The 144,179-nt window shown below is 39.6% G+C and overlaps 3 protein-coding genes and 2 long non-coding RNA genes across 10 annotated transcripts; 2 read left to right on the plus strand and 3 right to left on the minus strand.

Moving 5' to 3' along the window:
- Positions 1-1,609: 1,609 nt before the first annotated feature.
- On the minus strand, positions 1,610-32,083 carry TNNT2 (troponin T2, cardiac type). Of its 3 annotated transcripts, XM_074222350.1 has the most exons (15): positions 31,863-32,083; positions 27,485-27,561; positions 25,270-25,280; positions 25,154-25,168; positions 20,091-20,153; positions 19,707-19,742; positions 16,324-16,357; positions 13,357-13,417; positions 12,722-12,838; positions 9,089-9,166; positions 8,078-8,188; positions 6,214-6,323; positions 5,417-5,507; positions 2,178-2,218; positions 1,610-1,915 (listed from the first exon to the last, which is right to left on the minus strand). In XM_074222350.1, exons 2-15 carry the CDS (start codon positions 27,520-27,522, stop codon positions 1,870-1,872), a joined length of 852 nt encoding a protein of 283 aa, XP_074078451.1. In that variant the 5' UTR covers positions 27,523-27,561; positions 31,863-32,083; the 3' UTR covers positions 1,610-1,869. The 3 variants fall into 3 exon arrangements, with proteins under 3 accessions (XP_074078451.1, XP_074078449.1, XP_074078450.1); XM_074222348.1 differs by lacking the exons at positions 25,154-25,168; positions 25,270-25,280; positions 27,485-27,561; positions 31,863-32,083 and adding an exon at positions 23,288-23,311; XM_074222349.1 differs by lacking the exons at positions 19,707-19,742; positions 25,154-25,168; positions 25,270-25,280; positions 27,485-27,561; positions 31,863-32,083 and adding an exon at positions 23,288-23,307.
- A 1,256-nt stretch (positions 32,084-33,339) lies between these two features.
- LAD1 (ladinin 1) lies at positions 33,340-65,527 on the minus strand. The gene is made up of 10 exons (XM_074222347.1): positions 65,307-65,527; positions 48,972-49,109; positions 46,442-47,534; positions 45,424-45,528; positions 43,073-43,116; positions 39,716-39,788; positions 39,315-39,452; positions 37,513-37,602; positions 37,152-37,226; positions 33,340-35,721 (listed from the first exon to the last, which is right to left on the minus strand). The coding sequence occupies exons 1-10, from the start codon at positions 65,342-65,344 to the stop codon at positions 35,716-35,718; spliced, it is 1,800 nt and encodes a 599-aa protein (XP_074078448.1). The 5' UTR covers positions 65,345-65,527; the 3' UTR covers positions 33,340-35,715.
- On the plus strand, positions 39,144-59,823 carry LOC141512957 (uncharacterized). Of its 2 annotated transcripts, XR_012475648.1 has the most exons (4): positions 39,144-39,584; positions 55,368-55,554; positions 59,399-59,434; positions 59,550-59,823. It is a non-coding gene; the product is annotated as an uncharacterized LOC141512957 (long non-coding RNA). The 2 variants fall into 2 exon arrangements; XR_012475647.1 differs by having other exon boundaries at positions 59,399-59,823.
- An 11,296-nt stretch (positions 65,528-76,823) lies between the features above and the next one.
- TNNI1 (troponin I1, slow skeletal type) lies at positions 76,824-86,120 on the minus strand. The gene is made up of 6 exons (XM_074222351.1): positions 86,016-86,120; positions 84,657-84,788; positions 83,766-83,855; positions 82,169-82,345; positions 81,243-81,353; positions 76,824-77,322 (listed from the first exon to the last, which is right to left on the minus strand). Exons 1-5 carry the CDS (start codon positions 86,022-86,024, stop codon positions 81,246-81,248), a joined length of 516 nt encoding a protein of 171 aa, XP_074078452.1. The 5' UTR covers positions 86,025-86,120; the 3' UTR covers positions 76,824-77,322; positions 81,243-81,245.
- A 716-nt stretch (positions 86,121-86,836) lies between these two features.
- Positions 86,837-91,200, plus strand: LOC141512959 (uncharacterized). Of its 3 annotated transcripts, none has more exons than XR_012475649.1 (4): positions 86,837-87,161; positions 87,265-87,312; positions 87,388-87,502; positions 88,311-91,200. It is a non-coding gene; the product is annotated as an uncharacterized LOC141512959 (long non-coding RNA). The 3 variants fall into 3 exon arrangements; XR_012475651.1 differs by having other exon boundaries at positions 88,352-91,200; XR_012475650.1 differs by having other exon boundaries at positions 87,403-87,502.
- The last annotated feature ends 52,979 nt before the right edge of the window (positions 91,201-144,179 follow it).

The following is a 144,179-nucleotide window of genomic DNA, read 5'->3' on the forward strand; positions in this document are numbered from 1 at the left end:
GTGACTCACAAGAGACTAAACTCATAATCCCCTGCAGCTGAATTTGTTATTCCTTAGGTTTTCTGCCCTGGGTGGGAAGAACATTAGATTAGATCATCTTTCAGGATGGAGAAAACATACTTCATTTTCCCTGAAGCCCTATGTTGCTTATGTGGATGATTTATCTGGGATAAAGGGGGGTAGAGAAGGAAGGAGGGAGCAAGGAAAGGAAGGAAGGAAGGTGTGAAGAAAGGAAGGAAAGAAAAAAGGGAGGGGAAGGATGGAAGGAAAGAAGGAAAGGAAAGGAAAGAAAAGGAGGGAAGGAGAGAAGGAAAGGAAAGGAAAAAAAAGGAGGGAAGGAGAGAGGAAGAAAGGGAAGAAAGGAAGGGAGGGACTAAGAGATGGATGAAAGGAGCAAAGAAGGGTAGATAAAGGGTCTCCAGAAGCAGAGAATCTGTTTTTCTAGACTTTTCCCCCAAGTACCATTTTCCCCTGAATGTCCCTCCAGGACCTCAATCTCAGTAGGTCAATTCCAAAACAAAATTCATACCCCAATGTTACTTTGTACTCAATTCATATATATCTAGTATCTGCTTCTATGTGTTCTCATTGTTATGGAATACAAAGTCTTTGAGAGCAGAGAGTTTTGTTTTTATCTTTGTCACCACAGACCAGAGCATTACCAGATACATAATGTTTTAAAAAGTGTTTAATACGTGCTTTTGGGTTCATTCTTTCCTAAGCTGCCCCCCCTTCCCAGTATCCTCCCTATTTCTGGCAATGGCATCATCATCCTCCCAGTTACACAGGTTTGAGATCTGGATGAAACCTTTCACTCTTCCCTCCCTCTTGGACCTGATATCCAATCAGCTGCTAGCCCTATGGACATTATCACCCCAACATCTGGTGATTCCAGTCTTTCCACTGCAGTTGCCACCAGGCCCTATTTCATTACCTCTTACCTGGACTAACCTAGTAGCCTCTCTGAAAATCATCCCCCGTGTACAACTGCCACATCTCTGCCTGTTGAAATCTTCCTCTGTCTTCAAGAACATGCCTTGATCTTCTTGATCTTCCCAATTGAAGGTGATCTTGGCCTCCAAAATTTATTCAGAACTCTTTGTCTAAATAAACCCTTCTTACTTGGGTCCCTTCATATTCTATCCTGCATCATATTTGCGTGTATATCTTATTTATGACCCTCTATTAGATTGCAAGTTCCTCGATGACAGAGACTGTCATTCTTCATCTTTGTCAACTCTGGACTTAGTATAGTGCTGAGCCTTGCATTTGTTTTTTTTTTTTAATCCACACCTGTGATTTCATCAGTACAGGGAAATACCTGGTGAGGAAATTCTGGCTGGTCACCAACGCAGATCAACAATTGCTTTGCAATTAATAGTCTTAGAAGCTGCTTTGAAACCTGTTATGGTGACCTGTCCAGGGTCCCAGAGTTCATATGAATCAGAGGTAGAATTTGAACCCAGTTCTTTATAAAGTAAGCTTCCTATCCACCTTGCAAATCGTAGCTTTCAAACATTTACTGAATTGAATTGGAGGGTCTATATTGATTTGATTTTTGTGTCAACTGTAGAAAATTCTCTTTTCAAAACAGTAGAAGCAACAAGGATGCTATTTAGACTGTGTTGATTTTTATTACAGGCATTATATGTGTTTATATCTGGGGAAGGGGGAATAGCTAACAATTTGGGTTAGTTCTGTGCATCCAAGTTCAAAGCTCTCTCTGGACTCCAGAGTGGACCAAAGGAACTAGGGACAAAGTAGCGCTGTGATACCACAGAGGAGTAGAGAAACATCTAGCAGATTCATCAGTGAAGAAGCCTGAAGCTCTGAAGGCCCTCCATGCCAAGGAGGTACCCTGACCTTCTTCTATTTCCACCGACCAGTGACTTTGGTCTTCCCTCGAGTCTTGGAGCTGAAAGTAAGAAATCAATACTCAGACATAGAATTGAGTAATTTCAACAGATATGGCATCAGGGAGCAGGTAGAAGAGGGCAACTGATCCTAAGGAAGGGAGGGTGCATCGAGGATATAAGAGGGGAAAGCGGGGAGAATCAGGAACAACTTCATAGAGGAGGAACCAAGACAGAAGAGTGTGCACCAAGAGGGAGTAACAAAGGAATCATTACAGAGCAGATTAGGCTGGAGGGTGGGGAGACAGAAAAGTGGACACTTACACCTTCTGGTTATCATTGATCCTGTTGCGGAGAACATTAATCTGCAAGAGCAAAAAGGATTGGGTGAGGAAAACCTGAGCCCAAAAGTCAGAGTCATGGGACCCAGGAAAGACCAGGAATAGGACAGACCCTTTTTTGAATAGGTAAGAAGTTGAGCCAGAGTGCTCCTTATCATTGTCTTGGTTTCCTTCCTAATTAAAACTCAGCTTCCTCTGACTGACATTCAAGGTCATCTGCAATTTGGTGATATCTTACTTTTTGGACCTAATTTCATATTACTTCCTCAAACACATGCCTTCACCAACCTAATCAATTCTCTGGACCCCAGTCATAATCTTCACTACCCTGTCTCAAAATTTTTGTTTAGTCTGTTTTGAATGTCAGGAAGCATCTGTAATTTCTTTATAATGGGAACTCACTTCCCCAGTGGAGAACTTCAGAGGCTTAGAGAGTTGCTTGAGGATGAATTAAGTGACTTGTCCAAGGTCATACAGCCTAAGTCCACAATTTATTTTGTATACATTTGGTAATTACCCATTCTTCTACACCCCAATGAATAGAAGTTTCTTGAAGTTAGGGACTATTTTATTTAATCTTTATTTTTCCATCCTCTGGAAATACTGTATAAAAAGTTAATAAATACTAGCAGAATTGAACCCAGTGACAACAATAGCTCATGTGTAGATTAGCTTTAAAATTTCTGATGTATTTGACACTGGTTCATTTTGGCAAACTTAAGAGAGGTCATGGATGAGATCCATAAAACTTGAGCCACAATCTGCTTTGTTGGAAGGGATGTCCATATTCCCATATTGGGGCGGGGGGGGGGGGGGAAGGAGAGGTATTTATATACATTCCCTTATATCATATTCACAACAATTCTAATGAGGTAGGTGGGAACATTATACATTATTACCCACATTTTTATAGATGAGGAAAATTAAGTTTAGAGAGGTTGCTTAGATGTCTTGCCCAAGGTCACTCAAAGGCCAAAGTCAAACCTTCCTCTCCTTTACCCATTAAACTTTTACCCCTCTTTCAAATTCTCATTTAAATGCCATCCCCTCCCTTTCCCTCAGACCTACATAGCCCTTGGTTTTGGAACTGGGTAAGACACTTACCATATGATATTGGAAATTATGGCTATCTGAGTTAATGTCTAAAATCCCTACTAGACTTTAAAACCTTAAAGGCAAGGAGCCATAGCTTAAAAGAACTTTGTTTCTCTCTCAATAGAGAGAAACAAAATATTTCATAAACATTTCACAATATATAGTGGGCATTCACTAAGTACTGGATTCCATTCAAACCAGGTTTGAAAGGTAAAATTCTGGAACTATCCTGATGTCCAAGGAAGATTGTCTGTTTTTTGTTTTTGTTTTTCATTTTCACACACCAGAAATACAGGATAACATCAAGCTCAAAAAAAAGGTTCTAATGATGAATCTATAATAGAGTTTACACAGGTAAATATTTGACAACCAACCCTCCATTTAAAAAAATTGTAGGTTGGATACACTTTTAAACTGCATTAAGCTACATTATTTTCTCCATCAATTTATTAAGTCTAGATAAGGGTTGTCCAAAATGCAGCTGTTACAATGGGCTTTTATGAGTCCCACCTGTGGGTTTACTAGATGCTTTAGTAAACGAAGGCTATCTATCACAGAGTTCTCACTAAAATGGCAAATCAAAATATATTGTTTATTGTTTCAATAAAAACTTTTAAAAGTAATGTTGGACATCCCTGTTCTAGACCATCAACAAAATAATAAATGAAGTCCAAATTTTTGGCATTTGTCAATTTTCATTTTGTAAATGCTCACACTGATTTGATTATTTAACAATGAGATCAGCAGTTGGAGCTGCCTCTAGCACATCATTGGCCTTATATTGTTTATTTGATGGGGAAGCTTCTAAATATGTGAACACAAAGTTCTGAAAGAGTAGGGGTTGGGGTGGTGGAGGAAAGAGAAGTAGGTTCTAAAATTGTCTGACTTGGAGAACTCAGATTGACTCAAATGTCTGGGAAACTTCTTGAGATCAACAACACTCTTTGCTAAAGCCTAGTCTTCCCATTCATTCCTGTGAATCTCTAGTTTCTTTCAGAGTTTATCTCAAAGACTGACTTCTACAAAAAATCTTTCTTTATCCTTCAAAGCTACCAGAGATATTTCCTGAAAAAAAATTGAATTGATTTCATATATATATATATATATCTATATCTATATGTGTCTATCTCCTCTGATAAAAATGTAAACTGCTTAGTTTACATGGAGATTACTCCATTTCTGGCTTTGTACCTTAGTCACCTAACATTCTGTCTGGGACACAGTAGATCCCTGTTAATTTTTTGATTGATAGGAACAGTGTAAACAGTCTGACCAGGAGTCAAGGGAAAAGACAGTGACTTAGATTGTAGGTGCTGGAAAGTGATCTGAGAAGTCAACTAGTCTGCCATTTTAGGTAAAAGGAATCAGAGGCCAAAGGGTAGATGAATGGTCCTATGCTGTTTCCTCTTCTTATGAGGATCAGAAATATATTCCTAAGGCCATAGCCAGAAAGAAACTCCAAGTCCTTAGTTGCTTAATAGCAGTGATTCACAACACTTACTCCTTATTTGAGGCATCCCACTTTTTAGCTATTCTGCCTTAATGTGCCAGTTTTGCTGGAAGTTCTGAAATCACATGGCTGTGTATATGTGCCTGTCAGAGTAAGTGAGCCTCATTTGAAGAGGGCAGTGGCTCCTTTACTGAATTCTCTCTGGGTATCACCCAACTTTAGCCCTGGGAATATTTAAGTATTTAATAAAGGCTTTGGCAAGAAAAGAATGACATTAATATGTGCTATTTATATTGTACTTTAGAGTTTGAAAATCCTTTACATACCCTGACCTCACTTGATCCTTATAAAAACCCTGGGAAATTAGAAAGGAAATTTTCTTTATTTTATAAATATTAAAACTGAGATTTAGAGAGGTCAATACAGCTACTGGTAGAGTTGGAATTCAAACACAAATTTCTTGACTTCTGGGTGAGTTCTTTTCATTATATTGCTCTTGTTAGTGAAAGTAAGGTATATACTGTGAAGAAATAGGAGCAATAGATTGAGGTAATTAGGGGTCACTAGGTAGAGAGGCACTGAGGAGTAAGAGAGTGAGGAATGTTGAGAACTCAGGAGATGGATCAAGATAGCAGAAAAGATGACAAGAAAAAAAGGGAGGAATGAGATTTTCTTACTTCATATTTCTGCTGTTTGAATCTCTCCTGTAGATCAAACTTCTCTGCTTCCAGAGTGTAGATCGTTTGCCATAGTTCCTTAGCCTTCTCTCTGTGGTGGAGGAAAGTAGGAGAGAGAAAAACAAGTCAAAGCCATGGAATCACTGAGCCCACTCCCATGGATTTATTCCCAAAGTTCCAGGCCACCCAGAAGATTCTCACCACAATCCTAATCTTAATCTCAGGAACCTCAACCACCTCCATCTCTAGAAACAATGGTAATATTTCCAGTTCATATTAAGGATCCACTGCCTACTGAGGGGGCTCAATGAGCCAAAGAAGGAGGAGCCAACCCTTTGGGTGATAAATCCATCCAGAGATTAAAGAATCTAAGTTTCATGGCTTCTGTTGTTCCTAGGTTTAGTCTAACTCTAAAATATTTCTAGGTATCTATAGGAGTGGGAAAGGGTAATAGAGGAAGGCTCCCAAGAGTCTGTCATAAACAGGTGTTGGTAATCAGTGGTTCCTTCAGGAGGTAGAAGCCGATGGTATTTCTCAGTTTATGGGGTCACCCTGTTCCCTTCACTCAATTTATCTTTACTGGCAGCAGAGGTCAGCATCTTCATTTCAAGGGGTTAATGGACTCCCAAATGAACCCTCAAATTGAACAATCCACATATTAAACTAGTCCACTGGTCAGGCCCAACACGGAACATGCATGGGATGCTGCTGCTCTCTAGTGGCATATTCTGGTACCTCCCTAGCTAAATATGTTCAGCCTTGGACACCCCTTCAAGCCAGGTCTCCATGCCTCTCACCTCAGCTGATCTTCATTCAGGTGGTCAATAGCCAACACCTTCCTCCTCTCCGCCAAGATCTTCTTTTTCTTCTCCCTTTCTGTCTGCCTTTTCCCAGTCTTTCGCTCTGTCTGAAGGGAGAAGGGAGATCAAGGAAGATGTTAGAGAAGGGAGAAACTGTTGTCCCCTGCCCCTTCACTAATTTCTATTCCAGAGAAGGCCTAAGAATTGCAGAAGCTCCCTCACAATTCTCTTCTTGGACCCCAGGCCCTAGCCAATACCTGGAATCCTTGAAGAATTTTAGACTTTCTGTAGTTACTACTGAGGGAGAGCTTTCCTGAGGAAAAGAGAGAGTATATGTGCAGTGCAAAGCATGCTGGATCTGAAATCAGAGGACCTGAGTTTAAGTGCCATCTCTGCCATCTGTGTAGAAATGAGCAAATCACCTAATTTTTCTGGGCCTCCATTTCTTCCTCTGTAAAATGACTTTAGATTATGATTGAGCACTCTTCCATTGCTTAGTTTGTGATTACATTCCAAACACTTCCCTCTTTATTTCATATTTCTCTCTACTCCTGTCCTCTCTTTGCTTCCCTCTCAACACCTCCCCCCACCCCTACCAACTCTGGATCTTTTTCTTTTAATAACCCACTGACATTGAAACCCTTAAATCACAAAACATCAGAACTTAAGGTGACTTCAGAGATTTCCTAACCCAACTTGTACCTAAATGAGGGTCTTCCTCTGTCAAGTGGTTAGCCAGTCCCTGCTTGAATAAGTCTAGGGATGAGAAAGTTATTACCTCCAGAGTAAGGGTCCTCAGGGGTCATTTAAGGCTATAACAGCCTAAAGTATCAATTCTGTACCTGTCTGCCATTATCTTTTTGTGAGTCTTCAACCGAGTCACTTCCTTTTCTAGGGAACTTTCCCAGATTTATGAAGGGACTTCAAATATTGTTACCTACCTGAGCTTGCTAGACCAGGAAACCATGAGAGAAAGACCAAGAGAGAGAAAGACAAACATACAGACAGAGACCCAAGGAAGATGTGGGAGAGGGGAAAGGGGAGAGAAACAGAAAAAGAAACACAAGGAAAGGGAGAGGAGAGGAAAAAGCAGCAAATGTTAACTGTTGTCTGTCTATTATTATATAAGTCTCTGCAGGACAGGAACAGGGATTCTCTTTTCCAGAGAGAATGAATTTAATTATATTTGGGGTATGGGAAACAGGATAGAGTTAACCGTGGAGGTTTTAGCCTTTGAAAATTTGAGAGACAATTTCTCCTGTTGCTTTCATTACGTCATGGAAAACTGATAGCTACCTCTCCCCTTGAACTCATGATTTGGAATATTGGGACAAATTTCAATCCATCAGGGTCTTGGGATAAAGACTTGTGCCAGTCCCTTGGGCCCTTAATCATCACCCTATAGCATTTGTTACTAGATCATATTAAAGAGTGAACAAAAAGTGAGGTTACATTGGGTAGTAATTTAGGGGAGACAGTGCTCTTGCTGGGGTATAATTTGGGGTCCTGTTCAGTGTCTTGAGGTGCCTCTTATGATATATCCTCCCAATATTGGGGGGGTGGGGATCCTTGGAGAGGTATCCCAGGAAATGCCAGAGATAACTTCCAAGGGAATCAGGAAGGCTAGATCCACTGTGGGCTTGAAAGAGAGAGATATCTCTATACTTAGAAGATTTTTCAAGTCTTGAAAAGGTGAGGTTTATAACTAGGAAATGGGAAATTCTTCCTGAGGATCCAACTTAAATCCTGTCTGGTATAATGGAAATTTCTTTCCTCATGGATAGCTGCTGACATATCCTTGTTTATTACTAAAGCCCTACTCAGGGAATGAGTTCCTAGCTCCATGAAATGCTCTTCCTACCTTCTGAATGTAACCACCAAAATGCATCATATTGGAGAGAGCCTTTTTTTTCCGAGCATCATCTTCAGCCTTCCTCCTGTTCTCTTCCTCCTCTCGTCGGGCTTTTTCTTCCTGTGTTGTTGTAGGGTGAAAGGGAATGGAATGAGAAAAGAAGTTATAGAGAGTTGAAGAAGAAACCAGCTGTCATCCTTGGGGAAAACATTTGTCATAGGGTGGAAGGGTAGATGGTTTATAGAAGACTTCAGTTGGTTTGGGGGAGTTCCATTATTATTGAACACCAATACAAATGTTCACATTTATTCTAGTTAAATCACTTGCCCAGTGGCTAGTAAATGACTCAATCCTTCTTCTTCTGACTCCAATACCAGTTCAATCCAATACACAGTATAAAGGGTCATGCTCCCCTACTATGTTTACCACTTATCCATGAAGCATAATCTCCAACCAAATCATTTTTTCCCACACATCCTGATGAAAACGTATGCACATGAACATACATACATATTTGCATATATTTATTACATGTACCTTTTTAGTACCCATTGACTCACTCATTAGAATATGAGCTGTGCAAGGCCATCCCCAGTTTAGGACTTGGTACATAGAAAATCTTCATAAATGCTGGTTGACTGACATATCTAACAGGATGTGGTAGAAATATTGCTTGATGTAGAGTGAGGAGACCTGGGTTCTAGTTTCAGCTCTGCTACTAACTTACTATGTGACCTTGAATAAGTCATTTTGACTGCTAAGACCCTTTTTTAGCTCTATGACCTCTGAGGCTTCATTCTTTTCCCCAAACCTTAATGAATCAGGAATAACCAATTTTCCTTCTATCTAGAGTCTGGATGGAGCTTGGACATTGGAGTTTATGTATTGGGAAGCAAATCTGTTCAGAAACAATGAATTAGGGGTATACCTTCTGTTGTTGCTATGATTGGGCAAAAATAAAATGGGAAGTGCTGATAGGTAGTAGGAATGACATGAATGAGGGGACTATTGGTCACTCACCGCCAACCGGTTCTGACGCTCCTTCTCCCGTTCACTTCGGATACGTTGCTGTTCTGCTCGCTCAGCCCTTCGGTTCTCCTGCAGGGAAAAAAATTATGACTAATGTGGAAAGGTTGGGAGAGAGAAGAAGGAGCCTCTTTTGTCAAGGGTCATCAGGCAAAAAACAAGTATTGGGAAAATATAATAGGAGCAAATCCAACACAGAGCTTTTTTCTGGTCTCACTGTCACTTTCATCTTTCATATCAATTCTTCACCTAAACTGCCTGGCAATTGATCTTCTTTATGATCTTATAAAGTCACTTCTCTACTCAAAAACCCTTAAGGTTCACTATTGCCTACAAAATTCAAAATCCTTACCCTACAATTCAAGTCCTTCCACAAGCTAGAGCCATCTTTCCAGCTTTACTTATATTCTCTTCCATAAACACTCCTTTCCATCCAAGTTAGACAACCTGCTGTCTTTTATTCATGTTAAAAGACACTAGTCTTGATCCCAGAAGACATAGGGTCAAATAGCTCTACTATTGGTATTTTAATATTTATTTGAGTTTGGACACATACTGTATGGACCTCAGTTTCCTTCTTTGTAAAATGAAAGGGGTGAATCAGATGGTATCAGAGGTCCCTTTTAGTTCCAGATCTGTGATCATGTATGTCCCCTCACATTTGATTGCCTTTTCTCATAATATTCTCTAAATCTGGAATGGTTTCTACCCACCATTCATACGTTATGAAACCTTGTCTATCTTTAAAGGAGCATCTTAAATCCCATTTCCTCCATGAAGCCTTCCTAGATTCTCTCAGTAAATAATGATCCCTCCCCACCTTGGACTTTATCTAACACTTGATTTATACTTCTCTTGTGCTCTTCCCATATTCTATTTTGCATGATAATTATTGATAGAACTATAATACCCTTCTTCTGTATTTTGTATGCTGTGAAGTAGATACTTTATCCTACTTAAGCCTGGTATCTTCCTCAGCACAATGTTCTGTATACAACAGATAATAAATGCATGTGGAAGTTATTGAAGCTTTGTTCCACATTCCCAAACTCTTGCTTCATAACTGACTACAGAAATAATTTATTGCTAACCAGAGATAGCCAGATAAACAAAGATAGGGCTATTCCTAGACAAACTTCTATATAGTAAACAATCATAGAAGTGATATCATAGAAAGAATAATAGAGGGGTGGCTAGGTGGCACAGTGAATAGAGCACTGGCCTTGGAGTCAGGAGTACCTGGGTTCAAATCCGACCCCAGACACTTAATAATTACCTAGCCATGTGGCCTTGGGCAAGCCACTTAAACCCCATTCATTGCCTTGAAAAAAATATAAAAAAAAGAATAACAGATTTGATGTTAAGAAGTCTTGAGTTTGAATCCTGCACTGACTCAACACTACCTGAGTAGTAGGTAAAAGACTTGGGCAAAGATTTTTCCTTATCTGTCAAACTAAAGAGTTGTCCTGGATGGCCCCCTGAGAGCTCTTCTTCTCTTCTACATCTAGGAGTCTGAGTGTTTTGATTGCATATGTATAGACAATATTTGGGTATGTGTGAATTAACCAATTTATATGTTATCTTTACAACAGTAGAGAAAAGTAGAGAGTGAGCCTTTGAGTCAAGAAGGCCTGGTTCAGATATTGCTTCCGACACATACTGGTTTGTTTGACCCTGGGCTTAGTTACCTGAGTCCCAAGAAACTCTTTAAGAGAAAAAGGTACAGGTCAATTAGGAGAGGGAATTTCCTCTCAAGGAGTTCGCTGCATCAGTTAAGTCACAGGTATATAAAAACAAAAACAAAGCAAAAAACTATCCTTTATATGTCAGAGATAAGTTATGACTATTCCTTCTGTCAGTCTAGGAAGTTATCCTTTTTTAAGTCAGTAGCTTTTTAATAAAATGCAGTAGAACCCCATTATAATACAGTTCCTTATTACATGGATTCATATATACTGCAGTCAAATAACATCCCCTGAAACATAACAACTACAAGTAAAAAAAGTCTGATATAACAGTTAGCCTGTAAGGCCAGTGTTAGTTCTGTCCCTCAACACCAGCATTATAAAGGGGTTCTTCAGAAAGCCCTTTACTAAGCTTTGGGTGAGGAAGGAGGTAAGCACCAGTAAAAATTGTTGCTCAGTAGTAGTTTATTTCATCATTGTCATCATCATTATAAACAAGAAATATTTACTGCCTACTGTGTGTATGGTGTTGTACTAGGTGCTACAATCTGCTTCATGATACAAAGTTTATAAATACAAGAAAACAATACAAAGTTGAAGCCATTAAAAAGAGCTTACTTCATAACCACTGCTGTGATAGAATGAAAACTGTCATCTGATGGTTTTCTATGAAAGTGATTTAGAAACATCACACAAGCTAAACATTACAGTCAACATTTTACTTGGGGGGAAAACTTCTTTGATGTGCTACTGCTGCTGAAGGATTTTTCTTAGAGTTGCTCCAAGTTTACTTTCTCTCTGCCATAATGTTTAAATACTGTAGGGCATTGTGAGCTGCATCACTGTGAGTACTGCCACAGGAGATCCCAGAACTGTGACAGACCGTGATGGGACTGGTTGAAAGTTCAGCAAGACACTGGTACTGTCCATTCACACTCATTCTATGTCCAAATATGTTATTTCAAAACCTTGTTCCTTTCCAATTTCTCCAAGCATCTGAATGTAATCTGTATTAGGAATACTGAGCAGGATTCTTCTCAGTAAAGTTATTTTCTCCCCAACTGAATTCCTTATAGTATTCCAAGTACACCCAATAGTACTTAGGAAGTTATCCTTGAGGAAGTTCAAGAATTGACTCATTAAGAAAATGAGATTGAGATGGGCAGAAGATGGGGGGGTTGTAAGGGTAGGATACCTAGAAAACAAGGAACAGTAATAGTAATAGCTAATAATTAGAAAGCTCTTTAAGGTTGCAAAGTGCTTGGCTTACTGTGTATTATGGCACTAAATCTAAGTATTAAGTACATTAGACTTAGAATTAGAAAGATGGCCATTCAAATACTGACACCCATCACTAATTAGCAACTAGATGACATATAGACTTGGAACTAGGAAAACCTAGATTCAAATTCCCTCTTAGATGCTAGGTAAATCACTTATGTTTCTCTGTCTGTAAGTCATTTAAATTTCCTCTTCTGTAGAATGGAGATCATAATAACATTTAAACTTTGTCTATCTCAGTTTTCCCATACATACTATGGTCATAGTAATAGCATTTACCTCAAAGAATTGTTATGAGGAGCAAAGGAGATGACATATAATATATTTTAATCATATATATATATATATATATAACATATATATGGTACCTTGACATTCTCTATGTAAATGTTATCTCCCATGATTAGTCACAAAAGTCCACTAATCTATTAAATCAGCTTCCTCTGCCATCAAAAGGCAATAGTAATACTTAAGCTTCACAGAATTGCCCTGAGGAAAGTGTTTTTAAACCATAAACATGACTTGTTATTACAATACTGGTTTGTAGGCTGTTAGGGTAAGTTCCCCAAACTTAAACACATTACCCAGAGAAACAAGCCTCCAGCCTCCAAGTCCAGTCTTACAGAGCTTCCTGATCAAATGACTAGAATTTTTTACTTACAATCCTATCTTTCAGTGAAATGAGCTCTTCTTCTTCCTTCTTTCGATTTTCAAAGTGAGCTTCAATCAGAGTTTGTAATTCATTCAGGTCCTTCTCCATGCGCTTCCGGTGGATGTCCTGCCAGAGAGAGGAGTATATGCTTATAGAGAATTTGGAGGTCATCAAAATCCAGTCCCTCACTTTGAAAATTGTGAAAATGAGATCGATAGACATAAAAATGACTTGTTCCTGGTCACACAACTGGTATTTGAGAGAGGATTTGATCTCAGATCTTCCTGATTCTATTTCCAGAACTCTCTACACTTTACCTAATCTCTCACAAGGTCTCTAGCCCTAAATTAGGATTCCCAATCTGGAATAGGGACAGAACAGTGGTGAGGAGTGAGACATCTCTGAAATGAATAGTCAGGCATGATGGGGCCAATGGAGGGACCTTACTTTTTCCAGAACAGTCACAAGCACATGTTGTAAAGAATTCCTAATACTATACAGTAGTCTGGGCATGGCCTGTCTGTTCTGGAGGGTAGAAGATCATCTCACTCAAATTGACTCCAACCCATATGGAGTTCCTTTCTTCCCCATGGAGAAGAGTTCTCTTGACTTTGAGACCTGCTCTCTGCAAACTCAGTACTTACATCAAAATCCACTCTCTCTCCATCAGGGATCTTTGGTGGTATCAAGTTGGGCATGAATAGCCTAGAAAGAAGAGGGAGATGGTGTTAGTGAAGATCATCTTCATCTGAATAAAGGACCATCTAGTCCAATTTTCCTATTTTACAAATGAGGAAACTGAACCCAGAAAAAGGGAATGGTCAGATTGTCTGAAGTCCCAGGAAATAAGGAGCAAAGCTCTTTTATAGAATACAAGAGTAATCCAGCAACATAGATGGCCTATTTCCTTTCCCTAAATCCCAGACCTCCGCTACTGTCAATTCTCAGTTAACCTAAGGAGAGTTATCTGGGTTTTAGCTTCAAGACATTTCCCTGCTTGTTTAGAGGATGGGGCAGTGAGATCAGGGGAATGCAAGCCCATAGGTGCTCATAGGCTCCTAGAGTTTAATGATGTTTATCCTTCATTTCTTCAAAGAAGATCATGACATCAGGAAGATGATGCCATGACAAGCACATGAATTGGATTTGAGTGAGGGGAGCTGTGCTAAGAGACCAACTTTACTTTCTTCTCCAGAGCCCTCTGGGTCCAGTGGTCAAAGAAGAATCAAGATGACTGGGGATGGTCTTGGATGTAAGGCAATCAAGATTAAGTGACTTGTCCAAGGTTATACAGCTAATGAGAATCAAGTGTCTGAGACTGGATTCAAACTCCTGTCCTCCTGTCTCCAAGGCCAGTGTTCTATCCACTGCACCACCTAGTTGTCACCTAGTTTAATAAAAGCTTGTTGACTGACCTCACATCCCTCTGGTCTAAATCCCTTCATTTTTCCAGAGTTCTTTGTGATCAGCTCGACTGAAGTAGAGAATGGGGGCAGTGGGAGGACAGCAGTATTAGAAGCAAAGTGTAGGGAAGAGGTTAGGGTTCTCTTCAGGTTTCAATCAACCAATCAGTATTAAATATTTATTAAGTACCCACTATATTGCAGGCATTGTGGAAAGGGTTGAGTTTACAAAAAGAGGTAAAGACAGTCTTGCTTACAAGGAGCTCCAAAATCAGTGGAGGAGACAATAAGCAAATATATGTATATATATATATATATATATGTATATATATATATGCATATATATATAGTAAACTATAAACAAGTTGTTAAATAGGAAATAATTAACAAAGGGAAAGCACAGAGTTCAAAGTGGATGAAGGTTTCTTATAGGAAGTGGGTTTTTAGTTGGTATCAAGGTTTATGTTCTTGCAGCACAGCAGATAGTACTAGACCTGGAATCAGAAAGACCTGAGTTCAAATTCAGCCTCAGACATTTACTTATTGTGGAACCCTGGGCAAGTCATTTAGCCCTGTCTACTTCAGTTTCCTCATCTGCAAAATGAACTGGAGAAGGTAATGACAAACCAGAATAGCATCTTTCCAAGGATGCCCCAAATAGGATCATGAATAGTGAGACAGAACTGAAAAAAATGACTGAACAACAAATGTTCTTCCCATACCTCATTACTCCCACAAATGGAAAGAGTCATAAGGTCATTAGCTAATAGAGTCAGAGGCCATCTAGTCTGACCCATTCATTTTACAGGTGAAGAAACCAAGCTGAATTCAAAGAAAGATGCAGCATTGTAGATTTGCTGAAGGAAAAAAAGGTGTTACATAGACATAAAGAAGGCAGAACAACATGGGGGAAAGAGCTCTAGATTTCAAGTCAGAAAATGTGAATTGAGATCCTAGCTCTGCTACTTACTAGCTGAGTCAATTTTAGCTCATCCATTTATTTATCTGAGCCTCGGTTTCTTCATCTGTGACATGAAAGGGTTGAACTAGAATCTAATCTCTCTAAGATTCTTTCCAGCTCTAAAACACAGTGAACCTATACCCAGATAGGAATGAAAATTGTAATTAGGACTAATCTCTATTCATTTTTAGAAAGTTTCATTGAACTGGAAAGAAACTTGAGGAACTTTTGAGACTGGCTGTACTGGATGTTTTTTCCCATTCATTTCTCTTTTCTCCAATCCATCTCTAAACAGTGTCTGAAGATGGGTCTGCAGAGTGGCACCCTAGAGAATCTTTTAAAGATTAAGGTCTCCTTGTTAAGGTCTCACTTAACCAAGGCTAATAAAAAACTCCTGATTGCATATGCTTTATCTTCTCACTATGAAGTGTCCAAATTTCTCCCTTCTGCCACTACAAGTGTCTCTCTTAGAGGTTCCTGTGAAACAGGTTGATATAGCCTGGAAAAAATACTGTTTGGAATGTTCATTTCCTTGAGCCAGAGATTTCACTTCTAGGAATATGCCCAAAGGTGTTCATTGATAAAAGAGAAAAGCTTCATCTACTCCAAACAATTTTACTTTTTGTGGCAGCAAAGAACTGGGAACAAAGTAAATGTTCAGTGATGGATGAATGACTTGAATAAATTTTGGTGAATGCAATGGAGTATTGTGGTATTGTAAGAAATGGAAAATGCAAAGAAATGTGAAAAGACTTACAGTCAAAAACAAAGCAGTACACCCAATGACTACAATGAAGTAAATGGAAAGAACAACCACCGCAAAACAAAATGAATGTTGCAAAATTGCAAAACATGAGTTTGGTCCCAAAGAAGAGATTGAGGAGACATGTTCTCCTTTGCAGAGAGGTATTTGTGGGGGAGGCTGATTATAAAAGGATGCATTAATCTGTATTGCTCATTTTTTCCTTTTAAAAGTTCTTTGATATTTGAGATGATTTTATGGAAGGAGGAGAAGGATAGAGGGGAATAATAGGAGATAAAAATCTATTTAAAAAATATTAGTTGAGCTCTACCTAACTGCCCCCTTTCCCCTACTCCATCCTCAGTTGCATATCTTTTCCTTCCTCCTACTTTCTGGCCCTCCTTACTTCACAGTACAGTCACAATTAATTACCCTTTCTCCATTCTAATCTTTGGGGCCAGATCTCCTATTTTGTGTCACTCAATCAAAAGAATTTCATACTCACTTCGGCTTGGGTTTAGATTCCTCCACCGGACCATCTAGAGAAGAGAGAGAAAAACACTTATGAGTCAGAAGAACTGGATTCTAGTTCTGGTTTGCATTTGATCCTACTTGTATGATCTTTTGAAAACTGCTTAAATTGAGACAAGCTGAGTGTTATCAACTGTGATAACTTAACCTAGTGGCAGCATCTCTCTGGGTCTCAATTGATTTCTGTGTAAAATGAAGAATTTTGGCCAAATTATGTTTCCTTTCATCTTTAACTCTAAAATCCCTAACATTTAACAAACAGGAGGCACTGCCAACCAATCCTTTTTTTTTAGTGATGAGCGCTCAATGTTGAGTCTCCCATTAACCTCAGCAGTTAGACATTCCACTCACCAGCAGAGGGCACTTAGGGAAGATGCCAAACTCTGGGGCTCTCAAAAAGGAGGTAAACTCCTAACTCCTCTCCTGGTTCTCCTTCTTTTATGGATGGCAATGCTTATCCTATTGGTATCTGCATATGGCCTGTATGCTCTTATCCAATTTGGTTCAGCTACCACCCACTGGGAGAACTCTGCCCTCCTGCCTTTGAGCCATATAGGAATTGAACTCTAATCGCATGAATCCTGTATAATGGAGTCAGCCACATAAATATGGTTTAATTGTATATGATTTTTACTTACAACTATAGAATCAAAGAATCAAATCAAAATATAATTGAAAAATATATTAGGAGTAAAATCAAAATACATTAGAGAACAGCTACACCTTCTCCAGACCCTTTGTGACCTTTTTTGGCAAAGATCATGAAGGGATTTGCTATTTCTTTATCTACCTCATTTGATAGATGAGGAAACAGGGTGAAATGACTTTCCCAGGGTCACACTAGCTAGTAAGTATGTAAGGTTCAAATTTGAATGCACATTTCCAGCTTCAGTTTCCTCAGCTGTAAGATGGGGATTAAAGCACCTTCCTCACATAACGATTATGAAGTTAAAATTCTGTCATATTTGCAAAGGATTTTGCAAACCCTAAAAGCAGTATTTAAATGCAAGCTTCTTTAAATTTATCTCAAACCCAAAGGTTCCTTGATAAAATTCAGCTGCTTATATGAGTGTATATATATATATGAGTATATAAGTATACTATATATAAATATAATCCTTGCTATAGTTTTAAGAAAAGAGAGTTCCTCAGCTACTCCCTAATCACTAAGGATTTCAATTCCTTTTATCTTTTTCTCCTCTGATCAATGGAAACTTACCTAATGGGGAAAGTGAGTCTGAGTTCCCTTATGAAACACTGTAGGTAGATTGGGATTGAAGGTTCAGAGGATGATGTGAGCTAAAAGAAACCTCAGAGAGCAGCTAACCCATGGAGTTCTTAATCTTTCTATCATCAACTATCAACCTCTTAGGCAATTGGGGGAAGCTGAGTCTCCCCTTCTCAGAATAATGCTTTTTAGATAATTGAAAGAAATGCCAAATTTTATATAGAGATTACTGAAAATATTTTTTTTCCTATCCAAGTTCATAGAACCCCTGAAATTTATCTATGGACCTGTTGAGGGAGGGGTGGTGGTCTGTGGACCCTGTATTAAGAATTTCTGATTGACCAAGAAAATTCCAAAATACTCATGATGGAAAATGTGATCCACATCCAGAGATAGAACTGATGGAGTGTGAATGCAGATTAAAGCAAACTTTGTTTTATTTCTTCTGTTACAACATGACTAATGTGGAAATATGTTTTACATGATTACACATGCATAATTTATATCAGATTGCTAGTTATCTTGGGGAAGGGAGGAGGAGAGGGAAGGAGGAAGAAAAATTTGGAACTCGAAATCTTTCCAAAAATATATGTTGAAAATTGTTCTTACATGTAATTGGGAAAAATAAAATATTATTAAATTAAAAAATAAGAACTCCTGATCTAGTTCAACTCCTTCATATATAAATGGGGAAAGTGAGGTTTAGAGAAATAAAATTACTTGCTCAAGGTCCTTAAGCTAGTCAGTAGCAAAATCAGAACTTGAGCTAGGAATCTTCTGGCTCATAATCTAGTGTCTTTCCTCTTGTGTAATGTTATGCATTTGATTCCCAAACTCACAAGCAGATATAGCATGCCTCCACCACATGACTTCCTACCTCCGCCTCTGGATAGGAGAGATCTTTGAAAAATAGTCTCCCAAAACTGCTACCCCAGAATTCCTCCCTTCCCACATCACTCAATCCTCTCAGTTTACTCCCTCTGGACTCTATGCAGGTCCACAAGAATGAGTCATCTAAAGCTAGGGCAGCTGCTAGTGGTGTTTCAAGTCCATAGTAAGCCTCTGGCCTCCCTTTCTTCCAAACTATCATTAACACCTTTTTTTTTTTTAAACTAACCCATTCATTGTATATGTGCAAGAACCATAACCAACTAGCATTCATTTTCCTGTAGATTATATACAATGAGAGTCAGAGACTTCTCCCAATCTAAGGAATATAAAGTAATTTAAATGATTTAGTTTAAAGGAACATGAATCCAGAAAAATATTCTGTCTTCCCACATCTCTTCAGTCCCACCCATCCCTACCCTCATCCAAATCATCTTGTATATCAAAGTTATATAACAGTGTCTTTTTTCATTATCTGCTCTTTTGGGTTATCCATTGGATTGTCCATTACCCAGTAGTATCTTAGAAAGTCAAGGCTTCTGTGTACTACTGAGGATTCATGTTTTCTTCTGCATGCATCTCCATCCTTCCATTCTTCTTTTATCCTCAGCCAAATGACCAAATGCTGGCAACAGTTCAGGATTCCATTGGTTTAATTGCTATTAAATGATATCGAGGCCAACTAGATAACACAGTGTTTAGAGTCTGGGTCTGGAGTCAGGAAGATCTGAGTTCCAGTCCAGGATCAGACTAGCTGTTTGACCCTGATCAAATACTTAACCCTGTTTGCCTCAGTTTCCTCATCTGTAAAATGATCTAGAGAAGGATATGGTAATCCAGTCCAGTATCTTTGTCAAGAAAACCTCAAATGGAATCACAAGGAATCAGACATGACTAAAAACAATAAACAATAACAAAGGTGAGATCTCCAATAATGTATTTAAAGAACTACATGGAGTCTTTTTATCTATCCCAGATTCAGTTTATCTATGTGTAATCTGGGTAAATTGTCAGGGATTTGGAAGGTGCATATGTTTAGATTTCAACATCCAAACCATGTGACTGCCAGGGATCATCCTATCTATCTATCTGGTATAGTTCATTTTTCCTCCTCCTCATTTCACTCATCCCATTTGAAGTCTAGGACATCTCCAGCAGAAGGAGAAACATGAGCAAACCTTCCCTTCTCTTCTTTCCTCAGCTATTAGAAACCTCCTCTCCCCAATTCTCCCCATTATTACCTTCCACTTCTTTAGCTTCTTCTTGCTCCCCTGTTTCTAAAGAACAAAAGAAGAGGCAGGTAAAGAGTACAGTCCTGAACTCCAAGAGCGCCCACATAATTAGAGATCTGCCCTTGCTACTCTGTCTATCACAGAAAAAGATCTATCCTTTTCTCTGGATAATCTCAAACTGCGGTAGGCTCTGAATGAGAGACAGAAGGAATAGTTCTATTTACTATGATCCTATGATCACATTGTGATGGAATTCTCTTTGAAGAAAAACTAAGAAGAGAATCTTCAAAACTAGTCAGACTACTTAAAAAAAACCTTTGTAGGGTTATCTAGGTATCTTTCACTTTCCTCATATTGGCTATCAATTCCACCTACCCCATCCCTCTGTCCTACCTTCAATACTGGTCTCCTCAACTGCTGGCTCAGCCTCCTCTTCTTCAGCAGCTGGCTCTTGTTCTAGATAATGGGAAAAGGGCAGTGAATAACTGGAGTTTCTACCTTCCTTGATGACACCGATCCTAGAATAGACAATTAGGACTAAGGATAGACAAAGGATCTTGGAAGTAGACTCAGAGAGGCACATATTGTAGTTATAATCAAGATAAAGATAGAAATTGGAGAACCTGTTCTGATTTCAAAAAAAAAGCTACTCATCTTCACCTAAGCCTCATAACCAGGAAATAATCAGGAATTTGAGAAGGAGTAATTGTACAACGATTTTCATTTCATTCATTATGGTCAGCTACAGACACCACAATTTGGGAGGTGGGTGTGAGGCATTAATGAACTATAGCAGAGAAGATAATCCAAAGGGAGCTGTCACAGTGGTGAGGAGAAAGCTACATAAAGATCTATCAAAGGAATAGCAGATATGTAACGAGAAAGGGAGAGAAAAGGAAGGGAAGTGAAAGGAAGGTAAGAGAAAGGAAGATAAAAGAAGGGGAAAGGAAGGGGAAGGGAAAGGGAAGCAAAGAGAAGACAAGGAGAAGGGAGGAGAGGGAAAGGGAAGGGAGGGGAGTGAAGGGAAGGGAAGGAAGGGAGAGAAAGAGAGAGGAAGGAAGAGAAAGGGAGAGAAAAAGGAAAGGGAAAGGAAAGATCAAGAGAAGAGAAGATGGAAAACAAGAGGATGGAAAAGAAAAGAAGGGAAGGGAAAGGAAAGATTATGAGAAGAGAAGGGGAGGGAAATGAAAGGAAGGTTAGGGAATGGAAAGAGAAGGCTTAAGAATAAATGATTGCTATCTTCAAACATTTGAAGAGTTATAAAATAGAAAAGGGATTTGACTTGGTCTGTGTGATCCTAGTTTTTCCTTTCTTAGAGTCTATTGAAACATTTATTGAAAAACTTCCCAACAATTGGACTTATATTGAGCTATCTTGATGGGCACTGGATTTTCAATTACTGTAGGTTTTTAAAATGATAATAGATGACTCCTTGTCAAAGACTTTGAGAGGAGATTTATTTCAAGTGTGATTTGGCTAGATCCAATGCAACTCTATAAAATATTTATTGGGGGTGGCTAGGCGGCACAGTGGATAGAGCACTGGACATGGAGTCAGGAGTACCTGAGTTCAAATCCAGCCTCAAACACTTAATAATTACCTAGCTGTGTGGCCTTGGGCAAGCCACTAAACCCCATTGCCTTGCAAAAACTAAAAAAATAAAATTAAGCTTCAACTATTTTTAAGGCACTGTACTAGGCATGAGGATTTAATATCAAAATGAAACATTCCCAGCCTTCAGGGAGCTTGCATTCTAATGATGTTGCTTCAGACTCTGAGATTCCATGATTCTAGAATGGTGGGGATAGAAGATGGAATCTGATCTTCTTAAGTTGGGGAATGGAAGTGTGACTTGGCATCCACTAAGACTTTTCTAAAAGGATACAAAAAGTGGAACAGGGAGGTCTAGTAGACCATGGTAGAATGTTGCATCCAGACTTATGTTGCTCTGATAAGAAGCCAGTGGAGAGAGATGATTCCTACCTTCTCCAATAAATTGGATTAGATAGGGTCAGTCGGTCATATTTCAAAAAGGTAAGGGAGCTGCAATTAATCTGATCCCCCCCCCCGCCCCGCCATCTTCAGTGGCAGCAAAAAGAATATTACCAGTAGAATGCAAGATCCTTGAGAGCAGGACTTTCTTTTTTGTCTTACTATCCCTAAGGACTTGTGCAGGCCTTGAACAAAGTAGCTAATTAACAATTGTTTGTGGTATTGGATTAATAAATCCTCTGAATTCTTGTTATGAAAGATCTATCCATTGACCTGATATGACCTGAAACTATGTCCACTCTTAGGATAGGTGGGTGGGAATATCCGGAGGAAAGAGGAGTTGTTCCATCCTTGTCCATTTCCTGCATGAAATTTTTACTGTCTTTGAAAGTAAATTCTTAATTCTAGAGATACTTGTTCTATAGAGCAACCATAGTGAGGTTGTGAGTCTACACTATATCACTATTCAACTAACCAGAAAGTTGGTCAAATATTTCTGTTTTCAACCATCTATTTGTATTAAAATAATCCATTCACCTTAGAGTAGACAGGTGAAAGACAATGTACCATCTAGAGAAGGACTCCTAAAATCTCAGTAAATCTATAGTCATATCACCAGTATGGAGAGCTCAGACCTTCAATCTGTTCATTTTAGGTGACTCTTGTCCACATACTCCTATAAATATGCCACCAGAATCTTCCAACTTGCTAAGGGTCTTCCTCTAGGTTTCTTGCCATTGTATGGATAGCAATAGAGTATTTTATTTGAGGTGTCTATCAGTTATCTCTCTCTGATGCCATCCTCTAATGCTACTCATTCTCCTCAGTTTGTAATACAGCACAATATCATGGATACATACTTATAAGTTGCTGATTGGGAAAGCAATGGCAGCTGCATTGGGTAGAAAGGAAAGTCTTGGTGACTGAAAAAGACTGGTTAGAAGACTAAGACACAACATTAGAACTATAAAGGGTCTTAAATGCATTTAATCCAAAAACCTCATTTTACAGGTGAGGAAACTGAGGCCAAAGGAAGTGAAGTGAAGTGACTACAGTCAAACTGCTAGTTAGTGGTAGAGGTGGGACTAGAACCAAAGCCTCTTGACTTCCAATCTGATATTGTTTGCAATGTAGCATTCTGAGACGATGAGCTGGTATTTTTAGGAGCTCCTAGCTTCTCTGACTTTCCCTGGAGATGGACCTCTCTGACTTTCTCCCATGGCAGAAGAGGAAGGCAAACTTCTCTAATAGAATGTCTACCTCCAGAAGTGTTGACTTCTTAGATCTTGTAGATTGATGAAGAAGGTGGGGAAGTGATGCTGCCAAGAGGTGAAGAGGTGGGGAGACCCCAACTATCTAAGTCTCCAAGACTTAGGGCCAAATAAAAAAAATAATAGACATGAAGAAGGCAGAAATCTAAGGTCATTATGAGAGACCAAGGAAGAATTGACAGAAAAAATACAGAGACAGAACGACATGAACAACTCCTCTCTTCCCCATTGTAGGTAACATATATAGTTATCTCCCCACCATAAAAGTCTGGAATATATTATTGTGGCAAGCTGTAGGAAGTGTAGTAAAATGAAATATTGTACTACCGTCCTCTTCCTCTATCCAATCTTCCTCTTCTGAGGCGCAGGGAGTGGCAGCAGAGAAGGGGAAAAGTGAGAAAGGTTAGTTTGGCAGCAGAAAGCCAAGGATAATAGCGGACATTGTTCCCTTATCTTCCATTATCTTCTCTATCTGGCAGAAACTCAAACTCCCAATTGTCCCACCCCATTTCAGGAATAAACATTAGTAGAGCTAAAGAAAATTTGTGAGGTCACATAAGACACAGTTTATGTGGTAGAGTGGAAAGAGCCTTGAACTTGAAATCAGGAGACCTGGTATTCAATCAGTCATATGGACAGGGATGAATAATTTTGTAACATAGCATTGTAGCTGCCTAGAAAGAACCCATTAAATCACACAGCTCTTTGATGCCTCTTTGAGCTCAGGACGCCACCAAACAGGAAAGCATTAAAGCCAAATCTCAGTAGAGACACATGTATCCCAAAGCCAAGAGACCTAAGCCCCACCCAAGACCCTGTTGTAAAAAGTTGGCACATCTCCCAGGAACCAAGCCCCAAGTGTGACCCACCTTACATAGATATTCTCTGGAATGCCAGTGAAGGTCTAGGTCCAGCTATGGTGATGCAAGAAATACCTCAAACAGCTTCCAAAGCATTTGGTGGTCTTCAAAATAACCCTCTCACTCTTGCCCGCCTCTTCTCCCCTCCTATCATCTTTCCCCTGCTCTCCCCAATTTGGTTTCTCCCATAAGTAGAGATATATATTATCCCAAAGGCCATTTGGCCTGTGAAGTAGCCTGTACAAGGGAATAGATTACACATTTGGCAAGGAAGAACACTTGCTAATTCTCACCTCTGACCCACTCCTAATGTCATCATACCGGAGATGACCAAACCCTGAAAAATCCTCTCTCTATAGAAAACTCATTTCCTGACTTTAAAAGCTACGTGTAGTGACTTGACCAGAAAATTAGGTTGGCCTTTTACAAGAAAAGTTGTCTGACTTGGTTTATGAGCACCATAGAAATTTTTTTTTTCAGATATTTTAATGTCTTGGTATTTGGAGGATGTGGTGGAGCAAGGGCATTTTATCTCTTTAGGATTTCTATCATTTTAGCATTTTAAGGTAACTGAAACTCTAAGTCCGGTTAATGAGATGTGAGCACATACATATACAAGGTCTATATCTTGTAGTTACAATTTTTTTCTTCTTGTTTTTCTCCCATTATAATATGAACTCCCTGAGGGTTAAGATCAGGAGTTTGCCCTTCTTTGTTTTTCCTGCACTGGTACATTGCTTTGGAAGACAGTTAAGTACTTAATTAATACTTGCTGACTATTAACTCACTGAGGAAATTGTAAAAAAGAATCGTTAATGTCAAGGAAAGGAAATGGAAAAATGACAAGGAGAAATGGGCAGTTTCTTTAAACATGAGGAGAGGTTGAAACATTTTAGCTAGGCCCCTCGGGGAAGACTGTGATATAAGATATGGTAGAGGGAATTTCCTCTATCTATTCCAGTATCATTGAAATCATAGGTCTACTCCCTATTCCCTATACATGGGAGAAGAGGGTCTGGCTTCAGGAAGCTCTGAGTTCAAATGTAACATGAGATACTAACCATGTTAAACCTGAGTAAGTCACTTTATCTCATCTGTAAAATGAAGATAATAATAGTATCTATCTCTCAGGGTTGCTGTGAGAATCAAATAGGTAATAATTCTTTTTGTATAATACTGGTTTATTATTATAAGAATGATTATTATTATTATGTTTATTATTATTATAAGAAAGATGATCAATTTGGGTTTTTTGATTGAAATCTATATGATGGGGAAAGTCAGAATGGAGAATATCCCCATTTTATACACTGAAATGATCCTAGACACTTACCTTCCTCAGCCTCTTCTAAGTGAAGGAGGAAGAGAGAAGAGAAAAAAAGAAGAGATGAGTGAGTTTCAAGACAAAACTTCTTCAGAGCCAAATGGTGACAAATCTTCTGCTCTTACCTTCCTGCTCCCTGAAAAGAAAAATGAAATGCTGAACTAGGTTGATGAACTATGATGAACTAAGTTAATCTTTCAAAACCTTTTATTCCTACCTACCTGCATACTTGCTCAACCACACACATGACACAGGTACACACAAAAAGCATATGAGTGTATGACACAAACCCGCCCTGCCTGAGCTTTCCAGGTGATTGACTTTATTCTTTATTTTTCTGCTGTCAAATCCAAACTCCTTGATTTGCCATTCAAGCCCCTCCACAATCTTGTTTCAACCTGTCATTACAATGTAATCTCCCTCTACTTCCCTAAGTACATTCTCTCCCCTAGCTACACTGCTCCTAAGAATGCTTTCCTTACCCCCCAACTTGGTGTCATTCTATTCATCTCTATCTATTTCTTCTGCCTATAATAATTATAATATTTATCCTATAGTAATCCTATAGTATTTATGACTCAGTTTCCTCAACTCAATTATAGCACCTACCTCTCAGGTTTGTTATGTGGATAAAATGAGCCAATATTTGTAAGGTACTTTATAAAGTTATAATATACATGCCAGCAGTTATTATTATTGTTGTCACTATTATAATTATTAATATCAATATTATAGTTTGTAGGTGTTTAGTAAGTTTCTGATTAATTTGTCATGACTTTTGAAAATAAGTTAAGGAAGTTAACAATAATATCGCAATGGTTCAGTGATCTTTGACTGAGCTTACATGCCAATATTCTAATCAAATTACAAGTCATTGATCCACCTGCATAAAAGTTCACAGAATATTAGAGCAGGGACTGTCTTTTGCCTTTATTTGCATCCTCAATGATTAGCATAGTACTTGGACCATAATAGACACTTCGTACATCTTCATTGATTGATTGACTGACCTTAAATATTAAGGAATAATAACAGGCTAGTGACATGTCCCAGAACCATGTCTATCTGAACTTAATTTACAAAAAGATAAATTTGATCATAATATTGATAACACATTGATACAAAACTTTTGGGTTTACAAAGTGTTTTCCTGTTGAAGAGGAAATCTTGTGATTTTATCTGAATGAGGATCTCCTAGTGAGGAAACTCACTTCCCCTGAGAGATTCTGCTATCTAGGTGGTACAATACACAGAGCCCTGGGCCTGGCACGAGGAAGATCTGAGTTCAAATCCAATCTGAGTTCTAATCTAACCATACTAACCATGTGACCTTGAGTAAGTCACTTAACCTCAGTTTCCTCAGCTGAAAAATGAAGATGATAATAGCACCTATTTCCCAGGGTTGCTGTAAGAATTAATTATATAATAATACTTTTGTACAGCATTTGTTTATTATTATAAATATTATTATATTATAATCACATAGTCACTTTTATGTGGATGGATAAATATGTACATTATACATAAAATCTTTTATCATTATAACATATTACATATTATTTTACATATTCTACATTATTCATTAAATAATGTTTTGTTTATGTTTTTATTAATAATATTAATATTATTAAGTAATATAAATAAGAACATTACATTATTCTTACTATTATTAGTAGTACCTTTTTCTTAGGATTGTTGTGAAGATTAAATGAGATAATATTTGTAAACTGTTTAACAAAATGCCTAGTATATAGTAGATACTAAATAAATGCTTATTACCTTTCCTCCCCTTGATGCAGATCAGGTATCCTCTATAATTTATTGTCCCTGAGAATTGTCTGGGCACTGAGGTAAGGTCTAAGTCAGATTACTTTTCATTAAACTAAGTCATTTCTTGATAAGCAGGTTTTAGAAGCTAAATTGGTATTCTGGGCTCTTTTGAGATGGCATTATCTATGTAACCTAGGGTGACCCATTTAACCTTTCTTTCTAAGACTGTTTCTCAACAGAATCCCCTCACCAGTTGACTTGGTTCCTTCCATCATTCACTAGTCTCTTACACAGGTAGAATGCTTGTATTCTTTTCTCCTCACCCTAACTAACCCTGCCATAATTCTGAAATCTGGTCCTGTTGAACTTCCAAATCCAGTCCTAAGATAAAGATTGTGATCTGAACTCCTCATAGATAATGCTGAAAAATTAAGAGTCAATTCTAGGTAACCCTCTCAAGGGACCGTGGAGATGAGAATGGCCACCCCCAAGGGGCAGATAACCAGGGCCTGGGAATGAAAAAGACAGAGAACACAGAAAACTAGGGAGAGGAGGGAGACTGACACTTACTCTTCATATTCTTCCACAACTTCTTCAGTGTCCGACATGGTGTCTGCTCCCCCTCCAAAGAGAAAGTAAGTCAATAGCTGGAAAAGAGTCAAACACAATCCATCCTCCTTTCTCATCTCTGTGAGGACTGCAATGATGGATAGGTCTTGGGAAGAGGCAGGGGTTCTCTTGGGAGCTTCACATGGGGGCATCTCATGATATCTCAGGCTCTGTCCATTGCACTCTCCATGTCAGACACCTCTGGGAGTCCTGCCCTTTAACAAACTTCTCTCATGTGGTAGGAGTCAAATGAATCTAGGTGCTAGTCCTGGTTCCTCCAATAATTTGCTGTATATGTGTAGTGTGTGTGTGTGTGTGTGTGTGTGTGTGTGTGTGTGTATGCTTTTGTTTAAGGACTGTAGTCAAAGAAACTGGTTTCAGACTCACTACTTGTATAGTATATACTGGACCTCAGTTTTCCTCTCTATAAAATGAGAGGTTTGAATTAGATGAATGAATTCATGAATGAATGAAGAAACTATGTTATGGAAATGCTTATTTTATTTCTTAAGTTCAATAAATTTAAACATTTTTAAAAAGAAAAAAAGTCACAGTGTGTAGTTTGTCTCCTCATTGATAAACAAACAAACAGAAATATAAAGTCCAAAAAAAATTAATGAATGAGGAAGTGTTTATTAAGCAGGTGCCAGTACCAGGCACTGTGCTAAACCTTGATGATACAAATACAGAGAAGATCTGGTCCTGCCCTCAAGGAGCTTACATTCATTTGGAAGAAGATACCACATAAAAAAAACTGCTAGGTAGCTAGTTAGGGGTAACTTTACAAGAGAAATCATAAGGATGGTGAGCAGAGTCATAAGGCAATTGGTTGACATACTCTTTCCAAGAATAATGGGTAAATAAACACTAATAATCTTAGTCTGATCAAAGCAACATTTTTTTTTTAGGTTTTTGCAAGGCAAAGGGGGATAAGTGGCTTGCCTAAGGCCACACAGCTAGGTAATTATTAAGTGTCTGAGGCCGAATTTGAACTCAGGTACTCCTGACTCCATGGCTAGTGCTCTATCCACTGCACCACCTAGCTGCCCCTCAAAGCAACATTTCAAGAGTTTCCTGAGCTCGTGTCCCTCAGAACAAACAGTAGATGTCATTTCTCTCTCTCTGGCTAAATAATGCAGTGAATAATATGTACTAGTACTAAAACTGGAGTAAGGAAGATTTGAACTGAAATCTAGTCTTAGAAACTTATTATCTGTGTGAACCTGGATTCACTTAATCTCTATCTGCCTCAATTTCTCTAACTGTAAAATAGGATTCAAAAAGCAGTTTCCTTCCTTCCTTCCTTCCTTCCTTCCTTCCTTCCTTCCTTTCTCTTTCTTCTTTTCTTGCTTTCCTCTCTCTCTCTCTCTCCTCTTTTTTTCTATCTCTTTCTGTCTAGAAATCATATATGGAATAATGACATATTGAAATTTGACCCAAGTCCGTGGGTGATCATGAAGAACTATCCAAAACCATTGATTTAGGATGTCCCTTTTCATGGTAGTCTCATTTGCTCCAAAGTGGTTCCAAGAAATACTGATTCAAAATGGGCCACTTGACTGGGTGATACTTGATGAGGGTTCCCTGCTGTGTGTGTGACATGCCTATGTATGAAGAAGACTGGAGTTCATTGGGCTCTGAGGAGGTTCTGGTCCCTAATTTAAACTGATCCTACCCTCAAAAAGACTAGTCTTGAGAATTTAATGAGCCAATTATCTGTATATCTCTAGTCATTTGGGACCCTTCTGAAATGTTCTCTTAAGTCAACAGCCTGCTCACCCCACCCCCCACATGCCATCATGTTCCCTCAGCTTTGTCTGACTGTATCCCCCATAAAGGCTTTAAACGTGAGGGCTGTGGAAAAGATAAGAGTAAGTCAGGTCCTGCTTCATGTACCCTGGCACCACCATCCATCTCCGGAAATAGCAGGCAGGATATGAAGTGGGTGATGGGGTTCTGACAGTCCTAACATCACAGCCAAGCTAATCTCTTACTGAGGGACAAGATTTAAGGGAGGGGAGTAGGACTAGTAGTCCTCAGGAGCAGGGAGTCTGACTCCCTGTTGGATTAGATAAGGACCTAATAAAGACAAACCATGACTAGTTCAGATCTCTTCTATTCCCAACACTCAAGTCACCATTTGTTTTTTTTGGAGATTTCTCCTGTGACTGCTAAAAGGCCACCCCAAACTGAAGTCCTCTCATCAGTCACTAAGCATTTATTAAGAGTCTACTATGTATAGGGGCGGCTAGGTGGTGCAGTGGATAAAGCACGGGCCCTGGAGTCAGGAGTACCTGGGTTCAAATCCGGTCTCAAACACTTAATAATTATCTAGCTGTGTGGCCTTGGGCAAGCCACTTAACCCCATCTGCCTTGCAAAAACCTAAAAAAAGAAAGAGTCTACTATGTGCCAAGGAAGCAATGACTATAATTGCCACCACTATCCATCAGATTATCATAGATGATGAACCATTTGGGTAACATTTTGAGGTTTATGAAGTCCTTCTTCACAACTCTGAAAGGTCAGTAGCTAAAGAATCATGATCTCCATTTTACAGACAGAAACTGAGATGTGCCCATAGTTACTCAGCTTGTTAATTGTCAGAGCTGAGATAGGAATCCAGCTTTGCTGGACACTTTCTTCTACCACGTATAGGCAGCAAATGTCTTTCTTGGGAGATGTGGGCACAATAAATTAGTATTAATGCCAAAATTAGAACTCATTCCTTGGAACTCTTAATCCAATGCTTCCCCCACTACTCAAAGCAGCTTCCAAGGTTCTTTCCAATTCTGATATACCATGTTAAGTTCCATTTTTTAAAATTTCTCTTAAGAAAATTTTTGGCAAGGACAGTCCATTGGGGCATGATTAAAGGGAGTTCATTTGAAAGAGGTTGAGAGAGGGATCCAAATGTAGCCAAGAAACACTATTTAGGTGACCTTGGGCAAGTATTTTTCTGTATCTGAACAGAGAAATGGCCCTTTGAGAGAGGCAATAGACAGGTAGTCTATGCAAGATAGCATAAGTTCCCAGAAAGCATGGAAGGTGAAGAAATCTTGAGTTGTTAAGATCTCCAGCTAGGTAGGTGGCTAGTTGGTGCAATGGTTGGAGTGTTATACCTTAAACACTTACTAGTTGTGGGACCCTGGGCACATCACTTAACCTTGCTTGCCTCAGTTTCCTCATTTAGAGGCTGGAGAAGGAAAAGGCAGACCAGACCAGTCCAATACACAAGAAGAGTTCAAATGGACTCATGAAGAGTCAGTTGAAATGACTGAACAACAACAAAGAATAGTCTACCCAGAGAAGCATAAATAGCTTGGCCCTACTTATAGTGTCTGCCTTATGGTAAGTACTTCATAAATACTTGTTGACTGAGTGGCAAAAGTAAGCAGAAGTTGACCACTTTCCTGAGATGTTATGGAGGGAATTCCTGTATCAGGTAAGGGATTTAATAAGAATTGATACAGTTCAGCCCTCTGAGGGCTCTGTAGACACTAATATTCAGAATCCCCTACACTCCCTAAAATGTTTCATCAACCCTCTAGGAGGACTCTGAAGTGGTGGGGGAAACTATTTATCTAAACTAATAACTAGAAAATAGTGGAGAGGAAGGGAGGGTCTATTACCACAGTGTAGATATCAGGAAATACTTGTGGGGACAACTGGATTTGGATCACTCCTCTAACACTTCTTATTGAAAGGTCTCCCTAGCCTGTCACCTCAACCACTAAGCTCATGCCTTTAATATACTTTCAGTATAGAAGGGTCCAAGCCAGAGGACAAATATAAAGTCAATACAATCTCCTCAAACTATCAGTATGAATGGAAGCTTCAGAGGTCATACTTTCAACTTTTTTGCCAGTGGATCTTTCTTGAGTCATTGTGACATTTTCCATATCCCCAGAAAGAGATTTAGTATACAGGAGTAGAGATGAGAAATCTCAGACTTTAGTCTCATGCTGAGATTTAGGCTTTTAGAATTAGAATTTCTCCCCAGCCATCCCTCCATCTCCCATTCCCCCACAGAACCTAAAAAGATCTAGGTATATCCTTGCCTAAAGGTACGGGAATAGACCTAGTGAGTTCTGGTGGTCCCTGCCAAATCCTAAAATGAGTTCTCAACCCTCCTTTTGGAGTGTTGGTTTGTGGTTTCTCACCCAAATAGGGCAACATTGACTCTAGTAAGTTACCCAGATCCACCACTCAAATTTCCCCAAACCAGGTCCCAGCCAGACCCAAAGCCTTTCTCTGGGCAAAGGTGTGAAGCATTTCCCTCCTTTCCTCTCATCCCTGCTTCTGCCTTTCCCTTTCTAGAGGCTCAGGCTGGAGGCTTACCTTGGGTCCGGCTCAACAGAGATCCTGGTTAGTGTCTGCTCGATGGGAACTAGCTGTAGGCAGGGGGAGAGGACAAGGTTTTAAGTGGGTGAGCGTGAGAGACCCTGGTCTCAGGAGCCAAGTCCCGCAGTCAAAGGAATGTGTCGACACAGGCCGAGGGGAGGGGGGGGTGGTTGGCTGCTATTTTGGCAGGTGCTTGTGGACAAGGCTGGAGGAATTTGTCCCCCACGCCTTATATGCCCAAGCTATTGTCCAGCTGCTGAGACAGGCTATTTTAAACTAGGGCAGATATGGGGGGACCTTGAAGGGAGGTGGGTGGAGGGGAGAGGGATATGACATAAGCCAGCTGTCTTTCTTGAGAAGTCTGATAAGCAGATGCTGGGGGCTGGGGCCCCAGAAATTGGGAGAGCTAGGAAGGGAACAGGGGAGTGGGCATGGATAGATTTCAACCTTCCTTAAATCTCAACTACTGCCCCTGCAGTCTGGGACATGTCTGGCCCAGGCATCTGTCCTTTGGTGGTGGTGGGGGGAGTGTGTACAAGGTGACATTCCTGAGTTCTGTATCATACTTGAAATGCTATTATGTCATCTGGTCTTCTCAGCTCCCCATGACTGGCTGTGTGACCTTGAGCACTCCACTTATTTTCTGAGCCTCAACTTATAGAGCTGACTAATGGATGAACTGGAAAGATCCCCGGAGATCATCTTTCTTGACATCTCCTTCATTGACAAAGGAGGCAACTGAGTTTCTCTGTCTGTACAGCAGGATTATGTGGTCTGATTCTTCTCTTGGTATCTGGGAGGTAGTGGGAAGGAATGGAATGCTCAGAGAAAAGAAGAGTGGGTGGGGAGTGGCCCCTGATAAAAGGGATTGCAGTTTGGACACAGGGAAGAATTTTTGACTACTTGAAGCAGTTGCACCACAGGCAGAACAGACAGCTGGGGTGGGAAGGGTTGGAGCACCTGTTCCCCCAAGATCTCTACAAAGAAAGCTACACAGGATTGTGGCTGTCAAAAAACCTTGATGGGGCTGAACAAGAACTCTTGTGGAGAGAGGCAAGGACAGGTGGGTGAGACAGGATCTTTAGAATGAGGGACTGCTGGAGCACAGTTTTCCTCTCCATCCTGGCTCATCTCCATCACTGATCCAGAATTAAAATTTCTCCCCATCCATCCCTCCATCTTCCATTCCCCCACAGAACCTGAAAAGATCTCAGTATATTCCTGCCTAAGGTAGTCCGAATGAGTCCTGGTGGTCCCTGCCAAATCCTAAAATTAGTTCTCAACCCTTCTTTTGGAGCATTGGTTTGTGGTTTCTCACCCAAATATGGCTACATTGACTCTAGTATGTCACCCAGATCCACAACTCAAATTTCCCCAAATAAAATAAATCAAATGATTCCAAATTGCATCCCAGACCCTATGCTGCTCTACTATTGGTATTGAAGGTACCTCACTCAAAGGAATCAGGGATATATATTGTGGAGTCAGAAATAACTTTATTTCAGCACTGGAAAGATGCTCTACAAGGAAGTCTGGGAGGACTGGAAGAAGGAACTGGGCAGTTTCCATCAAGGTCTGCCAGGTGAAGAATAAGTGAAGGATCTGGGAAAATAATCTAGAAAGGACTCATGAGACCAGCTCAAGCTTGGAGCTTACTTTGAAGGCTGCCTCCTCCATGAAGGCTTCCCTGAACTTCCTGCTAGAAGAGACCTCTCTCCTCTCAGCTTGTAACGCTTTGTATTCTTTTCTGCATTTATATTTTTCCAGTTTTCATTATATGATGCCTCATCTCCTCCTCCACTCTAGAAGAAAAGATCCTAGAAAGGAGGAGCAGAACTTAACTGTCTTTGTAAGTGTTCTCATGATGTATTCAATGCTCTAAGATTACCTATGGGGGCCCTAGAAGTCAGTTAGAGAGAAGGACCTTCATCAATCACACTGCAATATGGAATGTCAGAATGTTGAGTTTGGGCAAGTCATTATCTCTTTTCCTTTTCTATAGAATAAGGGAATTCGACCAGTTGACTTCTCAGGTCTTGACTAGACACTGTCCTCTGGCTGCATCCAGACTTGGGGTGGACAGGGTTCAGATGTCCCCTACTAATCCAGGTCAATTCTAAGAGTAAAACAAGGAAAAAAACATCCAGCCAAACAAATCTAAATCCCTCTAAGTCTAAATAAACTCCCTTTCTCCCACACCCAAGACTGTCCTGGCATACAATGGACTCTAAAGAAATATCTGGGGATAAAGTGAATGATTGAAGGTGGCTCAGTTCTGCCCCTGCTTGGCACCATCTCTGTCACACAAGGGGTGTGCAATAAATGTTTATTGACTGCTTCCTCCTGGGCTCTAAGCTGCTCCCAGAAGTCACACGGGACCATGGCCAGCTATGGAACCCAGCATGAGTACCTGTACTAGACTTGCCAATCTACACTCTCTCAAAGCATCCAAGAGTTATTAATTAACCCTTGATTTTCCATAGAGAGAAAGGAACATGAGCCTGACTATACTAAAACAATAGGGAATTCCCAAATTGATGCCAAAGCATCTGGAAGTTGTTGGGAGATTTGAAGAAGCTAGAAATCAGCAGTTGAAATGAAACTTCTAAATGCTTTTGCAGTCCCTGAGCAAACAGGGGTTAATGGATCAGGTGAATAGGAGTTGGTTGGTTGGCAGTGAATCCCCTCTCTGGAGAATTCACAAAGTGAACAAGCATTACAAAGGTCAGAGAGAGAGCTGGAAGAACATGTGTCCTGAGTGGGCTGGGGCGACTTGACAGGGTAACTCTGGCCTCTAAGTTCTCTCACAGCAGGCAATGGAAGCAAAAGAGCCCAGCCTACAATTGACTAAAGAGGGAACCAGAAATGGACAGTAATTTCAAGGAGAGCTACCACATCTGGTTTCATCTTCTTAGTTAAAAGCTTTGGTCCTGATTTAAAACCAAATTCCCCTGGGAGGGAGAAGAGTTGAAGTTGCTCTCAGACCCTTATACTTTTCACATGAATGTATTTATCAGGTCCTTTTCTGAAAGCAGATTTTGGCAGGGGAGATTAGGGAAAGAGCAAGAGGAGAGTGGACAGCTGTAGGGATGTTTAGGGGCTTGCCTTGAAGGTGGGGAAGAAACCAAAGAATAGGCATCTGGTTTATATCAAAGTCAAAATTCCCTCCCTCACTATTTGGACCTGAATAGATAAGAGTGGACAGGATGACTGATCTTGGCAACCAGTGAGGGAAAGGGGGAATATAGGTAGGGAGATAAATCAGAGGCAGATAAAACTGCTTGCAGAGATGAGAAGCAATACCAGGGACCAAGATCTTCCAAAAGGATAGCTCTGCTGGCACATTAATGATGAGCCAGACCTAAAGGAATCTTTTTAGACAGGACTTGAAAGATGCTACAACTCATCATCAGGGTTGTTCTAGCTTTCTCTAGTCCCCCTCTCCCCCTCCTAGAGCCTTCCACAAGGATGAGCAGGATTGTTTTTCTTTTCCTTGCTAGGTTAGAGATGGCTTGAGTGGGGTGATAAGGTGTTTGGTCCCTGCTCAATGTTCCCAAAGGTGACGGAGCACCTATAGTAGAATGTAAAGATGTCAATATGTTTCTGGACCCAAAGGCTTTAGCAAAGAAGGAGCTGGGTGAGGTTCACCTGAAGTACCAGCTCTCTCTCTTTTCACCCCTTTTGGCAGTGATATTTCTCTCAGGTAATCTTGGGAGATCCAGTGATTGAGGCCCGTCAGTTCTGAGATTCTGGGGCTAGAAAGGAAGCTTTTCAGAGAAGTGAAGACAGCATTTCCCAAGGTCTGGCCTGAAGGCTATGGATCCAGCCCTTCCCATCTGAGCACGTCCTGTCATAGCTGTGGGAACAAAAGTTTTAGCATATTAGAAATGAAAAGGGGAGGTTCAGAAGAAAAATCAGTTGGTCCTATTGTAGTGTGTGTGTGTGTGTGTGTGTGTGTGTGTGTATGTGTGTGTGTGTAACATGAACTTCAAGGCTGGGAGGAGGTGCCTACTCCAACCCCAGTTCAATACCCTAAGACTCAGTGACCTAGAATAAAAATGTCTGCTGGGAAAATGTGAAAGGAATTGTAGGACTCCAACTGAGACTGGGAACACTGAGGAACTCAACCAAGCATTTCTCTATGCTGACCCAATCACCTGCATATAGCAAGAGTAGAAAGATTTCTGGACTTTATATATTATACTATATTATATGCAAATAATCATAATGGGAGGAAGTAGTGGTAATAATAACTTACATTTTTAAAGTGTTTTAAAGTTCACAAAGTTCTATGCATATATATGCTCAATTAATAATGTTTGTCCTTTTCTTTCTTTTTTTTTAGGTTTTTGCAAGGCAATGGGGTTAAGTGGCTTACCTAAGGTCATATGGCTTGGTAATTATTAAATGTCTGAGGCCAAATTTGAACTCAGGTCCTCCTGACTCCAGGACCAATGCTCTATCCACTGTGCCACCTGTTCTTCATTTTTGAAGAAATCCATGACATCAGGGAGGTGTTACCATGACAAGCACATGGACTGGATTTGAGTAAGGGGATACTGTGCTAAGTCACCAGCCTCACTTTCTCCTCCAGAGACATCTGGATCCAGTGGCCAAATATGAAACAGGAGATGGCCCTGGATGTGAGACAATCAGGGTTAAGTGACTGGCTCAAGCTCACACAGTTAGTAAGAGTCAAGTGTCTGAGGTTGTATTCAAACTCTTGTTCTCCTGACTCCAAGGCCAGTGCTCTGTCCACTGCGCCACCTAGCTGCCCTATATATCCTCAATTAATCCTTACAACAACCCTGGGAAGTATTTTACTGGTGAGGAAAATGAAGCAGAGAACAATTAAGTGATTTGCCCAGGGTCACACAAATTGTAAGCATCTAAGCAAAATAATAATCAGGATGTCCTGACTCCAGTACAGGCCTTTCTCCATTTTCCCCTTGGCAGCTCTACTATACTTAGACATACATGTATATACATATACATATATGTGTGTGTGTGTACGCGTGCATGTGTGTGTATATGTGTATGTGTATATGTATATGTATATGTAAAATATTTGCGTGTATACACACACACACACACACACACACACACACACACACACACAGAGGTGTACCTCCCCTCTATTATTTCACTCCTGAGAAAGGGAAAGGTGGTAGGACTAGGTAGGCACCCAGGTACCCAGGTAAGGGTGAAATCTCCAACTAAAGTCACTAAAGTCAGTGAGACCCTGAATTCAAGTGGTCCTAGGAATACTTTCTGTGTCCCCCTCACCTGAGTATCTGTGGGAGAAGTGGCTTGCTTTCCCCACGAGGTCCTTTTGGTAGATGTTGCCTCCTTCCTTATGTCCTGTTGAGAGAATAGTGACAGTGTGAAGGAGAATTCTTCTGGACCGGGTCCAGGTTCTGTATTCCTAGTGTATGTTGGGGCTTCAAGTGTATCAGACCCAACCTTGTGCTACTCGTTCTGATCTTATTGGGGATAACCCCACCTCTTTAGTCTAAAGCCATCCCACTCACCCCAATGTATTCTGAAGCTTTGTTTCAGCTGTCTCTGAATGAATTCTAATAGAAAACTCCAGTGACCTTTGCTTGGGTCACTCCATATTGTGGGCAAACAGGGAGGAGTCCATTACCTGGGAGTCCTGGTCTTCTTCAGTGTCCTGGGTTCTTTTGATCCACAAATTAAGCCGTGAGGTCACTACACCTGAGAGTCTTAGATCCTCCTAGAGAAATGGGGGAGAGGGAGGAAAAAGGGGAAAGAGGGAGGAAGGAAGGAAGCGTAAGAGAGAATGTTAGTTCTAAATCACAGGGCAACAAGAGTGAGAAATTTAGGGATACTGGAGACAATATATCCAGATACTTTCAAAAGGAAGCCAGATCGCTACAGAATCTTCCTCCTGAGCATCTTAACCGGGGCTCTCACTTTCCTCCTTGCTCTGGCCTAGGCCACACTTGTATATCTAAGAAAAGAAAGAATGACTACTTGAGGTAAAGAAAAACTTTCTCCCATCTCAGATCTCACCTAGTACTTGGTTTTACCCTCCAATAAGCGTGTGTGATACCATATATTAAAACTATTTGTGTCACCACTAGACTATAAGATTCATGAGTCCATGAGCCAATGTCTTATGTTTGGATTTTGCCCCAGTACCCAAGATAGGTGTTTAATTTCTGACTTTTGATACACTTGACAGCTCCTTTTTGTCTCTAGGGTCATATTCAAATTACCATTTGACATTTAAAGGCCTCAACCTACCTTAAGGGGCTTATTGTCATCTATTCTTCCCTTTCATATACTCTATGACTTAATCAGATCAGCCTCCTTGGTGTTTCTCATATATAATCTCAGAAGCAAAGTATTAAGAGTGAGGAAGTCTAAGAAAGTCTTCTTATAGAACTTTAGTTGAGACTTGGAGAAAGTCAGAAGGTGGAGGTGAGGAGGCAGAGCATTCCAGGCATGGGGAACAGACAGTGAAAACAAAATTGGATGAACATTCACAGAACTGACCCATCAATAGCTACAGAGCAGACAGATAATGCAGATGGATAAATAGGAGAACAGAGTTGGATTGACTCTGAAAATTTAGGCAAAGCTTTTAATATCTTCCAAGTTCCTCTCTGAGACAAAGGTCTATCTTTTTTTAATACTGTTATTCTTTCTCTGCCTAAGTAACTGAGAGTCTTGGAGTGGCACAGTCTCAGAAAAATAAAATTCACTCAAATGTCAATGAAAAGGCATATGGTGGGAATGAGTAGACTCCAATAAGAGATGCAGCTTAAAGAAGAAAGTGGGATAGTCAGGCTCATAGGAGCTCAATTGTAAATGGAATTCAACTTCTTCATATAATGGATGAAGAAACTGAGGACCACAGAGGTTAAGTGACTCACCTGGGGTTTGTTTCACAGTCTAGAAATGAGAATTCAAACCCAGAATTTCTTGAGTCACAGTCCAATTCTCTATCCACTATAGTAAACACTTAATAAATGATTGATCGCTGCCTGTACAATGTAGCACGAGTGAGATGTAACCTGCCCCTACCCTCCAATTTATTCAAAAAATGTTTCTGCTAGGACCAGCCATGGTGTTGACAGGGCTTTAGGTGTTGGGTCAGGAATGGTGTGTCTGGTTAATGTCTGAAGGATGCCTATAAATATAGACCTAAGATAACTATAGTTTGTATATCAATAATAAGAACATATGATCTGATAAAGAATATTTCTTATGCAAAGCCTTGTTAAAAATGTACTCCCCATATCCCTTTACTCTTCCTACTTTGGAATCAAGATTGTTTTGGAATAGGTAGGAGATTGGGTCACAACAGGCATACCACCCCACTTCTGGAGTTGTAGAAGGAAAATATTTCTTCCCCTGCCTCCCCATACCAGGAAAGAGCCTGGATAAAGGAGAAATCCAGGCAGCATGAACCTTTCTTACCTTTCTATTCGGTGTTGGTTCAACTCTGTTATTCCTGACCTGTTCCTTTTCAAAAAGGTTCCTCTTGCTGGCCACCCCAACAGGAGTCACAAAGAATTCAGTCCGGGAAGAGCCTGGAGTCTTGACAGATTCTGATCTCTGAGAACAAAACAGAAGCCACTCAGTCATCTTGGAGCTAGGGTGGAGTTGGAGATAGATCAAAGGAGAGGAAGGAATGGGAAGAAGGGAAAAGAAGATGAGCTCTGTAAATTCCAGGGACTTTGACATAAGGTATAACCCCTTTACTCCTCCAGTGTTTTTTGTCCACCCCTATACCTGGATTTCTCCTGGGCCCTTTCACCAGTTCTAGAATAGGGCCCTTTCCTTTTCCCACGTATCTGGGTCTGTTTCTGCCTACTCACCTGTATAGCTGTGTGGTATCTCTCCAACTTCTCCCCTAACTTGATTGTGTTGCTTGGAAGCCTCACGCTGGCACTGGGAAGAAGGAGGAGGAGGAAGAAGAGAAAAGAAAATGAGGAGAGTGTAACAGCAGAGAGAGTTGGTTAGAAGCCCTACCAAGGGGGTGGCTAGGTGGTGCAGTGTATAAAGCACCGGCCCTGGAGTCAGGAGTACCTGGGTTCAAATCCGGTCTCAGATACTTAATAATTACCTAGCTGTGTGGTCTTGGGCAAACCACTTAACCCCATTTGCCTTGCAAAAACCTAAAAAAAAAAAGAAAGAAAAAAAAAAGAAGCCCTACCAGGACCAAGTCTCTGTCCTGAATTCCTAGGAATGAGAGATAGGTGTTGGGGTTCTGCATCAACTAATCTCTCCCCTGTACCTCCCCAAAGAACTGGAACTGTTACGAGGGCAATTGTACATTCAGTCTGCCACCTGGTGCCAGAGATGGGCACTTCAGAGATTCTGTTGATTTATTCTCCCCACCTGGATCTGGAGATGGTATCTGGCTCAGTTTCTCCTGGTTGGTTCTCCCTCTGCCCAAGCAAATCTACTCTGAGAATAATGACTACACAAGAAAAAACATTGAGAACAAGGGACATTCTTGAGGTGGGAGCCCTCACCCACCCAGAGCAAAGCTAACTGTGCTCAGTAGACTGTAGAGGAACCTGTTCTATTTGTACTTTAGGAGTGTAAGAGAGGGAGGGATAAAGGGAACAATTTCTCTCTAGCTTTTTCCTTAATGTATGTGCTCATCAGATTGGAAAATCCTTGAAAGTGGGGACTGCATTTTCAGCCTCAGACAGGGAGCTTCCTAAGGAAAGAACTGGGAATTGTCTAAGAACAAAGGATCATGTTCCTCCTTATTTTGCACCTATAACTTTCCGTTTCTTAATTTGTGATATAAACAGTTCTCAGAGTGGCAGGGTCACTGACACTGATCTGTCCTCATCCCAAATCCCATAGCTTCTCGGAATACTTCTCCTTGGGGAGAAGGATGGAAGCTAGAAATGAATAAGCCTTAGGCAGAACTCGGGTATCCTTCTAAGGATCCTTCCTTAACTGTCTCTAAGGCACTGTACACCTTTCAACTTCCTATCCCAGTTATGTTCAAAGTCGTCTTTTAGAAAAGTCATCTCCTATTCTTATTTCTGTCTGGTCCTCAAAATTTCCTGTTAGGTTGACCTTCTTACTGACCAAATTTATGGCTCTTTCATTCTTGTCCAATTCATCAGCCCTAGGGACTGCTGGGCAACCAGCATACATTCCTCAATCACAGCCCTTCAAGTCATTACTTGTCAAACCCTTCACTAAAGAAAGGAGCAAAGATTCTATTCCAGATGGGACAGGAGAGGTTCTCAGTGAAAAACATCAAGGAATATAAATGGCAATAAACTCTGAGAATTCATTGGTTCAAGGGGAGCGTGGGCTGCCACAGGCATATGAATAGACTAGTTTTCCTTATTCACAGATCAGTGATTGCGTCACTCCTCTGCTCAAAAACCATTAATGACTCCAACCTTCCAATGGAAATGAGAAGTTATCCAGTATGCAGGAAAGAGAACCATGAAGTCTAAAGTCTTGGGTTTAGAGTCTAAAGATTGGGTTTGAACTCTGACTCTAACAAGTCAACTTAATTCCTCTTATCCTTGGTTTTCATGTAAAATGAAGATGACAGGAATGGCATTTCACATGACCCAGAATTGTGAGGAAGTTTTGTTGTGTTCCATGGAGTGCTTTATATATGGACTATTATTAAAATGAGCCACTAGGTGGTGCCATGGTACTTATAGGAGTCAAGAAGGTTATCTTTCTGAGTTCAAATCCAACTTCAGACACTAGCTGTAATGACTCTGGGCAAGTCACTTTAACCCAGTTGGCCCCAGTTTCCTCATCTGTAAAATGAGCTGGAGAAGTAATTGGCAAATCACTCCATCATCTTTGCCAAGAAAACCCCAAATGAGTCATGAAGAGTTGGACATGAATGAATAATAAAATTACTGTAAACAAAGCCCAGATTTCTTTTTTTCAAGGGTTTCTATAAGGTGGCACCACTTTCCTATCTTCTTTTATACTATTTACCTACATGCTCCAGTTATAAACCAAAGGTCCCTCAAAGTTTGGCACAGTCCCAAATTCATATTTGTTCTCTATTTCTAGAATGTCATTTTCATTCCTACTTATTTTTGAAGTCCAGCTCAAATGGAACCTTTGAATCCCCTCCTCCAAAGTCAGTAATGATTATAGGATCAAATATATAGAGACCATCTGACTGAAACTAAAACCAAATGAGGTTAAGTGAGTATAAGCCTGTGAGGGCAGGCTCATGTCTTGATTAGTCTTTGTATCTTCTTTAACATCTAGCACAGGGTTCTTATAATGTCAGGGATTTAATAAATGCTTATTGACATTACTGAAGTTGACTAAAAAAAATTCCAATGATTTCATTAGTAAGAAAATGAGAGAGAGAGGGTCTAAGAAATATACTTTTCAGACAATTCTGAGAGATCTATTATGAAAAATGCCAATCACATTTAGGGAAAAAAAGCTATGGAGGTTAAATGTAGAGCCAAGCATAATATGCTCACTTCTGAAAATTTCTTTTGTTTTTTCTTTTTTTCTCTTGATTTTCCCCCCTTAGTTCCAATTCCTCTTTTACAATGTGACTGATATGGAAATATGTTAAATACAATTGTGCATGTACAATCTGTATCATATTGTTCACTATCATGGAAGGAGGGAGGGAAGGGAAAGGTGGTAGAAAAATGTGGATGTAGAAAAATATTTGTGCATATAATTGGAAAAAACAAATTTTTTAAAAAGAAATATATTTTTCCTTCAATGTGACATCAAAGAGAACAAGCAGAGCCTGCTCCCTGCATATCCACAAGTCTGAATAAACCACTGCTCAGATCCAGGGAGGTTATGCTAATACTGCTATGTCCAATAGTATTAACAAGGAACCAAAATTTTCCTCTTTTCCATTATCTTTATTCTATGTTCCTATCTGGGTTGCCCTCACCCTTCTCAAATCCTATTCAATTTTCAAGTTTGTGTTTTATTCAGTTTGTGTTCTACTCCTTTGCATAGAGTCCTTCCAGAGTATTCCAGCCTGACATCTTGCCTTCTGTGACTTTCTTTAAGGCTCCAGAATTTTTTCTTTCATTACTGTGAGTTTCATCTCTCTAGATTAACTGTAAAGTCTCTGAGTATACAGACCACATCCTGGACTTCTCCCATAATCCCCTAGGAAGTTAGACACAGACTAAGTGTTTAGTAGATATAAAAGAGAGGGGGGCAGACCCTCCCAAAACCCTTACCTACGGGTAAATGTTGACTCTGGGTTTTCTTTCTTGGTGCTCATCTGGAAAGAGAAAGAAAAAATGTTAGTGAAGGAGCCTACAGAAGACTCACCTTATGGGGTGTGAGTCTCAAATCTTTCCATCACTATTAACCTAACTCTTATTTCCATACTTATGCATATCACCTCTTTGTTGGAAAGAAAGAAAAACCTGGTCAAATGTTCGCAAAACTCAGTGGAAGAAGAAGTTTTCATTGCTTATTCCTGAATACTGGTCCAATGAGAGAAAGTGAGGCTTATAGCCTTGGTTTATTATGGAGCTCAGGTGGTGCTGGAAAAAGAATACTACAGCCCTTACTTCTTATCTTCAGGGTAACAGGTGGGAGCTCTATGTATGCTGATGGTGGTGGTGGAAGAATTCTATGGTACAGTTTATAAGGTGGGAATGATCAGTGATTTATAAGACATCTGAAAACCATAGATTATAAGATGGAATTTATTATTAATTATAACTAAATAATCAATGATAGATTGAGTTATTAAGCATGATTATAAATTATAAAATACTTTACTAAACAAAATTATTAATAATGATAATACTTGATACTCATTTGCTGCTCTAAAGTTTACAAAGCACATTACATAATCTCAGGACAGTCCTTCAATAGACTGGTGAGGTAGGTACCATAGGTCCAATTTTATAGATATGAAAACTGAGACTTAGAGAAGTCAAGTGATTTTCTCATGATTGCCCACTCGGTAGATAGGATTTGAACCTGGGTCCCATTCTAGGTTTAACTGGCTTTGTACTGCCATGCACTGTCTCATAAAGTACAAGTTGGGAAATATATGATAATATGCATGAAATAATATGATAATGTTTATATAGTATGGAGGAGAGGGAGTCATGGCTTAGAAATTATATGATTGTTATGATCCAGGTTGAGAATTCTGTTATGTAGTGAGAGTGGGTATTGTGTGGTAGGACCCTCAAGGAATTATGGCTCCTAAAATCATAGGATCATAGATTTAGAGTTGAAAGGAATCTTAAAAGAGATCCAAATCAACTTCCTTCATTTCATAGAAGAGGAAACTGAAACTTTGTCCAGTAGCTTACCAAGGTTAAAATAGACAAATGAGTGTCAGAGATAGGCTTGAGTTCAGTATTCTACTATACCAAAAGACCTGGTGTAGGTGAGTTATTTTGCATACAATGGGAATTTTTGATAGATACATAGAACTTGTTCATCCTTTGTTTTTAAAGAGGACCAATGACATCACAGGGTGATGTCTTGATCTGTCCATGAATTGGATTTAAGTGAGATACAGTTGCACAAAGTTGTCAGCTTCATTCTTTTCTTTCAGACTTATCAAAGTCCACTGGCAAGATACAAATCAAGATCAGGTTGACTTAGTGGATGACCTTAATGTCTTCAATGTTTGACCAAGCCTACTCCAGGGCATTGGAACACATTGTTCCCATTCACCCATTTCAACATGCAAGTCTTCACATGACTCTAGATTTAGAGGCCATTTAGCCCAGCCTCCTTTATTTTAGTTTTTTTTTTTTTTTTGCAAGGCAAATGGGGTTACGTGGCTTGCCCAAGGCCACACAGCTAGGTAATTATTAAGTGTCTGATAATGGATTTGAACCCAGGTACTCCTGACTCCAGGGCCAGTGCTCTATGCACTGCACCACCTAGCCGCCCCGCCTCCTTTATTTTATAGATGAGCAAACTGAAACCTAGAAAAACAAAGTGATTTCTAGATTGGGAGATCTGTAATGTGAGAAGATATGAGATGGGGGCAGGATAGGTGGCAAGAGGTGATAGTTGTATGATAAAGGATAAAATAGGAATAGCCCCATGGCCACCACTTGCAAATATGTAATCTGTTTAACATCTCTAGACTTCCCCATCAAGTGTGGCTGACTGTGTTAGAAAATTCTGTACCTATCATTTTGGCCATATAGGATCTCCAGGGAACAACTGATTGCTCATTTCTATTTATCTTATATTTTTTTTTTTTAGTTTTTTCAAGGCAAATGGGGTTAAGTGGCTTGCCCAAGGCCACACAGCTAGGTAATTATTAAGTGTCTGATACTGGATTTGAACCCAGGTACTCTTGACTCCAGGGCCAGTGCTCTATGCATTGCACCACCTAGCCGCCCCTATTTATCTTATTTTTAAAGGAATTCCAGTCCTTCCAGCATTCATTTGTCTATATGTCAACTCTGCCATCCAGGAAGGTCTTCTTTGACTCTAATCTAGCTGCCCCATGTTCTTAAAAGTATCCATTTTATCCCATGTTGTCTGTCGTGCATATGGAGAAAAGTGATATAGAGACCTTCCTCTCTTCCCTGACTCTTACCCGAAAGGAGATGGTCCGGGGGCTGGAGCGTTTGAGGGAACTGCTGTAGGTGATCTGGTTTGGAGAGGTCAATTCCGTTTCTGCCTCTTTCCTTGGGATCTTCACCTGGAGGAGAGAACAGCAGATTTGCCTGGTCCTGGAGCACTATGGGACACCAACCCAGGGTCACAGTTCTTTGGAGTCTTATGTGTGAGGTAGAGGGACAAACACTTAGCTGAATCCCTGTCTGGTGAGGAAAATAAAAAGCTGAAAGGAAATCTGTAAATTATTCCTCTTGTATTTCCTAGTTATGTGGTAAAATGAGAAGTTTTTTAGGGAGAATAATGGAGTAGAGGTGGGAGGTCTGTTGGCAGAGGGTGCTTATGCTCTCACATTCAGTCCAATAGTCCTTCAGGAGGGCAATGAGGCATTGTGGGAAGACAAGCCTCAAGAGCATGGATAAATTCCAATAATATTAGACCATTAGAAAGAACTTTAGGTGAAGATGCTCCTGGGTCATAGGACAAGGCTTTAGGTAGCAGGGCAATGGAATGGAATTAATGTAGAAAGATTTGAGAAAAGGAGAGGTAGATCCTGTTCTACAGTCAGATCCCCCTCTGAATTGTTTCGTGACCCTTCAACATTGGGATGCTCTTGGACCACAAGGATCCTGTAGTTCTCAAATTGACTTACTTTAAAATGTAAATTAAAATGTATTTTATTGTATTTTTATTTATTTGATTTAATATTTCCAAATTTACATTTTCATTTCATACAGGGGCTGAACCCAGTGTGTTTAATATCTCTGCTCTAAGAAACATGGAGTGGAGAAAGTTCTCTAAGACCAGACCCAATAAGTAATGCTTAAAAGGTCTTCAAAGGATTCCAAAGACCTCTGAGGGAGGTTGAATGGATGAATGAATGAAAGAGAATTTATTTAGCACTTACTGTGCATAAAATACAGTAATACTGGTTGAAGAGGAAGTGGAGGTTGAGATGGAGGGTGGAGAATGGATACAAAGTCAGAGTTATTACCCACCTGAAGGGTGATGGGCTGGAAGCGAGTAGCCACTGGCTGAGGTTCTGACTTCCTCTCCTCTCCAGGTCCCTCTGAAGAGGGAGACTTCACTGAGGTCTCCCTTATTTTTTGCTCTTTCTTTTCTAGCACATCTCTTTCAGAGTCCTTCTGGTCTTGAGTCTGAACTGGGGGCTGCTCCAAATCCAGCTTCCTTGAGATCATTACTTTTTCCCGAACTGACCCCTTCTCTGAGGTCAATGCTTTCTCCTGAACTGATGTCCTCTCAAAAGCCAATGCCCTCTCCCGAGTTGATAACTTCTTTGGGGTTAAGGATTCCTCAGAGACTGACCCTTTTTCTGAAAGTAATGCCTTCTCTGGGCCTGATGTCTTCACTGAAGTTAATGCCTTCTCCACAGTTAACACCTTCTTTGGAGTCAATGCTTCCTTGGGGACCAATGTCTTTTCTGAGAATGATGCTTTCTCAAAAGCAGATATCTTCTCTGAAGTTAATTTTTTCTCTGGAGCTGTCTGATCCTGGACTAGTGTCTTCCCTGAAGTTAATTTTTTCTCTGAAGCTGTCTGATCTTGGACTGCTGTCTTCTCTGAAGTTAATTTTTTCTCTGGAACTGTCTGATCCTGGGTTGGTGTCTTCTCTGAAGTTCTTTTGCTCCCTGAAGCTGTCTGATCCTGGTCTGGTGTCTTCTCTGAAGTTCTTTTTCTCTCTGGAGCTGTTTGGTCCTGGGGCTGTATCCTTTCTGGGACTGATATGGTCTTTTGGTCCAATGTCTTCACATCCTTTGTCTCTCCTCCCTCTGAAGTCTTCTCCTCTCTGGCCCAAGGTCCCCTCTGTTTCTGGCTCAATTTTCGTCTGGGTGGAGGAACCACATCTTTCTGGGGCACTGGGGGTTCCTGGGTGACTGACCCTGCATTGTGACTATCTTTTTTCTTCTCTTCATCTAGTTGTTCCTTGATGGAGGACTGGGAAGCCTCTAGGGCTTGCCTCCGCAGTCTCCGTTCCTGCCTAGTTCTCAGAACTTCCTGGAAAGTCTCATCTTCTTCCTCTTTGATGGAGGAATGACGCTTGGGAGCCTCAGTTTCCTCTAGACTTGGAAGCCTATAAGAGAGAAGATGGGGATATTACAGACAACTAGATCCTCTTGTTCCCTCTACAAGAATTTTGAACTCTTACCTATGTTCCTTTGTACTCTTATTCCTAGAAACCTCATGCTCTGCTTCACTACTAAGCTGGATCCTTTGCTGCTTCTAAAGAACAATTTGGATGTCCCCCTCTTACTTCCTTGATCACCCAGATTGTTAGTTTTCTTTTTGCCACAATCACCTCAAATTACTTTGTATGTAACTCAGTAGATATTTTGTATATCTCATCTGTTCACATATTTCTCCCTAGTCGATTATAAGTTCTTTGAGGGTAGAACTGGGTTTTTTTCTCTCCTTTGTAACCCAAAAGGCTTTTTTAGTTGTTTGCTGCATAGGAGGCATTCAGTAAATCCTTGAATTTAATAAAGTAGTTAGATGAGACTTATATGGGGGTGAAATTTAAATTATCCCTTGGAAAACTGACAATTGTAGCCTTATCACTGGAAGGGGCATAGGAGAGTACACAATTCCTGTTTTTATGAGATTGTAAAACTAAGGATAGACTAGTAAATTGACATTTTCAAAATCACGCAGTGATGTAGCCAGGCAGAGCTCCTGATCCTTATCCTTGTAGTCTATCCACTACGCTAAGTTTTTGTTGTTTTGGTTCATTTTTAGTTGTGTCCAACTCTTTGTGATCCCATTTGGGGTTTTCTTGGCACAAATACTGGAGTAGTTTCCCATTTCCTTTTCCAAGAAACTGAGGCAAATAAGATTAAGTGTCTTGTTCAGGATCACACAATTAATAAATGTCTGAGGTCAAATTTGATCTCAGGAAGATGAATCTTCCTGATTCCAAGTGGCACTCAACTCACTGTGCCAATTAACTGCCCCATCACTGAGAAACCCTTCAACTTTACTCTTAATTTTCAATTGTGGAAGAGAAAGCAGTTTGTACTAGAATGAGAAGAAGGTTTGTGAAGAGCCTTGGGACACATTTTTTATCACAATAGCCTCTCTTCCCTCTCTAGCTCATAGATTCTTTTTTTCCCCCCTTGAGGAAATCAGGATTAAGTGACTTGCCCAAAGTCACAGAGCTAGTAAGAGTCAAATGTCTGAGGTCAAATCTGAACTCAGTTCCTCTTGACTTCAAGGTCAGTGTTCTATCCACTGAACCATCTAGTTGTGCCTGGGTCACAGTTTCTTAACCTCATAAAGGCTGGAAGGGACCTTAGAGGTCACCTTTTTTAAGATGAAAAAAGTGAGGAGCAGAAAGGTCAATTGTCTTAGATCACATAGTGATCTAAGTAACTATCAAGAGAGGGATTTGAACCCAGTCTTCAGACTCCAGAAACAGTCATCTTTTCACCAATTCAGAGGGAAATGGACTCCTTGCTTTCCTCCTCCTCTCCTCCACCCAACTCCATCCATGTAAACAAAGACACATACAAACCTCTCCACTGCAGCCTGAGTTCCATTGTGGGTGACCTTGGGGGCTTCATCATCTGTGGTTGAGCTTAGACTTCGTTGCCGCCGACGTCTTTCTCGTTCCTGCTCCTCCTCATCCTCCAGTGTTCTTTGCCTTGCCAAGCTGCAATTGGGAAGAATAAATCTAAGATGAAAGAGACCTCGGACTACATGAGATGCTGGGGCTCTAAGTTTTCAGGGTAGCCCTATGGGAAACCCAGTAATAACTAATTGACATAAAGCAATCCAATGTTTGCAAAAATACTCTAAGTCCATTTTCTCATTTCATCTACAGTCAGACAGGGACTTCTAGTCCAACCCCTGATTTGACTGATCAGAAAACTGAGGTCTAGAAAGGTTAAAGATCTTGTCAAGACAAAAAGCATAGTGATAAAAGCAGAATTTTATCCCACATTCTTTGACTCCAAAGTCAAGGATTTTTACATGAGCTTCCCAGTGATCCTAAAAGGCAAATGTTTTTTCATTTTACATTTGAAGAATTTGAGAATAGAGAATCTAAGTGAGGCGCTCAGAGTCATATAGTTTGTAAGTGTCTAAGGAAGAAATCAGACATAGGTTTTCCTGGCCCCAAATCTGGTATTAGGTCCACTCTCCCCATCATCTTTCAAATAATCTGTGACTTTATTTTTGACTCTAAGGCTACTAAAGAAAGATAAAATGCTCTCTTGGCTTCTGTAGGCATTTCTACCCATGAGAGATCAACATTGCAGGAGCAGTAAGGGGATTTAGGTTAGACTTTACACAAAGAGAACCTCACTGTTGAACATTTAATAATCGACTTCTCTGTAAATCATGGAATCCCAGAATCCTGGAATGAGAAGAAGCCTCAGAGATCATCCAGGTCAAATGTTATGCATGGAGGAAGCTACTCACTAACAACCCAGAGAAATAATCCTCAAGTCTCTGTCTGAAGCCTCTGACAAAGAGGAAACCACTAAGTCCCAAGGTGGCAGCCCATTCCAATGTTGACAACTCTCACCATCAGGGTCTTTTATTTTCTCAGTCTTCTTTACTCATAAATTTCTGTTACTCTGGAAATTGTACCCTCCTGGAATAAGGAGGACAAGCCTAATCCTTCTTCCTTATGGTAATCTTTCCAAAGTTTGAAGGCACCTAGCAGGTCCCACGCTTACCCTTGCACCAATCTTCTCTTCTCTAGCCTAACCCCCCAGATCCCTGTAAATGGTTAAGAATTATTCATTAGGGTGGAGTGATGTGATAGGTATAAAGAAGTCATTTAATACTGTTTCTACTTCTCTAGTACTTTTCAGATTACAAAGCACTTACCCTACAATAATTATAGTACCACATAAGGAAAATAGTGCAAATATTATAATCCCAAATTTATAAATGAAGGAACTAAATTTCTGGAAACTTAAATATTACCTAGCACCACACAACTTTTAAGTAGCAGAGCTGAGATTCAGCTTGTCAAAAAGCATTTAGCGTTTATCATGTGCCAGTCACTGTGCTAAGAACTAGAGATAACAAAGAAAGGCAAAAACTTGGTGACTGTCCTCAAAGACCTTATGTTCTAATGTTGGAGACAATTTTTGCTATTGAATCCCTTCATGACCCCCAGATACTGGAGCAGCTTGCCATTTCCTTTTCCAGCTTATCTTAAAGATGAGAAAACTGAGGCAAACGGTTAAATGCCTTGCTTATGGTCAAACAGCTACTAAATGCCTGAGACTGGATTTAAATTCATGAAGATGAGTTTTCCTGATTCCAAGCCCAGTGTGCCATCTAGCTGCCCCAGAGGAGACAATATGAAAGACACATATATAAGAGAGCACTAGCAGCTTGTTCTTCTGACTCTAGCCCCAGGCTTTTTCTTTTCTCTTTTCTTTTCCATTTTTAAAACTCCTTTGTACCTCTCTAATCAACTTTCTTTTTACCATGTGATTTTACAATAATCCTTTCTAATATAGGAAATAATAATGGGGATGAATGGGCCTTGATGTGGAGGAATTTCCTCTGGAGGAAAGTCTCTTTCAGGAGAGACTATGCAATTCCCCAGGGAAAATCTTCACTAGAATATTGTCTAGTATCCTGTATTTATGTAGTTACTTTTTTAAAAAAAATAATGTCTAGGAGTTTATATTCATTCAGATGAAATTTAATCTTATTAGAATCACCCTCTTGTTAGAGCCTATAAAGTTCGTTTTGAATCCTGACTTGGTCATTCATCATGTTATCTTTTTGTCATCAAAAAATTAGACAAGCGCACCATATATATCTTTATCCAAGTTATTAATAAAAATGTCAAATAGTCCTGAACCAAGAAACACCCCACAGATGACTCCAAGACACCGACCCATTGTTGATTCCTTATTGAATCCTGTCACTAAAGATTTACTACATTGTAACCCAGAATACTATATCTTGTACTAAGAATTTTTTGTTGAAATCTAAGTATACTCAACTTAGAGAATTTCCCTCATTTACCAGTCCAATAACCCTATTCCCCCAAAAGGAGAAATTAGTTTAGTCTGAAAAGGCCTTTTTAAAATTTTTTGGTTTGTTGGTTTTATAGGTTTTTAAATTTATTAGTTTCAGTGATTACTATTTCCTCTTTTATTTAAAAAATTTTATTTTCATTCTGAACTTAAATGTCAAATAAAATGGGTATTTCCAAGAACAAAATAGAACAGAAAAAAAGAGGATTGTACATAAAAACCACAGCTTGAACTTAGATAAAGTTCAACTCTCTAATTGTCAAAATGCCTTGTGGGCATTTATTTTCATCTCTTGTCTGTATATACATATACATATATATATATATGTATATATATACATATATATATATATATATATATGTATATATTAGTTTTTGCAAGGCTTTGGGGTTAAGTGGCTTGCCCAAGACCACGCAGCCTTGCTACCCCATGTCTGTATGTTTTTTAAAGATACTTCATCAATCCTTTTTCTTCTTTTTTTGTTCCTTCAATCTTTTCTTGCTATCCTTCTTACTCCTCATCCTTCCACTCCTTCCTACTCTTACTATATGAAAGAAAAACAAGCCTTCAAAACAATATGAGTGATCAAGCAAAACAAATCCCCAAATTGACCCTGTCTGAAAATGTATATCACATTCCATAGCATTCTTTCATTTTATTTTTTCTCAATAACATGTAAAAGCAATTTTTAACATTTGTTTTTTTTTAAATTTTGTTCCAAATTCTCTCTCCTCCTCTCTCCCCTCCTTGGGAAGGTAAGCAATTTGCTATAGATTATATATACGCAGTCATGCAAAACATATTTCCATATTAGTTCTATTGCAAAAGAAAACAGACAAAAAAAAGAAAAATGAAGAAAGTTTTTAAAAAGTATGCTTTGGGTGTGGCTAGGTGGCACAGTGGATAGAGCACTGGCCCTGGAGTCAGGAGTATCTGAGTTCAAATCTGGCCTCAGACACTTAATAATTACCTAGCTGTGTGACCTTGGGCAAGCCATTTAACCCCATTGCCTTGCAAAAAACTAAAAAAAAAGTCTGCTTTGATCTGAATTCAGATTCCATCAGATTTTTTTTCTCTGCAGGTAGACTACTGTACTCTTTATCATAAATCCTTCAGAATTGTCTTGGATCATCATATTGCTGAAAATAGGTAAATCATTTACAGTTGATAATTGTATATCTCTTACTGTGTACACTGTTCTCTTGGTTCTGCTCACTTCACTTTGCATCATCTCATAAAAGTCTTCCCAACTTTTTTCTGAAAGCATCCTGCTCATCATTTCTTATAAAACAAAAGTATTTCATCACAATCTTATACCATAATTTGTTCTCTGTATCTTGAGTCTATCTTGATCAAGAGGTAGGTGTCATCATCCCTGGAATAATAGATTAGTCATTGCAATAATCTGAGTTCTCAAGTCATCAAAATTGTTTGTCTTTATAATACTGATATTATACAAATACTTCTGATTCAGCTCCCATTACTCTGCATCTAATGACAAAATTTTTCTCAAGTTTCTCTAAAATTTCATATTATCACTTCCTAAAGCACAATAATATTTTATTGTATTCACATAACAATCTCATTTTTAACCACTCCCCAAATGAGGATCACTCCCTTAAGCTGCCAGCTAAATAAACTGCTATAAGTAATTTTGTATATATAGGTCCTTGGGGGTGGGGGAGAGGGAGGCCATTGGAATTGGCACTTGGGAGTGGTAATTTTTTGGTAGGGAGCAGGAATTAGATTACAAGGGGTTGTAGATATTATGATAAAAACAACAAAAGAAATTTTTTTCCAGAAATTAAAGGAAGAAGGAAATAGAATAGAACAATAGCAATAATACTCTAGAAGGACTAAAGGGAAGTCAAAAGGCTAGAAAGACCTGAACATATTTGCAGACAGGAAGGAATCAATTCAGGAAAGACTGAAAGGACATGGAGGGAGAGGGAAGATGGTGGGAGCAAGGTGCTAGAGAAACCAAGAGGAATTTGAGAGAAGGGGACATAGTAATACAGAAGAAATTTAAGGAATGAAGAATTAGAGACTAAGGAAACTCTCAGAAAGATGGCATAAATCTTTTTTTCTTTTTGAATTTCCTTTTTTATCATGAACTTTATGATCTTCAATGCACATGAACATTTCAATATTCAAAGAACTAAAAAATATCTTCAATAACCTCTTGTTGCCTAAATTCTCTTATCTATAAAATGGGGGTGATGATATTATCTACTTCCTAGGGTTATTGTGAGGATAAAATAAAAGTATGTAAGCAAAGAGCTTTGCAAACCATTTAGCATAATACAAATAAAAGCTATTAAATTTAATTATATATTATAGTTTATTATTTAATGTACATTAAATTTAACACAATTGTAACAAAGTCACATTGCATGTTCCACTTTCTGTGTATTTTAAGAATATTTTGTTTCCTTCCTTTCATTCTCTCTTTCCTTCTTTCTTTTTCTTTCTCTCTCTTTCCCTCTCTCCTTTTTTCTTTTTCTCTTTCTTTTTCTCTCTTTCTTCTTTCTTTTCTCTCTTTTTCTCTTTCTTTCTATCTTTTTTCTCTTTCTATCTCTTTTCTCTTTCTATCTCTTTTTCTCTCTTTCTCTTTCTTTCTATCTTTTCTCTTCCTTTCTATCTCTTTCTCTTTCTCTTTTTCTCTTTCTTTCTCTCTGTCTTTCTCTCTTTCTCTCTTTCTATCTCTTTTCTCTTTCTTTCTCTCTATCTCTCTTTTTCTCTTTCTTTCTATCTCTTTTTCTCTTTCTATTTCACTTTCTCTTTTTCTTTTTCTTTCTATCTTCCTCTCTTTTTCTCTCTCTCTTTCTCTTTCTTTCTCTTTTTTCTCTCTTTCTCCTTCTCTCTCTTTTTCTCTTTCTCTTTCTTTCCCTCTTTCTTTCCCTCTCTCTTTCTATCTCTTTCTTTCTCTCTCTGTCTTTCCTTCTCTGTCTTTCCTTCTCTCTCTCTTTCCTTCTCTTTCTTTCTTTCTTTCTTTCTTTCTTTCTTTCTTTCTTTCTTTCTTTCTTCAATTTCAGTGAAATAAAAGGTTAGGTTGTCTGTTGCAGATAGCTGTGTATTAAGGAAGGAGAGCAGTAATGGGGAATAAGAAATGAGAAGAAAAGGTTTAGAAGAGCCCCTGTGGGCCTTGAGCTAAGGAACTGAGAATGGAATAGTAGAAGCCTGCCCAATACCTGTAAGGTTCCAGCTAAGATCGTATGCCATGAATTAATAATGGGTGAAGGCCAGTGCTTTTCCACTGCCACCTACGGCCTCTGCTGTAGAGGAAGAGGAGAAAGCCAAACACAAATAACCTTATCTTGTGCTGCTCTCATTGCCAAGAAAGGTTGCAGGAGACCAGAGGAGTAAGAGGTCACTGAAGGCTGAGCAGGCTCAAGGGAGATTTGGAGGCCATAACATGGAAGGAGGGACTGAATGGGGGCTGGGACTTAGAGAAACAAAGATGGGAGCAGAAGGATGAAGAGAGGACTCTGGAGAAATCAAATTGTGGACAAAGGTTAAGGGACACAACTTTCTTTTATATTCATATTGGAGATAAGGCTTGCAAAAGGTAAGTGAAATTATGGATGGCTTTCCCCTAAGCCAGTGACCTTAGCTCTCCCAACAACCCCACTCCAATGTGTCCCATGAGTCTGACTTGGGAGTGGTGAGGGAGACTTCCTTCCCTCTTGGGTATTTAAAGCATATGCTAATACCTTTCTCCTGCTGCCTTCTCTCTAACTAGGTCTATTCCTTTTCTCTCTCCTGTTCCTTAGTCAAGATGCTTACATTTCCACTGCCATTTCCTGTGTTGCCACCATCTCTTGTGTTCTCCTAATTGTGTTCTCCTAATTGCCACTAACCTTGTTCCTAAAAAATATGAAAATAAATCACATTTCTTTCAGCTGAAGCACCTATAAAGTGCATTTAAGAAGCTTGTGATTTGTTCTAATGGGTGTGTATCCCACCTGCCTGAGAGAAGTGGTGAACTCAAGGCCCAATGTGAGACCAACGTTGTCAGTCATGGTTGACCTGTGGATTTGTTTTGTCTGACTGCTTATTTGGTACAACAGGGGGCTCTAAAAAAATTAGGTAAGTATTGGTGTGGGAAAGAGGATAGAGATAGTATTACAAAAAAAGAAGAAAAGTGATTGAAGTTTAGAGGGTTTTTTTAATTCACAGAAAAGAAAAACTAGCAGGGCAGCTTTGAAATTATGTTTATTGTATCTTTTAAAACATATATTTATATAAATATTAATATTTAATATTACATTATATTTATATAAAACATACAATACAATTAACTATTAATACAATATTTAATAAAAATATAAAATATATTTAAAAACTTTATGATAGAGATAATTTCTCATGCATTCTTTTGTATATGGAAAGGGATTATGTTTTAGGACCCTTTTAAATTAGAAAACAAAAAAATAAAAGCTATAAGCAAAAAATAGAAATAAAATAATCCTGAAAGTGTATCTTTTGTAAAGTGAAGAATCTTATTCAAATTCAAGCTATAGGGTTGGGATCAGAGGGAGAGAAAATGAGTCAGACAGAGACAGTTAAATGGACAGAGTAGAGTTCTTCAGGGAGTAGAGTTCTAATTTACTTTTAGTAGTCAGTCAATCAGATTCCCTTTCTACACTTCAGTTTCTTCCTTTGGAAAAGGAAGGTTGGCCTAGGGGACCACTAAGGACCCTCCCTCAGAAGCATCTGCTGTGGATCAGAAAGCCATACTTGAGCTCAGGAAGACAGGTTCAAATCCCATTTCACATACTTACTGACAATGTCAATCTGGACAAGACATTTAACCTCTTACAGCTTCAGTTTCTTCATTTATAAAAATGAGGATTGAAATAACACCCAGATAAAATGAGATAATATTAAAAGCACTTTTCATATTTTACATTAATATAAGTACTACTACTAATAATTGTTATTAATAATTATTATTAATAATATAACAATATTAGCTTAAACAACTACATAAGGGGTAGCAATTAATGATACAGATGAGGAAACTGAGCCTGAGAAAGGTTAAGTGACTCTCCCAGAATCTCAAGCTAAGTATTTGAGGCAGAATTCGAAACTTGGGACTTCCTGACTCCAAGTCCAGATCTCTGACCAACTGTGCCACCTAGTTGCCATCCTCCTCCTCCTCCTCATCAACATCAAGCTCTTACATACTATGATAGGAATGCTAGACTCTTCTGCAGCAAACCACATATTGTTTGCCAAGCAATGGGGGTACAAAAACAAAAATTAAATTAGTCCTTGCTTACATCTTATCTGGGCATTCTTTATAAATATATACCCCCCCTCCCGTTTGCTTAAGTCAGCATACACCCAGCTTCCTAAGGACTCAGACCAAATCTGCAGACCTTTTAAAGCTTCCTGTCTTATCTGCATCACAATTCCATAATAATATAGGGAAGTCAGAGCATCCCAGGTCATCTAGAGGCCTTTGTGTCCCTCTTCCTACCCTGAAACAAAAAGGTTCGATCTAAACCCATGTCATGGAATCTGCCTTCAAAGTTCTCCCAGTATCCCAGAAGTATATGCTTCAACTCTCTCCTTGGAGCATAACTCTGTTCTTCTCCCTCTTTCCTTCCTCTGACAGCCAAGAAAAGGTTTCATAAATCAAGCCTCAGTCCTCCCCACCACAACTGGAATCCATCTCTTCTTGTCCACTTCAGTAGTTAGACATAGTTGTCCTCATCTCATCCCCATAAAAGACTCTATTTGAAGAGTCCTTCAGGGTATGCCAAGGACTTTCTTTCCTATTACCTCTCACTACTTCCTTACTTCAATTGTGCAAGATAAGCAGTTATTTACTTTGGGCTCTGACCTGTGATAGAATTGGTGTGGGGAGTTCCTGGTGAGGAAATTACGCATTATAAAATATATGTCCCACTTTGCAACCCTTAAAGCACTAAAGAAATGCTATTTTTATTATCTCAGATGATATGGCCACCCTGCTAAGTGTCAGAGGAAGGACTTGAACTCAGATCTCCCTGATTTTTAGAGGCAGACTCTGTCCACTTTGTCAAGTGGCCCTTGCAGTTAAGCAGTACACATATTAACATTCCCATTTTATAGATAAGAAAACTGAGGGTCAGGGAAATTGTGATATGCTGAGCTAGTGCCTGTGTCTGAACTTAGAAACCAAGTGGTCTGTCTCCTAGTTCAGAATCCTTTTTATTACACCAAACTGTCTTTCTTCTTTGGTCAAACCACCTCTTTCTATATCCCAGAAGATAGGAATTAAGTAAGGTTCTGCTATGCCCTGTTGTTGAGTCGTTTTTTTCAATTGTGTCTGCCTCTCTGTGACCCCATTTGGGATTTCCTTGGCAAAGATACCGAAGTGGTTGTCATTTCCTTTTCCTACTCTTTTTACAGATGAGGAAACTGAGTCAAACAGGGGTAAATGACTTGCCCAAGGTCATAGCTTTGGGTACTAGACCCTGGTAGCAGGGATTTATGAGCTATGGCCTCCTCCCTTAGACCATTAGTTCCTATTAAGCCAAGGACCAGATCAATCTATCTCTTTCTGCACAAAGCTAACTCAGGACCAAATGTTCAGTAGAAACATTCCTCTGATGAGGTTTTGGGCTATCCTCCAAAAATCTGAAAGATTATCAGTGCATCTTTCAAAACCAAACTAGAACTTGTGAATTAATACATAGCTGGGGAAAAACTGATCCATTACCCATCTTCTTTTCTCCAGACTAAGTAACTCTTAGCTTCCTGGACTTGTCCTCTGAGGCTTCTTTCTCAACAACCAAGTGCCTTTCTCTGATCAACTCCTGCTAAGAGGGGTATTTCCTAGGCCAGAGGTCGGTCAGTGCTCATTCTAGGAAGGACACTGAAAAACTGGAAAGAAGAGATGGAGAGTGAGAAAACCAGAGAATACACTATGTAAAGATGGGATTTTAGGAACTAGTGATATTTAACATGGAGAGGAGAAGTCTTGGAAAGACATGATACCTATCTTCTAAGGACAAGACAAGAATGGAAAGGTAGGGGTGGGGGGAAGAATTAAATTGCATCTGCTTGGCTCCAGAGTGGGGAACTAAGCAATGAATGGAAGGAGACAGAAGGCAGAGTTTTGGTTCCAAGTAAGGAAAATCTTCCTAAAAATTGACAGTGATCAAGAGTGTACAATACTGGTGGCAACTAGGTGGTGCAGTGGATAGAGTACTGGCCCTAGAGTCAGGAATACCTGGGTTCAAATCCAGCCTCAGAAAAAAAAAAGAGTGACAATACTGGAGGGGATTTCTATTTGAGTTTCAGTAGATCTAGATGACCTCTGAGGTTCCTTTTAACTCAGATTCTGAAGTGAGACTTCCCCTCTAGAACAGAGCTAGTTATGTCAAGGCAAAACCATAGCAGTGATCAGGAAATCACCTTTCTCCAAACAGAGTCGGAATCAAGTCTTCAAGGCTCCTAGGCCCTATCCTCCCTATCTGAAGGAGCTTATTTATTCCTCTTTACCAGAGCCTTATATGGTGCTAACATCTTATTGATCAGAGCCTAAGAATGAATCACTCTGCCAAGCTAGTCATAGTCATCCAGATCCATGGCATCTGCACCTCTGGTTCCTATATCCTTAGTCTTTGGTTTCATTGCCCATTCAGGGCATTTGCAGCCTCAAAAATACTGTTCTCTCCTATAAGAATATAAACACCTTCATAAAAAAGTGAAAAGGTCCTTCATGTACAAAAACATTTATAGCAGTTCTTTTTATGGTGGCAAAAACTGGAAACTGAGGGAAAGGAGGAAAGGAAAAAAATTGGAACTCAAAATTTTTTAAAAGGAATGCTAAAAATTGTATTTATTTATAACTGGCAAAAAATAATTTAAAATTAATTAATTAAAAATGAGCACCTAGAGGATAGGAAGAGCTTTGAACTTTTATTTGTATTTCTAGCATTTAACCCAAAGTTTGGCAGTACTTAAGTTCTTGGTAAGTATGTAATATGTTGTTGTCATTGTTGTCTTCATATTTAATTTATCCATTCCTCCCTGCTATGTCCAGCTCTGAAATCATTGACTCCCTTTTTCTTCTCTCTCCTTCTTAGCAAGATACCAATCCCAGGGAAAAATGTGAAGCAAAGATGCAAATTGTTATAGACCTCCAAATAAAAGAAAATGGCTCAAACTCTAACACCTTTAGAAGACATGTTTCTTTTGGTTTGGAGAATGTCAAAGTTATAGTTGGAGGTAGGTTTGGGGAATCTGGAGGTGGTATCTACCTTAGCAGATCAGATATCAGGAGGGATTGCCAAATGTTGATGACTATGAAACCCCAGAGGGAAAAAATGATGCTGATTTTCTTAAATGACAAGAGTTTCCCCTGACATAATTCTGTAGAATAACTATCTTATATTCAGACAGGCAAAGGCTGGGATGATCACTTAATGTCTGTGAGTCTCCTGGCCTAGAAAAGACCTGAATTTTTAATGAGGAAATGAGGAAAACAACTTCAAACAAACAACAAAACCAAAATTTAATAGTAAGAGGCACAGTGAATAGAAAGCTGACCTCAAAGTTGATAAGAATCACATTCAAGTCTAGCATGGCTGTGTGACCTTAGACAAGTCACTTAGTTTTTCAATACTATCAAGCAACTCATAAGACTTTCATTTGCTTCTGAAATGGCAGACGTTTCTCACCCAAATTCCCTATACCAATGAAATCACACATTTGATATTAAAAAAATAAGAAAAGATTCCTACCTTTGTCTCACCTGTTGACATAAACTGCTTTCCCATTGACTCCCTCCCAATAATTGGTTTCCTCTTTTGGTTTTCCCTTTAATTCTTCCTGAAAGTGCTCAAAGCAAAGCTACCCCTCTGAAAGCTGAGTGATAGGAAAGAAAGCAAGGAAAAAATGAGGATGTTTCCTTCTCTTAGGCACTGTCAGCAAAGAGGATTTCACTCCCTTCCTGTAACTATTAAGTCTACTCCTATCTCATTAGGAAGCTCTTCCTGGGGTCCATTCTGTTGGTGGTACTAGAGCAGAAAAACCATCACCCTGAGTGGTGAAAGGAAGGAAGGGAACCCAGAACTATTTAGCCCAATAGACCCTCATTCACCCCACCAAAATTTTTTTAAATTTTTTTTACAGATGAGAAAAATGAATCTTGTAAAGGCTAAGTAAGCCACCCAAGATCACAGAGTTTTAAAATAAGACCTGTGATAATAGATTCTGAGCTGGAAGGTCCTTAGAAAACATATAGTTCAAGTCTAACTTACAGATGAGTAAACAGGCTCAAAGGAGTTAAATGACTTCTCAGGATAACCATGGCTAGTAAGTATCAGAGATGGTACTCAGATCTCCCTCCTTTTTCCATTATGATGCTTTGAGGTATCCTCCAAAAATGTGGAAGATTCTCAGTGCATCTGACAATTCACTGCCTCCTTTTAGGATCATAGGATTTAGAGAGAACTTGATCCTTAGAGATTTTCTAAGGGGTTGGATAAGAAAAATTTCAGCTTTCCCCAGCTGTATACATAGGTTCCTCCAAATGTGGCAAGGAACATTATTCTATCATTAGGGTAATTTTTTAAAGTTGAAAAAGAAATCAACCAATTTACTGCATGGGGGCAAAACACATGGGCAGGCAGTTGTTCTGGGGAAAAGCACTGATCATGGTAGTCCAGACCTGGGTTCTCATCCCTGCTCTAACTGGGATATAACCTTGGATGGGACACAAAACTTAGAGAGAAAAGGAACATTTGAGATTATCTGAGAGAGTTGGCAGGTTCTGCTTCTATCATTTGCTATGTATGTGACTGCAGTATGTCACCCTATCTCTCTGTGTCTCATTTACATCAAGTGGAGATATTGGATGAGATGATTTCCAAGTTTTATTCATCTGGCTTCATAGATAGAGTCCTAAACTTGGAGTCAAAAAGACTTGAGTTCATGTTTCATCTGAGACATTTATTAGAACTGGGACCTTGGGCAAATCACTTAACTTCCATTTGCCTCAATTTCCTCCATTGTAAAATGGGAATAATAATAGCACCTACTACCCAGGTTTGTTTTGAGGAACAGGTTTGCTTTGCAAACCTCAGAGCATTATATAAATGTTATTATAGCTATTTTTATTATTATCATTATTATTATTATTATTATTTATTATATAAAGTCACTTAAGGCTATAAGACTACCTCTAATAGGAATGAAGAAGCAGGAGACCAGACACATCTGGTTGGCAAATTAAGAGGGTTGGGCAGGGCGCAGTCTGGGAAATACATCTAAAACTTGAGCTCCCCCATCACAATGTTCAGGCAAATGATTAACCCAAGACCTGGACTGCTCTGTGCCAGCCTTTCTCAGTTCCCCTTATTACCCCCCATGAAACAGCCTTGGTGTCTCCTGCCAAGGTGAGAAGGAAAGGAGGAGCAGAAATGGAGCAATAGGACAGCAGAGGGAGCAGCAAACAGGAACAGAGAGAAAATGTCCCCTACATCCACAGCCAGGCCTCGATGGACTGTGAGGCTGGGCTATCTTCCCAGAAATCAACTTCCCACTCCCTCCCAACACCTTCCTGCTCAATCTAATCCCAAGGAGTCTTTTTTTGAGACCATTCCCACAGGGTCCTGCTTAGACTGCCCAGGAGATGGCATAAAATAGTGATAAGAATATTAAGTTGGGTATGGGGGGGGGGGGTAGGGGAGAGTCAGAAGACCTGGGTTTGAATCCTGGCTTTACTACTTACTACCTGTATAAACTTGGGGAAGTCATTTAATGTTTATGGGTCTGTTTTCTCATCTTTAAAAAAGATCTCTAATTCAATTAAAAAACATTATAAAGGCCTTCTCTAGCTCTAAAATCCATTATCTTATTAGTAATTAACATCTGAAGATGCAGCTAAGACCTTCACACAGCTCCAGGTTGGTTCCCCTTGTTCTTTCCCAAATAGACTTGAGCTATGGCCACACTTGCCCCACCCTCAGTCCAGCCCCACCCAGAAGAGAACTGGGAGCCCTGGAGAACAAGAGGCTCAGGTTACGGTGATGGGTGACTCACAGATGCTTCCCACTACTTGTTTTTAACTACAACAAGAAGCTTCTTTCTGCTCTGGTGTCTCATTGGGGTGACAATGGTCCCCCAGAGGGGACTGGCTCCAGGATGGGACTTAATTCCTTAGGGCAGGCAAGATGGAGTCATAGGGAAGGGATTCTTGAACATTAACCACATACTGGGGCATGAATTTTCATTGAAGTAAATGAGAAATCTGAGAATGAATGTGAGCCTCAGCATTATTTTTAAATTTCCCCATAATTGGGGGGTAAAACACATGCATAGAATATATGTAGTAGAAAAATAATTGGCCTCAGAGTCCAGGCACCTGAATTCTTGTCAGTTCTGCTACTAACTATGACCTTTGAACAAGTGACTTAACTTCTCTGGACCTCAGTTTCCTCATCTGCAAAATAAAAAGTTACACTAAATAACTTTTAAGGAAATATTAAAAATTCAAATCATTTTAAGTCTTAGATCATCAATTTCCTCAACTGTAAAATATATATATATTGCCAACATCTGAGTTTGATGAGTAGAAAATAATTTATATCTTAAAGTGTTTATACATAAATGGAAGTTCTTAGTGTTTTTATAAATATATTCACACATATAACCTAGAAAAGTGGATGGGCCATTGAACTGGAAGTCAGGAGAACTGGGTGCTAGTCCTGAAAGTCTCATTAATTAGTTGTGTGAGCTTGGATAAATCCCTTAACTTCTCTTGGTCTTGGGTTCTTTATTTGGAGAATGAAAAGCTTGCACTAAATGATCTCCAAGGATCCACTTTTATTTCAACCTTCTAGAATTTCATATACACACACATACATATATATATGTATATGTATGTATGCATACATGCATGCACTGGGTCACTCCTCTCACATATATAAATATGGAGGCAGGTATGGAGAGAGAGAGAGAGAGAGAGAGAGAGAGAGAGAGAGAGAGAGAGAGAGAGAGAGAGAGAGAGAACTGTATGCTGACATACACAGAGTCCAAGGCCATGGTCTCACTGGCCACGCCCTGAGCTCAGCCCTTTCCTAGGGCATCTCCACCAGCCCTAGCAGACAGTACCCCTTTTCCAAAGAACTGGCTTCCCTCCCTACCAGGGTTAGACTGGGAACTCCTGCTCTCCCATTCTCTAGAACCCACCAAGCAGCACCCTCTGCATTAGACATTAACAGTTTTTGAGAGTTGGGGTGGTGGTGGTAATGAAATTGACCTTCAGTCACCTGAGGTATTTGATTACCTTTAAATTAGGGGTACTAATCTAGTCTTATCTATATTATTTGGGGGAAAGGTCCTGACCTTTCTGCACCTTGATCACTCCTTCACCAAGACCTTGTAATATGAGATTGGAGAGAAAAATGGGATATAATGATAAATATCTGGAAGAAATGAAAAAAAAATCAGACAACTGAGGAAGGAAGCTAACAACTTAACAGTCACCCCTATCATCTTCATTGATTGATTTGAACCTACACTGCTCACCCCTACCCCCAACATGCACATTAACTTCTATAACTCTGGCTGTAGTACCAGAATCTAGAGGACCCCCCCCCTCCATCTATGATCCTTTATCACTGTGTGACCTTGGGCAAGTCATTTACAATATGTCAGCCTTAGCTTTGTTAGTCAAAGACCAGCTTTGAATTTGGAAGGAGAATATAGATTGAATTAAAGGTTCTGTATAGACTTTAACTATAGAGAAAGTTAGGAAATCTAGTGCCCATGCTCTTTCTGGTTGGAAATCCAACTGAGTTCACTCTGACCCTGGCATGACTTTCATAATCAAATGGTCAAGGTTCTTAGTTCTCTTGCCCTTTCCCCAGTTAGAATAAAGTCTAATTCAGAGTATGGATAAGCTTCCAACCATGTGGTAAAATTAAGTTCTCTTCAGGAGAGGAAAACATCTATTTCCTAACACACACACACACACACACACACACACACACACACACACACAAACACACAAAGAGAGAGAGAGAGTGATTCTTTCCTCTTGGTTATCAGTTGACCTAACATGGTCCTTATCTGCCTGAATTTAAAAAATTTTCATAACATCGCTGTATTCTATCTAGGAAATGTGAAAATAAATGGGGTTTTATTCCGGTAATGAAGTACCAACCTGACGCAATCAGAGGCCATGAAATAAAAGTATCAGAGACCTCCCTCCCTTTGCAGATGTCCCTCTTACTTGCATCCTAATTAGAAAACATTCAGATCACTATGCTGGAGGAAGGTGAGGTTGGCTCAGCCTCCTGTAGCCCCTGGCCCCAGGGACCCTAACCATAACGGAGGAGAGATAGGCTACTTGGAAAAAACCCACAGTCTTGTCTGGAAGTCTTAAAGTTTGGGGGAATCCCAGTTCTGCTTCCCAGATGTGAATCTGCAAAGACTAGGAAGGAAGAAGCTACAGGGGCTGGGTTGGAATGTTACGCGGCTTAGAGCAAATCGCTTTACATTTCGTCTCTTTAAAATGAGGGTTTGGATAAGATCTCTTAAAATCTTTCCAGCACTGCCGTTCTAGGATTTTTCTACTGACTCCCCAGGCAGGACAACACAGGATCCCGGGGAGAGGAGATACCTGACCCAGTCTGCGGGATCCACCAAAGAATGAGGGAATCTCTTGTACAATTTCTAATTCTCCATCCTGAACTGTTGTCAAGAGAAAGGCATAAATAAGAGGAGACAAAGTGCTGGGGGCTTCTTCTACACCCTGAAAACCTTGGCCTTTCAGGGAGCTGGGAATCCCTGCCCCACTCTCCCTCAGATCCCTCTGTCTCCCCAGTTCCACTCACCTTGACAGAGCCGACCAGTTCTTTCTCTTAACAGACATCGTCCCAGAGGGGCTGGGGTGCTTCGTCCCACCAGCAGCACCCTCTTCCTCCTCTTTGGCTCCAACCTCCTCCTCCAAGGATCCACTCAGTGCTTCTTCCCCTCACCTGCCCCTGAGTCCCTCCTCCTTGCACCAGCCTTGAGCCCAGGTGAATCACATGGTGCCTTATCTCCCCCCTCCCTCCCGCGCTCAGACACCCCCTCTCCCTGGCACTCAGGACGCCGGCCCTCGGGTCACACCTCCCGGGGAGTGGACTCCCTGCACAGAGCGGCTCTGGGCTCCTTTGGCCAGGGGAGCTGTCCTCGGCTCTTGGGCTCCCGCCTCGGGAGGTTCCCAGCCAGCGACGGGGCTGAGAGACGCAGGGGACCGAGCCGGGGCTGGTTGGCTGCCCCGGGCGAGGGAGGGCGACTTCCTGCTCAGAACCAGTCCGACCAGCTGGGGCTCAGAGCTGCCTCCCCCTGCAGGTGGAGCGGGCTAATGGGGGGTGCCAGGGGAGCGGGCTGGGGGACGAGTAACCCGAGGATCGGGGGCAAGTTGATCTCAGCCGCTGAGCTCGGCTGCCGGTAAAGCCACTTAGCCCAGAGAAACCCAAGAGCAGGAAGCGAAGCGGAAAAGGTAGAGTGGGTACCGTAATGTCATGTCTAAAGCACGCAGCAGCACCCCCCTTCCCCGACACACCCTACTCCCTGGCTTTCGAACCCTTTCATTGAACGGGGCATGCAAACAGCTTCCACAGCCTCCATCTAGCTGCGACTTTGCCTTGCCAGCTAGAATGCATATAAGCCCCCCCACCTAGAGAGTACGGGATCCCTAAAATCTTTGTTTTCTACTCTAAGTGAGATTGACTGAAAATGACAAGCGCTCTAAAGCAAGCATGGAAATGGGAGTCGGCAAGAATTGTATGAAGGAGCACACACCTTCCTCTCATAAGGGAAGAGGTAACTGGGTCAGAAATTTAAAACAGATATTTGAGTCTGGGATCCTGCAGTGAGAATAGGATCACAGAATGAATGTTAGAGCTAAAAGGAGCCTTACGAGATTATCTTGTTCTGGAATGGCTGAACAAGTTATGGTACATGAGGGAATACTATTGTTCTATCTGAAACTATGAGTGTTTGGACTTTAAAGAAGCATGGAAAGAATTACACAAACCGATGCTGAGTGAAGGAAGAAGAACCAAGAGAACACTGTACACATTAACAAGCAACACTATGACTTGATCAACTATGATGAATGCAGCTCCTCTCAGCAGTTCAGAGAGCTAGGACAAGCCTGGGAGATCTGTTAAAGACAATGTCATCCACAACCAGAGGGAAAAGAAGAAAGGGAAAAAAACCCACAGAATCTAAATGGATACTATGTTCACTTTTTAAAAACTTCTCTTATATGCTTTTCCTTCCTATCTCATGGTTTTTCTTTTCCCTTACTCCTAATTCCTCTTACACAAATGACTAATATGTAAATATGTTCAAAGAAATGTACATGTACAACATTTATCAGACTGTTTACTGCCAAAGGGAGGGAAGGGAGGATGGTAGAAAAAAATGTGTACCTTATAAATTTGTAAACAGATGAATATTGAAAAACTAAAAAAATTATCTATTCCAACCCAATACTCATAGTACAGGAAGTGACTCCCTTGAACCCAGGCCTTCTGACTCCAAATTCAGCCATCTTTTTGAGCAATCTATGCCATCTCTATCACTATCCATCTTCTAATCGGCATCTATATGCCTGTGACAGTATTTGGGGTCTGGTGAGGTGTCACTTATTTTTTGCTCCAAGGCAGCCTCAATATGTGGTAAAAGATTGTCTGAAGACTGAGAGGCAAGGGAGTATGATCTTCCCTTAATGACTCAGATTCAGCTAATACTGAGGAACTTCCTGTCCTCCCAGGAGGGAAGTAGCAAAAAGAGAAGCAGCACTGGATCAGTGAGACATCACTTTGCCTCTCTGGATCTCAGTTTCTTCATCCACAAAATGAGCGAGTTGGAGCTGGAATAGAAATTTCCATCCTGGTTTTAGTATTCTATGATTCTGTGAAAAAAAAAATGGATTAAGTTCCAAAATAAGAAGGTGAATAGGGAGGTAGGAATAACTATGCTATATATTGTGATCCAATTACCAACAATCAATCAATCCACAAGAATTAATTATGACTCTATTATGTGCCAAGCACTATTCTAGAAGCTAGCCCAGCTAAGAGCTCAAAACACAAAGATAAAAGTGAGACAATCTGTCCACAAAAAGGTTTTGAGTCCTACATACCATTACCCATTGGTTGGGTCCTTTGCACATCAAGTTACATAGATCTAGAAACTCTTGTATAAGACAGTTATTGACACAAATACAGATTGACTTCTAAATAAACTTTGCACACATGCAGCACTGGCTTCACCACCTTCTCCAAGGACTAACCAAAATCCCAGCTCCTTCAAGAAATTAAAGGCTTACATGAACTGATGCATGGTGAAATGAACAGAACCAGGAGAACATTGTACACAGTAATAGCAATAATGTCTGATGATCAAATGTAAATTATTTAACTGTTCTGTCATACAATGACCCAAAACAATTCTGAAGGTCATATGTGGAAATATACAATATACTTCCAGAGAAAGAACTAATGGAGTGTGAAAGCAGATTGAAGCATGTTCTTTTAAAAAAAAAACTTTATTTTTCTTTGATTTTTTTGATCTGTGTTTTCTTTTGAACTATGACTAGTATGGAGATATATTTTGCATGATTTCACATGTATAATCTATATAAAATGGCTAGCCTTCTCAAGTTGGGGAAGGGGAGGGAGGGGAAAAAGATAATTTGGAAAGTAAATTAAAAAAACCAAATATCAAAGACATTTACATATAATTGAGAAAAAGAAAAAAATAAAAATAAAAAAAAAACTCTGTGCTGTTAGGAGTGACTCACTTCCTTGCTCTGGGGCTTTTACTGTCTTTTCTGTCAAAGGAAAGGGTCAGATTAGGTCAGTAATTCCCAGCTTTTTTTTAAAGCATAGGACCATTTTATTAATGGTAAAAAATTTCATAGCAATCCTTGCCTATCATCATGATAGTAACCTTCTATCTGCAGTTGTAGATTGAGATGGTACATGATAAGAAAAATGCTACTATGAGATTAGTTTTATTTTATTCATCAAATCAATCACTACCTAAATTTGAAAATAGATATATAAATGAGAAATTTTGTTTATTTAGAGTAACATGCAATAGGCTAGACAGGGGAGCTCAATTTTCTAGGTTGATTATATATTACTATTCTCCCACAATTACACCATTACAATGAAACTGTCTTACTTGCTTTTTCTGATACATGTGATTCCTTCTTCTGCCTTTTCCTTTGCACATGGAATGCTCTTCCTTCCCCACCTCCATCTCTCAGGATCTCTGCCTTCATTTTAAGATTAGCTAAATGCAAACTCCTCCCTTAAGTCCTTCCTGACTCCCCCTCACTGATAGTGCCTCCCCGTTTAGCTCCTTAAGTTGAACTTTTTTTTTTTGTCTTTGCATCTCTAGCACCTGGGACAGTGCCAGAAACATAGTAGATGCTTAGTAAATATTTGTTGATTACTTAGTTACCTAAAAGGCAATTTATTTTTACCTGAATGTAATGACATGGGGCAGCTGGGTAGCACAGTGGCTAGAGCACTGGCCTTGGAGTCAGGAGGACAGGAATTTGAATTCAGCTTCAGACACTTGACAACTAGCTGTGTGATCTTGGGCAAGTCACTTAACCCTGATAGCCTTGTATCCAAGGTCATCTCCAGTCCCTAAAAAAAAGCCTAATAAATAAACTAACAAACAAACAAATAAATAAAGTGCTTATTTTGTTCAAAACCAAGTGTTAGACCCTGGGATAACACATTGTGTCTGACTTTGATTGATCAGACCAGGAAGAGCTTAGAAGGTTCTACCACAGGTCAGGCACAAATAGTCTATATGAATATTTGGAATGGAAAGCCTAGGCATACACATAGAAAAGTGAAGTAATCCCTGATCTCAAGGAGCTCATTTTCTAATATGGTTTGGAGATAGAACTAGAGGGACTCAGCAGCAAAACAGACAGAAAGGCCTAAGGTTCCTTAGGAAAGAGTAGTCAGGTAGATGATGATGAATCTTCTTTAGTATTATTTCAGTTCCCTCTAGAAAGAAGGGACTCCTGAGATCTCATCTCTTTTTCACCGATTACTCTACTGGATGTGAGACCAAATGGGAGATTCCTATAATGGTCAAATGGGGTGGCATTTATTACTGGGGATTTCCAAGTCAAATCCAGGGACTTTTGAGACCTTCAAGATAATCTGGGGTCATCTTCCCTTTGTTATCCATGTTTTAAAGAGTCATAGAGGGTATATTTGACAGCAAGAAGGATTTGAGTCAGACTCAGGGGCCATATTCCCTTCATACTGACTCCACTTAGTCCATTGTTCTGATCTTCTCCTTTCTATTCCCTCCCACCAGTCTCTAGGATGCTGAGTCTGAAGAGATGAGCTTTCACTTTATGTTGCCCAGAGTGATTGACCTCCATATCATTTGGCAGCCAAAGTCACACTGTGTTGCTGCTCCTTCTTCTTCCCCAGTACCACTTTTTATATTGTCTTCCCCCATTAAAATGTAAGCTGCTTGAGGGTAGAAACTTACTTGTCATATTTGAATTTCTACTGCTTAGTCCAGTGCTTAGAATATGTGCCCAATAAAAGTTCCAAGTTTATCTATCATTTATCTATCTCTATCTATCTATCTATCTATCTATCTATCTATCTATCTATCATCTACCTGACTAGTTATATGTTCCTCTATGTTTATCTGCCTTGGTGTTTATAATGACCGATTTATCTATCTCTATTTGTATATCTGACTGAGCTGAGATTCTGTTGCTCTATGAGATCCTGGATTCTGAATTCCCTACCCCTGCCTCCCTGGCAAGGGAAGTTTTCTTTTCTCCTGGGTCTTCCAGGAAGTAAGCTAGAATGGAGAACTAGGAAGATCTCACCAAATGTCATATCCAAACTAAACGAAAACACACATACACACACATATACATCTATAAATTTTGTCCACACATCAACTTAACAACATATCCATACACACATATGTGTACATATACTTGTGTGTGTATATATGTATAGAAAGAGTGATATATATATGTGTGTGTGTGTATAGTATTTTATATATGTGTATAGTCACAAAACACAGATTGAATTTATACTAGCACAGTCAATTCTCTATCATATAAGTAACCAGACTTGACTATATTAACAAGTGATAGAAAGACTTTAGTGGTTGGAAAAGACATGGCTCTTACCTGCTGGATTGAGTGTTACCTAGACTCCCAAGCTCAAACTGGTCTCAAATCTATTTCCTCTCCCAAATCTTGTGGGTGTGGCCAACCTGGAGCTACATATAAATATACACAAAGATGCTTATAGATATCGTTCTCAGTGGCACTGTGTTAGAGGTCTGACCCTACATTGTTGAAGTCAAGGGGGAAGGTCCGTGTTGTCTGGAGTAGGCTGGTAGGGGAAACCAGTTCATATAACCCATGCCAGGTAGGGATGCTGCATAAGTACCAAGGCTGGATATTCTGGACAACTTGTTTAAGAGTCCAACTATCTCCCTGGGAGAATAGAGGTGAGCTCTGCAACCTACATCCCACTTTCCTTGTCATAAGTCTTCAATTCGTCATCACAATGAAGTTAAAAAAATCAGACTGGACTGGCACTCAAAAGAGCAAAGTTTCAGATTTCACTATGCTATTAATTTAATGTCTTTGGTCAAATCACTTACATTCTTTGAGTCTCGATTTCCTCAACCCCTCAAGGAGTTGTACAAGATGCTCTCTACAGTTTCCTTACAGTTGTAAAATTATATGGGTCTTAGAATATTCCTTGCCACCCCCACCTTCTCAAAGGGAGTCTAATGATTAAGAGTGCTTTGGAATCGTCTGTAGAAAAGTGCTTTGCTGGGGGTGGGAGGGGAAGCTGCTCCATGAACTGGTCCCCGGGCCTCTGCATTCTGATCATTCACCTGGAACAAGGTTGACCCTCAGGCTGACCTGAACAGAGAGCCATGCAGGGAATCTAGCTCCCTTCCTGGGGGGCCATCAGAGCTAATGTTTAACTTCCCACTCCCTCATCTGGCTCAGCACTTTAGCCCCAGTTTCCGGAGTACAACCCTACCCAGCCCTGCCCTATACACATTAAACTACCCGAGGTGAGACTCCCCCAGATGACAGTGGCATATAGATCTATATAAGAGGTTGACTCTGTGCAGGAAGGTAAAGAGGCAGTTTATCATCCAAACCCTAGACATTCTTCCTAAGGGTTTAGCTTCTGGGGCTATATTCGCTCAGTCATTCTTGAGGTGACTGAATTACTTTGGCTCTGCCAATGAAAAGCACTATAAGCATGCTCCACCCTCCAGCAAAGATGGTGCTCTATCTGGGGAGTCTTGAACAACACAAGAGTGAGTTCCCTGAGCAGCCTCCACCCAAATTCCACTTCAAAGTCCCAAGAGTAAGGACACAAACTAGATTCATTCACACAATGTCCTTTGTAGTTTTTGCTTTTCTCCTAGGGTACAGAAGTGTTTCCTAACCTCATATCCTTTCCCTCCTTTCTTCCTCACTCCTCAGGAGGTTCATGGGGCAGTAGAATGAGTGATGAATTTGGAATCAACTATTCCTTAGTTTGAATCATGGTTCTTCCACTTAGCACTGGGTATACTTGGGCAAATCAACCCTCCCAGGGAAATTCTCTTAAGTCCTTCTACAAACTCTAGATCTGTGGTTCTTCTGTGCTTTGTCTAGGAAAGCTATTGATTGAAATCTGGGCCCTGCTGTTCATGCCCATGTTTACTCATGGGAAGACATTTCTTGACAGGAAGGAGCCTTGTATTCATGTTCATAATACCCAAGTGGAGGCTTAGTGACTGTATTAATGAGAAGTGTGTAAAAGAGAACAGCTATGCATTCAGAGGTCATCCAGTCCAGGCCCCTGTCTCCACTCAGGGTTCCTTATATGCTATATCCTAAAAATATCAATCCTATCCCTAAGGAATCTTGGATAGCAATTCTATTTTTTCCCTCTCTCTCTCATCATTTCCAGAGCTTTAGAAATTCCTTTTTAGTAGAGTGCAATTTATTTGAAGATAGAAGATATTTTAATTTTGCCTATTATCTCCAGCATCTAACAGAGTTCCTGATCCACTTTAAGCACATCATAAATAGGTGTCGAGTAACTGTCACTTGGATTGCTCTCAATGAATCTAAAACCCATCAGATTATCTTTCTTCTTCCTCAGAGGATATTCAGCAGCATATTCAATTTTACAATTACCTCTTACTTGCTAGTCATTATCCTAACTGCTAGGGATACAAAAAAACAAAACAGGAAAAGTAGTCTCTGTCCTCAAAGAGCTTACATTCAACTAACAGATTCAATACAATCCTTCCTGGGAGACAAAAGTTAGAGCAGGTGACCTCTCCAATACCTTTCGATGGGGCCCTGCTGGTTGAGATTCTCAGAGGGTTAGGCTGAAAGAGCTGTTTCCATCTGTCTGTTTGAGTTGGCTTCTTCTTCAGTACCTCCCTGCCTCCCACAGCCCAAGGCCTGGGGCCCTGTGTTTACCAGGTGTTTGCCTTAACTCCAACCCATGGGTTGGCCTCACAGCCTTTGTATGGTAGGGTGGAGGCTTCAATCTGCCAGGGTCTCCCGATTAATGGACGAGACTGGCAAGGCTGAGATTTGGCTTTTGTGTCTGGGGCTGGGCCCTATAAAAAAGGGCAGGACCTAGGGAAAAAGCAAAGGTAGGATAGGAGAGGGCTATTCCTTGGGTCCAGGCCAACAGGGTGGGTCTAAGTGGGGAGGGGTGGGTTTCTGTGGCTAGTTGGGCATAGGGCCCAAACCCCATCCTCCGTAGGGTTTGCCAAGCTCAACAGGTTTTCCAGCTTCTTCCTCTGTGTATGCATGCATGTTTATGTGTATGTGTGTGAGAGACAGAGGGACAGAAACAAAGAATGATGCAGAGAGATAAGCAGAGAAGGTGAGAAAGAGAGGGGAGGAAAAAAGGAGAGAGGAGAGAATAGAAAGAAAGAGGAGAGAGGCAGACCAACAGACAGACAAAGTTGCTTAGCCATTTCACCAATATTAAGAGAGTAGGATACAATCATCTAGGCCCATCCTTAGGGGCCAGGCCATGGTGGAAAGTGAGCAGGGACTCTGGTCTACTCATCCCTCCACCACTGAACAAGGAAGGCTTGTCCTCCAGGCCCAGGGGTACATACTCCACCTGGTTCTGTTCAGCCAAAAGCCTTCACAGGAGTTCACAGACTTAGCTGCCTTGGGTGGTAGGTTCTGCCCTGAGGAGGCTGGGCCCTGCCCTTTGTACCATCATTCTCTCTGGCACTAATAACTAATAATGCTCTAGGGAGAAGAGAGGGCAGAGCTAGGGCCCATATGTTTTGAATTTCAGAAGAGTGTTTGAGAAGTCAGACCAATTCAGGTTGTATAGTCCCTCATGGCCACTATTGTCTATGGAACCTGGGGATGATCAATGAGTTTCAGATAGCAGATGCAGATCAAGAAATAACCAGTTCCAACTTGGGTCAGTGTCAAGACTTGTCACATCCTACCTGGGCTTCACCTGAGGCTTATAACCTTTGTTCCTTCCAATCAGTTGTCATTTGTTACTCCTTGTCGATTCATTCCTGACATGGGGAAGAGGTCCCAGCTAACTAGCTTGCCTGGATTACTTGGATTAAAGGGGTTTGCTTAGGTGACAGCAGGATGGTGGGAAGATCTTTACCCATAGGTGGAATCTCCAAACTTTGTCCATAGGTGGAATCTCAGAGCTATTGAGAATAGTCAATGTAAATAGTCAAGGCTGGGACTCAGGAGTTTAGAACAGGAAATAGAATATGAAGATGAAAGAGTAAGGGACAGAGAAAAGGTGTAGATGAAAGCACCAGCTATGAAGATTGAAGAAAGGTGGGTTAAAAAAAAAAGAAACAAAGTCCAATATTCAGAGTGGGAATTATACTTTGCATTGTTGTGATTATGATACGAGCCATCTGGTGGTATTAATGAGAACTGCAATGTCTCCCATTGACTAAACAAAGTCTCAGATACTCAGGTTTACAGAATTAATAAGGACTTCATAAGTCATCTAATGAATTTATCCCTGAATAAGAATATCCTTCAAAATATTCAGTGACAAGTGAGCATCCAGCCACTACTTGAAGAGAAATAACCCATTGAGGTAGCTCATTAAACTTTGGGACAGCTCAAATTGTTCAGAGATTTTTCCACAGGTAGAGATTAAATCGATTTCTTCACACCTGCTATCCATTAGAATTTACAAGGGAATTCAATGTAAAAAAAATTCAAGTTACAAAAATCTGTTGAGTTAGTATTTCCATGACATTCTGATTCCATAAAGAGAGGTATACCTAAATTAGTCCAAACCAATCTGTGCTTTGGTTCAGATTAGGTGGGAAGCAGTCAGGTCCAATTATTCTCCCTGGAAGGATGGAGGTTGATGGTGGCAGAAGGTTGGCATCAAGCAGGGGGAAAAAGACATGGAGCCTCACTGGAGTGTAAAAAGGAAAACCATTACATATAGACAATTCTAAATATTAAGCAATTTTTCCTAAGACTTAGCCAATATCCATCTCTCTGCAATTGCCACCCATTATTTCTAGTACTGTGGTCTTGGGTCAAGTGGATCATGTCTAATACTTCTTCCACAAGACAGGAGCAGAGAATAGGATCAGAATAAAAGACATCAAGGCCAGATATGTCCTGGATCTTGTTCAGTGGTCTCTCATCAAAGTTCCATCCTCCAAATATGACCTCAAAGTAGGACTGCCCACAAAGAAATAAAAGTTATACCTGAACAGCCCAGAACCACTAGAGGCAGCTCAGAATCTGCATTGAATTTTCTCATTTCTGAAGGAGAAGACAAAGAAAAGGAGAAGACAAAAGAGGGGATAGAAGGACTTTGGTAGATTTTCAGGATCTCCAGACCTGGGGGAAAGGGGCAATCGGTCAGTTTATGGGACAGGTATGCAGTTATAAGGAAGAAGCATGCCACCTGCATACCACCAGTTCTAGAATATCACCTCTCATCATACTCCTAGTATATTTAGTCACTGGGCAGAGTTTCTAGGATCAGGAATACAATTAATAGTTTGATATTATAGGGCGATATTCTGTGTAGTATCACTAGGGAGCTAAGTATGATGTAGTATTACAGACAATACTGTGGAGAGGAGAGGGGAGGGGAGGGGAGGGAGTCCAGAAATCTGACTTCCAATGCCCCCTTGGACTTTTAATTGCTTTTTAACCTTAGGCAATTCACCACACCACTCTTAGTTCCTTCTCCACAAAATGAGGTTAATAATAGTCATCCTACCATGCAGGATTATAGTAGGTCAAGTGATCTGTAAACATACAAGTCAGTCAATCTCCATGGCTCTCAGATTTCTCATCTATAAAATGATAGGGAGCAGATGATCATCGAAACTCAGGGTTCCAAAGACCTGGGAGGCCATCCAAACCAACCCACTCTTGAACCATCATGCCCTCAGCAACATGCCTAAAAAAGGATCCTTCAGACTTTTTGTGAAGACCTCTAGGAAAGGGGAAACCATTGCTCTCATTCTACTGTTTGGCAGTTATAAATGATAAGTGATTTTCCCTAATATTTAGCCCGGACTGACTCTACAATTGTCACTTGTTGTTTCTAGTAGTTTCTAGGCCAAGTGGAACAAGTTTCATCTTGTAGAAGAACCACAAGTTAGCTTCAAATAATTGAAAACAGTTATCGTGTGCCAACTTCAGATCATTACCAGCTCCTTCAACCAATCAACATATTCAATCTCACCACCATGATTGTCATCCTCTACTTATCAATGGGTTTTTTCTAAAATGTGGTACCTAGATCTAAACCTTTACTCCAGATTATTCCTGGTGTTATTGTCCCTATTTAGCAGATGGGGAAACTGAAGCTTGCAGAGGTCACATAGATTCCTAGAAGCAGAGAAGAGCCCAGAAATTATGATTCTTAATCCTTTCTCTATAGGAAAGGTTCTACACTACTTCTTATCTAATCCAGCAGATTCTGTGGGGGACATGCTATGGAGATAGAAATGTCAAACAATCTTCTCTTCATCCCAGGTTTCCAAGTCACTGTATCATAAGTACCTTGTAACTGAAAGACCCTCTATAGAATCAAATAATTCTCCAGGCTTCATTCCTAAAAAATGTAATGTGTTAATGATGGTGATGATGAGAGAGGACCTCAGAACTAAGTGCTGTTTCAGTGAAGATTCCCCTCCAGGCCATAAATCACAAGCCCCTCCACTCCTGGGAAGAAGGTGGAAAGAGATGGCCCTCCCCCAGGGGCCCACCAAATTTCTCCCCACTTCAGTTCAAAGACTACTAGAGTCCCCAAAATGATCAATAAACTGCAACATTTAATAGACAGCATACAACTCACTCAGGTCACACCTCATATACATAAAAGAAGGGAAAGAAAGACATAGTGGGGAAGGTTACAGGATCTACACCAGCTCTTCTGTGGCAAGGTGAGTGCTTTGAGACCTGAGAGTAGGTGAGAGTGAGGGACAAACGACTCAGGATGTTCCAGTGCCTTAAAATGAGCTAAGGAGATACACTTAGCTAGATGTAGTCTGGACCAATGGTTTTTACTTCCTGGCTCCTGGGACATTTCTATTTTCCTCCTTCTTTTGGTGTTCAGTTTCCAGTTCTGGAGCAGGGCTGTGTTGAAGAGTTGAGAGCAACAGAGATAGGACGAGGCTGTGGAGGTCCCTTGTCACAGATCCAGGTGACAGCTCTAAGGATAGTGGGGACTTGGTGGGGATGTGGAAGGGGCAAGGTGAAGAGGGTGAGATGGAGAGTTACAGGTGACAAGGAGATCCTTCAAAGCTTGTGAAAGCAACCTATGAAGACAAAGAGATAGAACATAGTCATTTCTTTTTTTTTTTACCATTTTATAATTTATTCAAAACATGTTCTGACTTGAAGAATTCCAAAAGTTTATACATATTATTGCTGTAAAATTTGAAGACAGTTATAAATAACAATAGTAATGAATCAGAATCATTTGCCCTTCATCTAAGAATATGTGGTAACCTTAATACTCCATTTGGCTTTTTTTAAAACTAGTTGATCATTCCAAAACTATGTCACATTGCAATTATAGTATGGACAGTAAATACCTCATTTAACCTGAATCATTGGAAAACACAATATTCTTTATAAGTGAAATTATTTTAATATTTTCCAATAAAAATCTTTTAAAAAAAATTCATGTCACTCTCCACAGTGGCCTAATCAAAATGATATAGGTTCACAAAATAGTCATTACTTTATAGTCACATCTCTAATACTTTAGGAGAACTGACCTCTTTTGTAATTCATCACAAAAATCAGTTACTACTTGTGCTGACAGAATGATGCTACTGGGTTTACCAAAATATATAGTTTTTTATCCTCAAGTCTAATCTCTGCTATCAATTGTTATTTATTCAATTCTTATTCTTCTATTATGTTGTGTTCTCTTATATACAATTAGCTATACAAGTGCCCCCTCAGTCAGATGCCCAGTAGTTGAAGAGGCTGGGAGACTGAATCAAGAGAGTTTTTATTATGCTTTTTCAGATGTCTGTGGAAACCTAAGCTAGATCTCTCATTATGCCCATGTGATATGTATAGATGATTCTACTATTATTAGGATACCTTGTTGGGGAAGAAGCTACATCTATGATTTCATTATTATGGTGAACTCTTATTATGAAAATTCTCTCATAGTCATTTCTTGATTGTGAATGATCCATGACTTGAAAAAAGTCAATCTATGATTAAGAGTGCTATGGTGTATATGTGGGGAAGGCAAACTAATTTTCAAAGAATCATAATATCTAAGATTTGGAAGGGAACACAGACATCATCAAGTCATCATTCAGCCTGTACATGAAGACCTCACATTGTCTCCTAAGGTGACTTATTTGGGGGTAGGGAGAAGGCAGATGTAATTGAGAAAAAAAGGGGAGATTTGGAGTTAGAGTCTAGAATTCTGTCACTTATTATCAGTGTGATCTTGGGCAAGTCATTTATCTGTCTTTAGGCTTCAATTTCCTCATCTGGAAAAATTAGGAGATCAGACTAAATAAGGACCCTTCCAGATCTAAATCTATAATCCTAATAGAAATTATTTCTTTTAACTGCCACTCTGTAATTTCTACACAAATTACACTGGTACCCTACACTTACTGTAACATCCTTTAAAATCCTGTGACAATAATAACAATAACAATAAGAAGTCATATAGTACTTTAAAGTTTGTAAATCTTTTAATAGGCACATATTATCTAATGTATTTCACACACTCACCCCTGCCAACCTCACCCACCTTTCTGCTCTCATCATTTGTTGCCCCTTAGTATGGCCCTTGGGTTCCAACCAGTCACCATTCTTGTCTCAATTGGTTTCTAAACTTTTTGAGAACAGGAACTAGACCTTATTCAGCTCAGTTTCCGATGTGCAAAGTTCAACATACACAGTTTAAATTGTATCCAACAGAATTTGCTACTTCCTGACTTGGCTTTTGCTGTCTCCTAAAAACCCTTCTCTAATTCACTTCCTGCATGATGGTTTTAAATTCTCTTCTTTTCCTCTAAGAAATTGTTCCTTGCTCACCCCACCCAAATGGTCACTCCCTTCCTTCATGTTCCTTCAGCATTCTGTCATGTCCAAGATGCATGTAGCATGATTACACACAGAGATAAAAGCTTTTCCCCTTGGCCCAGAAGGCAGAACAAGAAAGAGTAAAAGTTACTAGCAAAATCACCTTAACTATTAGCTTCACTGAACTGTAGAATTTGTTTCTGGAAGGGGACTTGCAATTCAACTAGCTTTCCCCCTCATTTTACAGTCGAAAAAACTGAGGCCCAGTGAGCAGAAGTGACCTACCTCAAATCCTACCAGTGGGGCAGTGGATAATAATTTGGATCCAAAAATTGGAAAGAACTGAGTTCAAATCCAGCCTTACCAGTTGTGTGATTCTGGGCAAGTCACTTAATTTCTATTTGCTTCAGTTTCCTCTACTAGAAAATGGGAATAATAATAATAATAATAATAATAATAATCATCATCATCATCATCATCATCATCATAGCACCTACCTCCTACAATTGCAGTGAGGATTAAAATGAGGCAATTTTTTGTAAATCACTTAATATAATATAATTAATATAAATAAATAAATTTATTAATTTTTAAATTATTAATATTAATAAGTGCTTGTTTCTCTTTGTTCCCAAGTCTTAACTTCAGTATCCAAAGGGGCATTGGGTTGTCTCAGGAGGCAGTGGGTTCCCCATCACCTGAAGTCTTTGGGCACTGAATAACTGTTAGGATATTGCAGAGGGGATTCATTATCCTATTTTAGACTGGATTTTATGACCTTGGGGTCCCTCCCAACTCAAAATTTGTAATTCTATGAGAGTTTCAATCCTTCACTCATTCACGAGGTTATTTTATATTTTCATTAAGTAGCTTCTTGTGCTTGTAATGTATCTTCCCAGTTTGTCTCTAAGTTACTGGAGAACAATCACTTCATTTTATAGTGTTCATTCCATTTGATGGGATTGGTGCTGATAGCACAGATGTGCCCATCCATCAACAAATGAAAATTTATTTAGGATAAGTGAAGTTATGAAAGAATATCACCAAATCCTGAATTTGCTGCTTTAGATCATTCATAGCCTGACTCTTCTCTAATAGCAAATTATTGTTGTTCAGTCATATCTGACTTGCCTTGACCCCCTTAGGGTTTTCTTGGCAAAGATACTAAAATGACTTTCTTCTCCAGTGGATTAAAACAAACAGGTTTAAGTGACTTGCCCAGGGTCACACAGCTAGTACGTGTCTGAGTTTGGATTTGAACTTAGGTCTTCTTGATTCCTCCTGTCACTCTCTCCATTGAGCCACCTAACTGTCTCCAGGAAAACAGAGGTTGAGTGACTTTTCCAGGGTCATACAACTTGTAAGTCTCTGAGGTCAGTTGTGAACTCAGCTCTTCTGACTCTAGGTCTAGCACTCTTTCCACTACCATCTAGCTGCCTATCCACAGGTGAGGAAATTGTTACAAGTGAAATGATGTGTTCACATTCTGTGAAGAAGTCCAATTTCCATTGCTTGGCATCACACTTTATCCATAGTTCAGTCTACTTCCCCCTTCAACCTTCCCTCTCTCCCCCCACATCATTATTTGTGCCCATCTTCTCGAACCTAACTAACTCCAGCCCCATATCTTCTTAACTAGCGAGTGAAATCTTCATGAGGTTTGACAACATTATCAGAATTTCTGGTCCCCAGAAACCATATAATTACAATTTTCTCTTGAGCCCAACTAGCACAGAGGGCCCTAGACTACCTTAAGTAGCCAGACTTCTCTCTTAAGACTCAATCCCCTCCTCCTTCCTTATTATATAGAACTGAGATTGTTAGAAGTGAATGGAATTTAAGAAACTATATAATCCAAGATCCTCATTTTATAAGATTTAAAGAAACTTGTCCAAGATCTCACAACTTAGAAGTCAACATCCATGCCTTCTCCATTCAAATCAATATTCTTTCTGCTCAGCCAGGTCTCCTCCAAATTGCCCTAAACTGATCTAAGCTGCTCTAAGCTACGCAAATCCCAACATTTCTTGTGTTTCTCATCTAAGTCATAGACTTAGTCCCACATAAGACTAACAGAAATGAAAGATGAAAAGGAAGGTTCCAAAGAACATGAGTGAAGGTGAGTGTTCCAAAGGTTCCAAAGAACATGAGTGAAGCCAGAGTGATCTGGTACCTTTCACTGGGTGGTTGGAGACTTGGCTGCATCAAACATCTTCTTCCGACCCTCCATACCAGACATGGCCTCAACGTTCTTACGCCAGTCACCCACCTCCACGGGTCGTTCCTGTAAGGCAGACATAGGCCAGAGTTGTAAGAGAATTCAGCCATCACCAGTCAGACTCCTCATTCAGGGAGTAAAAGGAAAAGAGAGAAGGGAAAAATAAATCAACTTCTTCAAAAAATACAAAGTTTCCCATCCTGTTTCCTTTTCCTTTATCTCCAAGGCTAGGAAGGCTATGGTTGCAAAGGAAATTGAAGAAAATACTGAAACTGAAGAAATACTGAGGTTCAAGTATAGAGGCACTGGTTAGACCCTATGGGAAGAAAGAAGCAGTGTAGTGGGGGGAGATTCTCAGTAGTTATCAGATGACCAACTATACCATCTATCCTTATTTCAGTTCCAAGATTACATTATTTCAGAGTTAAGTGCCCCAGTGGTAGGGTGAGGTCTCACTCTTATCTTCCATAGTCTACTTCCCTCCGTTCTAGGTCAAATCATTCATTCATCCAGGCTTATTTTAGTGTTTTCTAATCAGCATCATATTCTAGTTTCTTCTGGTGGGGCACCATTGTCTCATCACCACCAAACTAGAAATTTCTCAAAGGCAAAAACAACTTCCTCTCAATCCTAGCCCTAACCAAGCAAGTAATAGAGAGATTTCATAGGATGGTAAGGTTTGGTGATAACCTACCCCCCCAAAACCTACCAAAGGTCTACACTTTTCCTTTATAAAGACATAAAGGAATTATCAGACTCTAATCTGAGCCACTTGAATAGTCCTTCTACCTAACAGGAGATTTGGAATTACTTCTATGGTTGCAAGGGGAAGTAACTGGTGGTTAGGGAAGGGGTGGGTTTGAGGAGAGAAGAGGCCCCACCTTCTCTGTGTCCTCCTTTTTCACGGACTTGAGGTTGGCCCGCAGGTCCATGGACACCTTGTGTTTTGAGCCCAGCAGTGCCCGGAGCATGGCATCTGCTGAGACACGGACCCGTCGCAGGGGTGGTCGTTTGAACTTTCCCCGAAGATCAAGCACTTTCAGCTTCAAATCCTTGATCTGGCAAGAGTGATGGAGAGAGTAGCTCATTAAGAGGGGGAAAATCTTAGGAGGACTCTTCTACCTATAGAGCTTTAGGTGTAATAATAATGTTTGTCCCTCATTTTCAAAGAAGACTACTACATCAGGGAGATGATGCCATGACAAGCACATGAATTGAATTTGAATGGGGGGTTGCTGTGCTGTCACCAGTCTCACTTTCTCCTCCTCCTCATCTGAGTCCAGTGACCAGATATGAATCAGGACTCCTGGAGACGGCCCTAGATGTGGAGTAATCAAAGTTAAGTAACTTGCCCCAAGTTGTACAACTGGCAAGAATCAAATGTCTGAGGCTAAATTCGAACTTCCATCCTCCTGACTCCAAGGTTAGTGCTCTATCCACTGTGCCACCTAGGGCCCCAAAGTTTTAGGTGTTGAGTCAAAAGGAACCTCTACCCCTACTCCCCAAGCTGATGATGACTTGTTATTTGTGATACAGGGGATCCAACTCATGTGGTGGTTAAACTTACGTGGCCTTTGACATCTTTTCTAATTCTGCTTCCTACTAATTCTGCACCCTAACTAACCCTTGAGCCAGTTCTCTCAGGACAAAAGAGATAAATACTTTGCAAAATCTACCTATCTATTCATCTGACCCCAGTTGGCAAGCCTAATGCTCAACCTGTAAATCCAAGGAAGGCAGCCCTTGAAGGGTTGCCTCATCTCTACCTTTAGCAAGGATGGTACCATTATGAAGACCTTTTGGGGGAATAGTCAGGTGAACCAGGGGATCAAAGCTGGAAATGATTTGATGGGCAACATGGTACAATGGAGAAATCCCTGGACCCATGTGAAGAAGACCTCTGTTCAAATCCTGACTCCAATACTTGCTTAGCTTTGTTTGCCTTTAGAGGCAAATGACAACTTTTCTGAGCTTCCATTCATTATTAATAAAATGGAGATTTGTCTGTGGACACAAAACTAAGCAAACAGCACTCCAAAACCAGGTCTTTACCCCAAGACCAATGCTGCAAATGCTCCCTACTATTCAAAAGGCAAACTCAGAAATATCTCAATTCTGAATAGGATAGTAGCCAACTAAGGCACTTGACTGTGAAGGGTCATGCTCTAGACAGAGTCCCTGACCTTCCTATCTCTTATCATAATGACAGGACACTAGATTTGGAGTCAGGAGAACAATGATAGATCTAATAGATACTGAGTATGTTGGCCACGAATCACCTTTCTGAACTTCAGGGTCTTCTTGCATAAAGTGAATCTAAAAAAAATTAATATATGTACTACCTATTTCCCAGGATTTTTGCAAGGAAAGTAATTTTTAAACCTTAAAGTTCTATGAACCATTATTATGCATCCACAGAGTTACAACTTTCCTCCATGTTCTTGCTCAGCACTCCCCTCAGTCTGTAGAAATCCTCACCTCCCGGGTGTTGTGGTTGCATTTGGCTTCAATGTCATACCTCTCCTCATCCACAACCTCTACCTTAGCATGTAGTTCCCTGCACAGGTCCTGAGAGAAATAAAAATTGAGAGAAGCAATGAAATTAGTCAATGGGCCCTATCAGACTTCATCTTTTGCCTTGGTTCCTTCCCCCTCCCTCCCAATCAAATTATGTTTTCCAGAAAGAAGTTAATAAACTTATTTACACTAAGGTACATATAGTTAATGAGGCTTAAAGTCTGCTCCTTCCTAAGGGCATTTGAATCTTAAATAAGGCTGTGAGTCTTAAATCAAAGGGATGAATTTTTAACAGTAGTATTTCAGGCAGGTTAGCTAGAGATAGAAGAAACTTACCTAGAGTCTAATATGAAATCACAGAACTGCAAGATGAATTCCAAATGGAGCAGCTTCTGAACAATAAATTGCTTCCTTCTTGCCCATTCACCCTCCAAACAATTCTCTACCCACTAGCCACCCATTACATTATGCACAATCCATCCTCTCTTCATTCCTATGCCTGGAATGGCCTTACTCTAATTTTTCTACTTATTAAATTCTTATCCATCCTTTGGTACTCAGCTGCTGTAAAAGCTCGGCTCCTCCATGCCCCTCTCTTGGTGATAATTTCTTCCTCTGACCTCTTCTAATGCTTTGCTGTACTCCCCACCAACATCCTCATCATGTTATATTATATATTCTAGTTGGAGTAGAATAGAGTCTTTCCTACACCGCCATTGTAAGTTCTCTTAAAGTGGTCTTATCTAAACTTTGCCTCTTTGCAGATGCCTCGCCCAGAGCTCTGCACATAGCAAAGGCTTAATAGATGTCTATTATTAACAAATGTCTCTGGCCTGTCTCCCGGAAACTCACCTGCAGGGCACTGAGGGACAGTCCTCGGGTCTGGAGTGTAGGAATCCTTTCAGCCAGGTATCTGGCCTTCTCAGCCTCCTTCTCCTCATGCTCTTGTTCCCAACATTCCTTGGCTTTGGCCAGCATCAAACTCTAGAGGGGCACAGGGATGTCAAGGGAAATCCAGTTCCCTTTTGGTCTGCTAGCTCTTCTCATTCTCCCCTTGGTTTCCTCCCCCAGAGTTGGTCGTAACTGTAAGACCTGTTGGCATTCACACCAGGTCACTTAGACAGACAGATACTTTTTATGTGTCTGAACATGTTGTGTGCATTTCTATACACAGGACAGAATGGGTGCTATTAGCTTCAAGAGATATATGTGGGAAAGATTCTTCCAAGATATTTATAAACACACAAATAGATTGAACAGGTCACAATCAAGGGTGATCTGTGCACCTAAATCACTACCAAACCTCCTCCTTCCCTACTTTTAACTCTACCTCTTTCAGGTTCTCAGAATTTTAGACCAATGTATACCTGCCTCTCACCATCAGTGATGCCTCCTCCATCCCAGGAACAAATCAAAATACCTCTTAGACACCTAGGATGAATAGTTTGCCCACCTTTTGTGCACTGGTATATTATGAGGGTGAGAGAGAGAGGATAGATTCTGAGTGAGCCAGTCTACTAACCATCTCTTGAATCCTAAGATAAGTCATGGAAACTTTCTTCAGACACATTCATCTTTTCTACTAGCCCACTTGTGCTTCCAGGGAACTCCCTTAGGGGAGGGACAGTCTCTCCATCATACAGGGATCTTCTTGAGGGAAGGAGACTATTCTGTTCCTATTAAACTAAGGGATCTTTAGGGGGAAGGATCACTTTCCCCCATATGAGCTCCCCTATAGTATGGGAAGTTCCTTGAAGGCAAGAACTGCTTCCACCTCATCTTGGAAAATTTTCAGGGACAGGGACTATATTTCTTCCATCAGACTGGAAGTTTACCAAAGGCAGTTACTATTTCTTCTCCATCAGATTGGGAATTCTTACTGGGAAAGATCACATCTTTCCTTTTTCTGGATTCTATCACAGTTCCTGGTACAAAGTTCTGTGCACTTGAGGATGCCAATCAATGCTGTTAGTTGATGGACTAATTGATTTATTAACTGACTAGGCCACTGAGCTTGGAAGCGAATAATTTAGAATAGTGGAGAAATTGCACAATTGCAGAATATGAGAACAGGAAAAATTAGGGTCTCTCAAATCCCAAAGTAATGGTACCAGGTATGCCATATCCCTTCTATTTATTGCCGAGGACTGATTTCCTTCCTTACTTCTTTCATTTTGGAAGAATCCAAGGAAACTTCGGGTTCAGACTCACCTTGAGCATGAGTTTGCGGGAAGCAGTAATCTTGGATTTTCTCTGAGAGGGAAAACAGAAAAATGAGAGAGGCAGATGATGTAAATATTGCAGCCTAAAATTCTGAAATGGGATGAGGGTTGGAGGGAAATTTGCCTATTGATACCCAGAATCTTCCCTTAAAAAGCTCCTCTGTTAGAGAAAAAAAAAGCTCCTTTGCTAGGAAAAGATCAACTTTTTTAATATATCAAATTTTATATTTAATGAAATTCACTTAGAAGGCAAGAGTCCAGACTGTATTGTTGATTTAGCTGTGTGACCCATGGCATATCACTTGTGCTCACATTCCTGGGTCTTGGTTTCCCCCATTTATAAAATGAAAATAATCTTTCTTACCTATCTCACAGGGTTGTTGTAAAGACAAAATAAAATATGGAATATGAAATGGCCTTAAAATACATATGGTGTCATGGTAATGCAAGTTATTATAATGATGAATGATACTAGTAATAGTCAAATGTCACTTATATAGTATAATTTAGGAATGAGATGAGTCCCATAATTTATTTTTCCTTATAACTGAAAATTGTCCTTCTAAAGGACATGAATTTAATTTTATTTTCACCATTTGGGATTAAAATCTTTCTAAAACATAAAAGCAACTCTTTTGGTTTCTTAAACAGAACTTTTAAACACAATTTTCATTTTTCCTCTCTTTATAAATATCAGTGACCATGGTGAGACCAGATACCCTTGGGGGCCATTGAGGTGGGTGGGACTATTTGACCCTACATTAACAGTCACAGGCTTCTGTGTTATTTGACTTTTGTTTCCTGCTTTTTATAATTTTCCTGTCTCCTCCCTCCATGTGAGTCTGTCTGCTGTCACGTCTTGTTATTATCAGCATTCATCCTGCCCTCTTTCTCTAATTGAAACTTCTAATCTGTTATAGAGCAGGAAACCAGATAAAGAAATACATTAGAATTATATCTAAAATAAAAGTAAATATATTCTGAGTAAGAGGGTCTCCTTTGAGTAAAATAAATAAGTTTTAATGTATGGACTTGGTGACATAAATCGCAATTGGATTTTATGGAATGAGCCCTGGACTTGATATCAGAGGAAATCAGCTCGAATCCTGACTTTGCTATTTACAATTTGACCTTGGTAAGTTACTTCCCACTCTGGGACTCAGTTTCCTCTTCTGTAAAAGGGGGGTAGACCTTAGATGACTTCTTCCAGTTTTAGATTTTATGATCTGTTTTGGCAGCTCAAAGACCCAATGTTGCTCGTTTCCTGGCTCCCACTTATATTCCAGGTGAGTTTGCCAGATAAGTGACTTGTTACAATAAAAAAAAGCCACAGCTAAATTATCCCCTGTGAATTCTCCAAGATTGTTTTATTTCAGATTGTGATACCATATGTAAAGACTTGGAAAGAGCAGGGGGCAACTATATTGAGAGCCATTTCTTTGAATTTGTCATATTTCTTCAAAAGGATTTTCCCAAGTAAGTTGTGTATACCTTATTTTCCCTATTTATTCCCTGAATTATTGATTATTCCAAACTATTTGTTTTCTGTTAAGAAATGTTAGGGAAAGGGGTGTCTAGGTGGCACAGTGGATAGAGCACCGGCCCTGGAGTCACGAGTACCTGAGTTCAAATGTGGCCTCAGACACTTAATAATTACCTAACTGTGTGGCCTTGAGCAAGCCACTTAACCCCATTGCCTTGCAAAAACTAAAAAAAAATGTTAGGGAAAGAAAGGATAGTGTTACTTGGGTCTGAAGTTGATTGAAACCCCAAAAGAATCCAAGAGAGAAGGGCTACCAGGTAACTTTCCAAAGTAGCCCCAAAGAATGAGCCTGGGTTCTGTCTGGCAATGCAGACTCCTTACTGTTCCAGAGAATTTTCTTACTTAGCATGACACCTATATCTGTAGACCGATTCCTTTCATCATCTATCAATGTCATCTCAGGGAAAGTAGCCTTTTTAAAATAAGAGAATCTGCAAAACAGGACAAAAATCTATAGTCCCTCAATCATCCTTCAAGACATCCTCAGACAATTTTGAATTATTTGTCAATGATCCCTTCTCTTAGTACAACTACTACAACTCTTCCAATCTTACTAAGCTCTCTGATATAGCCCTGAGCCTTAGGGCTGTGAGGGGCCCAAAGTCTCCCCCCAAAACCCCCGTGAATTCACAGTGATTAAGAGTTCATATTATCTCGGTCAAACTGAACAGAATAAGACTTTCCCATGTTATATAAAGTATTCTCCTAAGCCTTAATCATCACTAATTTTCTCTGGTCTAGGGTGGAAGGACCCATTATCCTTCTCCAATGTTTTCTCATAGAGGACACTGCTCTGGGTTCACCTGTACAAGATCATGGAGATCACTTCAGGATCTGACTCGCTCTGGAGGACATGTGATCACTTGCTGGAGAGTGCTGAGGGAAAGGACAGTAAGGCTTGATCCCCAAATTTGTTTTTTTTTTTCCCTGTCCCTAGCCTCTTTCTCAGTGACATCACAGAAAATGCCATCAATCTCCATGGTCCTGTTTTTGGAATCTTTACTCCCCAGGGATCAAGTCTGGGGATGACATTGCCAGCCACACTCATTTGTTCTCCTAGTCCTGACCCACCTGTGCAAACTACGAGCTCTTTGGGAACAAGGACTAAGTCTCCCTTCCAGTCAGAGAGTTCCTCATAGGCAGAGACTATTTTTCTCCCATCTGACTGGGAGCTCCTTAGAGACAGGGCTATGTTTCTCCATCAGATTGGGAGTTCCCCAAGGTTAAGAACAACTTCTCCCACATTGCACTGAGAACTCTTAGAGGGACAAGACAACATCAATCTCCTCCTCCTCCATCTTGATCCTATAGCAATGCCCTTTACAGAACTCTAAAAACTAAAGGAGGCTAAATGGTGTTGCTGACTGACTCATTGACTTATTTGGCCATCAAGCTGGGAGCTGGCAAGTCTAAGAGAGACAGACACGTTGTGGGGGACAGGAAAGAATAGGGGCCACCTCAAATGCCCACCCCACCTTCCCCAGGCTGAAGATATCTTACCTCCCTTCAAGCATCCATTCCAGGAAAACCAAGAAGAGAAAAGATCAGAACACAGAGTGAATATGAAGCATAAACATATATATATATATATATATATATATATACATATATATATATATACTATAACTCAGGTATGCAGAATCACTGGGGGGGAAACTACCTGAGAGAATTAATAGCTGGTCTAAAAAAACTGGCAGTGGGTGTGCTGTGGGAGGAAGGTAGGGACAGGAAAAGAAGCAAATTAAAATGGAATAAAAAGGGATACTTCATTCTATAAACCACTGCTCTCATTGCTTGGACTTTTCAGAATTTTCATTTTTTGTAGGAGATTTTTCTCAACTTTGATGTAAGACCCTGGTCAAGTAATTTCTAGAAAAATTTTCAATTGTGACAGTTACATTTTGGGAAGGACATTGAATATTCAAGAGAATCCAGAAGAGAGCAACCAGATTGAGGAAGTGTCTTAAGTTTATTCCAGATAAGAATTGTTTGAAGGAACTGAGTACATTTCACCTGAACTAAGGAGAAAATTTTTTTTTTGGGGGGGGGAGAACTTGGTGGCTTATCTTCAAGTATTTTGAAAGATTGCCAAGTGAAAGGGGTCAGGACTTCAGAAGTCAGAATTAGGAGCAATGCATAGACATTACAAATAAACAAATTTGGACTTGATGGTGTTTGAGTCATAGTTTGCTACAACAGTACACCTTGAGGATCCCTTCTTCTCCTCCCTATTGAAGGTCTCCAAGATAAGACTGGGGGACCATTTATGGAGAAGATTTTAGAAGGTACATTCTAAGTATTTGTTGACTTGACTTATGCTCCGAAAATGACAAAAGTGCTGGGAAAGTGGAAGGCTGATTATTAATGGAAGCTGTTTTCTCCTAGCAGCTGACCTGAGGAATTTGGAGCAGACTCAGATTAAAGGGTTTGGTTTTCCTAACGGATGCAGAGCCCCTCCCAAGAAAGCAACTTGTTCTAAATGACAGACTGGACTGTATCTTGAGTCCAAGACCTCACCCTCTGCTTTCTTCCCCCCCACCACCACACAGCCACCTTCTCAAACACACCCATCCACCTACCCACACATACATCCATCCACACTCCCATACCCACACCCATCCACCTCCACACACATCCCCCATACACTGAACCACCTCCTCACTGATATATACACCCTTTCCCAGGGGAAGAAAGAACAGAGATCAGAATTACTTACGGTTCAGGCATGATGTCAAGGAAGGCAACACCTATAATCAACATAGGATCATTAGTAAGGAGAAATCATAGATCTGGAGTTTGGGGAGGGCAGGGATTATGACAACCTTAGAGACCATTTAATCCAACCCCATCACTTTACAGATGAGAAAACTAAGTCACAGAGAAGAAATGACTTGACCAAGGTCATATGTGTGTCAGAGGTAGGATTTTAACCTGGGTCCTCTAGCTTCAGTATTAGTGGTTCCCCACCCCTGAACTAACACTCCTATCCAGCAGCTTGGCTGGCTACCTAAGCAGAGTTGGCTTCTTCATCTCAAGGACAAGAGAGAAAATGCAGAGAGGAATTAGAATGCACTGATATGAGACTTGAGCGAAAGGGTATCAGTAAGCAAATTCCTCTGGGAAGGCTCCCTGGAGAAGGAGAGTTTTAGCTAAGATTGGCAAGAAGGAAGGACATCTTCATTTCTGGGTAGAGAAACTGAGCAACTGGTAAGACAGTATGGTAAGAAGAATCCCAGGAAACCACTGAACCTCTCTCCTTCCCCTTCTGAAATTGTTACTCCTGGACAAGCTAATAAGTCCATAAATGGGTACAATGATGCCAGAAAGCACAAGGTACCTGGCAGGGAAGAAGAGGAGAGCCCTGGACCTCTTTTAGGGCTACATTAACCCAGGCTTCTCAAAAATCTCAATGATGTCTTGGACCTGGGGGATGAGATGGAGAGAGAGGAATGGGGAAATGATGATAAAAGTAAGCTCTGGGTGATGGACATGTGTGAACAAGAAGAGTGGTGATGCCTTGACCATGTTGTCTGGGGCCTGAAGGGAAATGCATTAATTGGGAGTTGGGAAATGGCTTGTGCAAGGGAAGAAGTGTGTAATCTAAAGAGAATTGAGCTTAGAGTCAGAAGGACAATTTAAGGGCAGTATCTTTGACCTTGACTTTGCCTTTCGGGGTCTCAGTTTTCTTATCCATGAAGGGAAATGTAAGGTCTAAGAAAGCTTCCAGTTTCTTCTGCTTCTAAAAATGCTAGGATCTGTGAAGATGCAGAATTGGGGGGGGCAGATAATATATGTGTGGAGATGAAGGTACCCAATTAGAATGCAAAATCTGATTTATACCTTGACAAAGTGAAATATCACATAAGGGAAAGATTGGACTTGGAATCATTGGGTCTGGGTTTGAATCTGACTCTGACACCAATTAATTATCTAACTTTGAAAAAGAACCTGTTTCCTCCTCTGCAAAATGATGAGTTTGAGTTAGTTGATCTCTGAGATCTCCTCCACTTCTGGCACCCTATGATCATATGGACCTGCATGAGGTACTAGAGAATCTGAAGGAGAGTCCTTGAAATTCAGAATTAACAATTACCTCACTCCATTCCCTCTCTCCATTTCTCTGCCTTCTCTCTGTCCTTCATAAAATATTTTCCTCTGATTCCCCCCAAAGGGGGATGTTTTAGTTAATATTCATGCTGCCTAACCTTAGGATTTTTCTCAGGAAGACTTTTAAAGCCCTGTCTTTGCCCTTGCTACTGTCCCTGGGGAAGGCTAAGGTTTTGACCCCCTTGTCTCAGCTGTTTTCCTGTTACTCAGAAGAAGAGAGGCTGAGCCAACCCCAAGACCTGGGAGATAGCTTATAAATTCCTGAAATGCTTGACTGAAATTCGATCTTTTATGACTGGTTACTTAATCTGCTATTCTCACATATCCCAAAATTCTGGGCAAGTCCAGAAAGAAATAGGAACTAGTTGAGGCCCACAAGATCCACTCCCTAGATCAGTTTATCAATATTTGTCATGCTCTCATAATTTTAGTCTCCAGAAGTCAGTTCTCAGAAAGACAATTTTTCTATCTACTTGCCTGAGATAGGTCAATATTTCAGTAGGCATATGCTAATGTTTAATGGACATTAAATATCCCTATGAACCTTCCTGGTTACAAAATTTGAACTCCCCTTCACCCATCCAGAGCATGTCTCTTAAACCCTCTTATTGAGCTCCTGGGACCCCTTCCCTCAAACAAGTCACTGATAACTACCCTATTAAAAAAATCTGGGCTCAGGCACCCCCACTCTGCAGAAAGGGCCTCTCAGCTGCTGACAGGTTTGGACTTGATGTGACCATGTGGCACTGTCTTTTGAATATAAGTGAGGGTTTGTACTCAAGATAAAGAAGATAAACGTGAATGGGGTGGGGAGCACCAAGGATTTCAGCATCTGGGATCCCATGTTCCCAACCTCAGATGAGTTAAAAAGTCCCTCAGGAAATGCAAGACTTATGGAGAGAGAGAGAGAGAGAGAGAGAGAGAGAGAGAGAGAGAGAGAGGAATTGCAAAAACATTTTCAAGTTAACTTCATAAAAAAGTGTTAGAGAAAGATTTTTCAAAATAGCACATCAGATTAAAATTTAGTCAAAGAGACTTAAGTGTGTATACATGTATATGTGTCTTGTGTTCAAGAAACTATACTTCTGGGGGCAGCTAGGTGGCGCAATAGAGCACCAGCCCTGGAGTCAGGAGTACCTGAGTTCAAATTTGACTTCAGACGCTTAATAATTACCTAGCTGTGTGGCCTTGGGCAAGCCACTTAACCCCATTGCCTCATAAAAACTTAAAGAAAGAAAAAGAAAGAAAGAAAGAGAGAGAGAGAGAGAGAGAGAGAGAGAGAGAGAGAGAGAGAGAGAGAGAAGGAAAAGGAAGGAAGGAAGGAAGGAAGGAAGGAAGGAAGGAAGGAAGGAAGGAAGGAAGGAAGGAAGGAAGGAAGGAAGGAAGGAAGGAAGGAAGGAAGGAAGAAAAGAAAGAAAGCAACTAATCTCTTCTCATGAGTTTTAACAAAAAGGGATATTAAATCCTATCTTAATTTTATTTCTACTTTTTCTACTTCTATCTTCTCTCCTATCACTCTAGCTCCTTACTCCCCATCCCCCAGACCGACCATGCTGACCCCAGACTCTGTGTCCCCAGCTCAAGTCATCCTCTCCTGATGGAAAGGCCAATTAGCAAGTATTCCTGTGCTTATCACTCTGAGTTCTGGGTCACCTCTCCTCTTCTATAACTGTCAATAAGAAACTCTTATCTTTTCCCCTCTCTAGAGTTGAACTGCCTGGATATCACATTCCAGTTCCATTTGTCATTTCAGTTAAAAACAACAACCAGCCTCCATTGTTCCTAAAGACTTCAGACACCTTCATCCACCTATAGAGAGAAGCTCACACTCATATTACCTTGGATGTATTGACTCATGCCCCCAAACTTGAGCAACATTGAATGAAGCTCTCAATGCTCTCCAGTCAACCCTGCCCGCCCTCCCTTACCCCTGCCCCTTTAGCTACTATTTATCCATCCCCTATTGCCAATAATGGTGAATTTGATCGGGAGCAGAGGCATGTGAATTTCATGCTATTTGGGGTAACAGTCATTCCCTAGCTTGTCCTATAAGCTCCTTTCCCCAGGTCCACAGATAATAAATTTGTTTTTTTGTCTTCCCTCCAGACCCCATTAAAAAAAAAAGGAGCAAGAAAAATTTCCTAGTGATGTCTTTGGGATTCTCAGTTCCTTCTCCCATTCCTATTTCCAGGGCTCTCAAATTCTAGTCTCCACAAATTTTCCTGTCTTCTCCACTTTTGTTCCCTTGCAATCAGCTTATGCTTTGGAAGAGTTTGCAGTCATTGAAACCCATATCCTCACAGTCCAGAGATGGAGGTAACCCAGCTTGAAAAAGACTCATCTACTCCCAGCTTACAGATACAACTTTCTCCTCTGACAACTACTTTGGAGAAAATGATATTCCTTCATCAAGGAGAAATTTTCTGGGTTTTCAGGTAGTATGTTATACTGCCAAACCCTAAATGAATGGGCACAAAATGTTGCCTTCTTCTTTCCTAATCTTTTTGGGGTCTTGGTATACGCTTTAACCCTTGCTGTTGTCTTAGCTAGAATCAAATCCCAGCTAGCTCAGGATTCACTTTCCAAGATCAGGAGCCAGGCCTGTGACACTTACCTACAATAGTCCTAGCAGAGTTGAGATGGTCTGTGTCTGTTGGAGGGCTGCAGACTGCAAGGGGCTGATGGCTGGTGGAGACTATGAAATCTATGGTCCACAGCAACTGGTCAGTAAAAATAGAACAAGCTCAGCTACTCTTCTGAGCACCCCCACCCTCTCTCCACCCCCTAGACTATAGGCATACACTATAGATACAGATAAATTCCAGGCAAAAACACTCCTCATGTTATTTGTTCATACATACCTTCAGTTCACACATGTACAATCATGCACACACACATACATACACACACAAACTCACACACAGATATTTTGAGGACACAGTCCATCAACTAATGTGAAACCATCCTTTGTCAAAAGAAGGTTGAAGGCTATGGAGGACGAGGAGAAATGAAGGACGGGGCAGGATCTGTGCAAGTGAATGATCAGAAAAGAGTGGAAGGCAGATCTGGAGGTGTGTGTGGGGGGGGGTGTGCATATGATTGTGTGTGTTCATGTTCTGTGAGGCAGGGAATAGGTTTTTAAGGGGAAGCAGTGTGCTGCTGCTAAGCTATGGATTTATTCTTCAGCTTTTTGTCCTTAAGAGCAGACATGAAAATAAGCTCTCAAAGCCCATGAGATCAGGGACTAAATGAAGTCAGACAAAGGGCCTAGAAGGAATTGGACTGAAATCCTCCAAGATATATGGCCAGCTTTGCCTCTTCTTACTAAGTTTCCCTGACTCTAGTGTTTAGAAGAGAACCTGGCTGTATCTGGGATGAGGGCGAGGCTTGAGTTTTTACGGAGCTGATGCTGAAGAAGCAAAGAGGCATGGAGGTGGGATGGGGAGTCACACTCAATTACTGGACAAACATTTAAGAGTTTATGATATTCACTGGAATGAGCAATGGGGATGGTATAAAATGGGTAAATGCTGCTTTTCTTGGTTGATCGGTCTGAAGGTCTAGAGATGCTGTAAAACCCTAGAAAGGTGGGTTTCCAGGAACCCAGTTCACTGAATTCAGAGCAAGCTACATATGAGGGTCCCCTTTACCTCTTTGTTTCTAGCTGGATCACAGATGGGACTCTGACATGGCATGAACTTCGTGGACTGCACCTGTTCTTGGGGTATTTTTAGGAGAGAGTTTTTGAACACATAATACTAGCCCTATAGTCAGGGTAAGACAATGCCTGCTATGTTAATCCCCAAAGTTATTATAGTTAAGTTGCTAGGCTCAGGCTGGGCATGGGGCTGGAATCCCTATGATGGGGGCAGAGGGAACAGTTGGTGATGGACAGGGGGACTGAGCTCAACCTTTTTCATCCAGTATCCCCTTTAGAATTTTCTTTGGTTTTCATTGTCTCTTTTCCCACATCCTTACAAGGTACTTGAGAGAGGACAGGTATGTATTCCAAATCAGGCGTCAAATGCAAGGCAACCAATTCACAACACAGTGATTGAATACAACCTGAATGAGATTAAAATGTAATTGGGAAATATTTAAGAACATAAATAAAAATAAATGAGCAGAATAAGAACACAGTACACATTAACAGCAACATTGTATGACGATCAACTATGATGGACTTGCTCTTCTCAGCAGTACAATAATCAAAGGCAATTCTAAAGGATTTGTGATGGAAAATACTGTCCACATCCAGAAAAGGAACTATGGAGTCTGAATGCAGACCAGGCTTACTATTTTTGATTTTTTTTAAATTTGTTTTATGGAATTTTTCTCCCATAGTTTCCCCCCTTTTCATTCTGATTCTTCTTTCACAAGATGATTGATATAGAAATATGTTTAGCATAGTTATATTTGTTTAACCTATGTTAGATTATATCTGTCTAGAGGAAGGTGGAGGAAAGAGAGAGGGAGAATGGAAGAGAAATGTAGAACTCAAAACCTTACAACAAAAAGGATTAGAAGTCAATTAGATGGCATAGTGAATAGAGTACTGCTCCTGGAGTTGGGAGGACCTGAGTTTAAATGAAGCCTCAGAAACTTTATACTTACTAGCTCTGTAACCTCGGACAAGTCATTTAACCCCATTGTGTTGCCAGAAAAAAAAAGATGGTTGAAAACTATTTTTCCATTTAGTTGGAAAAATAATAACTTTATTTAAATAAAAATACAATAAAACATAGATAATATTACACTTTAAAATTAAATCAATAGGGATCTTTAGGGATAGATTAGTGACCCACTAATTTGGGTTTAATATCACTGGTATTGTGCTAAACCCCAGAGATATAAAGATAAAAATTAACTAATCCCTACCCTCAAAGAGTTTCCATTCTAGGTAGATAAGGAAGTTTAAGGATAGCTCAGGCCCCTGTAATGATTGTAGTTTCCTCATAGATAGGAATGAGGTCTATAAAGTCCACAGGAGCTTAATCAGAATCTTAGTGTTCTCAATCTTTTGGTTCATTACTTAATTAAATCATTTTTTCCATGGTAGAAAAACTAGTTGATTTTGTGAACCCTAATTCTTTTACTTTCTCTTCAAAGGTACCAATCAATATTTATTAAGTACCTAATAATCAAAAAGTATTTATTGAGTGCCTAATGCATTAGGCATTAAGACTACAATTACAGACATGAGATAATTCTGCCCTCAAGAAACTCATATTCTTCCAGGAGATAAATGTTCACAGTAGATATTCATATAGGAGATATATCAAAAATACAAGGTCATTGTGTTGAAGGCCTGTATCAGAAGCAAGAGAATGCTTCAGCAGTCCCCAAACCTCCCTTATCCCATTGTGGGATAAGGAATGGGCATAGAGTTAAAGGACATGGCTTTGATTCCTAGTTTGAATGCAGTTGAGTCCCATTTAGTGCAAGTGATGAATCATGGGATGTGGCTCCATTATTTAAATTCACAATACATTATTTCCATTGGGCTGGAATGAAAGACTCTATTTTGCATAATTATAACTTCAAAGAGGATGAATTTGAATACATGGAACCACTTCATGAGATTCATTATTTGAACTAATCAAGACCCAGTTGTGTGTCCTTGGAAACTACTTCTTTTCCTTGAACCTCAGTCTTCTCTGTAAAAGAAAAGGATTTAGATGATCTCCAAAGATCTATACATGAAGAACTACATTCACTCTTGCACTTCTTGCTATAGTCCCTCCCTCTTTTTTTGAAGCACAATAGTATGTTTGGGTTGGCTCCCTGTTTATCTCCTACCCATCCCCACATAGTTTTGTTTCTTCACTGAGAATAGTAGTAGTTGCTTGGCATGTATCCGGAGGCACTCTTTTTTCAGGCTTCTCTTCTTGCAGTTGCTTTACCCCCATAAAGCTGTCATCCCTCTTCTTCACATATCCTGCTCTTGCTACAGCCACCTTTATTTTCTGGCCCCAGGGCAGGGACTACACATTTCTGGAGCTGTCATGTCTGCTATGTCAATTGGATTCTTCAGAGCTGACCTCTTGTTTGTCTCTTTTCTCTTCAATTCAAATCAAATTAATTCAATTTAAGAAGTGCTTTATTAGGAAATTTATTTACAAAGTTCCTTCTACAGAGAACACAGGGATGGAAAAAAAAAACAAAAAATGAGATAATCCCTGTCCTCAAGGAGTTTACAATCTATTAAAGGGAATGAGTCAGTTAAGTTACTCAGTGGAACATCACTTAACCTCATTGGGATTCTGTTTCAAGGATTGGCTTTCAAGGTTCTGTCTAGCCCTAAATCTATAATCCTATGATCCTTCCTTAGAGCCCATTAATACTATCTAGTCAGAAGCAAGATCTAATTATTTGAGCCAATGAAAGCATCCTAAGATCTTGGAATCATAGATTTAGAGTTTGAAGGGGTTTTAGAGACTAACTGGAGCTTCTCCCTATCCTTCATTTTATAGGTGAGGAACAGAGACCCAGAGATATTAAGTAACTTGCCCAAAATTACACAGTTAGAATATATCTAAGGTGGGATTTAAACTTGTCTTTCTGACATCAAATCTGGCACCCCATTTAATTCTAGCTTTACTTTTAATCTAAACTCCAAGTTGAACCAGAACAGACAGTTTTTGTTTCTCACTTCATTTTATTTATTTATTTTTTCATACATACATACATATTCTTAATTAGTTTTATTTTTAATATTAATTTTTGCATTTGGAAATCCAGAAGAGACTGCCTCAAGCCTCACCCCAACCCACTGAGAAGAGAAAAAACATGATATCCATTTTACATGTGAAATCAAGAAAACATACTTCCAGGGGCAGCTAGGTGGTACAGTGGATAGAGCATCAGCCCTGGAGGAAGGAGTACCTGGGTTCAAATCCAACCTCAGACGCTTAATAATTACCTAGCTGTGTGGCCTTGGGCAAGCCACTTAACCTCATTTGCCTTGCAATAAATAAATAAACAAACAAATAAATAAATAAGTGAGTAAATAAATAAATAAACTTCCATATTAGTCATATTGCAAAAAAGTAAAGAAAGAAAAAGTGGCCAAAAATATGTTTTTTAACATGTACTCAAAGTTCATCATTTCTGTCTCTGGAGGTAGATGTCATTTTTCATCATGAGTCCTTTGGGATTGTGATAGATCATTGTCATGATTAGAATGGATAAGTTTTTCATATTTGATCATTGGTTCAATATTGCAGTTACTGTGTACAATGTTTTCCTGTTTCTACACACTTCACTTTACATCAGTTCATATTCAGGCTTTTCTGAATCCATCTCCTTCATCATTTCTTATAGAACAATAGAAATCTATTCAATCATATAACACACATTATAAAGCCATTCACTAAGTAATGGGCATTCCATAAATTTCCAATTCTTTGTTGGGTTAAATTGGGAATTACACTCTCAGAATGGGAGAAGATGGTAACTGGAGACTAAATGAGGTACTAAGGTTTACATAAATAGTATGTACCAGAGGATGTGACTCAAATCCATGTCTTCCTCACTCTAAGGCCAACTCTCTACTATTATCTCTTAGGGTCTCATACTGTGGGGAACTGGCCATCATTATCAAGTCTAGTGAAAGCAGCAATTGAAGAAATACCAGGAGAAACTAGAGGGTGTAGGACTAATCACCCAGAACCCAACTGAATAGAGAAAACTGAGCTACTTCTTTGTCTAATCTGATAACATTACAGGCCATCCTAGACCTAGCTTCATGCTGGCCCTGGCTTGGACCTTGATACGAACTCTGGTCTTGACCCTGATCTTGCTTCAGAAACATCCTCCTCCATTGGTGCTATTACCTTTGCTCTTGGTCTTCAGAGTTTTTCTGACTTCCTCACTTTGATTCTGACTCTGACCTACATAGGAAATTCTGGGCTACAACTTTCATTTTTCTCCTTCTTTCCCTCCACAAAATAAGATGATTTCAATCAGCACCATGGACATGGTTCAGTTATACATCCTGAAAGACTATCAACCCTTCCTTCTGGATATTCTCTCTCTCTCTCTCTCTCTCTCTCTCTCTCTCTCTCTCTCTCTCTCTCTCTCTCTCTCTCTCTCTCTCTCTCTCTCCCCTCCCCCCCGTGTCTGTCTCTGAGAGTCTTCCTGCCTCTGTATCTTCAGCCATTCCCTAGGTTCTTCTCCCATCTCTCTAACTGCCCCTTCTAGATCTCAAGGATATTGCCCTAAGCCCATCTCTCTTTTTTTTTCTCCTTTCTCTTTTTTTTTTGCTTTTTAAACTTCTTTTATTGCCATAAACTCAAATATCACATTCATGGAGTTGACTCACACACCTATATCTCAATTTAATTCAATTCAGCAAATGTCTATCTATTAGGCATCTACTATGTACCACATTTGGTGCTAGGTCCCAGGGCTACAGAGAGAAGGAAATAGTTCTTGGCCTCAAGGAGCTTAGCTAGAGGAAACAAGTATATAAGACTAAATCTACTCAAAGTAAATGTACAATAATTTGGGGCAGATCATAAAAAAGGTAGCACAACTATCATTATTTCCATTTTACAGATAAGAAAACTGAAACTTGGAAAGCTTATATGTCTCCATTATCTGAACCTTAGTTCTGATATTCCATAAAGCATACCCCTAAATTCCCCCCAAACTGAGATCTTTCCCCCTAAGCCTCTTTCTACTTCTGATTTTACTATTTACATCACCTAATTTTGAAGTTAAAAATCTTGGAATTATATTTGACTATGCTGTTGTTCTTTAGTTATTTTTCAGTTATATTTGAGTCTTTGCAACTCCAATTGGGGTTTTCTTGGCAAAGATACTGAATGGCTTATCATTTTTCTTCTTTCTTGGAAACTGAGGCAAATAGGCTTAAGTGATTTGCCTAGGGTCACACAACTAGTAAGTATCTGGGGTCACATTTGAATTCAGATCTTCCTGACTCTATGTCCAGAGCTCTATCCATTGTACCACCTAGCTGCCCCATGTTTGACTATCCTATCTCCCTTACCTCCCAAATCCAATCATTTAATAATAATAGGTACTTATTATCTCATCTGATCTTTACAACAATTTAAAATATTCCCTAATTTTACAGTTAAGGAAACCAAGTCTCAAAGAGGTTGAGTCATTTGCCCAAGATCATATAAACATTAAGTATCAGATCAAGGCTCAAACCTAGTTCTTCCACCAAGTCATGGTACATTCTTGAGCCCTTTTGTTTTTGCCATCAGTAACATCCCCCCTCTTTTTTATTTTCACATACATGCCCTTCTTATCACCCACCTAAACAACTGAAATAGCCTCTTAATCAAGCCTCCTGTAGAACCAACCTTTCTTCATTTCACTGATTACATGTTTCTTAAGCATAGATCAAGTCTCATCATTCCGCCTCCCTAAGTCTGTGATGATTTCTGAGCAGAGAAGGCCCTAGACAAAGTTCTGCACAAGCTGCCCCCCTCAAAGGCTAACCTTTTCTCCCCCCCTTTCCATGTCATATACTCTACATTCTGGTCAAGATAGATTAATTACTGTCTACGAAGCTCCAGTTCTTTCTAACTCTGTACTTTTGCTCACAGTGTTTCCTATGTCAGAAATGCCCTCCATCTGTCATTTGAATTCTCATTCATCTTTTAAGCTACCTCTTCCAGAAAATCTTCCCTGACTCCTCTTATCTTTAGCAATCTTTTCCCATATCATTTTATTTTAGTAATGCACTTATTTGGACAGCTAGGTAGTACAGTAGATTGAGCACAGGCCCTGGATTCAGGAGGAACTGAGTTCAAACCCAGCCTCAGACACTTAATAATAACCTAGCTTGTGACTTTGGGCAAGTCACTTAACCCCACTGCCTTGCAAAAAATGACAAAAAAAAGTTTACAGGTTTTGTAACCCCAGGTAAATCTTCAAAGTCTTCATCTGTAAAATGAACTAGAGGAGGCAATAGCAAACCATTCCAATATCTTTGCCAAGAAAACCCCAAATAGGGTTACAAAGAGTCAGACACAACTGAATAGCATCAAATACTGGGATTATTTCATTTAAGAATTATTGATGTGTATGTGACAGAATTATCTAGATCTTGTAGCTTCCCCCAACCCTAGCATCATTTGTATTTAATAAATTGATCAAATTAGAATATATTTATATATCTATATATATTCAAAGTATCTTTGCTAGGCACTGGGGGATACACATTCAAAAGAAAAACAGCCTCTGCCCTAAAGGAGGGTACATTCTGTTGGAGAAAACATATGTAAATGAATATGAAGGTGACTGGCAAATGGTCCTCTAGTCTTCAAAGCATGAATAACCTTTGTTGTTGGTTTGGTTATAGAAATTTATACATCCCACATACTAGATAAAAGCAAGATAACTTTGAAAGCAGGGGAATTAGGAGATGAGGGGACAAATGGGAGATCAGAAAGGCAATATTTAAAGGAAAAGAGGGATTTTAAGATTCTCTGGTGAGGATAGAGGGCTTCATAATCGATTGATTGTATTCTAGACCTAGAGGCAATCAGTGCAGAGATACAGGGATGAAGAGTTGAGAATGAAAAGTAAGGAAAAACGAAAAGGTCAGTTTGGTTACTTCATGGAAGAGTGATGAAAAGGATGGAAAGGTACATTGCTGCCAGGTTGTAAAAGGCTGCATAATAACTGTTTGTTAACTTGAAGTGCCCAATGGTGGGACTTAACCTTCTCTGAATCATGGAACTAGTCTTTGACCCCTTCCAGCTCTGGACTCTTGCATTCTATACTACTAGAGAGAGAGAGAGAGAGAGAGAGAGAGAGAGAGAGAGAGAGTAATATAGACATACTGTAAAAATTTATTGATAAAGATATATCTGTGTGTACGTTTGTATATATGTATATGTATATATTTTATGTCTATGCATATATGCACACACATATATACCCAGAGATCATAGAACCAGAGCATTATATCTGGCAACCCCTTCATTTTACAGATAAGGAAACAGAGGTAAAAGAAGAGGACAATTTTGTCCCAAAGTCACACTAGTAGGAACTGGTAGATCAAGGATTCAAGCTGAGATCTCTTGCCTCCAGGTCCAATATGGGATTCTTCCTTTTTTGTCATTGTCCAGAGCTGGCACAATTTGAAAATGGATCTGGAAAAATCAAGGGAAAAAACAACAATGAAAGAAGAACAAGAAAGGAAAAGGTTATAGATGAGAGACAAAAGGAGAAAAGCAGGAAACAAAAAGGAGGACTTGGGGACTCAAGGATCTCCTGCCTACAATTTCCCTGATTTCAACCAACACCTTTGTCCCCTCTCCATAGCTTTCATGAGGCCAAAGGGATGGGAGGAGGGAAGTCTTTAAACAGATGCAGTTAAACCTTTATAAGGCCAGGGTCCAGAGGAGACAGGGCCCCAAGCATCTGGCTTGCTGACAGCTGTCAGCCTGTGCCTCCTCAGGGATTGTTTTTGGAGCACAGAGTATCCAAAATTAGCAGGTGACAACTCCAGGCTGTGGTCAACTTCCCCAACATTCCCCAGCCCCATTGCTACCCAACCCCCCCCCCCACCATGGAGTAGTGGGGGTTGGGGTAGAGGGATGTAACAGTAAGCAGACAAAAGGCTCTGCTTCTCCAAGTTCCATCAGTTGTTCTAGGATCAAGTTTCTTTCCCTGCTGACTTTCTGAGCTGAGGCTGGGGGGTGGGGGTGGGGGTGGGAATAGGAGTAGGGGTTTGGGGGGAGAGAGGGAGGAGGTTAGGGCTCAGTGGATAGAAAAGGAACAAAGAAAGAATAGATCATTTGCCCAGTAACATCTATACCACTGTTAACTCTTTAAGATGCCAAGGCTTTCCTGATTCTGCCCGATTACCCCTTGCCCAAAATGGATGAACAAATGAAAATTGTCATTTATTCACTATATATGTATATCTATATTTGTTTAATATAAACACACTTATACATACACACATTGAATCATATATATGTCTGTGTTTCTAGGTGTATGTGTGTATATATGATCCAAAGTTCTGTTACTGAAATAATAATTGAGAAACTAATAATTAAATAACTAATTGAAAAACTAATAATTTAAAATTATAATTGAATAATTAATATTGAAGTTTGAAATACTACTAATAATTAAAAACTAATTGAGGTTAAAGAATAACAATTAAGGAAGTTCATATTCTCCCTTAAAACAGAGAAAGGAGGATTTTGTAGGATGGACTATTGTATCCTTTATTAGATGTGGCCACTATCAGATGTTTTTGCTTAATTATTTTTTTTTGCAAGGCAAATGGGGTTAAGTGGCTTGCCCAAGGCCACACAGCTAGGTCATTATTAAGTGTCTGAGGTCAGATTTGAACTCAGGTACTCCTGACTCCAGGGCTGGTGCTTTATCCACTGCGCCGCCTAGCCACCCCCAATTATTTTTCTTTTTTTTACAAAGGAAAAATCATTCTGGTAGTGGGGAATATGACTTATGTAGAAAAAAGGAATCAATAAAAAACATGTATTTTGTTTTCATTTTATTTTTTGTCTGAGCAGAAGAATTCTTTGGAAGTCCAACATAGAAATTTATTTCACCAAACAGAATGGCAACTTGTCTATAACTCACAGTCTTAGATAGTTGGGGGTAGAGAAGATGAGAAATTAAGTAGTTTGAGCAGGTTCACACAGGTAGAATGTGTCAGACATGGGTCTTGAACTCATATTTTCTTGATGACAATGCTGAAACTCTATTCCCTTCTTCAGACTTACCTTTTTACTTTTCTCAGCACTTCCTCACTTAAAGTCAATTTATTTGCAAGTCTTGGCATAGCCTTCCTGATGTCATGGTCCTCTTTGAGAATGAAGGACAACAACCTTTTAATCTAGAAATGTGCCAAGACAAATACACTGTTCAGTGTCCTTAGGACCTAAATGCTGTACATATCAACAGGAAAATTTACAGTCCAGGCTATTTCTGTTCAGCTAAATTTACAAGACTCAATTAATGAAAAGATGATATGGACGTGATCTTTAAGCCAAACCTTATAAATAACTATTTAAAGACATCAAAAGGTCTGTTACTTCACCAGTGAGTGCTTCCTCTGCTATCAGGTCTCTTTCCTGGGTTGCTGCACTACTTCTCAATTCTTCCCACCCTGAAATCTTTCTGAAGTAAGTCAGACCTATCCTTGTACAATTAGCATACAACCCAGAACCAGGCTGTATGTCTTGCCTTCCAGCTCAGTAAGGAATCTACCAGTACTTATGTTCTCCTAGCCTAGCCTCAAAAAGTCACAAATGGAAGCAAATGGAGTAAGACTTAAGAGGAGGAACCATATAAGCTTTTTATTATACTGGCCTGTGTCCTTGTGTTGTAGCCCCAGTAGAATTGAAATTCTTTGAGGGTAGGGATGGTTTCAATGTTGTTCTGTTTTCTTAGTACCTAACACAATCCCTAGGACATAGTGGGTGCTTAATGGATACTTGCTTGATTAACTTGTGATTTTGAGCAAAATTATAATGGCCATCACCTTCCATTTGACATTGACTCATGGTGTTTGAGGAATTACTGGTTTCATTGACATGGAAAGGTAAAATCTGATCCTCTTTTTTTGACTCATGAGTGTCCGATGGAGGAGATAAGACAAGGGCAAGAAAACTACATTTGGACAAAGGATGTCACAATGTCTAATGTGAGGCTAATCAGAGAGGCTCTCTCTGATCCTTCCAGTTACTCTCACTTTGAAAGACTGCTGCAGTGGCTTGAAGTGAGAGAGGGTTCTGCATTAGAAAGTGCTAGCATCTGGAATAGTTTGTTAGATTTATAGATAAAGGAAAATTTTAGGACCAAAGAAAATATAGACTGCATGACAAAATGTAAAATAATAATTTTGTTACATAAGATTGAAAAATTTTTGCACAAACAAAACCAATGCAACCAAAATTATAAAGAGAGCAGAAAATGGGAAGGGAAGAATTGCTAGAAGTATCATTGATAAAGGTCTCAATTTTCAAATATGTATAGAGAAAAGTCAAATTCTTAAAAATACAAGTCATTCTCCTATTGATAAATGATCATAAGATATGAATAGACAGTTTTCAAAGAAATCAAACATACTCCATCATTCCAGAAGGTAAAATTATACTCTAATCATTATTGATTAGAGAAATGCAAATTAAAACCTCACACCTAACAGATTGGCTAATATAACATAAAAGGAAAATGTGGGATGTTGGAGGAGAATTACTGTTGGTGGTTGTGAACATATCTATTCATTCTGGAGAGCAATTTGGAACTATGCCTCCCTTTTGATTCAGCAATATCACTGCTAGGACTATATCCCAAAGACATGTAAAAAAAGGGAAAAGGACCTATTTTCACAAAATTATTTATAGAAACTCTTTTTGTGGTGGCATTAACTGGGGAGTGGCTAAACAAGTTGTAGTATATGATTGTATATGTGAATGGCAAGCAGAGTAATTTCAGAAAAACCTGGAAAGACTTGGTGAACTAAACAAAACTAAGAGAATGTTGTTCATAGTATTGCCAATATTGTTCAGTGACGAACTGGAATGACTTAGCTGTCCTCAGCAGTACAATGATCCAAGACAATTCCAGAGGACTAATAATGAAGCATACTATCTATATCCAAAGAAAGAACTTATATTGATGGAATATATTCTAAAGCATGTACTTTTTCACTTACAAATTTTTTCTTTTATTCAGATCTTCTTGTACAAAATGGCTAATATGGAAATGTTTTATATAGTTGCATGTCTCTTTATCTGATTGTTTACTATTTCAAGAAGGGAGAGGGAAAGAGTTGGAGGAAGGAATAGAATTCAAAACTTTAAAATGTTAAAAAAAACTGGGGAGGTGAAGAAGTGCCAGCATCCCAGGATTTATCTCCTCTGACCATGCTGGCCACCTGTCATCTTTTTCACTGACATAAGTTGGATCTTCAAGTTGGTTATTCTTGGTTGAAGTTGGGGACACTTGGAAGGTAACATGCTCCATCATTCCAGAAGGTAAAATATCCATGTAATTTTAGAGGTCTAGAGAAAAGGAACACAATGTGCATTAACCTACCCCTTCCCACACACATTCCTACAATTGTTTTAATCCATTTTAACTCCCCAAACATTTAATTAGCACTTAACATGTGGAAGGAAGTGTGCTGAATTCTGAGCTAATTTGCAGAGCATATTTACTAAATAACATTATGCATTGGATAGTACAAGTATTAAGCCCATTTCACAGTCAAGAAACTGAGGAACAGAAAAGTACAATGACTTGCTTATGACCACAGAGCTAGTGAGTGGCAGAGTTGGACTTTGAACCCACATTTTTTGGGCACTAAGACTAAAGCCTTTCCCCCTTTATTAATCATCTCCCAACATCTGGGATGGTCTTGAGTGGGGGGAAAAATAAATCACAGGATCTTAGGCTTTGGGACTAGACAGGTCCTTAAAAAATATCTAGTCCAATTGCTTCATTTTACAGATGAGGAAATCAAGGCAGTGTTACACAAGTAATTATTAGCATAGCCTGGATTTGAACCTGGTCTTATAAACTCAAATCCAGTAACCCTATTTTATATCTCATTGTTCCAAGGGAACCATACAACAGAAAGTTAGGGGTGGAAAGTAGAAGGAGCCCAATCTGTTTTACCTTAAAGAGGGCAGAGGGAGCAACAAATTCATGACCTAACTGTATCCACAGGGGCCTTAGGTTTTTTCCTAGAAAAGAGTGGATTAGCTAAGTCACTGCTAAGTAAAACCACCTTCCTGCTCCACCCCAAAGTGCTTCTGCAAGATGCCTGATTTGAGTACCCTAGGGGTGGTTCTGGGGAGCACTAGGGTGTGAGGTACTTGATAGGATTTCTTCTGAAACATTCTTCTGGAATGCTTAATGGAAAAGCTTTTTTTTTCAGTTACCCCAAGGGTGGGGCTAAGGATTAGGGGTAGGGGGGTCATTTGAACTAGTCTTAGATATGGCCTTGCCAGGACCCGTAAGGGAGTCAGACTCCAGGTAAGCAAATAGTGAACAAAGTACCACACCCCTCCTTGGGGTAGGATGGAAGATGAGCCATCCTTCAAGGTCCAGTGAAAGCAGGAAAGGTGGGTTATGTGATTCATAGAAGATGAGGGTACCCAAGGCAACAAGGGCAAAATTGATGACTGTCAGGCAATATTGCTAGGTGTCTCCTTATGTTTCACCTTTCCTGAGGAGCTAGCTTACCCTTGCCTTCAGCATCAAATTTGAGCTTTCTTTGCTCTTGTCTCCACCCTTCACCCTTTCCCATCTTAAGCTTCAGATTTCCTCCCGTTCTCTCTCCCTCCTGCTGGCCCTGCCCAAACCTGTAACTTAAGCCATCCCTTGGTTTCCCCTTCTCCCCCACCCCATCCCAAGGTAGCTCCTCCTCTGACACTAAGACCGGAAGGTTCAGCCTGACCTGACCCTCCTTAAAACTCTCCATCTCCCAGGTGCATCTCCTTCCCCCACCCACTTACTAGGGTGAAGCCTTCTGGTTGGGGCATGGGGGTGGGGAGGCCAGGACCTCCTTGCAGCTTCCTGCTACTGCTGTGTTGGCAGCTTGTTCTTCTCAGATGGTGAGCCAAGGGTCTAGAGACCATGTCTTGGCATGTTACTTATTGTATGGGCCTTTCAACAAACCCAGGTAATAAGTAGGTAATGTTGGGGCTGACCGTGTGGGACTCAGGAGTGTGTGGGCTGGGGTGTGGATTGGGAGAGTAACGAGTCAGGAAGTAGACCCCACCCTTGAAACCAAAGTTCTTACAAGTATACCTTGTATGTACAGACCTTCATTGGTGGGAATTGGGATAGTAGGTCATGGGAGATCTATTTCAATAAGGCAGGCTGCTTTCTAGCCTCCTCAATTATATACTGGATCCACCCTCTGTCCCAAATACCATTTATCACTATCATTTGACTTCTCCAGGCTTATTTCCTTTTGCTCTTCTTTATGATTACAAAATGTCACTTTACCTCCTTGGGCCTCAGTTTCCCTAATTGTAGGGAGTTGTACTTGATCTCTAATCTAAGGTCCCTTCAACTAAAAAGTCTATAATTCTATGAATTCTTCTGATTTCCCATCTTCGGGTCATTTCTCATTCTGTTTCTCCTACTTAGATGTTTTCCCTCACTCTTCTCTCTTTATCTGAATTATAATAACTATCCTAGACCCAGTTTACAGCCTACCTCCTCCATGAAGTCTTCCTTGAGCACATTCTAGCCCACAGGGATCTCTCCCTTCCCTGTACTCCTATACCATTCTACCCTTTGAGCCATAGTACGATAGAGTGAGAATAGTATTATTTGAGGTCTTCAAATCAAGATTCTGTGAGCACTGACAAGTCACAACTTTTTAGGGTCTCAGTTTTCTCATCTATAGAATGGCGAGTCCAGATTAGGTTCTATAGCATTTTTTTTTCATTTTATTTACTTAAGGCAATGGGGTTGTGACTTGCCCAATATCACACAGCTAGGTAATTATTAAATGTCTGAGGTTGGATTTGAACTCAGGTCCTCCTGACTACGGGGCTGGGTGGTACAGCTGCCCCCATTCTAAGAACTCTAAGTGCATTATCTTGTTTGATCCTCACAGTAATCCTGGAAGGGAAGTGCTACAGGTTTTATTATCTTCATTTAACCCAGATGAGAAGGCTCAGAAAAATTAAATAATTAGAAATCATAGCTCTCAGACTAGATTCCCCAGTGCTTATTGTTGGAGTCAGGAAAAGATAGGTTTAAATCTGGTCTCAGACACTTATTAGTTATAAGACCCTGGTCAAGTCACTGCAACTCTGTCCACCTCAATTTCCTCATCTGAAAATAAGGATAATACCCATATCCCAGGATTGCTGTGAGGATCAAATGAGGTACTATTTATAAAGTGCTTTTGCAAACTTTAAAGCACTATGGAAATGCTACCAATTATCGTTATTAGCTATTAAATCTTAGAGTTCATCTAGTTCATTCTATCCCCCCACCCCATTTTACAGATGAGAAAAATGAAGGGTTAGTTGACTTGTCCAAGATCATAAAGGTAGAAATTATCAGAGCTGGAATTCAAACTTAAGCCCAGCTAGCATGTTTTTCTGACTTTCAGCATGCTGCCTTGTCTCTAAAGTCCTTTCCAAATATAAATCCCAGCATCACCTTGATTTCACATGATCTGCCTTACATTTTTAGCTAATTTTCACATGTATGCATGCTATTTTCCAATGATTAGATTATAAACTAAGTACCAGCTTTCTTCACAGCTTAGCTTGAGGTTCCATGTCCTATAGAAAGACTTCCCTCATCATCCTCACTGTTAGAGCTGCTTCTTTCTTCCTCAAATTATCTTGTATTGACTTATCTATTTACATGTCCTATCTCCAAGTAAATTGTTGAGTGCCTAGGGGTATTTTTATTGTTGTGGTTTGTTTTTCCCTTTATATAACCAGGGCCTAGTAGAATGCCTTATATATTTATTTGTCCAGTTCTGTTAATTTTGGTAACACTCTCCCCCCAGGTCCCCATCTACCAATGCATGTGGTTAACTACTCAGTAACTTACCATTTTATGGAGTTTCCTCGGACATAGAGAGATTAAATGACTTGTCCAGAGTCATACCAAAAGCTTGTGCCTGATACCAAGGCTGATTCCAATAGTTCCCTATTCACAAATCCATGCTACCACTCCACCTATCAGACACTGAAGACATGTTTGTTGAGTTGTGTCTTCAACATATTTCTATGTTTCCTTGTGCTTTGTAGTGTCCGTGCCAAAACAACAAGATGTAAAGGAAAGAGAATTGATGGTGGCATTCAGGGATCCGTGGTCATGCCCTGCTTCTGATGTTTCCCATTGTGCAAACAAGAGCCTCAGTTTCTTTTTCCGTAAAAAGAGGAGGCTTCTCAAGATGATCCCGAGGTCTTTTCCTGCTTTTAATCAATGATCTCTATGAGCTTATAGTTTTTGATAGTGTCTAACAAAACACTATGGTGTGAGAAAAGCAAGGGAGAGGGCATAGGTAATAGAGTGGATAGAGCCCTGGTCCTGGGGTCAGGATGATCTGAATTCAAATTCAGCCTCAGACCATTGCTTGTTGTGTGACCCTGGGCAAGTCACTTAAATTCAATTGTCTTGCCAAGAAAAAAAGAAGGAAAGAAGGAAGAAGAGAAGGGAAGGGGGAAGAAAGGGAAGGGAAGGGAGAAGGAAGGGGGAAAGGGGAAGGGAAGAAGGGAAAGGAAGAGAAAAGGGAGGGGAAGGGAAGGGAGGACATGGGCTTCTTCCCTTAGTTCTGCCATTTACAGCTATATGTCTTCCCAAAATCTATATCTATATCTATATCTATATCTATATCTATATCTATATCTATATCTATATATCTATATCTATATATCCAAGATGCAATAGAATACCTCCAAAGATTACTCAAAACAGATGAAAATGACTGCTAACACACTTCTGATGAATCATGTGGGCTCAGATGATACTGCTAGGAGGAACTTAAAAATGTATTGCCAATGGTTGCAAAACTTTGGTAAAAAACTGAAGGTTGGGGCCCCAGTTCTGTTTTCTTCCCTTCCATCCACTGGACACAGAGATGGCAAAAAGAAAATTATTGGATCACTGAAAAATTGACTAAGAAGGTAACGTCTCAGAAAGGGATTTGGATTTCTGGATCATTACTTAAAATATGTGTAACAGTGGTGGTGGCTCAATGCTAAACTGGGCTGTCAGTCACTCTTACTTATTATTCCCCTCCACTCAACAACTCCCACCTTTGTAGGCCAAGCTTTTCTTCCCTTGGGGTGACTCTCTAGTTTTTCCTTCTGCCTCCTCCCCTCTGGAGGAGTAGTTTCCTTTCAATGTCAACCAAATCAGTTTAATGAAATTGTTACTGATCCATTTATCTTAAGACCCTTATGAATTTATTCACTCTGACTTGGGAAATTACAAAAATGAATCAATATTTTTCTTTTTCAATGTTGAGCTCCCAGCCAGAAATCTCACTCTGGAAAGACATAATACTTTAAAATCTAGCTCTCTACCCTTGTAGGACATTTCCAATCATTCCTACTCAATAGTTCAATTTATTATTCATTAACTTTACCACATTCAAAAATTTAAGAAGCAAAGTAATAGTTTAAAGACACCTGATGTCCCAAGGCTATCCTCAGGACCTTGATGGGAGATGAGGAAGGTTTGATTTCAAATCCTGGGGAAGTTATAGAACAGATCATTCAAAAAATAGTTAATAAGCATCTAAAGAAGGAAGAAGTTATTACAGAGCCAAGCTGACTTTGCCAGTGTAGGTCATGACAGCAGAGCATTATTTCCATTTTTGATAGTTCTACTCACCTAGTAGGTTGTGAGAAGGCTATAATAAATACATTTAACCTAGATTTTAGCAAAGTTTTTCATAAAGTATCTATTCTTAAAAACAAATGGAGGTATATAGGCAAGAGAATAACTTGGATGAATTTGGAACTGGATTTCTTTTTTTGAGCTTAGCTCACAGTAGTCATTAATGGTTTAGTTTCAATTTGACAACTAACCCTGAGTAGCTTAACATAATTATCAGTAACTTGAAAAAAAGAAGAGATGACATGAACATCACATCTGCAAATGACACTGACTTGGGATTATAGAATCCAAAAAAATCTTGACAAGGTAGAGCATTGGGCTAAATCTAATAATTTGGATTCAGGAAACTTCACATGTATGAAATAGGGAAAATATAATATTAGATATCAATTTGAATGAGAAAGATCTAGAGGAGTTTAGAGGACTTCAAGCTAAATATGAGTCAAGAGCATGATGGATAAACCCCTAAAACTGATGTGGTCTTGGGTAGCATTGGGAGGCAGAACTGCAGAAATAAAGACGTGATAGAAATGTTGCACTCTGCCCTGAGAAGATTATACATGGATTCATGTATCAGTTCTTAAGACATTTTTTAGGGACAATGAAACACCAAAACGTACCCAGAGAAAGATAACCAGATTGATGATGAAGGAACTTGAGTCTATGACATATGAAGATAAAATTGAGGGCATGCCTAGCCTGGAGAAAAGAACACTGGGGAATGGGAATGGAAATGATAGTTCTGTTCAAGTATCTGAAGGACATTTCCTTATTCTATTAGGTCCCAGAGAATAGAACCAAGAGCAATGGGGTAGAAGTTGTAATATAAATATAATATAATAGAAGTCAGTGAAAAAATGGTTAATTAGAAATGTCCCAAAATGTTTTTAAAAAAAATCAGAAGATTGTAGATTACCCTTGGTGGAATCTTCAAGCAGAGGGTAAATTCACAGTTGTTTTATATGCTTTAATGGGAATTCCTTTCAGCTATGGCATTCCACCCAAGATCTTTTACAATTCAAAATTCTATCAATTTGTGATCTTGGACAAATCATAACCCTTCTTTGAGCCTCAGTGTTTTTATCTGTAAAATGGTGATAATGTTTTTAGCACCTCCTGGGGTGGTTTGTCAACTGTAAACTGATATAAATCTGAGCTGTTATTATCTGGCCCATCCTCAAGTTCTCTTTTGATGCCTCAACACAACATATGGGTGAGCCTGGTTCCTGAAATCTCTACCAATAAAACACAAGTTCTAGCAGGTCTGGTCAGGTTGGTAAGTATATTTGTTCCCTGTCTGAGGTGTTCTTTGTGTCTGACATACAAGTACCAGACTGGCTAAGCTCAGAGAGATGCATTTATTACCAGGGGATGGCCACCAGATGATGAATAGGGATTATGGCCAAGAAAATTCATAAAGATCTAGTTTCAGAGTTCTGGCAGGGAGATGGGTTTGGGACAGGTTTGGAAGGATGCGGATGGGCTCTGCCTAGGATGAGATCACTGACTTAAATTTTTAGTTATTTATTTTTTAGCATTCATTTTTTAAAAATTTAGCTCTAAATTCTGTCCCTCCAATACACCCTTCACCTACTCATTGAGGAAGCAAGCAATATGTTGTCAATTATATATGTGAAATCATGCAGAAGATATTTCCATATTAGTCATGTTGGGGAAAAAACTATAAGGAGCAAGAAAAATATAACGAAAGTGAAAAAAGCATGTTATATTTTGCACTCAATTCATCAGTTCTCTCTTCAGAGGTGGATAACATTTTTCATCAGATCCTTTGGAATTGTCTTGGAGCAAGACAATCAGAGTAGCTAAGTCTTTCATTGCTGATCATCATTACAATATTGTTGTTATTGTGATCAATGTGTTTGTGATTCTGCTCATTTCACTTTGTATTAATTGATATAAGTCTTCCCAGGTTTTTCTAAAACTATCCTATTAGTCATTTCTTATAACACACTAGTAATCCATCATAATCACATAACACAACTTCTTTAGCCATTCCCCAATTGATAGGTATGTCCTTAAGTTTCAATTCCTTGCCACCACAAAAATAATTGTTATAAATATTTTTGTATATGTGAGTCCTTTTCTTCTTTTTTTTTTTAGGTTTTTTTTTTGCAAGGCAGATGGGGTTAAGTGGCTTGCCCGAGGCCACACAGCTAGATAATTATTAAGTGTCTGAGACTGGATTTGAACCCAGGTACTCATGACTCCAGGGCTGGTGCTTTATCCACTGCGCCACCTAGCTGCCCCTTTTTCTTTTTTTTTTTTAATGACCTCTTTGGGATATGGACTGAATAATGGTATTATTGGTTCAATAGTTTGATTGCATAATTTGGTTGCTCTTCTGGCATAGTTCCAAATTGTTGTCCATAGTGATTGGATCAGTTCACAACTCCTCCAACAGTGCATTAGTGGCCATATTTTTCCATATCCCCTCCTGCAGCTATCATTTTCCTTTTCTGTCATGTTAGACAATTGATTACAGATATTTTTTAAATGTTCTTATATGCAGGGAAGTTCATTTCCAGTGTGGCCATCATACTGAGTCCCCTTCAATTTGTTAAGTGGTAGCTAGGGTTAAATATGGAAAGGGTAATGGATAAGGAAATAAGAAATCTAGAAATATTCTAGAGATAAAGATTGGTCCTGATTAGGGCAAATAATAAATCCCATGAAGTATCACATATATTCAAATTCACTTCATTAGAAATACATATTTCCCAAACTATTTCATGTTTTGTTATTTTATATATAGTTATACTTATTAACTTTATATTTTTATAAATTCTTCTCTCTCCCATAGGGCAGCTAGGTGGTAGAATTAGGAAGAGTTTAATTCAAATCCATTGTCACATACTAACTTTGTGACCCTGGGCAAGTCACTTAACTACTCCCAGCCTCAGTTTCCTCATCTGTGAAATGAGAATAATTCCTATCTCACAGAAATGTTATGAGATTCAATCAGAGGATCTGTGCAAAGTGTTTTGTAAACCTTAAAGCATCTCATAGAAATGAAAACTATTATTACTTTTAAATGATTATTATGTCAATTCTTTGAGAGTAGTGATTGTTTCATTCTCTGTACTTGGATCCCGAGAGCCTAAAAGAGTGTCTGACACATGGCTGTATTTAATAAATGTTAGTTGATGAATTGAATGATTGATTTCTTCTCTGGCTGTGGGGAGGTCTAAGACCCTAGGGAGATGTATCTGGATCCTTTGCCAACACTACTAGGTAAGAAGCAATTTGTTTTATGAAACTCCTGGGGTCAATATGGGTCCTTAAGTACAATCAGCAATCTTTCCATCCTAGGAGCAATTGTTTCCCTCGTCGACCTTGAAATAGGTGATATTTCTCCCTCCCCCATTTCCTCCTTTCCAACAAAAGCCACTGGAGACAGACATAGAAACAACAGCTGGGCTTTTGTTGGTTTTAAACATAGCCCCTCAGAGGTCACCCCTGAAATATGCATGCACCTCATTCCACCCCCAGCCCCTGCCCAATCTAGGGGCCATGAAATATTAGGAGAGACACAATGCCAACTCAGACAAAGGGTGCTGGGGCTTTTTGCCTGTGGGGAGGCTGAGAGTCAACCAGTACTGCCTTCTCCTGCAAGGTTTTGTCTAGCTCTTTTCCGAACCTGATTCATGGGATTTTAGGATCTTCCTTGCTCCTGCTCCCTCCTTATGTAGTTATTTCATCTTCCAAACTGTTCATCTCCCCACTGCTGATCTCTTTCCTTTCTTGGTTTCACATTTACTCTTTTTCACCTCTACTTACCCAGACTCATAAAGCAAAATACTTTGTGGGAAGCCTGGAAAAGATTTCCCTCCTTTCAACCCACCCTTATGTAGAGTTAGTCAACAATCCATTCCAAAGTCATTTTGAGGATGGAATAGATTTTCTGACTGTCTCAAGAGGTTCAAAGGATTAAGGATTTTGAGCTGGTAAATTAGAAACTCATAGATTTAGCTGAAAGGATCCTCAGAGTCCATGTATTCCAAACCTTCATTTGAGAGGCAGCTAGTGGATAGAGTGCTTAGAATATTGAACCTAAAATCATGAAGACTTGAATTCAAATTCAGATACTTACTAGTTTTGTGATTCTAAGCAAGTCACTCAACCTCTGCTTACCTTAGTTTCCTTGACTATGTCCAATTGTTTTCTGTCTTGTCCAAGTCTCCAAGACTCCATTTGGGATTTTCTTGACAAAGACATTAGAGTGATTTGCTATTTCCTTCTCTAACTTATTTTATAGATGAGAAAATTAAGATAAACATGGTTAAGTGATTTGCTCTTAGTATATAGTAAGTATCTGAAGCCAGATTTGAGCTCAGGAAGATGAGTCTTCCTAATATAGGCCAGGCATTCTATCCACTTCACCCCTTAGCTGATCTATAAGCATGTAATATGCTCTCAGCTATAATATGTCTCTTGGTCTCAGTTTCTTCATCTATTAAAATGAGAGGGTAGATGGCCTCCATTGTTCTTTCTAATACTCAGTATCTGATCATGTGATCCTTCCCCCTCTATCTTTCAGTGTACTCCAACATTCTTGAACTATCTCAGCCAAATCCATCTCTTCTCCCCAATGACTTCCTTTCCTCTCCTGGGGACTCATTCTGTCCCCTCCATATCCTCTGACCAAGTGATTTAATATCTTCTTGCCTTTTTTACTCTTTCCCATCCTGTTCCCTCCCATTCTTGAGGAAGCCAAGACATTTGCCTGGAGCAGATGAGGCCTCAATTTCTGTCTTCTCATGGAAAAGTTCTAAAGTTGTCCTTTAGACTAATTGTCTTTTTTTTATTTAAAGTATTTCAAAAGCTGAGATTTCGGTCCTAGAGCTAGAAGAGACCATGACTCCTTGGAGGTCACTAGGTGATACAATGAATAGAAATGATTACAAGTTTTAATATGCTACTTACTAGTTGTACAACTTTGGGCTAGACTACTCTTATTGCTGTTGTTGCTGAGTCATTTCACTTTTGTCCAACTTTCCATGATCCTATTTGGGTTTTCTTCCCAAAGACACTGGAATAGTTTGCTGATTCCTTCTCCAGCTCATTTTACAGATGAGTAAACTGAGGCAAACAGGGTTAAATGTCTTACCCAGGGTAATGTGGCTAGTAAATATCTAAGGTTAGATTTAAATTCAGGTCTTCCTGACTTTGGTTCCAGCACTCTATCTCCTGCACTACCTGTCATTTTTGGACTCCTCTGAGATTCAGCAAATGGGGATCTCTTTGCTAAATAGCCAATGAACATTTCTTAAGCTCTGCCAGTACCCTGGGGAGGATTGTCACGTGACTACTTCATAGTGTTGTAATAAGGATTTAATGAGTTAAAGTATGAGGAAATCACCTGGTTACTAGAAAATGCTATATGAATGACAGCCACAATTAGTCAATTATAATTGGAAAAGTCTTTATTGAGCTCTCACTATGTACAAACCAACATGTTGGACTCAAGGAGAAATTCAGTCAGTGAATATATTATGGTTTATGAATGTTATGAAGTATTTTTGTTCTGTAAGAAATCATGACTTTAGAGAAGCATGGAAAGACTTGCATGAATGAAGTGAGCAGAACCAAGAGAACATTGTGCACATTAACTATGATAACATTGTGAGATGATCAGCTATGATGGATGCAGCTCCTCTCAGCAGTTCAGTGATCAATGACAATCCTGAGAGACCTAATGTTAAGGAAAATGTCATTCAATTCCAGAGATCTATCCAGGGATTATGAATGCAAAGTAAAGTATATTATGTTCACTTTATAAAAAGCTTCCTTTATATTTTTTCCTTTATTTCTCATGGCTTCCCCCCCTTCATTCTAATTTGTCTTTCACAAGATGACTAATATGGAATTATGTTAAACACGATTGTACATGTACAACTTCTACCAGTTTGTTTGCCTCCATGGGAAGAGAGGAGAAGAAAGGATGGTAGAAATATATGGAACTCATAAATTTGCAATTGAATGAATGTTTAAAATCTCCATTACAGGATACTGAGCAAAGCTTGCAGAACCAAGAGAACATTGTACACATTAACAACAACATTGTGAGTTGATCAGTTTTGATAGAGACAACTCCTCTCAGTAGTTCAGAGAGCTAGGACAACCCTAGGAGACCTGTTACGGACAAGGCTATCCACATCCAGATGAAGGAAAAAACAAAACAAAACAAAACAAATAAACAAAAGATACCCTACAGAATCTGACTGAAAACTGTTCACTTTCTTAAAATTTCTCTTTTGTTTTTCCTACCTAGCCCACGGTTTTCTTTTTATTTCCCTTGCTCTTAATTCCTCATACAGAGAATGACTAATCTGTAAACATGCTAAACACAAATGTTCACTAGACTGTTCACCACTGAGGGGAGGGTGGAAGGAAATTATGTAACTTATAAATCTATGTATGTGGATGAATGTTGAAAAACTTTCATAACATGTAATTGGAAAAAATAAAATAAAATATCAATTAGAAAAACACTACCTTTGCATATAATTGGAAAAATTAAATAAAATTTCAAAAAAGTGAAAACAAAAGAAATACAAGGTCAGTAAGTTACTTAACATTTTTAAAGTCCCTGCTATATGCAACATGATGAAGATACAAAGAAAGCCAAAAGACACTCCCAAGGAGTTCACAGTCTAATGAGGAAGACAATCTACAAACAACTATGAAGAAGAAATGTCATTAAGGTAAAGTCAATAGGCTTTGTCAACAGATTGACTATGAAGATTGGGAAGTCATGAATGACGCCTACACCAAGCCTGGATGCCTGGAAGGATGGGGGTATGCTCCAAAAAATATTAGGAAGTTAAGAAGATGGGAGGGTGTTGGGGGAAAAGATAACTTTTGTTTTGGAAATGTTTAGTTATATCTATGGGACATCTAGCTTGAGTTGTCTAATGAACAGTTGAGAAGACTGGTTAGGCTGGATAAGTAGATTTAAAAATCATCTGCCTAGAGATGATAATGAACCCATGGGAACTGATGAAATCACCTAGTGAAATAGCATAAGAAATAAGGGTCCAGGAGAGATACCTGTGGGAGAACCATGGCCAATGGATATGATCTGTATTACAGCCCCAAGAGACCAAAGAAAGAGGGAAGGGTCTTAAAGATATTTTGTCCAATTCTTTTTTTATTTTGATGTTTGCCAGGCAATGGGGTTAAGTGTCTTGCCCAAGGTCATACAGCTAGATAATTATTAAGTGTCTGAGGTATGATTTGAACTCAGGTCTTCCTGACCTCAGGACTGGTGCTTTATCCACCATACCACCCAGTTGCCCTCCAGGTCTTTTTGTGATTATAAATAACTGGAAACTAAAGAGAAAAATCATCATTTGGTGAATGGTTGAAAAAATTATGATCTATTAATTTAATGGAATACTTTTATGTCAAAATGGTGAAGGGTATGGTTTCAGAGGCACCTTGTATAAACTGATGACCCTGGGTAGCTAGGTGGTGCAGGGGCAAGAGTACAGAGCCTGTAGTCAGGAAGCTCTCAATTCAAATCCAGTCTCAGATACCTACTGGATGTGTGACCCTGGCAAGTCTTGCTTCAGTTTCCTCATTTATAAGATAAGCTGTAAAAGAAAATGGCAAACTACTCCTGTATTTTTTTAAAATTTCATTTATTTTAGGCAGTGGGGTTGTCTGAGGTCATATTTGAACTCAAGTCCTCCTGACTCAAGGGCTGGTGCTCTATCCACTGCACCACCTAGTTGTCCCCACTTCCTGTATTCCACCGCCTCCCCCCAAGAAAACCCAAATGGGACCATGAAGAGTCAGACACAAGTGAACAGCAACAATAAGCAACAACAATAAAACAAGTTGATTAAGAGTGGAATGAGTAGAGTAATACAACGTATATTATAACAACAATATTAAAGAAAAAAGATCATCTCCATTTATCCTATATCAATTATAAATGCACAGTTTGTTGTTGTGGTTTGCTTATTATCTCCCCCTGTTACAAGCTACTTGAGATCAGGGAATATTTTTTGACTTCCTGTTTTTCCCCAGATCTTAGCTCAGCATCTGACCCACAGTAAACACATAGTCTTTGTTGACTTGACAGGTTTCATGACCGTGGGCAAGTCACTACTATGTTTTCTTCATCTGTTAAAAGACTGCAGTCATAGGCCTAAATGTTCACTAGACTCCTTTTCAACTTTGACAGTATGTGATTCTTTAGGTCACAATCATACTTGTCCTGGTCCTTACTTTGAAGCCAAAAACCAGCCTTGCTTATCCATCTATTAAAAGGAATTCAGTACAGGGGAAAATCAGAGTAGTGAAAAGGAAGGCTGGCAGACAGGAAGGCCCTTTTGATACCTTATCAGCTGGGAGGGTGGAACCAGGAGAGAACTCTAGACTGCGAGGAAAGGAAATTTGTCCACAGTCACATGGTCCATCTTACATCAGTCACGAAGGATCAATCATTCACATAGTCAACCTCACGCTTAGTCATCATCACACATTTTTATTATTATGAATCCAATACAATAATCAATTAATGAACATTTATTAAGCATTTGCCAAATTCCAGGCTCTAACATTAAGGGAGGTCAGGAAGGACTACTTGAAGAAAATGAGTCTTAAGAAAGCCAGGGCAACCAGGAGGAGGTGATGAAGAGGAAGAGTTTTCCAGGCATGGGGGACAACCAGGGACAATGTCAAAAGATGGATTGTTATGTTGGAGGAAGAATAAGAGACCAGTGTCATTGAATCATGGAGTACTTTGAGGAAACACGGGGTAAGGAAACTGAAGAAGTGGAAGAGAGATTTATTACAGCATTTTTACATTTTATAGATAAGGAAACTGAAGTAGACAAGGGAAAATGACTTGCCCAGGGTCACATAGCTAGTAGTAGAAAAGCCAAGAACAGAACCCAATTTTCATTCTCCAGTTCAGTTTATTTACTATAATTAGGAACAATTTTGTGAAAAAGTGAAGCAGAAATATACCCCTTTGTTATAGACACTGGTACCTTTACTAATACAGCCTAAAATAAATTAACTTTGGGGGCTTATGGGACACACTGCCGACTAATACTGAGCTAAAACCTCCAAGTTTAAAGAACTATTGTCCAGCCACATCTTTTACATGTTTTGAGAGACTACATGAATATGATATCCTGTAGCAGTATTAAGAGGATTTTTAAGGGGTAAAGTAAGCAAAGGTAGTGGCCACTAGGGGGCAATGCAGAGCAAAGAATAAGTCAAACTGAAGGGAATTATTTTCAGATTCTTGGAACAAAAAAGTTTTAGGGAATTTTTCAGATTCTTTGTGTTAATTAATGACAGACCTATATCATTCTGTCCCAAGAACAGCACACTCCTCATTCAGAGTATTCTGAATTGTACTAGATCCTGGGAGGCAAGTCATTTGACCCCTCTGGCCTCAGTTTCTTCATCTGTTAGATAAGGATAAACTGGGTACTTTCTAAGGTCTCTTCCAGTTTTAAAATCCAATGATTTTTCAAGCTTCTGATGAAATAACTAATAGGTAGAGTGAAAAGAATACTGATTTTGGAGTTAATGTAGCTAGGGAATTGTCAATAGTAATTCTGTGAACTTCTAATGAATGGGCCACTACCTAAGAGCATGAGATCATATATTTAGAGCTAGAAGAAAGATGAGAGACCATCCAGTCTTGCCTCCTAATTTATAGATTAGTTTACATTCTGAGACCAAGAGATGGTAAGTGAGTTGCCTAAAGGCCCAAAGAAGATGAGTTTTCATGGATCAGAAATTTAGATCAGCAAGGTACTTAGAGGTCATATAGGTCAACTCCTCGTGTTACAAATGAGGAAACTAAATCTTAGAAAGTTGAAATAACTTACCCAAGGATGCACAGAGTGACAGAGGCAAAATTTGAATCCAGGACTTCAAATTCCTAATCTAGATTTCCTTTGACTACACTATGTAGAGTCTAGGCTCTGCCGTTAATTAGTTGTATAGCTCTGAGCTAATGACTTCTTAGATCATCAGTCCCTTTATCTGTAAAATGAGGGCAATAGTGTTTATACTTCCTTCACCAATAAACACATGGCCAGATCATTCCTTGGGTCAATAAACATGAGATGCACATGTTCAAAGAACCTACCCCAGGTGTTCACATGGACCTGTTGAAGAGCAGTTACAACTTGTATTGGTTTGACTAGTCACAGTCAGACATACTATAACTTGTCTTTAACATAATGATGTCATTTTGGTGTTCTTTGGTAACTAGGACTGAAACCAACCAATCAAATATCTATTAAGCACCTACTATATGCTAAGGCCCTGGGGATACAAAAAGGCAGACCCTAATTTAGAGGAATTCCCAGTTTAATGGGGAAGACAACATGCAAACAATTATGTATAAACATATGTGGAATAAATTGAAAATAATTGACAGGGGAAGTCATTAGAATTAAGAGGGATCAGAAAATGTGGAAGGTGGTGTTTAAGCTAGGACCTGAAGGATGTCAGGAATCAGAGAAGGGAAAGTATCCCTAGCTTGGGGATCAGTCTGGAATCAGGAAATGGAGTGTCTTATTCACAGAATAAGCAAGAAGCCAGAGTGGCTGCATCTCTGCAGAGTATATGGGGTAGGAGGAGAATAACTGGGAAATGGAAGAAGACTGTAAAGGTGGGGAGGCAGACTATGAAAATCTTCAAATGTCAATGTTCAGAATAGTAATGAAGGATCATATGGATATAGATTTAATCCTGGAAAGAGCCTTAGATGCAATGTAGTCCAACTCTGCCTCCCCATTTTATAGATGAGGAAGTGTGATTTTTGGAAAAGTTCAGGGATTTGCCCAAAGTTTCAAAGTAACAGGGGGAAGGAACTGAACCTACTCTCCTCAGACTCTAAAGCCTTTGCAATAATTACACTATGATGCCTTTCCTGGTGCAGGATCTCATTAATGTAACCTGAACTAGGTAGGTTCTGGTGCACCAAATATGCAGGTCTCCAATTCCTACAGTTCCTCTGCTTGTCAGCTCATCAAAATCAATTATAAAAATACTGTTAGTCCAAAGGGTCCAGAATAGTGGTTTCCAGATACCTTCCATTTGTTTTTGTTTTTTGCCACTAGGGGGCAAGAGGCATTTCCATAAGTTACTGTATCAATCAGTCCATCATTCAACCAAGCATTTGTTAGGCCTTTACAATGTCTCAAGGCACTGTGCTAAGGTTCTAAGGATACAAAGAGGACAAGGTCCTGCCCTACTCTCAAGAAGATCGCATTTTAAATGGGAGAAAACATTATAAATAATGAGACATATATAGATAAATAAATGGAAAGATAAGATAAATAAGAATAAATGGAAAGATAAGCTCAGAAAGGAAGTCATTAGAAACTCAGTGAGATATGAGCTCAGTCTTAAAAGAAGCCAGGGCTATTTGCACATTAGCATTGAACTTGTTTTCTTGAGAATAGAATTAATATACATTTTTTAAGATATCGATGATGCACAAAATTCAAAAATACATGTACCCCAAATAATACACATACTTTAAATAAATTAGAGATTTTGTAACTAAAAAAAAAGAAAGAAAAAAGAAGCCAGGAATTTTAAAATGTGGGGGTGAAGAGGGAAAATATTCTTTCTTTTTTTTCTTAGTTTTCCCAAGACAATGGCATTAAGTGACTTGCCCAAGGTCACACAGCTAGGCAATTATTCAGTGTCTGAGGTCAAATTTGAACTCAGGTCCTCCTGACTCCAGGACTGGTGCTCTATCCACTGTACCACCTAGCTGCCCCAAGGGAGAATATTCTAAATATGATGAACAACCCCGAGATTGCACTATGTACAAAGTCATGGAGACTTATATAGCTGGATCAAAGAGTCTAGGTAGTCATGCAAAGGATAAGAAGAAAAGAGGCCAGTTTATGAAGAATTTTAAATACCAAATAGCATTTTATATTTTGTCCTGGAGATATTAGGGAGTTTATTGAATATGTGGTGATAGGGAAGAAGGAGTTAAGAGGAGCCATGCATTTTAGGAAAATCACTTTGGCAGTTAAGTGAAGGCTGCATTGGAGAGGAGAAAGAAGAGAGTAGGAGATCAAATATAAGGTAATTTGATTGTCACCTCCTGAGAGGTGATAAGGATCTGAACTAGAGATGTGATGTGTGAGTAAAGAGAAGAAGATATATATATGTGAGAGATGCAAAGTTAGAAATGATAAGATATGGTAACAGATTGTAATTGGCAATAGAAGCTTCCACCCATGCCTATAGTATGGTGACTGATATGTTTTCCTCTTTCCATTCCTTTTTGGTTCCAGTAAGGAATTTTATACCCCTCAAAGTATTATTAGACATACCTGACTGGGCTAGTGCAAGCCTCAAGCCCCAAGGGGAACACAGAACACTCAGACCTACAGGGTAGACAGGATAAGATATCAGACAAATTCTCTGAGGAAGTTATTGCCAGAGATAATCCACATATGCCTGGAGCATAGAGTTCTTACATACTTGAAAGATATGGCCTCTTGGGGAGGGGTGAGGAAGGGGAAGATGATTCTTTAAAGAACATTCTGTTGAAGGGGTTGTGGCTCCACCCAAGATCGATCTTACTGATTCCTTGATTCCCAAGAGTCTGGCATGGCCCTGGTGGCTAGAGGATATATAACTGGGCTCCATTTCTGCAGTGTCAGCAAGGCTCATGGACTGAACTTGAACACGAACCAGACAAACGAGAATGACCAGCAAAGGTAACCTTTACCACCAAATTTAATTAAATGGCTGCTTATTAAGAGCCCCAGCAAATAGAGCTCAGCATTAAGAAGAAGGGTAAGCTCAAATGCCTTTGGAAAACTTTGAAGTTCTTTCAACACTATGGAGGCTAGACACATCAATTGACAAGGAAGTATATTTGTTAATAAATATTTTCTTTCTCCAATCTGTACAAATGAACTTTAAATTCAAATAATTATAAGCAGATATTATAATTTTACTTTGAAATACAAATTTTCATCCTATGCATCCTAATAAATTAAATTAAACAAAATATATCAATAAAAGCTTACTTTATTTTTTTTTGTTTTTTACAAGGCAATGGGGTTAAGTGACTTGCCCAAGGTCACACAACTAGGTAATGATTAAGTGTCTCCTGAATCCAGAGTTGGTGCTCTATCCACTGTACCACCTAGCTGCCCCTAAAGTTTTTTTTAGGTTTTTGCAAGGCAAACAGGGTTAAGTGGCTTACCCAAGGCCACACAGGTAATTATTAAGTGTCTGAGACCGGACTTGAACCCAAGTACTCCTGACTCCAGGGCCAGTGCTTTATTCACTACGCCACCTAGCTGCCCCTAATTTTTTTTTAAAGATGAAGGGCTAAGAAAGGGTCCTTGAAGAAAGTGGAATTTTGTCTGGGATTTGAAGGAAGTCAAAAGGTGGAGGTGAGGAGGGAGAGAATTCCAGGCATGGAGGAAAGCCAAGCCCAGAGTCAGGTGATGGAGTGGCTTGTGCCAGAAATAACAAGGACAATGTCACTAGATCACAGAATTCATGGAGGAGGAGGAGATGGAAGAAGACTGGAAAGGTAGGAAGGAGACTTAGTTAGGAAGGGCTTTGAACTCCAAAAAGAGTACTCTGTTTGATCCTTGAGGCAATAGAGAGCCACTAGAGTTTATTGGAAGGGGAGGTGTAGGTGGGAAAGGGAGGTGACATGGTCAGATTTCTGTTTTAGGAAAATTACTTTGAGAGCTGTCAAACAATATAAATTATGTCATCAAAGAATCATGTGATGAAAAAAATGTACTGATTAAGTGGCAAGAGCCAAGGGAAACAGCTAGATGTGTCCAAGTACACTGCTGACACTCTTATGAAGTCAAGAGAGCTTGACAAAAGCTACCTACACAATAAGTGAACCCCTGTCTTGGACCTAGGATAGAGGCCTGAAAAATACATCAGATGGAGAAGATGGATGGGCTGTAATCTGAATCATTAGAAGTCATGATGTTATATTGATTAATTTTACCTATATGCATACGTGTGTGTGTGTGTGCGTGTGTGTGTAATAATGAAGTCCCTATACTCAAGGTGCTTGGAAAGTAATTGGCACTGATGTAAATTTTAGTAGTCTGAAGACAGAGAAGAAGACATATGGGAAGAGATGTAGTCTAAGTATTATAGATAGTAATAACAATAACACATATTATAATATAACTATATATTCTAATATGTTTAAATATAATAAGAAGAACCAGTATTTATAGTTTTTTATGGTTTGAAAAACAACCTAGAATTTTATCTCATTTTATCTACACAGCAATCCTGGGAGGTTTCTGTTCTTATTATCACTATTTTACAGAAGAAAATAAAAACTGAGGGAAACAGAAGGAAAATGACTTATTCAGGATCACATAGCTAGCAAGTATATGAGGCTAGATTTGAACACAGATCTTCCTGACACCAGAATCCCACTGTGCCACTTAGATGTTCTTTTTTTTAGTATTTTTCAAGGCAAATGGGGTTAAGTGGCTTGCCCAAGACCACACAGCTAGGTATTATTAAGTGTCTGAGGCTGGATTTGAACTCAGATACTCCTGACTCTAGGGCTTGTGCTCTATCCACTGTACCACCTAGCTGCCCCAATGTTCTTTTAATAATTTGGTAGAATGTAAACACCTTGAGGGCAGGGGATATTTTACTCTTGTCATTATATACTTAGGGTTTAGTACAGTGTGTAGTGCATAACAGATAACTAATAATTTTTCATAGACATGTACAGAATGGTTCACATTTTATAATATAGAGTTTATGAAGAACTTTCCAACAATCTTATGAAGCAGAATTATCTTTTAGTCATTTTTTTCAGTCTTAATCAACTCTTCATGACCCTTTTTGGGAGTTTTCTTGCAAAGATAATGGAAGGGTTTGTCATTTCCTTCTCTAGTTCATTTTACAGATGAAGAAACTGAGACAAGCAGAGCTAAAATGTCTTAGGACAGATTTGAATTCTAGTCTTTCTGATCCAGGTCCAGCATTCTATCCCCTGAGCTACTTACCTGCCTCTGGATTAGGTAATATATTTAGTATTATTCCATTTTATAGGTGTACTACGGGGTATGAACCTCATGAACATGGTTAATTGAATTGTCCATAATCACACAGACAAATAGCCCAGAGATGTAGTGGACATGAGGGGCAACAGAGATTCAACTTGAGGATTATATTAATTTCCACATAATATTAACTATCTCAAGAAGGCCTCCAGCATGTTCAACAGAAGGGACTGTGGTATAGTGGGAAGAACCTTGGTTCTGGAATCCAAGGACCAGACTCAAATCCCTTCTCTGATCTTTTCATCCTATGTGAGATTGAACAAATTATTTAACCTCTCTTTAGCTCAGTTTCCTCATTTGTAAAGAGACATGAGGATGAAAAAAGACAGAAACAAATGGGAATGAGAGAGACAAATAAGTAGAGAACAGAGAAAATGAGACACAGAGACAAAAATCTTATACCTTCTTTTTTTTTAGGTTTTTGCAAGGCAAATGGGGTTAAGTGGCTTGCTCAAGGCCACACAGCTAGGTAATTATTAAGTGTCTGAGACCGGATTTGAACTCAAAACTCAGGTACTCCTGACTCCAGGGCCAGTGCTTTATCTACTGTGCCACCTAGCCGCCCTTATACCTTCTTTATATTATATTAGTACTGAATTCTCCCTGGAAAGTTTTTAAATCTAGAGTAGAATATCTAAGAGAATAGAAACCCAAATGTCCCAGAAGCCAGGTTTGGTAAGGTAAGGGTGAGAACTGAAGTAAACTATTGTAAGCATTGAGAGTGAACAGTTGCAGGTCACAGCTTCCTACTAGTGCTCCTTTAAATTCTCGAGGTCCCTCTCACCCACTTCTTAGAGCTCTAGAAACAGCCCTGGATGGCAAAAGGACTTTCTTTCCTCATTCTTTCCTCTGCCTATTCTTATTATCTTAGCAAGATTGGTTCAAAAAAGCAATCAATTTGGAATCAAAAGACATGGTTTCAAATTCTGTCATTCTTCGTTCTGTCATTCTGTCATTCTATCTATGACAACTTAGGCAAGTTAATTCTAGTTTCCTTATCTGTAAAATAAGGAGGTCCCTTCTAGATAAAAATCTCTGAAAGAGATTGGATGGTGAGGGGGGAAATTGTCCACCAGGGGGCGGGATCATCTTCCCTTTTCTTTCTTGTACTTTCATACACTGTCTGTCTGTCTGTCTGTCTCTCTCTCTCTCTCTCTCTCTCCCTCCCTCCCTCTGTTTCTGTCTCTGTCTCTGTTTCTGTTTCTGTCTCCTCTTTCTCTGTCTCTGTATCTCTATCTCTGTCTCCTCTTTCTGTCTCCCCTCTATTTCTGTCTGTCTCCTCTTTCTCTGTCTCTCTCTCTGTGTCTTTCTGTCTCTGTTTGTCTCTGTCTCTCTCTCTCTCTCTGAACACACATGCGTGTGTGTACACACACACACACACACACACACACACACACACACACACACACCACAATGCCTCAGCAAGCCCACAGAGCAACAACCACATCAGTCTTGAAGAAAAGAAACAATAAGGCAATTGATGCAAACATCCCATGAAAGACAAATTGTTCAGATGATGCACATTCCCTGGCTCCTGCCAAACGCCCAGGGTGTGTGGAATTTCAGGGAAAAGTCAGCTGGGTTTGGTCTATCCAGCTGGGACCTTCTGCCTTCCTGACCCGACCCCCTGCCCTGGCCACCCCCCCCCCCCAGATTTGGGCTCTAGAAGGCTCCTGGAGAAAGACAGTTTGGCCAAAGGTTAATAACTATGAGATTCAGCTTCATAGTTATTAAACCATACTCCAACTCCTACTGAAAGGGTAGAAATCATATCCTCTGTGTACATCCAACCACCAACGAACCCACCTATCTTTGGCATCCACTCTCATTCCCCCAATTTTCCACACCAGGCTAGAGGTGGTGAAATATGACTAACAGTGGTCATAGAGGAAAGAGAGTTCTATACTAGGGAATTAAGAGTCCTGGGTTATTCTGGCACTGTTACCAATAGCTTTGTGCATCTAGGTAAAGTACTCCATCTTGCTAAAATCTCATTAGACCACATTTAAAGTTGGACATAATATTTCATCTAATTTAATTTTTTATTTTATTTTCATATTTCATTTATACTTTTACAAAAATCACTGTCATTTCTCAGGGATACTCCTTCCTTCCCCATCCTCAAGGAACTCTCATTTGTAACAGAGAAATGTTAATAAGAAAAACAAATTACAACAGTGCCCCAACGTCTGTTTTATTCCATACTTTTTGTCAACCATTTCTCTGCCAAGAGCAGCAAGGTATGAAATCAGGATTAGAGACGTGTAAGGGTAAGAATTCTGAGGCTGTTTTCCTTTTATTATTGTTGATCCTTTCATTTTACTGATAAGGACATTTTAATCTCACAGTGGCTAAATGACTTGTCCAAAATCAATATGATTCCAAGTCCTGATTCCAGATAGAATATTTTTGTCCATTGTCCCTCACACTTTCCAAGTTTCTACATCCATGATGTGAGTTAGACTCAGTTAATTCCTAAAATACTTTCCAGCTTTAAATCCTATGATCCTATTAATAATCAATCCCTTCTGTACCAGGCTAGTCTACATTACTAGTCCTCTTGGTCTCCTTGAGTTCTCTTCACCCCCACATCCTCTACTTTTGGCCTCCAGAATCCACAAGAGCTCTGTCTCAGTTCCATTAAAAAACCCTAAAAGATTTAGAGCAGTTCCTGGACACAGTATACTTGGGCCCCCATTTCCCAGAATTTGAACTTCCGACTACCTCCAGCAGTTAGGGTGGGGCAGGATCTGAACTCAGAACTGTTCACAAGGGCCCATTGTCTAGTTCAGGGAGATGACGTGGTCCTGGAGAAGTCTGTCTCTATGGGACTGTTTTCCCTCTGGGGATTGATTGGAAGAGAAGGGGAGCCTGTGTTATTATCTACCCAGTGGGTAAGGAAGAGACCAACCCCTGCCTGGGTCCTACTGAGAAGAGATTAGGAACCCAGAATGGAAGAAACCAGTGTTTACTTCATGTAAGTATAGAGACTGACAAACAATGGAAACCCAGATAGTTCCTCTCTTCTAATCTGGTGCAACTGAAATTCTGAGGCATTTCTTTTTTTCCACATTCACAGAATGCTAGAGCTAGAGATCATCTCATTTAATTTTCTCATTTTACAGGGAAGGAAACTGAGGCCCAGAAAGGATAAGTGGGGAGGGCACAGTGTATTCTCTGATACTCCAGGCAAAGACATCCCGACCCCACACAAAGCCAAGACTCTTAATTGGCCATGTCTGCCATTATCTCATGTCTTGAATCCTGAATGCCATTTCTCTTGTGTCCAGAACAGGTACCTCAAATGAGCAGCCAGGTGGTTGTACCTCTGGGCATTGTTCTTTCTTCTCAGATCTTCTAGCCTAGGTCTTTGCCAGGAACTTTTTTCCATTTTCTGCAAACCACTAAGACCTTTAGAATCTCTCATCTCCTCCATCAGTTCCAGGAAATCAAGAATTTTGCCTTGCCTGTTACGTCTCATACCAAACAAGCCTTGGACACTTTTCATTCCTATAGATATCAGGTGATGAAATCCTCATTGCAATCATTTCCTTCTAACCTCAGATTCATACAAATTTGGGATAAAAAAGTAAATAGGCTTTCTGTTGCAGCAGGGCAGACAGATATTGCACATGAAGAAGATCTTCCTGATGTGAGGAGAGGGGAACTTGGATGACTAATCATGGGAGGTAGTAGAATAGACCCAGCAGGGAATAATAAAATCTCAGTTGGAGGAGACCTGATCTAATTCAATCTCTACAACTGAAGTTTATCTACATCCTTGACAAGTGGTCACCTTGCCTTGTTACAGTGGTGGGAACCTCATTATTTGTTGAGGCAATTTAAATCTGGACATTTGTAATTATTGAAAAATTTTTTCTTACATCAAACCCAGATCTGATTCTCTTCAATTTCCACCCATTTTTCTCTAGGGCCAAAGCAAATCCCTTTACCATGGAGACAGTCGTTTCAAGTATTTGGGGACAGCAATCAAGACATACCTCTCCCAAATTACTTCTAAGCATTCTAAGTTCCTTCAATCCCTGGTTTTGTCTCTTTTCTGAAGTTTTCCTGTTCCTTTCTCTCAAATTACATCTCCTAAAAGAATCAAGGACTTTGCAGACAGGGATTATTCTTTTATTTTTCTATTAAAGCAAGTAGGAAGTACCATGGAAGGAGTGCTAGAATTTTAGCTCAGAAAGACATGAGTTCAAATAGAGCTTCATACACTAGATGTATGTCTGTGCCTCAGTTTCCTTATCTGTAAAATGAACATAATAAAAGTACCTACCTCCCAGAGATATTGTAAAGATCAAATGAGATATGATATTTGTACTTTGCAAACTTAAAATGCTATATAAGTGTTGGCAATTATTCCTGTTGTCTTAGATCTCCATTTCCTAGAATGGTGTCCTGCACATCTTAATAACTTTGTAAGTAGTTTTTGAACTGAAATGAATTCAATTTATTTCAGTAGCTCTGCTTATTGTATGATCTCCAGATTCTCACAATCCTAGTTACCCTCCCCTGTCCATACTCAAATATCTTTCCTATAATGTGATTCCCAGAGCATGAGAAAATGGAAAGAACAGTGAGTTGGTAGCCAAGACACCTGGTCCTAGAAAGGAAAGGGATTTGAGCAACCTTTTCATAAAGAATGAATTAATTAATGAATGAGTCACTTCTTCCATGAGGTACTTATATTTTAAAATAAGACAATTATAATTCCTATATTTTTGTAGCCCTTTACCATTTTCAAAAAGTTTTACAGATAATTATCTTATAGGTTCTGATGACTACTAAAACCTATTTTGCAGATAAGAAAACTGCAGTTCTGGGAAATGAAGTGACTTCTTCAAGGACCTCTAGTAAACAGTGGAAGAGCTGGGATTTAAACCCAAGTTTACTGACTCCCAGTATAGAACTCTTGCTAGTACATTGGGGATGGAAGTGGGAGCAGCATTTAAGCCAAAGGACTTCAATGGCGAAATTCAGGTCTTGGATGCTGGTGGAAGCTACATCGATGACTAACCCATGGAGGAACCCTGAGTTCTTGATGGCTGTACTGGGAAGGATATAATCTCTGGCATGTTCTACAGGCTAATCCTCTTCATAGTTAACAATGTGGCTTCTTGGAAAACAGACTCAGTCTATTGTTAGGAACAGAATCCAAGCCTATTGTGCCTTCCTGCCTCATCTCTATCTCTTAGATAACCTGGTTTTCTTCAAGGTTCAGTTCAAGCCCCATCTACATAAAGTTTCTTCTGACAGATGCTAATTCTTCCTTCCCCCAAAATATTTATTTTGCTTGTACATAAAGTATTTTTCTCAGGTATATTTTGAAAAACTCCTATATATGTACATGTCTTTCCTGATACAAAATAAGCTTGAAACCAGGGACTGTTTCACTTTTGTGTTTTATCCCTCAAACCTAGTACAGTTGGGTTCATGGATGTCACTTAATAGATACTTACTGATATTTGCTTATAATGTTTTTGTCTTGTTTTGTTCTTCAGTGATTCAGTGTTAGAAGTGGAAAGACATTGGGGATGGGGAAGGAAGGGAAGGAAGGAAGGAAGGAAGGAAGGAAGGAAGGAAGGAAGGAAGGAAGGAAGGAAGGAAGGAAGGAAGAGAAAGATAAGAAAGAAATAAGAAGAAAAAGAGAAAGAGAGAGAAAAGTGAGAGACAGAGAAGGAAGGAGGGAAGGAAGGATGAAGGGAAGGAAGAGAAGGGAGGGAAGGAAGTTATGAAAGAGAGAGGAGAGAAAAGAAGGAAAGAGAAAGAAGGAAGGAAGGGGGAAAGAAAAAAAGAGGATTATAGACATTTTTAATGAAGAGAAAAGAGCAAAATGAAGGCCAGAAAGAAACAGACAAACAAGACAACTTTGAAAACAATAGGTTTAATTTGATATTTACTGAGAAAAAAAGCTTTATATAAAAGAGATATACAATTTCATATACAATCCTTTTCTTTGAATTCTATTAAGTATATGTAAATGTCTATTTTATTTGCCACTTATTTTCAAAATAAAAATAAAATAATCTTTAAATTCTTGCTGATTAATTAATGAACTATTTTGAATGATAATTCCCTGGAGAATAGGGACTAGTCAAATCCTAGGCAAAACTATAAAGTAGGAAAAATTCATCTTTGGGCCACCTGACACACACACATACACACACACACACACACACACAAACACACACACACACACACACACACACACACACACACACACACACACTTAAACTTTTCCCAGTGCTATGCCTTCTCTGCCTCCTTGACCAGACCCCTTATGCTATTTCCCACTTCTCTATCTGCTAAGATTGTTTAGGTCATCTCCTCACTGGAGCATCCTTGTTCTCAATTTCATCCCTACCAAATTCATCTGTTCTTTAAATTAATGAAGACTAGCTCAATAACCTTGATCAAATGACTAACCTTTCTGAGCCTCAATTCCTTCATTTATCCCTGCTCAACCTACTTTATAAGATTATTGTGAGGGTCACATCTGGGAATGTCAATTGGACACTTTCCACACTGAGCTTCCAAAGTACTATATGAAAGTCTAGTTGTTCCAACTCTTTCTTCGTTCTCCATACTCCTCTGACTCCCTCACCATACTGCAGTATTAATCCTGGGTTCTCTAAGCTTTGACAAGGATGTGCAAGTTTTGGCCAACCAAATCAAATTGCAAATTTTTCCATTATCAGCCTGCCGTGGATAAACTGTGACTTCATCATAGTTACTTCTGGAAAGGCTCCCCCACAGACATGTAGCCACCTGGGGATGATTTTTTTCAAAAGAAGTAAGCCTAGAAGACTGTCTGTTAAGATATGGGGAGTTTGTAGGCTTCACTGTTGAAGGGAGAACCCTCATGGTTCAATAAACTTCAACACACAGTGATTAAGTCCTTACTACATTCAGTCCAACCAGAACTAGGAACATGGAGTTGGTGGGGGAAGGGGGGAATCAAAGTTCCTGCCCTCAAGGAGGTGACAATCAACTAAGTACCCATAATACAAATTTTTATAGGGTTGTAAGATTTCCTCCACAATGCAAGTATTATGTCCATGAAGTCTCAAGAACTTTTGAGAACCTAGCAGGTTACACAACTAACAATTGTCAGAGCAAGGATTCAAAATGAGGTCTCTTTGACCACAGACCTATTATCCTTTATACAACACCAAAGAGAATCATGCTACCTTGGAGTGTAAAAGCATCCCAATCATTAATGGACTAAATAAATAAAATAAATGGGAGAGTCAGGCTAAGATTAGCCTCCTGGAAATAATGTCTCTGCCTCAACTTTATCTAATTTCTTAGTGATTTTCCTGTTGGTAATTTCAGGGAAGACCAAGGCTTACCTTTCATGACAGGACGGAAGGGAAGATGCTTTAGTGTAGCCGTGTCTTTCAGCACTCCTCAGTTGCCTACTTATCTACCATGTCTATGGGCATACTCCCATACTGGCAGCCATCCCTATTCAGTGTTGAGTAAAGGATTTTTGGAGCTTGTCATGATGAAGTAGGTTCATGACCTCAATAACCTCTCTGCTGCAGGAGGATCCTCCCCACAAGCCTCACAAAGAGTTAACTAGAGTCTGGCCATCTTCCCAGCAGTCCCACAATAAACAATACCCAAACTTCCTTCCAAGGATTCTAGACTGTTTGGGAAACATTGTGCATTGGGGCAGAAGCACCCTGTTGGCTCACTGAATGGCCCCCACCCCTTTCAAGTTCTGAGTTGCTCTATTTGTGCAGAAGATAACAGACTCAGGTCCAGAAGACCCAGTCCAGAAGCAGGTCAGTAGCCCTGGAAAGGGTTAAACCTGCAAGAGGCACCCTGGACCCAGCTGTCTCTGTGGGCGGTGGATTTACAGTTATCCTCCAGCCCAGTGGGGCTGCTGAGCCTTGTGTGGGAGAGAGAGAGGCTCCTGCTGGGGTGGGGGGAAGTTTATCCTTCTTGCCAAAACCAGATTCCCCTGTCCTTCAGCCAGGGCCTCCCACACAGGCGCCTAAGATGGGGAGGGGGAGCCAGGGAAGGGGCTAGGCAGGATCCAGGAAACCTAGCTGGTTTCTTGGTCATCAACCTGGTCGGATGCCCCTGCCTCATTTTTAGTCTCAGAAAAAGCAGAAAGGTTTTTCTGGTATAAACTCCTGGGTTTCATTCCCACCTATCTTATTGGTATGCTCCTCCATGTATCAGTCTCTCCTTCTGAAGAAATGGGATTGAAAAGGAGTTTGAGTCTAAGGAACATAGGACAACTGTTGGATTCTTTCAGGTCACTGGTATCCTATTAGAGATACCAGTTTTAGGGATCTCTCTCTCTCTCTCTCTCCCACCTGCACAACAATTTTGATTGTTAAAAAGAACTTTATTCTTTAGATAGATAGATATATAGACATAAATATATAGATATTTAATTTTTATTTAGGGCAATGGGGTTAAGTGACTTGCCCAAGGTCACATAGCTAGGCAATTATTAGGTGTCTGAGACCAGGTTTGAATTCAGGTCCTCTTGATTGCAGGACCAGTGCTCTAATCCACTGAGCCATCTAGCTACCCCAAAAGCACTTTTATTCTTGACCTCATTTTATCCTTAGAATATCCCCCAAAGTCGGGCAAGGTCAGGAGTATTCAGAGTCCTAGGATCATAAATCTTGAACTGAAAAGGACCTTAGAGGTCACCTAGTATTATGCTGGCTTAACCAATACCTAGTTAGGCTATGTGATTTGACCAAAGTTAACGTAATAACAATGACTGATGTTTATACAGCACTTTGAAGTTTATGAAGCACAGCTCTCTGAGGTAGGTAGTGCAAATCTTATTGCTACAGCTAGGAAATATCAGAGCAAGGATTTGAAAAGAAATAATCTGATTCCACAACCTTCTCTCTTTCCACCTCAATACACCCAACAGGGCTGAGCAGAGAACTCAAAAGTCAAGTTTTCTTTGAATTTTTTTGGTGCTAGTATCTGATTTGGAAACTGGTTTAGACAAACATCATACAACGGAGTCTTTTGTGAAGTCCGACCTTCTTGGAGATCCTGACTTCCCAAACTCATTACTTTTGCAATCCGCCCTGGTATAGGGGAATGCCCACATGAATGAGATTCTGAATTCTTGGAAATGTGGAAGTGTCTATAACTAGGGAAAATTAGCCCTGTTTCACTCTGCAATATTCAAATGGTAACTGCATTATTGTATTCATTTTTAGACATTGCCTTTTACTGTGTTTTTTTCTGATGTCTTTAGTTTTTACATCATAATTCTTATCTGAATATTTCCCTTCCTCCTTCCTACTCAATGAACCTTCCGTTGTTCCCTTAGGAATGGGGAAACAACTCAGCAAAAACATCCAATCCATCAATTGTATCTGACTATATACATAGACAATGTTCAATCTCCATAGTCCCCCAGCTCTACTATAACAATAGAGTAGAGTTTCTTAGCTCATTTCTGGAAGAAACTCAGGCATAATTACAGTGTATTCTGGTTCATTTTATTGGTTTTGTTCTCCCTTTTCATTGTGGAAATCATTGTACTTATTATTCCTGATTCTGTTTATTTCACTCTGTTAGTTCATATAAGTCTTCTTAAACTTTACCTACAATACTACTTCATGTGGCTTTTATATCCCTATTTCTAGCCATGCTGTTTACCCCATTAGAACTTAAGCTCTTTGAAGTCAAGGGACTATCTTTGTATTTGTATCCCCAGTGGTTAGGACAGTGGTCTAGTCTTTGACCACCTTTCTTTTATATATTCTATATAATATATATTATATATTTTATATTATTATATATTATACACATATTATAATATATTATATATATTATATTTTATATAATATATATTATATATTTTCTCTCTCTTTACCTAGTTCAGAGCATGTTGATCTACAAGGGGCACATTCAAAGTCACAGAATCACAGAATTTCTGACCTGGAAAATACTTTAAAGATTATCTAATCCAAACCTTTCATTTTACAGGTGCCCAGAGAATTTAAGCAACTTGACAAGGTCACACAGTGGGTCAAATGACTGTCTTGACCAGAATCTGGTTCTCATGCCAACTATCAAAGTTATCTTCTCCCAAGGCAGAGTGTTAAGGTAGAATGAAATGCTATGGGGATTATAGGATTTCAGAGCTGTATTTGGAGGATCAATAGTGTTCAATGATCCCCCCATTTCTTAGAGGATGACCCCCCCATTTCTTAGAGGATAAATCAACTGGGAAAGATCACAGAGAAGAATATATTGTTTTTATAGTTCTTGGTACAAGCTTGCATATTGGGGGACCTAAAAATAAAAGCACCTAGCTTTCAGTTAGGAGGGGTCCAAGGGATAGAATACTTGATCTGGAGTCTGGAGTCAGGAAAGCTTGGTATCAAATCCAGCCTCAGTTACTAGGCAAGTTACTTAACCCCTATCTGCTTCAGTTTTCTCAGTTGTAAAATGGGGTTCTTAATAAAGCCTGCATCCCAGGGTTATTACAAGTATCAAATGAGATATTTAAAAAGTGCTTGTAAAGTCACTGGTTCCTTTCCTTAAGCCCCTAGTACAGCAGTTAATATACATGGATTCATATTTACTATAGATCTTCAGCGCAGTAGTATTGGTCACTTGTAACAATTGTACACTCACAGGGGTTTTAAAGCACTTCCCCACAATAATCAATTTTTTAAACTCAAGTCAAGGGACTTGAGTTCAAATCCCATCTCTGATGCTCATTAATTGTGTGACCTTGAGTAAGTCACTTAACTGCTTCAGGCCTCAGCTTGTAATCTATAAAAGGAGGCAGAACTAAATGACCTCCAAGGTCCCTTCTGGATCTAGACTTATGACTATATGAAGTAAGTAGCAAGTGTTGTTAATCCCATTTTCCAGATGAGGGCAGTGAGGCTAGAGAGTGGTTCGACCAAGATCATACCACTAGTAAATGTCAGAGTTCTGATTTCCAGTCTTACCATAGTATCATTCATTTAACCAATATTCCCACTATGTGCAAGTCCTATTATTTCAAATCTAGGTCCTTTCTACTACACCAGAAATTACTAGACTAGAATGTGATAGACACAAAGGGAAAAAAATCTCTAAATTCAAAAAGAATGCAATCTAGTTAGGGTCTAATAGGATGACAATAAGAGATTTGTTTAGTCATTTCAAACTTTATGACCCATTTGGGGGTTTTTTGGTCAAAGATACTGAAGAGGTTTTCAATTTCCTTCTCCAGCTCATTTCACAGATTTTACATTTTACAGAAAAAACTGAGGCAAACAGGATGAAATGACTTACCCAGAGTCATCCAATTAGTAAGTATTTGAGGTCAGATTTGAACTCAGTTCAGTTTCCTTGACTTCAGGCTTTCCACTGTGCCTTCTAACTGCCCAACAGAAAGAAGAGATTTATCTAGATAAATAAAGTGCCAAAGATACCATTATTGTTCAGTTGTTCCACTTCGGCACTGACAATTGTTACTGGAAAATAATTCTACACTCATAAATGCATCTATCTGGCAGAATGGAGATTTCTTCAGTTGGTTAACCCATCTTGTTAATGAGATTAAAGTTAAACCATCTTCATAATGAGACTGCCAATTAACTTTGCCCTGTTAAATAACAATTGACTTAAATCTAGTGATGGTTGCTGTAAGAACCTAAAAGCCTTAGAAGACAATAAGTACTCCCTCTATCTTAATCCTCCCCACCTGCCCTTCTCCATGCCCTATTTTGAGTTCTCCGTTATTGTTCCTGATACTAAGGATTGAGAGAAGAAACTGAACCCTGAATCTTGTGACTAGCTACCAATCTGGAACAGATTCCAGTCAGGGGTGGAGGAGGGTGGGGGTGGAAGCCTCCTCCAGAAGCTTGTCAAGGACAAGAGAGATCTCCTGGCTCTAGACATTTCAGCAGGTGATTGATTGGAAGACTGAGAAGAGAGAGGCAGGGTCCTCCCACATCTTTCCTCCTTGGCTCAAGTGCACACATCCATGCATCATAATTTAAAAATAATACATCCTCCCCCTCCTCCTCCTCTTCCTGGGACCAAAGCTGACACTTAACCTGACTCCTTGACTTTTGGAAAGGACTTTACATTCCTTTAGATGAAGTGGGAGATGATTTCACTGGGGTGCTGAGTCTTTTGTATCTTCAATCCCTAAGTGGCCCAGTGGTTTCCAGATATGTAACTAGAGAAAATTTAGCCAGAAGGGTTTTAGACATTTTTTGCTCTAGTTATAAAATGAGTTCAATCACTTGTCTGGGAGAAGTCAGACTTTATCTCTTTGGGTCTTAATTTCACCAACTGTAAAATACTGGCAAATAGTCTCTTCCAAAGGAAGATCCACTAAAAGAAATGAAAAGGTTTAGCCTGAGGAAGAAAAAACTTAGAGGGATGGGGAAGGAACCATTGACATGAAAACTGTTTGCAGTATTTAAAGATATGTCTTTGAACGAGGGATGAGATTTGTTCTGATTGATCTTAGAGGGGAGCACTTAGAGGGGGACAATAAGTGGGAATTATAAAGGTGTAAATAAATGGGAAAATGCCCTAATAAGTCAAGCTACCCAAAAGTGTTGGCTCAGAAGCAGTAGCTTCTCTTTAATGGAATACTAAGCAAAAGTGTATGACACTTTGTATATACTAGGAGATTCTTGTTCAAGTGTGATCAGACTAAGTGATCCCCATGATCCCTTCCCACATGGAGAATTTGTGATACGTAAGATAACTCTTACACGATAACATGATTGTGAGATAACATTATATGAGAAATGTATTAACAGAAAGTTTGCAAAACAAAGTCTTGTACAAAATGAAGTGAGAACTGGGAGACTGTAGTGCACAATAACAATACTGTTGTAAAGATGATCAACTGTAAAAGATTTAGCTATACTGAGCAATACAATAATCCAAGGCAATTCCAAAATACTCATAATGAAAAAATGCCATCCACATCCAGAGAAAAAACTGATAAACTCTGAATGCAAAGCGAAGTATTGTTTTCTCACTTTTTTCTTCCTTTTTTCTGGAAATATGGTCAATTTGGAAATATGTTTTTCATGATTTCACATGTATAATTAATATCATATTGCTTGCCTTCTCAGTGGGTGGGGAAGGGGTTGAAGAGAGGGAAAATAAATTTGGACCTCAAAATTTAAAAGAATGCTTAAAATAAATAATATTTTAATTCTATGTAAGGTCCAAAAAGGAGGGGGCAGGGAGTGAAGGGGAAGCTGGAGAAACAGATAGAACCAAGCAGGACCAAGACTGGAGGGGGGGCCACCCAGGTTGTGAGAAATACTAGGTGAATGAGGGTGTGATAATGGAGGTTTGGGAAAGGGCACTGTGGTGGGAGGAGAGTAGGATTTCCTGGCATAAGGATTAAAAATCTAAAAACTGTACTTCAAGCCATGTCCTATAACAATGAGTAGTTTCCAGTGACCCTTTAGGGTTCTTGTTTCACATTGAACTGTCTCAAGTAGCATCTGGGAACACATTACTTATAGCCAAAAGTCATCCTGGGGTTAAAGTGTTGGACTTTATGGAAATTTGGCACTTTCTTCTTAACTCAGTCTATGACAAACTAGGGAATTATTTGCAAGTCATTCAAGCTCTCTGGGCCTCAGTTGCCCTAGTGCTTTTGATGAAAATTGTCCTGGCCCCTCCCCATTATATAAGGAGATGGATGAGATAAGTTTCATTATGTGCCTTGGATTCCTTAAAAGAGAATGCTAGAGAACTATCACCTATTGATATTAATAATATTAATTATAACAAAATTTAATTTTATAATAATGACCATAATTCCAAGTTAAGCCTGCCATGGTTTTTGCCAGGAAGTATGAACAAGGTCAGAATAAGACTGAAGATGTAAAGTGAAATAGAAAGAATACTGTGTTCTCATTTAATCCTCTGCCTCTAACTCACTATGTGAATTTGAATTTCTCTCTCTGAGCCTCAGGTTTTTCATCTGTAAAATAAAAAGGCAACAGGGTTAGTCTAAATGATTATCCTGAATTTGGAGTTAGAAGACCCATATTCAAAGCATGGCTCTGCAGCTTGCTATCTGTGTAACCCTGAGGATGCCATTGACATCTCTGGGCTTCATCTCCAGAATAAGAGGGTTGTTGTACTACTCAGTATCCTCTAAGGTCTTCATCTATAGCCTCAGGATTTCTAGGACCCCTCCCAGCTCTTATCTTCTTTGAATTTTTAACAATAAACTGTGTGTTGGGAACTATGTTAAGCTCTGGGAGATACAAAGAAAGGTACAAAACAATCCCTGCTCTCAAGGAGCTCACAGTCTAATGGGGAAATAATTGTCTACAAACAAATTGGATGATCAATAAATTGGAAATAATCAAAAAGAGAAGGAGGGAGGATAAAACATCATTAGGACTAAAACTTATAAAAGATAAGGTGAAGAAAAGGAGGAAATGTGATTATCTTGAGAATACTTCAGGAGCCAAAGTACTATCTTTTGTATTTTATTTTTCTATAGGAAGAAAGAAGACACGGCACTCCATCTCCTCCTTTACTGTCCTCTCTCCTTGTTGACATTTCACAAATTAATAAACAACCCCCAGAAATTTTGACTTAGAAAGATCTACCTACTGGAATTATAGGAATGTGCTTAGTCTATTGGATCCTGCTTGAAAAGAAGTATCGGTGTGATTTTTGAAAAACTGAGAGAAGGGGAAAGATGCTGCTCTATGGAAGATGGACCAATTTTGATCCAATTTTCAAGAGAGGTAAAAAGTTAAATCCTTGAAGATACAAATTGGTGGACTTGATACATATTCTTGGAAAATTTCTAAAATATGTTATTACAGAAATGGTTTGTGAGCACTAAGTAATGGAAGTGATGATTCCTTCTTGTGATACCTAAGAGCCATAATAGGTGCATCTAGATGATGTAGTGAGTTTGAATTTGGGAGGACCTGAGTTCAAATCCAGTCTCAGTTACTTACTAGCTGAATGACTTTGGACAAGTTACTTAACCCTGTTTGCCTCTAATTCAGGGCTATCTCCAGTTGTCTTGATTCATCTCTGACCACAGTACCCAAATGGCTCCAGAGGAGAAAATGAGGCTAGTGACTTAGCACAGCACCCTTCTTACTCAAATCCAATTCATGTGCAATTATGGCATCACCTCCTTGAACAAAGGACAAACATCCTCCTCCTACTACTCATCATCATTATCTATAGATGTATCAAGACCATTCATGCCAAACTCCAGGCATTTGGGTGACTGCTGACTGGATGACAAGACCTAGTCTATAGATGGATGGATGGATGATGGATGGATGGATAAGTAGATAGAAGGATACAACAAATGGATTATGAAAAAATTGTCAGGAAATTATTGTGTGCTAAACATTATGTAAATCAGGATAATGGCACAGATATACTATTTCTGAATTTTGACAAGAAATTTGACAAAGTTTTTTATGTTATCCTTATGGGATGGATAGATATGGTTTAGGAAGTATAATCAGGTAGATTCAGAACTAAGTGAATGATTAGACCCAACAAGAAGAGATTAAGAGATCAAAATCAATCAACAAGCATAATAAGTGTTTACTGTTTGCCAGGCAAAAATACTGAGCTTGATGGAGGTCTCCAGGAAACTGTCTCAGGACTCTATCATTAACCGTAGACCACCAAACACTTCTCTTCTCAATAATGAAGGTATAGATGGCGTATTTAACACTTGTGGATAACAAAAAGATTAGAGAGAAGCTAGTGCTAAGGATGATAGAATCAAGATTCCAAAAGTTCCCAAATAGGCTAGAATAATGGTAGGGGGAAGGGAGAGGAAACTAATAATTAGAAATTTAATAAGGAGAAGTTCGACACTTAAGATTCAAAACTTCAACTGTACAAGTGTGAGATAGGGAGGATGTAACTGTTTACAGCTCTTATGATAGGATAGGTAGATGGCACAGTAGCAAGAAGATATGAGTTCAACTTCAGCCTCAGATACTAGCTGGGTGACCTTGAACAAGTCAGTCAATCTGTCTGCCTCAGTTTCCCCATCTGTGAAATGGGGATAATAAGAGCCACTATCTCTCAAGATTGAGATCAAGAATGAAGCTCAAGTGAGATCATTTTAGAGCACATCAAAGATGTGCATATAGTAAGTGCCATATAATTGTTAGCTATTATTACTATTATTATCCATTAGGTGTGGATAATAATAAAGGATAAACACCTTTATTAGATTGTAAACTCCTTAAGAGCAGGAAGTGGGATTTTTTGCCTATTTTTGAATCCCAATACTTAAGACAGTGCCTCACTTAATAAATGTTTATTTACTGGTCATGTAGAAAATGTGCTGAAAATTTCATAGAAGAGAATACTATGGCATGGCAGTGCAATGCAACTGTAGACTACGTGACTCTAATTACTACTGAAAATGCTAGTAATAGTTCATATTTTCAAGTGGAAATTGGAACTTAGGGACATGAGCTTGTTCACAATAACACTTACACTAGATACCAGATGTGAGATTTGAATTCCTAATTCTATACAAGACTGATATTTTTTGAGGGAAAAATATTATACTGTTTAATAGATTCTATATACTATAGAACATGGATTGGAGCATAGAGACTGGAACCAGGAAGATCAGTAATAGACTATTAGTGGAGTCCAGAGGTGAGGTGTTGAAGATATCAGCTTCAGTGATGGCCGTGTGAAGAAAGGGGGGCAGTAAAAGATAAAAAACATCTGGATGACGAATCAACAAACTTGACAATTGTTTGGATATAGGGGGAAAAGAATGGAAAGAGTCAAGAATGATGCCAATGTTTCAAAAATGAGTGAATGATCAGGGCAGCTAGGTGGCGCAGTGGATAAGGCACCAGCCCCGGAGTCAGGAGTACCTGAGTTCAAATCCGACCTTAGACACTTCATAATTACCTAGCTGGATGACCTTGGGCAAGCCACTTAACCCCATTGCCTTGCAAAAACTAAATAAAAAAAAATGAGTGAATGAAAGAATTGAGGTTTCCTCAATAGAAATAGAAAATTGTAGCAA

The sequence above is a fragment of the Macrotis lagotis genome, chromosome 2, assembly GCF_037893015.1.
Source record: "Macrotis lagotis isolate mMagLag1 chromosome 2, bilby.v1.9.chrom.fasta, whole genome shotgun sequence".
In the NCBI taxonomy this organism is placed as follows: domain Eukaryota; kingdom Metazoa; phylum Chordata; class Mammalia; order Peramelemorphia; family Peramelidae; genus Macrotis; species Macrotis lagotis.

Bases quoted from the DNA above. Each gene is read 5' to 3' on its own strand.
- TNNT2 (XM_074222350.1), bottom strand. From the start codon at position 27,522: ATGTCGGACACTGAAGAAGTTGTGGAAGAATATGAAGA. The intron at 6,324-8,077 runs GTAGGAAGAGCA...TTCTCCCTTCAG, and splicing joins TTGGTGGTTACATTCAGAAG to ACAGAGCGAAAGACTGGGAA. The intron at 2,219-5,416 runs GTAAGAAAATCT...TTGCTCTTGCAG, and splicing joins TCAAACAGCAGAAATATGAA to ATTAATGTTCTCCGCAACAG.
- LAD1 (XM_074222347.1), bottom strand. From the start codon at position 65,344: ATGTCTGTTAAGAGAAAGAACTGGTCGGCTCTGTCAAG. The intron at 39,789-43,072 runs GTAAGGGTTTTG...CCTTCTTCCCAG, and splicing joins GAGTCAACATTTACCCGTAG to TGCCAGCGTGAGGCTTCCAA. The intron at 39,453-39,715 runs GTGAGTAGGCAG...TTTTGTTCTCAG, and splicing joins GATACCACACAGCTATACAG to AGATCAGAATCTGTCAAGAC.
- TNNI1 (XM_074222351.1), bottom strand. The intron at 82,346-83,765 runs GTGAGGATTTCT...CACTCTTGCCAG, and splicing joins GCAACCACAACACCCGGGAG to ATCAAGGATTTGAAGCTGAA. The intron at 81,354-82,168 runs GTGGGGCCTCTT...TCTGCCTTACAG, and splicing joins AAAAGGAGGACACAGAGAAG to GAACGACCCGTGGAGGTGGG.